The sequence below is a fragment of the Orbicella franksi genome, chromosome 1, assembly GCF_964199315.1.
Source record: "Orbicella franksi chromosome 1, jaOrbFran1.1, whole genome shotgun sequence".
In the NCBI taxonomy this organism is placed as follows: Eukaryota; Metazoa; Cnidaria; class Anthozoa; order Scleractinia; family Merulinidae; genus Orbicella; species Orbicella franksi.
In genome coordinates this window covers 21,539,579-21,657,555 of record NC_138145.1, presented here as the reverse complement: position 1 = coordinate 21,657,555, position 117,977 = coordinate 21,539,579, and the positions used below count along the sequence as shown (strand labels likewise).

Genomic DNA, 117,977 nt, shown 5'->3' with positions numbered 1-117,977 from the left:
TAACCAACTAATGATAAAAAAAAACGAGAGAACTGAAAGACCCACCCTGGCTTACAATGAAATGCCAAATATCGATCCTGTGATGTTGCGCAAAAGCCGCGAAAGCGATTGAATTTATAATCAGGGGGTGCATGAAGATATAACAATTGCTTGAGGGAGGGGAGGGGGTGGCTACTAATGTAAGTTTTGAGAGCCAACTGACAGACCCAGACCCCTTGTATTTTCGAACAAATGAAGGCTTCTCTAACCTGCTTGTCGCGGACCCAAAATGGCGCCCAAATGTTACTTTAGAAATTAAAGATAACGCAATTTTAGGCTACCAGAAAAAAGAAAACGGTCAAAAATTATTTGAAAATCTGAATAAAGTGTGAAACATGGCAGCAAAGTTTATTAACGTAACGAAAAAGTATCTAAAGCCATATTAAATGCGAAAATTTAACCACAAAGTGGCTAAAAATTTGAAATATGTCGAATAGAAGACGCCAATCTTGAAGTCAACAAACATCAATAAAAGATTCAACTGGTCTTGAGTGGAAAGTGAGAACCATTGTCTTTCATCCAATCAGATTGAAGATTCCTTTGTGTTCACGTGGTAAACTCAAAATTCTATTTTTGGCTGTGTTTGAAACCGGACTCGAAGAGTTTGTATATGTATGCTTCTTGTCTTACCTGTTGGCTTACAGTGTTCCAGGGCAACTTTAAATTTCATAGGTTTACTCTTGCTGACATTGTGTTAACCGTTTCTTCGTGATTTGAATTCCTGTGCACTCTCCGCAGTGTAAACTGCTTGAGAAAATCGAGCCTGGAATTCCCGCGTTACTACGCTACGAGCGATAATTTTACCCGAATTCCGGTTGTTTGGTGCTCAAGAAGCAAACGAGAGGATTCAGTTTTAAGTGATAAAACACCGTTGTATTTGTATAGAAAGGACAAGAAAGCCCGGCAACTGGCGTATGGAATTATGGCCATGACGTCGCTTCTTTCAGCTGAACGGTTGTGTCAGACCTGAATATAAAGAACCACAAGGCCTTCGCTTGGCGTGGAAGCTTCGAAAGTTTTTAATTTGGCGTGGCGTAATCATCCAAGAAATAGAAATTAAACGTACACTGTTTTCTTCTCAACATGGCTCCGGTATCCTGGGCTGGGATTTCAACAAGGTAGTGTATTGATAAAACCTGTAAAATGGATGAAGACGAGCAGGATGTTTACGTGGCACAGCTTCATGAAGTATTCGACAGTTGTGACCACTCTGGAAAGGGTTTCCTCAACAGGAGCGAGCTTGTCGAGTTATGCAAAAAACTACAGCTCGATGACCAAGTTCCACAACTGCTACAGCAGTTATTGGGGAGCGAAGAGGCTGAAGGGCAGGTACGTAGAAGAATTTCACGCGTGTTCACCGATAAGCTTCGATGCCGTGGCAACAGATATTACTGGCGTCTGCGAGGCCATGTTTTCGAAGCTTATCTTAATTCAATACTCCTTATATATCCTGTCATTGGAGCATTGCTCTTAGTTTACGCTCCTAGTGACAATTGTATCAATCTTGTTTATGTTTCTGCCCGTGAGTTTAGTATTCGGCAGTATCATTCACTTGTAGATCGTTTTGTTTATTACAATGTAAGTGGAAATGTTTCGCGGGTCGTGAACAATCGGTTTGTTTACTTGCGGAATCATCGTTCGAGAATCAAATTGCTTCATATACAAGATGTAAATTTCATTGTCGATTTCAGATTTCTGGCGTTCAGTGATTCCGTTAGTTCATTTGTTATTGACATGTGACTGGTATTGCAGGTTAGCACGCTAACTGGGTTAACACAAAGTTTTCTTTAAGTTATTGCTACTGACACCCAAAGTGTTTCTTGTAAGAGTTATTGCCAGGGGCTTATGTGATCAGTATAATCACCAGGGCATGAAAAACAATTGCTAACCTCTCTCTTATTTTGAGAAGATGCCTACATGTATATTTTTTCCAATCAGCAAGCACTGTTCATTAATCTTTTTCTGGTGGCCAATCTGTTTCCAGATGGTTTTGTAGCTTGATACATCTACATAAATGTAATTACATCCTGAATTATGTGATATTATTTATTATGCATACCCCTTGTTGTGAGTTTGTTTGAAGTAACAAATTCCTCACTGATCAAACAGTGTAGTGACAATTTACTCACTTTTCTATTATCTGCTTGTTCTAAAAGTTCACCAAACTTTGCACAGGAACATGTGAAATCAACTTCATGTGTATGCAAGGAGATTATTTTATTCACTTTTGCATGAGATCTGCAAGGGAAGCTGATTATAAACTTCTTAACTTTGCAAAGAGTTACAATGCATTAATTCTGAAAGCAATATTTTCAAGGATTAGCCTGAGCCTTTGGAATTCTTTATCTAACCTTTAATTGGCACGTAACCTAAGTCTTGTTTTATGGCTGGATCAACATATACACATGCAAAATATACAACTGGAGCATTAATGAAGGTTGTTTGATGATACACACTGAGCTGTTAGGCATTTTTAAGTATAGATGTACATAAGCATGTAAGAACTAACTATATAATGTCCTGGTGTTTCAGCGACCTTGTGACACCATTATCAAGGAATGAATAAATGAAAGCTAGTTCAAAAGAGTAAGACCTGTAGATTTATATAAATGAAGTTATGTTAGACCAAGACTTAAGTTGTTTCAAAGTGTTGAAAAAATGTAGGAACAATTGACTGTAAATTAATGAAATGCTGCACATCAAACAATTAAGACCACGTCGGAATGTACAAACGGATTTGTTCAGCGCTAAAGTCTTTGTGTAACTTAACTTCATTTATGTAAATCCACAGGCCTTACTTCCTTTGAACTTACTGAAACATCAGGACATTATATCATTAGTTTTTACTTGCTTATGTATTTTAAAAGCACGGATGTAAATGTCAGGAAATACATTCTCTGCACAGTGTAATTCCTGTAACCATGGCTGTTCATATCCAGTTATTTAATAATAGAACCTGAGTTGATTACAGATAAAAATGTTGATAATGCATGTCGTGGACAGGATGATGGACTAGAAAGACAAAACCTGAAGGCATTCTGCATTGTTGTTTGTCCAGTTAGTAATAAAATTTTTCACTCAGAAAGCCAGCTTACTGATTCCAGTAATATAGTTAGCATATGGTTTATTGACCAAGCAGTAGTTGAAGATGCCTGGATATTGGCCAACATCTGTTTAACTAGTTTTTGTACCAAGATGCAATCTAGGTTGATAAACATACATGTACACAAAAAAGATCAAGGCCATTTTATATCCAGGGATCTTGACTGAATAAACTTTGTCAGTAAAGGATGTTATTTTATCGTTATTATGGCATACAGGACACTGTTTTATTTTAGGATACATATACAGTGGGCAACGCTTGCTGGGGTAGCTGTCCACAGTGCAGGATTTGGTTCAACTTGCTCACTTGTGGAGCTAGCCATATGATAAGATTGGTTACATACATTATACTCATCTAAAACTTGTCTGCAAATTTTGCATATAATTATAGCTAAATGTTATACTGTAATATAGGCTACAGTGTACACTTTAAGAGAAAACATCTTTTTATTACTGTCATTCTGTGAGGGCTATTAGAACTGAAAATCTTGTGGACAAAATGCACCTAATATCACTGTAATTCCAGTTTTACAGTATATTGGTCGGCATCTAATGCATTAGTCCTACTGGATTCCATGGCAAGCATAGCAATAGATTACATGAAACCATACTTTTAAAGAGGAGCAACTAGACATAAGAAAATTGATTTGAATAGTTTTATTTTAATTACATTTAAACTGTAGGTGTCTGCGAACTTCATAAAACAATGGTATTCACCAGATGTCTTTGCCTGCACATTATTATGTGTAACTTTGGGTTAGTACCTGTACTACACTCGTGTAGTTATTGTGCAAGCTAAGAGTTGCTTTTGAATTCTCAACATGCAGTGATCAACAGGGACAATATTGTACAGCTTTACCTCTTTACATTACACACATCAGATGCCTTGCCAAGCTGAGAGATTCACAAAAGCTAGTACATTTTTACAGTTGATTAACTGTTTGAATATGCACACATAATTATCTGAACCACTTTGTACAAGGTTGTACACACATGAGTATGTGTAACATGAAAGATGTTTAAGCTGTAAATTCAGCTGAATAAGTATGTGTTAGTGATGTTGTAAAAGATGGTGTTTGAGCTCAATCCTTCTCAGCCTTAAGAATTATATCAAGATTCCACAAGCTTTTGTTTACTTATTGCTTGTAAATTACTGCATGCACCTGTTTCATTGGAAAGAAAAATGATTACAGCTTCTCTCAAGTTATTTGAAAAATTATCGGAAAAAAGCAGAAATAAAATTGTCTTTTTGGTCTTATTATTTCATTACGAAGAGCTTTAACCTTTAGACTGATGAACAAAAATGTTTACCAAAGTTTGATATAAGATAGAGAATTCAAAGTGACTGTTAATAAAGCTGGTGGTAGAATTATTAAGGGGACTGAGGTTTGAAAGCTTTTGTGAAGTGCAACAGGTGACTTGAGTGTGCTGTTTGTGAACGGCTTGTGGTGGGACATGCTAAGTTGGTGTTTACATTGAAATGTAGTGGTGCAGAGAAATGTTTCAGACGTAGATTCAAAATCACAGAGGAGTGTTTGGGAACTTTGACAGTTGAAATGACCTTACAAAAGCATCATAGCTGCATTGTTCTTTTTGTGTGTTGCTTAACATTTATGCGATATAGTTTCAAAGATTCAGTTTGTGATGAATATTATATGAGGTTAAAGCACCTGTTCTCTGACATCATTTCTGTGCTCTGTTTTTTTCCTGTTTTTTGTAAGGTTTTAAACTCATTCCTTTGTTGTGGAAGCCTTTTGGTTGGCTTTTTGTAAACTAAATCCAGTCTGCTCCCTTCACTGTTCTGCTCTCATTATGAAAGAGCTAGTATGTGATTACCTTGCTAAGGAGGTCACTGTTAATGGCAGAAAACTCAATGTAAGTAGCAGAGTGCCGATATCAATCCAAGACTAAAATAAATGGTGCATGTACATAAATTTACAGAATTGTTAGTGCTTGCCTTTGAATTTCATGGACTTTCCAACATCTTTGTGACAAGTTGATTTCATTCTTTGAACAGTATTTTATGTTGTGAAAGTAAATTTGGAAAAAATACACAATCATATATCTACAAGTAGCAGTCCTATATACACCATAGCCTCTAAGTGGTTCTAGTGTCTTCATAGTGCATTGGCTTAGTTAATTTTTGTTTCCTGTTTTAAGCTGAACTTGAAGTGCATTTATCAGTATTATTATATTTCCTGATCTGTTTGAGAGTCTAAGATCCGGTGAATGGGCAAATTCACTGCCTGCTTTATTAAGCTTGACCAGAGTTCACTATCTACATTGTACAATATGCATGTACTTTCTTCAAAATTGCTAATAGTTGAGTGACATGAAGACCATGAATCAAATAACCTATGGAGGTTCCACAACATGTAGTGCAGCATATTGTCTTAAGCAGGTAATTCTGCATGACTGGAAAAATATTGAAGTTCACTCTGTTACTTTTATCATGACACCTGATTAAGATGCAAGTAGGGGATGTGATGTACAGTGGCAACTAAATTTGTATAACATGTGGCAACAAGACAATGAAATACTGACAGAAGCTTTACGAGCATCCAAATCTCCAATATGCAGAGGCCAAAGAGATGGCTATCTTGTGTGTGACAGTAGAAGTGTACCATGGAAACCCAGGGGTAGATAGTCAGTTCAGGAGGAACTCAAATGGGCAAGAGTGGTGCTAAAAAAAAGGCTTTGACTTATTTTATTTCCCAACTGACCTGACTTTGTGTACTTTTGAACAGTGTACTGTATGTATATATCTGCCCTGGCTAGGTTTATGTACATGTAGTGTTTTGGTATGCCAGTCTGACAAGAACTTATAGCGTAGCAACTGCACAATTTATAATGTGTGGTGTCCAGTACTGTAGGATGGTCTCTGTTAGCAATGCACATTCAATGAATTGTAATTGATTTTGTATGAATTTGATGTGTAGGTGACATTTGATGACTTCAAAGAAGGATTTGTAGCTGTGCTGTCTCAAGCAATTGAACAATTATCCTCTAGTGAGGATGAAGAGCAACCATCTGATTCTACTGCAGGTGTTGAATCTAACTTTATTGCCAGTTTAATTAATTTTTTGTCATGCAAAAGACAGCCATGCATGTACATATGTACATGCATTTTGTCTCAGCCAGTTATTACTGTATGCAAACAGTACCTTCTTTTGTAGCAGTAAAGTATACAGTATACTGTACATGTTTGTTTATGAGTTGATCTCCTGCAGGGCAAGTCAAATACAAATGACAAGTGCAAACAGCCACACAACGCACTTACCTTTCTAATAAGAGATTAATTTTATTATCCAACTGGTCTAAATAATTATAAGTACTTGCCCTTATATGTCTCCATCAGGTAAGTAAATTAGCTGAAAAAAAATCTAACTCAGTGGCATCACAAGAAATTTGCACTCTTTTCACTGCATGTTACATGTAGTTGTACATTTATCACATGTACTTGTTTCCACGTTATTTATTTTTGGTTTTTACAAGAGCATGATTTGTACTCTACTGTCTGAAGTTAGTTGAGCCTGAAAAACCACTTTGAGTGAACTCAAAAGTGTTTTGTACACTGCACATGTAAATCAAATTGACAATTCATTGTTTATTTTCAGAACCACCCAAGCTAGTGGTAAATGAGAAGCGTTATGGAAGATGGTCACGACCCGATGCATCTTACTCAGAAGATCTGTACTCTGCTGATGATGAGAGCATGATTGAAAGTCGGCCGGAGAGCCGTCTGAGTGACTCTCATCTCACGTCAGAAGTAGATCACCACGAGGCCCCTACACGAGAGGTGAGAACACTCAGGGTGCTTTCCTTTGGGATGATCTGGATCGGGACCATAGGTCAAAGATTACTTGAATCATGGAACATCAAAAGTTCCTTTAATGTACCATGATCTGAGTGATCTTGGACATTGGTTTTGACGGGATCATCCTAATGGAACCCACCCTCAGATAAACTTAAATTATCAGTTAAAAACAGTAAGTCCACGATATATGTTACATAAATCTTCACTAAAAAACTTTTTTAAGATACCTACTGTACTGAAGGACTAGATTTACTAGTAATTTGAAAAGGCAGTGAATTTTAAAGCTTTGGTGTGCAAAATGAATTGGATCTATATCCACATGATACTACCTCAGATTAGATGAGGGCGACTTCAGCATTAAACTTTATACTCGATTTACATGTACCAGCAGGATGGACAGTTAGAAATATTTACCAACTAAAAAGATGTCAAACGTTTCTGGAGAAACATGTTAATTGTTTGTTTGTGTTTTCTTTTAAGTGCATCACATAGAATTTGACGGCCTTTGTATTTTCATACTTGAAGCTCTCAAATTTCAGCTTCAAAGCTCTAAAGCATACTAATAAAAGTGTATTAATTCGAACTGTGATCTTAATTTGTTTTCCAGGAAAAGCCTAAGTTAAAGAGAAGACTATCAAGCAGAAAGAGTAGCCTGAGGAACAGTATACGTCGTCACAACTCCAAGCAAAGGAAGTCACGTGAAGACTCTGTGATTGTGAATGACTCAGATGGATTGGATGGAGGAGGACCATCGAGTGCATCTCCTCATCCCAATGGAGTTAATTCAGGTGTGCTTCTAAACTTTGTGGAGCTCGGTCTTGACCTGTGCTTTCAATAATACCTAGCACCCTCTAGAGATTCAGGTAACAGGGCTTGAAAAAAGTGCCGTTTGGTCATGTGAGAGAAGTTTTGTACTAGATGTACTAGATGTACTGACTAAATGAAGGAAAGGGCTAAGACGTCTTTGACAGTTGCTTGTCTAAAGGACAAGATAGAATTCAATTCTTTTAAGCCCTGGTGGGCATTTTGTTGGAATTGCTAGGCATAATGTTGGCAATTTTCAAAACTTGGTCCTCGAAAGAATTTATTTGTTGTGGGTATCTCTAACTGCTCTCTGATGAGTGCTGTGCCAGAGCATCCACTTACTTCAAGTCATATTGACCAAGGAGCATCATGATGGAATTCACTCTGTTCCCAAGAATTGGAAGTGACTTGACCTTTTACTTTTTACTGTGACAACATCCTTGATTGTGTAGTGTTTGATAAGCATGGTTTTGTCAAAAAGGAGAGTTCTACCGGTAATAGACAGAAGATGAAAATTACATTTTTTTTTTTGTTTCATTGTCAGGGTATGAGTCACCCAGTGAAGAAGATCAGTTGCAAGCAATCTGGAATGAAGTAAATGTTGGTGCGACTGGTTTTCTGGACAAACATGAACTGTCAGTGGTGTGCGATCACATCGGCATGGACTCCATGAATGAACAGGTTTGTAAAATAAATATTCAAAAATCTAAGCTTCAAGGACAGATCTAGGATTTTTCTTAGGAGGAGTGCACCACTAAGGAATGGTGTAACTGACTGGCAAGGTAAACAAATTTTAAAAGAGAATGTGAAGAAGAAGGCTTCATCTCAGGGGGGTGGGGTGTACACCCCCTGCATCCTCCCCCTAGATCCACCCCTGAGAATTGCTATCACAAAATGCTTGCATGTTCCTGTATCTCTGAAATGTGGTTCCTTATTGGCCAATAGATGGAGGCTGGTTTGGCAAAAAGCCTGCTCCCCAAACCCTCCACTTGTGTGACTATATTTGGAACTGTAATACTTGGAAATAAAAATTTGGTTGAACTTTTTTTCTTACTTGTATAAGAACATATTTAATATGTGGTTGTTTAAATATTTTTAATTATTTCAGGAGCTGGCTCTCCTGTTTGAGGAGCTGGATGAAGATGGTGATGGTCATGTGAGCTTTAATGAGTTTCTTCATGGTCTGTTTGCGGCTAAGGACTTTCAACAATCTGACATAGAGCCTGAGTGGGAGCAGCAGCAGCAGTCCACACCTTACAATCAGGCACCACCAGCAAACTTCACTTCCAAAGTAAGGGTCTGTTAACAAATAATAGTAATTAGTCATGTCTTCAGGATTTACAGCTGTGCCTGAAGAGTTATGTCTCTTCTCTTGTGTTCAATTTATCTCCCTTGTTTCTGAGTTGGTAACTTTATGTGTCACAGTGCAAGGTCTTTCTTTTCTGATTTCATGCTTTCAGAAGAGACTATAATAATATTGCTTCCTCAACTCAGAAAGAGATGGGGGGAAACCCAAAATGTGGAAAATATTACTATGGGATTTACATACTTGAGCCAAGTATTACGTCCACTGAACATAAAGGGCCAACCCACACACAACCGTTCTCATGTGGCTTTGATAGCTCAGTTGGGAGAGCATTGCACCAGTATTGCAAAGGTCGTGGGTTTGAATCCTGTTCATAGCCTGAAAAAATATTTTTTCAGGTCTTTTATCCAGTAGTGTTATGGCTGCATTTGCATCTATCATTATGGAAAATATTAATTTGAATATTCAGCTTTGAAGGGAAAAGCACCAGAATCAAGAGAATGTCTTGGACCCTGAGGGTACTTTTAGGTGTATTAATGATGTAGCAAAGCCAGATTCCTGTGGCTTTTTTGCCAGCCACATGTACATATGCAGTTGTAGAGGAGGTAATGTACATGAAATTGTAATTTTTTGTAATGTAGTTGACATCTGTTCTTTACAGGGTCAGAGAAGATCACTCAACCAAGACGACTCTTTTTTCCTATCAAGAACGGGTGGAAGCAGTTCAACATTTGGTAAGCAACGTACAAAATAATTACCACCAATGTAACTAAATTAACTGATTTGTCTTTGTATTGTCTCTTGCAGATCTTTTTACACTTCTAGATCCAGAAAATACAGGGTGAGTCCTGAAATTAAGCATACATGAGACACTTCTCTATTGTAACTTAGATGTTAATTTGTTTATCGGGATTATGTCTTATCCAAAGTTTCTACAGAAAAGTGCATGTAATAGGTCTTGAGGAAGTAGCCAATAAGGCCAGCCACCTACTCCAAAGATGAAGCTAAAACTTCAAACTTCTTTATAAGAATTTTAATTCTGTAGCTCAGTGGTTAGAGAGCCTTTGCAGTATCAGGGATGTCCTGGATTGGAATGTAGTCTTTTTTTCTCTTTGTTTCAAAGTGGCATTTGCAAATCGCCATTGCTAATGACATTCTGATAAAACAAAGAAAATAGCAGACCTGCTAATCCAGTCCCAGACTTCGTTTGTCCCACACTTGCTACATATTGAACATTTCACCTTATAAGGAATTCAAGTTGATAAACAAAAATTATTTTTGTGAAGAAACAAAATGTTCAATCTAATATGTTGCATTGTCTTTTTTTTTTGTCTTGTTGTTGTTGTTTTTTTTATTTAGTTTTACTAAAAAAGAAGATATTAAAGAGACCTGGCTGGCCCAGGGATTAAACGAGGCCATTCCGCTTCTAGAGGTATTGTGTTGATTGAATGAATGTTCGATCCCTTTAAGTTGCAATCCGCCTACTGCCGCACAATGTACAGAGAACAGGTACATGCATGGTGACCTTGTCAATAATTCTTACTTTGAATTTCCTCTTTACAGGACCTAGAGATGGACGTGGAAGGTAAAGTGAGTCTTCATCAATTAACCAACTTACTGGAATCTGTTGTGGAGGAGCAGAGTGATGGTAAGTTAAATAACGCTTAGATGAAAGAGGGTTTTTTATTACATGAACGTGACATTGGGGGAGTCATCTTTGCTGTTCAAATAAAGCCCCTCCCCTCCCCTCCTTGTCTTCCCCTCCTCCCCTCCTCTTCTTCCTACCCTCCCCCCTTTCTCCAGCTCTCCCTTTTAACATACGTGTACATGTAAAATCTCTTAAGCGTCTTGAAGTGCTATGATACTAGTGTAAATAACGAGTTTAGAGCTGCACCACTGATCCGCTAGTTGTACAGTGTATGAAGCTAATGAGAGAGTGCAAAGGTTGGGGTTGGCAAAAACATCGTTTCGGAGTTTCCTCAGTCTAAGCTGATCAAAACTGAGATCCACTAGTAACCCAGCGATAGTCTAGTAAGGTTTCAGTCAGCTAATCTGGAAAGAAAACACCTAGCTTTCGGATATCGAACTTGACTTTTCTCACACGCTGAGTTATGATCAGACTATTAAAAACCTGCAAAGAACACTATTGGTAATGATCCCAAGGGATGGATAGAAAGACAATCACAGATACAAAACAACACACAGAGTCACTTAATGCAGCCTCGTGTTCTACTTCTAATTCGTACAGTGCTACATGTAACTTAAGACAACATTTTGCTTTATTGTCGTTGTAGGTCTACCAAAAGCGGTTGTGAATATCTACAAACACGAAGTTATCCATCTAAAGTAAGTGTAATAAAAAGATTACCGCTGAATAACTCAACAGTTTAAGTTCAAAAACTCAATCTCTATGATATAAGCTGTGTGCAAATGAAAGAAGTGCATGACTTATTCTCTTACCGAAATTCTGCGTCTCAGTTCATCGAAGTTACTCTCGTTTTGGTCTGGGCTTGCGCTTGACAACGTTGGTCGAATGGAAATTCCTGTTCAGTTCTCAGTTTTAGAACTCTGGCAAATCTCGACAACCCTAAGCAGCCAAACAAGAGTGCTGGCCGAACCTTGAAATTTCGTCTACGCTTGAAACAGTTGTAACCTGCTGCTCACTTTAGGGCAGCTTCATGTTCTTGTATCATTCCGTGTGATATCAGCTCATGATGTGACTCGAGATTTGACACTTGCTTCTATTTTGTACTTGTCGCCCTTTCATTCTGACAATTGCTTACCGCGATTGTTTTGTGTCGTGTTTTCTAACAAAAAGGATTTTTGCAAAATTTTACGCTGAAATTTGTTTGTATTAGTAACTCTTTGTTTCCTTCACGTATTGAAATTTGATAAGTGAGGTGAAGACGTCAGTAATAAGGCGGAAGGAGTAACCCATTTTATTTTCGGGCGTATCATGGTGTCATTTCTGTTTTTTGAACCAGTACTTGTTTGTTTACATGTCGCACGCGCGCGGGCGCGGTGCCTTGTCACTTTCCTGTGCCTTGATTGGCAGAAACGTTCGTTTCCTCCCACTTTTGGCGGGACTTTCTAGGGTGTAGCTATTTGACAAGCCAAGTGATCTCAATTGGAAACACTGTCCAACCTCCACTTTCCGGCTAAGACATTTTATTTTGTGCTCAATATTTCAGTTCTGCACCTTCCCACGCGTAGTTAGCAGATATAGTTAGTTCTTAACGGTGATGCTCGGGCCGTAGAGGCTGAGAAATTTATCTCTCGAATGGCGAGGTCGCAATTAGAAATACGACAAATCGAAGGCAAAGAATCGTCTTTGCGGTATGACGCCGAATCAGAATCCTTTTCATCGGACAAAGACAAAAACAAAGGGCTCTCCGATTTTATGTCACGTCTTTCAAGGTAGCTGTAATTTTATTAGTTAATCTTTTTTCTGACAACTTGATTGTTAGACGTTTGTGCATTTACATTTTACCTCGTCTAAAAGGATGATACTAAAATAATCTTACTTTCAAAAGTAACAATAAGTTTATTCCGTGATGTACCTCAGGTTGTGGAGAACAAGTGTTATCCGATTGAGCAATCAAGCTCGATTCTCTGACAAGATTTCACTAATTATTTCTCCATTGTTGTGCGTGTTTTGTGCAATTGACGTTTTTAATTTAGGTATTTCATCCGATAATTACCTCTTGAATCTCCAATTTCTATGCCCCAGTCAGAATGGCGATCGGATTGCGTTTGGTTACGCCTCAATGCCAGTTTGAAAGAAGACATTTTGTAGCGAGGATATTTGACAAAAGTATTTCGGCGAAACTAGTGTTGTACTCGCAGTAACGGGCAAAGTGTTTTCCTTTCATTGTTTTGTCTGAAGTAATAGAAACACTCGCAATTAGCGCTTCTTTTTTTGTTTTACACGTCGACTTGTAAATTATTAATATACTTAATCTCCCTCTTTCTGGGTCGCCCATAATGTTTATTGTAGAGTCGCTTGTTTGTATATGGCGTTGTTAATCTTGAAAATTTTTCGTCTCAGGTCTCAGGTAGAGTCAGTAGTCGCCGAACGAGATGCTCTCAAGGAGAATCTGTCTAAATTCACGGAAGAGAAGGAGATGCTTATTGTCGAGAGCGAGGATACTGCACAGAAATTAGAAAAACTACACGAGACGAAAATGAGGTGAGAGTTTGGAAGAGTCCGTGTGCAAATTCTCGTGTCCTCTTCACGCCAATCGACAGTGCCGTCTTATGCACGATCTTCATACTTAATCTTCATATTGGACCCCATATTGTTCTTGTAATGTTAGTTTAGAGACTTCAGCAGTTCATCAAGACAATATCGTCTCTTTTGCTGTGGATGATTCTCTTTGTCTCCTCACCTGTCTGATATTCCTCACCTGTATTGATATTTTGAAGAGAATCTAGACGTTTAATTATTGTTCTTGGAAATTTAAAGGTTTATCAGAATCAGTCGATCGTGAGATTAACACCTGTATGAATGTCAATGAATTCTCGTGGAGATAAATTTCTTTTTGCCACCTGCTAGCGTGGGAATTCTTATAGAAGTAATTTAATTTATTTTATGTAAATAAGACAACCTGGAACATTTTTCTAACAAGAACACTCAGCTGTGTGCAGTAAGATAGGCTAGCAGTCGACAGTGTCATTCTAAAAAATAAATGTAGAAACTTAGCTTCGTTCTCGCCAGGCAGTGAGCAGCCTTTGGCCATGACATAGATCTCAATATCAAATCTCCTAACTGATTGTGATACATTTCGTTAAGTATGAGTTCTAAGAATTTGTTGCTACTGTTCATCTACACAAGATCTTCTAATTCAAGATTTGCCCTATAGACCTTTCCCGCATTCCACTTCAGTGCGTTCGAAGAGTAGCTCCAGAGCGAGGTGGGGTGGACATTTTTATACATTTGCCATTGTTTGTCGAAATGCTGGAAAGGTCTATTCAAGTAACGTACCTGCTTGACAAAAGAGGGAAACTCTTAACGAGGATATTATCCCAGGGAGGTATTATCCCAGGGAATTTACTGTACATGTACCTCACGAGGCTTTCGTTGTACTTTTTTCCCCCCAGGGATCAAGAAAATCTCTACACGGAAAAGATGCAGAACTTGCAGCAAACACTGGTAGAAGAACGAGACAAAATTTTACAGAACGCTAATCAACAAAGATCCGTGCTAGAAGAATCACTTCACAGCACTAAGACCGAAGAACAGCGTCTAAGAACCAAACTGGCTGAAGCCGAAGAGGTGGGTCTGCTTGCTTGCTTGTTCTCTGTTTTCCCTCACGCGAATCAAAACAACAACAACAACAACCAACCATTTTTTTTTTTTTTGCCAGATTTACAATAAAAGAAAAATCAGCACAAAAACAATTGATTTAATTAGGCAAAGAAAGTGCTTTGATTGTAAGAAAACTAAACGAGTTGAGTAGATAGAAAAAGTTAATGTGCTTTACCTTGGTTGCAACATGCATAGTCAAAGAGAAGAGAACACAAAGAAAAAGATAATAAAAAGATAAAAACAAAAAGCTGATGTATTTAATGAAATTGCAAGATCTCAAAAGCTACGCACTCTTTGTCTCACTTTGAAGAAGTTCCAAACGGAGTATACATGTACATTTTATTTGCATTCGAATTTAAACTCAGTTCTTCTTTTATTAGGAAATCTTACGGCTCGAGAAAGCGCTATCAGAATCTCAGGAGAAACTCGTCGAATCGGAAAACGTCCGAGAGAGACTGGAGAAAGAATTGGAATCCATGTCAGATCTGTCAAGCAGGGTAAGGGGTTTTGATGACTTGTTTAGTTGTATTATTTTTGATAGTAGTTTATTATTTGGAATGTACAAAATTATCTTCAAATCAAAAGAAATCCTAGTCCAGTTCTTGCCCCCTCTCTCCAACGCAATGTTACTCTCTCGGGAGAGGGACCCACTCCCAAGAGCGTCGCATTGCGTGACTGAGAGGTCAGAACTGAACTAAAGAAACCCTCGAAACAGTAGTTTACTAAGGTAGGAAATATCAAATTGGTAACGATAAACTGAAAAAGGAAAAAGTAAGGTTCATATTGGGAAGATTGTAATTGATCACGAATGACAAAGTTGAAAAGTATGAGCTAAACGTTCTCCGTCACATGAATTCATCAAGTTGCTAACATTTGATTTTCTCTTTCTCACAGCTGGCTGAAGTCGAGAAGCAGCAGCTGCTGAAACAACAGCAGAATCAGAAAAACAGCAAAACCGTCAGGGAAATGGAGCGAATAAACCGAGTGAGTACTAAGGCAGAGTTGCCAAGCAACGTAACCTGAGTGTATGACGTCAGTGCAGGGGCTTTCGGCGCTCGCTCTCTGTTATTATTGTGTAACGAGGACTGGAAACTCCAAGAGGGATTTGCCAGAAATTTAGGGACACTTCGACCACTGAGACTAAGGCTATGTACACACTGGGTGCCCTAGCACTAATTCGTGGGCACCTGCACAAAATTGTGTTGCGTTCAGACACTGGGTTCTCTAAGTACTCAAGTATCAGTTAGTGCCTGAGTACAAGATCGAGACCATGTAACCGGGCACGGTCACGAACACTTGGAAAAAACGGTGTGTTCACATTAGTGCCCAGCGGGAATCCGTACTCGGCACCAAGTGTGAACATAGCCTAAAAGGAAAATGGTGACTTCTGCTCCGGTGAGACGCTTGTCGATCATTCACTTCAGTAGAAACAAGAGCACACATCGGTAAAATAGTTGGAACGATCGGACATAAAATTTAAGGGATACCTTTGTTTCGCGTTGCTACAGTCGTTGTTGTCCTTCTAAATCTTGCTGTAGACGATTTGCGGTCAGGTTGCCAAACCCTTGGCAGCCGTTTTTGTCGATCTTAGCGTCAAGTTTGTTAAATTCCGTTTCTTCCCTTTTAGGAACTTCGAGACGAAAACGACGAACTGCGTCTCCAGTGCGAGGCTCTGACTCAACAGGTCAACAGCTCGGTCAAACGACGACCCAGTCATAGGAAACGACAAGACAGCCAGAAGGTGCATCGGCACGGCTCGGTACTCTCCGATTACACCAAGCCCACGGTCATTAAGCGGAATAAGGAGGGTGTGACGTCATCCGATGAGTCAGATACCGCTGACCAGCCAGACGGTACGCGTGTTCCTTCTGTGCGAGTCAGCGGTGATGGCGGGTCAAATGAGGACGCGGGTAAGCAGCACTTGATTGATGCGCGCGCAAATTGTCGTTATCTAATGTGCCCTGTAGTCAGTTCGGTGTTCCAGTTTTCTTGGGTTTTCTTTGTGTGACGGTAGTTAAAAAGCAGTGTATTGGGGATGTTTGTGTGTTTGGGTGATGGAAGTGTGTAAAGCAGAGGCCATCTTCAAGCTTGCTACTTGAACAAAGTGTTATTTGTCATCTGTTTCTTTCCACGTTTTTTATGTGCGACGTGATAGTGATTTTCACATCTTAATGTTCTCCTCTTACTTGAGCGAATGAAAACAACCATTTTCTCTGTGTAGTTTAACTTGTGGATGTCAGCTTTTTTTTTAGCTTGAATGAGAAGTAAAAATTACTAATATAAGATGTCATTTTACGTGCAACAGCTGCACCTCGCGTTTTTTTTATTTTTTATTTTGCGCGCTTTGCGTTTGACGCTGTTGAATCAACTTACGTGCTGAATTGTTTGACCTGCCATCCGCACCATCACTGATAAACTACCCAGGTTTATTGGATGGCAACACCGCTAACCAGTGTAATAATAACATTTGTGTCTTACTAATGATATGTTGACTGACTAAACGCACGCACCCTGTACCACGACGACACCTCCATGCACATCAGTCACCTTACGAAGGCTTATGGACTCGTCTGCTGGTATTATTTCTGTACTTCTGGCAACCTTTGACTTCAATTCTTTGACTCATAGCGTGAATTCGACTGCTAAATGAATCCAAGTTTGCATGTGTAATTCGAAGTCTCTCCTGAACCACTTCAAACTGTAAACTTGTCTTCAAGTTTTCAATTCTACGCTGATTCTATCCCTTCCTTATCTGATGTGACTGTATTCTGCTCGCCTCACTAGAGAGGTCGCAGGTCTTTATGACCTACAGGACACTGAACGTCATCTCGAGAAACTAAAATATTTAGCATAATCAGAGAAAACCTAACAATTTTACTTTGATTTTTTAGAGCGAATTACAGAATCTCATTAGGAAGCAAGGATGTCTAACAATGCAAGCAACACTGATAAATTGCACTTTAGACAAACTTGAAAACTTTTAGCTCGGTTTGGCGAATTTTAGCTTTGATTCTTGTCTGAAGAAAGGGCGTGCCATTGCCACGTGGATTCTTGTTGTCTGCGCTCCTTTGGTACTTATGTGTCGTTCCTCTTTGCCTTTTCTGTTCTTGTCTTCATCTTGTTTCTTTGTTTCCGTTTTCTCACTGCAACAGGTCAGTTTACTGATGACGATGCTCCTCCTCTTCCGTGGTCTGTGGAAAGCGATGAACAAATTATCGTTGCGAGAACAGAAGGTTTTTCCCCTGTCTCTTGTTGCTGTTCTGTTGTTTTTGTGCTCTTTTGTCAAGCATTCATTTGGTCCTGTCTCAACTGCAACTCAGAGTTCCTTTACCTTTTCCATTTTAGCTTGCTTTAGCTTTTTTTCCTTTTCTTTCATCGCCTATTTCGCCACGTACTTGCGAAACTCATTTATTTTCTTGAGATTAAGGCTCTGAACTCTTGTTTCTATTCGTTAATTAATTTTTTTTGACGTGGCTCGATGAGACGTATTTTCTGCTTTCCTTGTGTTCTCTTTCTAAACGTACTGGCTTAGCACATATCACTGGTGTATGAAGATTACATTTTGCTCCCTTCCCGCTGTATTCTACACGGGATTGAAGTTTCTTCGTTCTCCGTTTTGATCAGGGGTTCAGAGAGGAAGTGCGGATCTACTGCACTACAGCAATGAAAGAAATGACTAGAAATAAGATGAACTGCACGAAAAGTTTGCGCATTTGTGTATGGTGTGGCGTTAATGAGTGGAAGCCCTCGTGAATATCTTGTTTAACGATCACTTTATTCTCTTTCTTTCCACAGACGACTCCCCAGAACTGGAAGAAAAACGCAGTAAGTTCTTTGGCAAACATTATAGCTCGTGCTTTTATAGACATGTCTTTTTTATGGTTCGTAATCGGTGGCACGTTTTCTTTCTGCTTCAGAAGTTATCGAGAAGCTTGAGAGCGAACTGAAGGAAAAGGAAGAGCAGATCATGAACCACAAAGCCAGAGTCGAAGAACAAGAATCTTCGCTTAGCGAGCAAGAAAAACTCCTGTCCGACCAGAAAGTCTCCTTAACGGAGTTCCAAGGGAAAGTCCAACAGCTTGGTGAGCAGGTGAGAGAACAGGAAGCACAACTGAAGGCCAAAGAGGCCACCATCCAAGAACTCAAGAACGACATTGAAAGTCTGACGGGTTCCCTTAACTCTGACAGCCAAGAAACGAGGAAAAGATATGATACCGAGCTGGCGAACCTTACTGCACAGTTTACTGGTGAGATGGAAGGACTACAGAAAAACTTCAACTTAGAGAAAGAACAGGTGGAGAAAGAGTATCAGGATAAGATGAAGGATATGGAACGTTCGCTGAAGAGCGAGCAGGAGAACCTTAAGGATGAACTAGAGAGTGGTTTTAGACAGGAAAGAGAGCTGCTTATATCTGAGTACGAAAGTGAGAAAACTGAGATGGCGGAGGAGCATAGAGGCGAGAAAGAAATGCTCGAGAGGTTGTTTAAAGGAGAGCTGGAGAACGAGAAGAACAAAATGGAAATGGAGGAGAAACGGCTGGTGGAGAAACTTCAAGCCATAGAGACGGAAAAGACCGAAGTGGAGCTAAAGTTGATGAACGAGAAAGCAGAACTTGAACAACAGTTTAGGATAGAGAAGGCCGAGTGGGAACTACAGAACAGCACCAAGGCAGCGGCAATGGAGAAGAGCGAATACGATTGGACAATTTTAAAATCGGAACTCGAGAGCGCGCACCAGCAGCAAATAAGTACGCTGGAGAATAAGTTTAAGAAAGAGAAATCCAAAATGGAGGAAGAATTCTCTAACGAAACATGGGACCTGAAACAGGCTCATGCCAAGGAAGTGGGAAGCCTGAAGCAAAGTTTTGTCGAGCAAAAAGCGGAACTTGAGCAGAAATTTGCCCGAGAAAAGGCGGAGTTACGAGAATCGTTTACCCGAGAGAGGAATGAGCTTGAACAGAGGTTTGCCCGAGAGAAGGTCGACTTGAAGGAGAATCTTGAAAATGATCACAATCATACAATGGCGATGAGAGAGGCCGAATTGAAAAACGGTTTCCTGAAGGAAAAAGCGACTTTGGAGAAACAATTCGACGAGGAACGAGTTAAAATCGAGGAAGGCTTTCACGAAAATTCGACGCATAGTGAATTGGCTTTTCAAAAGTGGAAAGCGGAACTTGAAGAACATTACACAGAAGAAAAAGCGAAACTTTTACAGAACGGTGCTCGAGAAAAGGCTGAACTTGAAACACGATATAAAGATCAAATCACCGAGCTGCAACAGGCGTTCACCGATGGAGAGGCTGGGCTGAAAGGGCAGCTCAAAAACGATTTCTTGTGCTTGCTAGCGAAACACAAGGCAGATTTAGAAGAGAGCTTTTCCAAGCAAAAGGCGCAGCTAGAGGAAAGTTACTTGCGTGAAAAGGAAGCATTTGAGAAGAGCGGGACAGTAGGTTTGCAGGAAGTACGGGAAAGCTATTCTCGCGAGAGAAGCGAGCTTGAAGAGAGCTACCAGAGAAAAATCAAGGACCTTCAGAAAAATTACATGCGAGAAAAGCAAGAGCTAGAAGAAGAATATGTACAGGAAAAGATTGCACTCCGGTCGCAGTTAGAGAAAGAGTACGCCACAAAACTGAAAACCGAAACCGGTCTGCTCGAGCAAACTGTTAAACATCTGCAAGATGAGATTAATTTCCTCAAGGAGCAGAAGCGAGAGCTTGAAGCTAAAGTTCAAACGCTCGAGCTCAAAACTTTAACCCGCAGCGACAAAGAAGTCATGGAACTGAAACTAACTCGCGAGAAACTGGTCGAGCTTGAAACCAAGGTAGACTCGCTGGAGAAAGAGAAGGGGCTCATTCTGGAAAACAGCATTAAAGAAATCACAGAACAGAAAGTCCACCTGGATGAACTACAAAGGGAGAAGGCAGCCATGGAAAAGGAAGCTTTGGAAAGAGAAGGAGAACTACTGGAGGCCGAGAAGGTAAGTATTTGTAAAATAATTTTGTTATTTATTCTTACTTACAGCACTCAAACAAAGATAGACTAAGGCCCAGGTCAAACGTCGAACTTCACGAGACGAACTAACTTGCAATTTGAGTCGATCCAAACGGGTAAAGCTCGACCGTTGGGTTAAACGTCGAACTTAATTCGAATTAACAAATTGACGTCAGTTTTTTATGCGTCTGTCCTCTTATTGATGATAAATTGCGTCATAACATTGTCAAAGTGGCTGTGGAACCACGAGCCGCAGTGTTGATCGATTTAAATTCAGTTGGACGAACTCAGTTGAGTCGAACTAATCATGAACTTATTTCGCTCAGTTAGGTGTTTCATGTGAAGTTCGACGTTTGACCTGGGCCTGGGCAATAACATTTGCAGCACCAAAAGGAAATGTTTTTAAGCCATGATATCAACATTCAAATTGTCCTTGTTGGCTCTATACAGTTCCTGTAGAACCAGATTGGGAGAATTTGTTTTGTATGTATGAAGGTAGTATTCTTTCGATCATTCTGTTAATTCTCATTTGCCAGTCGGTGTCCATCAGTAAATAAAATGTAACTGACTTGAGCACTAAATTTGTGCGTCCATTGTTGCTGTGATTTCACAGTCGACGTACATGAGTACAGTTCAAGCTTAAAGTTTTGATGCGGAATGAGTAGGTATCAAAGTTAAAACAATAAAAGTTATTTCCATACAAATAGTATTTTTAAATCCTCTGATTAAAAGCTCTGGTTCTCTTATTTTGTTGTAGGCATGTATATTAGTGTTGGAATGTTTTTTGTGGACTACTCTTTATTCTACAGGAAAAAAACTATCCGCCTTCTGGATTTGGTATTTCTACACATATTGTTATTCTTGTTTCCAGTATTTTTGTTATCTATTCCCTGAGCTGTGGATTTGTTAGTTTTTGTTTATGACATCTAAGTAAGGTATTGGCGCTTTATTATCAAAGGTGAAGAGTGAAGGAATGGGAAGTGAAGTCAAGGAACTTAAACTTAAGGTCGACGAGATGGACGTGCTTTTAAATCTTCGAGCCTCCGAAGTCGATGATTTAGAAGCGAAGGTTCGCGAGCACAGTTCGGAAAACGAGAAGCTGAGAGAAACTTTCGGGAGCATGGAGGCCGAGCTTCAAGAGACCAAACTGAGAGTTCAAGAACTGGAAGTCAGTTTAAATTTAAGCATTTCAGAAAAAGAACAGCTACAGGAGAAATTAAAGGAGAGAGACTCGCAGCTGAATGGTTTGGCTTCAACCGAGGCCGAGCTTAAAGATATCAAGAACAAAAGTCAGGAAATAGAGGACATGTTACGCACTCGCGATCGTGAAAACCAGGAATTGAACAAGAACCTATTGGAAAACAATTCTGAGCTAGAAAACGAAGTGGCGGAGCTCCAGAGCGATTTGAGAAAATCCATGGTCAAGACGAAAGAGCTTGATGCGTTATTAACTGTCAAAGAAAGTGAAAACCAGGCGCTGGAGAAGAAGGTCAATGAGTTCAACAAACAGAAGACCAAGCTTGAGGACAGGATCTCTCAGCTGGTCAATCAGCTGGCAGATGCAGAAACAGTTCGACTCCAAGAACTGCAAACGCGCGTCTCACTCTGGGAGACTGAAAACAAGGATTTGGAACAAAGGCTGAACCAGCGCAACAATCACAATTTCGAGTTGGAACAGAAGGTGAGACAGCTGACTCAAAAGATCGCAGACAAGGATGACATCAGGGTGAAGGAACTAGAGCGCATGCTTGCCGTGCGGGAAAGTGCGTACCAGGCCCTCGAGGGAAGATTCGAGCAGCGCGGGAACGAAACAGGCCAACTAGAGAAACAAGTAACACAGCTGACTCAAAAGCTTGCCAACATGGAAAACATCAGACAGAAGGAGTTTGAGGCAGAGCAGGTCTCGTCAACTGTTGGTCTTTATTTTGTTCTTTTGTAGCATTGAAATTGTTTTTAGCAAAATGCAGCTAAATTAATGCCCCACTCTGCTAATATGCACAAAATCCTGGCCAGATATTCGCTACTTACGCTTACGCTGGTTTCACGTTGAAAGCACTGCTTCTCTTCTAACAATAGTTTATTGCTTGATAGCTGCTAACTTAGTAAGCACTCACTGCCTTATAACTCAATGCTTTGTCACTTGTTTTCTTTGTGTTCCAACTCTCTCACGCATTCTTTTCTATCACCAGCTACAAGGACTTTTGATTACTAATGTGTGACTGCGCTTGACGTTACTTATGTGTGATAGTGCGTGAATTACTCGTGTGTGACTGCACTTGACGTTGCTAATGTGTGACAGTGAGTGACTTACTAATGTGTGACTGCACTTGAGGTTACTAATGTGTGACTGCACATGATACGGAATAAATTTCCGCGGACGGCTTCTTGTAACCGACCAATGAAAAGCCAAGTTTTGCCAAATTGTGGACTGGAACCTGGTACACCTGAGATTAAACGTAACACCTTCGTTTCTGCCCTCAATTAATACCCTAAACGACAACTTGTAAATAATAACAATGTAAGATAAGATAAACTTTGCAAGACTCGGAAACTATTTACTACATAACTTGCACGGAGTGTTAAAAAGCGACAATTTAAGAACGTTAGCAGATTTAATGAAAAAGAGAATAGCTATTTTGTAAAGGCATGAAACAATCTAGCGTGACATGACGCCAGGTTTAAATTAATGATGTTTTAAGTTCAGACTTTGAGAAAAATAAACTGCTAAGGTACTCTTGTAACTAAGATTTTTGTTTCGTAAGAATTGTAAATCGCATTATTCAATAACAACAGCAGTAATCAACCTTTAAATAATCTGGTTTGCGAATTTGTCTTACGGCAAGTATTAAAAGTTTTGATACGAAAGTTAAATCTTGACAACATTGAAACTTTTAAATGTTAAATTTTGTTGTTTCTGTTTTTCAGGGGGGTGGGGTTCCGTGCGCAATGAGTTGTATATTATCGTATATCGTCTTAAACACTTTCTATAACTACACTATCAAAAGCATTGTTCTCTAGTTGACTGTCCTTTACTTATAAGTGATGTACTCCTAAATGTAGGCTTTGTAAACGTTACCAGTGTCAATTGTAACCACTGTAGGTGACCCATGCAATTTAAATTTAAATAAACTGATATATCTGTAAACTTTGTAAGAGAGTTATGTAACTACTTAATTACAGTACAAACTTATAGCGGTCATCTTCTATAGCCCCTCATTGCTTTATGTTGCAGAGTGTGAAAAGTCGCCTTGTTAGTCAGCGTTATGGCGGTTTCGATTGTAGAACTTAAACCAATGTACTTAGACATGACGACATGTTCACATAGCCTCAAACCAACTGTAAATGTTTATTCTTGTGGTTAATCTTATTTCTTTACTATCCTATGCATTGCATTACATGGTAATTACTATCTCATGCGGGCATTGGTTTGAAACGCTTATCAATGTAATCGAGCTTGCGTTCAATGTTGTCCTTTTGTAGCTTATTAATCGGTGTATTTATTGTATCTAAGAGATAACACTTTCAGTCGAGCCTCTTAGGGACAGCTTCAGCCCGTACGCATGAGAGCAGACTCCAAGTTGTGTGGAGGAATGTTTTTACCTCGAGCAAGAGCAACTTCCATAAAGGTGATCAGCACACACGTGATCAGCACATTTTGTGACCTTCAGTAAGGGACACCTCCATAAAGGAACACTTAGTCGCTGTCCCTAAGGGAGATTCGACTGTTCATGTTTTCATGCCCTTCTTGACCCTAATTCACAGTATTCCCGATACTTCACGTTTTTCTGCAGGCCAAAAATGATCTCATCACAATGGAAAAGAAGCTGGAAGATATCCAAGGAAAGAAACAGGTTTTGGAAAAAGTTCTGAAAGAAAAGAACGCTAAAGCGAACAACCTTCAGGAAGAGGTGTATGTGCTTAAAGAGAGACTCGCTAATGCACAGTCGACCCACAAGAGAGAATTGGAGACTGAAAAGCAGAAGGTATGTTTTGCCAGGGGGTTTCAATTCCTTGGTCTCTATGAAACGGTGGACAGAGAGGAAGGTGTACCGGGGTTTATACTGAATAATTGATATCCTCATTCTAAGACCGTTTTTAAAGAGAAGGTTTGTTTGGCAACGTGAAAAACTGTTGCGACGAGATCTAGACATGAGAACTTTTACAAAAGGAAGGATTGCCATTGTCGATCCCAGGTCCTATAAGCGAGGGTTGGGGCCCTGGAATTGAGGTTGAAAAGATGCATAGTGGTGGGGGAGATCTCATTCCCCTAACTACACTTTAAAAGTACCAGGAATTGCGGTGAATCTTAAGACTCTTCGCAGCATTATATAGAGGGATTGTATGTGCCTCGGTTTGTTTTGCTAATTCTGTGATGTACAACCTGAAATCAGACGAAATCGAGGAAATAAGCAAGGGTTACACCGATATAGAGGCGGAAATATATGTATGTAGTTGTAAATCCTGAGTGAAGAACAAGTTGAAAGAAGAGACGATAAGAGAAAGCTAAAGTTGTAAGAATAGGGAAGGAAACAAGTCGCCTTAGTTTGCCTGACTTAACCCTTTTAAGGTTAGGGACAACTTCACCAAGGAGTAAGCGTATTTTTGTGACTAGTACATTTGTTTTGTTGTGTGGCTCTCGTATTTCTTTGGGTGATATTGCAGCTCTCGTAAGGTCTCACATGAATGGCTTACTACCTTTTGGGAGAGCAATAGAACAAACAACAAAAACAATGCCCTAGCCCTAAAACAATAACAGCTGCTAACAATGAAGAGAATTACAAGCTTACGAGAGCTGCTTCACTTCTGATTTCTTTGTTCGTTGTAGTTAGTACTGTGCACCACTTAGTTTGTTTGTACGTATATGTTGCTAGATCTTGTTTCAGCTTGCGTTACGTGATTGTTGTTGCATGTGCGTGATGTCCCGTGAAATGTTATATGACATGTGGTAAGGTGTGTCCTGTGATTACGGTAAGTCGTTTGTTTTGTATGTGATTGTTTTTCGTCGTTACAAATTTCAGTTCTAAGGGCGATCTTCTGAATTGAATTTTTCATCCTGCAGGCAACACTTGCGAATACCGAGATGACAACCATGAAATCGCGCCATCAACGTGAAGTAGGCGAGTTGAAAGAACAGCTTCATCGAGCCAATATGGCGAGCGAACGGGATCAGGCGCTCAGGGAAAAAGTTTTCAACGAGGCGAAAGTGGAGGTTATGGCACTCAGCAAAAAGGTTCTTTAAATTCTTTGCTTTTCTAAACTTTTGGTGTTTCATTGCATACAGCACATCAGCGCGAGAACAGAAAGACTAACTAACTAGCGGGAACTAGCTTTGAACGACCGCTGAATTTTTGGCAAATTTGTGAAAAAAAAGCAGTAATTTCCTTGGAGGAATAACATGAAACCGGAAATACATTGCATAAGTAGAAGGCGGGAAGCCATTTTTCCAAACTTGAGCTGCAGAAAGTTTTACATAATCAAGGTAGTAGTAAATAAATAGTCTGGAACCTACAGCACAGTAGAAGTTGTTGTTCATGCTGCCTTAGCTCTGTGGTACACCAACCACAAAATCTAAGAGTATGCTTTGTTTTTCCAGCTCGAAGAAAAGACTCGTAGACTGCGAGAGCTAGAAAGTGCGAGCAATTTGTGGGAAGGAAGGATACGACAACTGGAAAAAGAGAAACTCGAGATAGAAACCAAATTAGCACAAACTCGAGAAGCATTAGATGAGCACGTGGCACGGCTCAGTAAACAGGTGATTATCACATGGTTTGCCAAACATGGTTTGCCTCTTCGTTCAGTCATTGGTCACCGTTTTCTTATCCTCTACTCCCGTGTGAAGTCTATACCATATTTGGGAGTAGTCCCATTGCGAGTTTACTTTACACAAGAATGCTTGATTGAGGTTTGTTTTCTTTGGACCATGGGCAAGCTCATTCTGCCTGCAGATTTAAGTCATTTCTTCTCTTTTGATCTTAGTCTCTGTTTCAGAAGTAGGAGATCTTTTGGTGCTGAATTCTCGGGGCTTCCTCACCACTTTAACTTTCTATACACGAGTAATGCTTTTTTTTTTTTTCTTGTTGTCCTTCAGCTTCAACATTCAGAAGTTAGTGCAACGCGTTCGAGCAACCTCGTCCAAGAACTGTACATAGAAAATGCCAAGCTTACAAAAGCTCTTCAACAAACGGAGGCCAACGAGAAAAGAGCGGAAAAGGCAAATAGGCAACTAACAGAACAAAAGAGAGCTCTACAAAGGGTTATTTCTAAACTTTGTGGAGCTAATGCCATTGCTTAAAGGTAAATATGCATCGAAAAGAAGAGAACAGAGCTGTACAAAGAGTCACCTTTAAACTGCCCGGAGCTTATGTTAGTACCTGAGTTATAGAGAGTGTCTGGTTAGAACTCGTGGGCAAGTATATGCTGTGGTGATCTTCCACGAAGAGCTGCTGGCATTCTGTTCTTGTCGCTGTTAGTTAGGTTGTGATCTTTGCCTGGGTCCCTGGTGTGACGTCAGTCGCGTTTTGTACTAACAAAATTTGGACAATTTATTGGACGATTCCCATTCCGTTCACTATGTGCAAGAGGAACCTTACAGGACAAATATTTACATCAATTAGACGTTTTTTGTCTTTTGCACGAACGGTAGAATTTTTTGAAAATATTATTGCAAATACCATCTATTCCACAAAGACCCAGCACTTTGGATTAGTAAGCATTCCTCAATTGAACTGATCAACAAGGCTTTAAACCGACTGATTTTGATACGTAGATGAAACTATTTTTGTAATGTCTTAAATTCCTCAGTTTAAATCCATATTAATCCTATAGCACTACATAAGCCAAAAATGAGAGAGCGTTTTTTCATAACTTCTATAGTGTTTGTGTCAAATAACGGCCGCTGAAGCCGCTTCGTAATACTTTTATGAACTTAAAAAAGGATATAAAGCGCAGCTATATTTGATCGCTACTGCCTTATGGAAACTAAGAATCTCAACAGAATTGTTGTCAAAGTTTCAATTTTTGTACAGTTTACACTTATTATGAAACCCATTCAATGTATCAAGTTGTCTTCCGATCCAATCAATCACTCAGTCAGTCCACAATTAAGCTGTACAATTGGTCGATGCAGTTTCGTCCTGAAATTTAACATATTATGTCAGCACGAGTCCATAATAAATTGAGAAATTTATAATCATTTGTATAAACAATATTAGGTCCTTAAAACGGAACTTCAATCACACAGTATGTGAAACAAGCAAATCCGGTCGTTGTGTAAATGTACGATTCTCTCGCGTAGTTCACTTTCACATATCGCAAATAAACTCAGCCATTCTTTATGTGTGTGAATGTTTTCTTCTTTAACGAGGGACTGTTAAGGTAGCATAAAAAGCCCCGCGTTTTTCTGCTTACCATGTTCCACCAGAGGATTCTGATCATTTTGTTTGGCATGTTTCCTGCCTACAATATTTGTTTACTTGTTACGGACTCCCCAGTTAGCACAGCAGTGCTTAACACTGACAATTTAATTCAGTGGTTTTTTTATTACTTTACTTTTTATATATTCGAATAAGGGAGCAAAACCTATTTTCAAGTGAATCAAAACTCATTGTTGGCGTTCTTTTCACGGGTTTCTTCAAACGCGCACGTGTTTTGTGTTTAGGATGTGTTTTCTCAATCACATCTACCTTTAATCAAATGGTCCTTGGATATTTAACTGTGCACGCATTCTAAGATTTGTTTGACACTAATTTAAGAGGTTGGACTTTATTTGTTACAATGTGAATTTTCAACGCCGGGTATTGCAACTGTTTTGAACTTTATTCCATAGCTACAATCCTTGTGCACTGCTTATGATTCTTTTATGAAATTGGGTGGAGTATCAAATATTAAAATTTTAGTGTTCCCTTTCAAAAGCAACCTAATTAATTTCAGTTTCATTTCTTAATCAAGCTATTCGCTTGTTCGCCTGTGCATCGCGATCGCCGAACGTGGAAGTGATTTCACGTAAAATCAGTTGCGGATTAAAGTATTCTTTCTTACTTTGGCTCTTTTCCTAGAAGGTTACTACGGAAGAAACACTGTAAACTCTAACTTTATAAAACAAATCAATTATCTCGGTGTTTGTCTTAACATTGCCTTATACGACCGCGAAAGCAACCTATTTCCCCGCCTATTTTGCGCATGGCAGAAGCAACAGTCCTTAAGTGGTTACAAAAAGATATTTTTAAACATTAGAGGTCATTGTGTTTGTAGAATAAACTTCCGTCCTCTTTTTGACAGAAGGGATTACGTTTTAGTATGTTAACTTACATGTGCATCAACTCTCCAGTCCGTCTTATTTAAAACCACAGCGGAAGTTTAATGACCTGTTCGGTCTCTATTCACCTAAATATCATATTTATTTCATGACATGGGTCAAAACTTTCGTTATCTTGTCTAGATTCTTATTCCGAAGAATCTCGTTATCCTAGCAAACGCTGATTTGTTTCAAGCATCTTGTCCTTGTACGTGGTTCTTAAAAAACTCTCCAACAGTGTGCTAATAGAGCTCTTATTTGAACAGCATTTCTAGCTGAACTCACAAGTGCATACTTTCGAATGTGTCAAATTTCGTCCGTGGGAGGCAACCCTCAATTCCATTTGTAGTTCTTTCTTGCACAGTTGGTGGCATAGATCTCACCATTTATCTTAATAATCAATATACATCCGGTACAGCTGCGTAGTCCACGTAACCAGCTTTTGCTGGGTCGAACCTTCGCGGAGCGCTTGACAAGTTGAAGAGCGGATTATCACTGTTTAACAAAACTGTGCCAAAACACTTCAGGCGCGCGTCAGATGATGTATTCTGCTGTAACGGGCAATGTATTAGGTAACAGCCAAACTGAAGGAAAGATTTATCATCGTTTACCTGAAGGCGAAGTGCAGAGCAGTGAAGACAGTGGCTTCAGGGAGCAAGACAACTTTAGTCAAAACAGCAACGATGCTGGAAGCTACATCGAGGTTAATACTGCCGCCAAGACTGGGACTTTTGAAAATTTTGCTCATCTTTCGCAAATAGCTGAAGACATGCGAAGCCAGCTAAGCGAAACTCATGGCAACAACCAGGAAGCATTGAAGGAAGAACTGTTGCAAATATTCGAGATGTATTTCAAGAGCAAAATGGAGGATCGTTTGCGGGGATTTAGAAGCAGGCAAATAGAGTGGGAGGAAACAAAACGAGCAGAGAAAGAAGAATTTGGGAGGAAAATGGCGAAGGAAAAAATGGAAATGCAGAAGCATTTTGCAGATGCAATATCCAAACTGACTCATTCATTTAACGAGGAGAGAAAGCAACTTGAACAGTGTTACGAAGAGCAGTTGACAGACCTTAGAAAAAAGCTTGGAGAAGAACAAAAACGGGTTGAAGAGAAATGTGCCGCTCAGGGTAAATTAAAGCGCAAAGAAAAGCTTGAAGATGAGTATCAAATGATGTTAATGAGGGAAACGTTGCAAGAGAAACAAGAGGCAATGCGTGAAAAGTCGGAGATAAAAGCACGGTTTACCAAGGAGAAATTCGAGCTTGAGAAGAACTTCAATTTCCTGTTGACTGAAGCTGAGGCAAGTTTGCACAGAGTTAGGGCCGAATTGAAGGAAAGCGTATGCATGGCAAGGGAAAGTCAGAAAAAGATAGTGGATCTGGAAGTGAAACTGAAGGAAGAGCGGCAACAGCGAATTAGTATGGAAAAGGAATTCGAGGAAGAAAAAGCGAAGTATCACAACGAGGATTGTTTGAACAAAAAGGAAAATGAACAACTGAAAAGTGAAGTAGAAGTACTTCGCCAAGAAATCGAGGAGAAAAACAGAGAAATAAAAAGACTTGTAGAAGCGAATAAGGAGGGTAACCTCAAGATACGGGCCTTGACTCGGCATCTACAAAAGCATGCAAAGAGGAACAGTGAAGAAGGGAGTGTAAAAAGTCAAGAAGGCGAAGGACGAGCTGCCCTCGAGGACAGAGCAAACACAGTCCAAACTAATACATGGGATCTACAAGGAAACCCGAGAGCAGTAGATACTCGCTCAGAGGAAAGTGAAAATACAATCGTGAAAGTATATGATTCGAAGATGCGATTGACTGATGAAAGAAAGAGAATCTTGGTTTTTGTGACTTATGAGAAACGTCCTGTGCAAGGCCTTTCCAGATTTCTTACCGCATTGTTACCAAAACAACCTATTTCATCCACTGTAAGGGTTTTAATGGCGTCTGATGTAAAGGACGAGGAGGCCTTCAGTGAGCAATAAGAACATTTCTTTCTTGCTGGTTTTCTGTACTTAAATAAAGAGAGCTGTGGGATGTTGCTGGCTTCCCCTTTTTTCTTCAATGGGCGTCACATTAAATGTTATTCGTGTGACTTCATCGAACACGGTTGGATCAAGATCCGCGAAACACACCTCCTCTTGTGAACACTTTGGTGAACTTCGTTCTTTCTTTATTTCACCAGTTATGGTTTATTCTAGTGTGAAAGCAGTAAAGTTTAACAGTTGAATATAACCAGCAAGAAATCAGGCCTAGTTTAACTTAACATTTTCAAACATGTCTAGGCTCGGTGTGAACCGGAACGACATCCAAGACTGAGGTCTAAATCAATTCAGGTTCACTTGTCTTGGTTTTTTATGCATGTATAAATCCATATTTTTCATCAGTTTATACAGGACTGGTGCCTGTAAGTGACGGGTCGCTACAGGTAACCTTAATCATGATTGGTCGGCAACAAAGCAACTTTGTTAAATGAAATCCCAGGACTAATTTTAACACTTTTTGTGAATCTTTTTCTTTATAAAGCATTACTTTTAGTGGACAAAAAGGCACTGAAATTTAAGTAAAATGATTATTCTGTGTTACTAGAGAGCGCAAAACACATACTGTTAAATATACGTATAAGCGTTGATATTGAAATATTGTCTGTGTTGACTAGGTCTGTGGAAATGGCGAAGACCCATTCTTTTGTAACAGCAGGAGGTGATGGGGCATTTCACTGGCCCAGTGGATTTACCAAACCGCTAGTCTGAAAACCGCAAATGTTATGGTTATTGACTTGCTGTGGTTCATATTCGCCGAAATTTCACACTTTTCATGGAGCTGCCGAGATACTTAATAGTATTTTCTGCATTAGTCTAGACCGCAACCTTCCCACGGTTAAGTGGTATTCTATGGAAGATTAGTCGATATTCGCACAAGAACTTCCTTATCCTCATGAACTGATCTTTATCGCTTACAGAATTATTGGTAAATACATGAATCAAGCACTTCTTTATTATTATTTAAAATGAGCACATCAGCATTCAACTTCGTAATAGTTTGTGTCAATTATATCCATTGTAGCGGACAAATTTTCCTGTTATCTTTAAACAGTATACCCAACACTGCTGGTGGCATAAACCTCAATTTAACTCATTAAACTTAAATGCATTGCATAATTCATTTACTCAGTGTTAACTTTCCGAGATGCCTGCCATACCGAACAGACTTACACGATTGACTGTTCCATGCAGAGCTGTTAAGCTTTGCCTGCCAATCCTTTGCAGATGTCTATTCATTCTACCTGTCGATAAATAGGAACGGTTGGCAACCGTGATGCATTCAAACACCAAGAAAACCGAAGTCAACACAAAATCAAGCGTTGCTCTTCCACAGAGTGCTAGAGAAACAGCGTTGAATTCTACATCGGGATATGCAAATAGTAGCGGAGGACAGATTTCCTTGCAAGGAATAGCTGCTAGCGAAACGCAATGCAACAAAGAAGATAGCTTTACTGAATACGAGTACATTTCTGGCCGAACGATGATGTACTCCACATCGGGACATGTAAATAGCAGCCATGTTGGGGGAAAGACGGAGAACCAAGGAGTCATTGTAGGTGAGTTAGAAAGCAATAGAGATGTCTTCACAGAAAATGAGGACATCTCTGGCGAACGGACCATGGTGTATTCCTCATCTGGAATAGTAACTAGCAGCCAAGCTGCAGGAAAAATTTACCGGTATGGATCATTTGAAGGTGGAATGCGGAGCAGCAAGGACAGTGGCATTGGAGAGCAGGACAACGCAAGCCAAAATAGTAACGAGTTTGAAGTTTACACGGAGACTAACCTCATCAAGGCTGCGGGATTTGGCCATCTTACACAATCATCCAATGAGTTCCAGATAGAACTGAGTGAGAACGACGAAGAAGCATTGAAGGAAGAGCTGCTACACATCTTTGAAAGAGAGAGGACATCACTGGGGATGTATTTCAAGAAGAAAATGGAGGAGCTTTTGAGGGGATTTAGGAGCAGGCAAATGGAGTGGGACGAATCAACGCGAGCGGAGAAAGCAGAGCTTGAGAGAAACATGTCGATGGAGAAGATGGAAATGCAGAAAAATTTCGCAGACGAGATTGCTAAACTTACGCAGTCGTTTAATGAGGAGAGAAAGCAACTTGAGCAGCATTATCAAGAGCAGTTAAAGGATCTTAAAGAAAAGCTTGCAACTGAGCAAAGACAAATGACAGGGAATTTCGCCAAAGAGAAAAGTGAACTCAAAGAGAAACTTGAAGCTGAATATCAAGTGATGTTGAAGAGGGAAATTTCTCTCCAGAAGCAAGAGGCATTTCGCGAAAACTCAGAGATGGAGGTACGCTTTAACAAAGAAAAACACGAGATCGAGAAGAATTTCAATCTCCGGTTGACCGAAAGTGAAACGAATTCTCAAAGACTTAAGGCAGAGTTTGAAACTAATTTGGCACAGGAAAGAATGCAAATGGAGAGAGACTTTCAGGAGAAGATACGACAAGTTGAAGAAAAGCTACAGGAAGAGAGACGACTGAGACTCGAGGTAGAGAAACAATTGGAGCTGGAAAAAGAAAAATATTGCAACGAGGATTCGTGGAACAGAAAAGAAAATGAACGCCTTAAAACCGAGGTCGACGTACTTCGTCTGGAAATTGAAGAGAAAAAGAGAATTAACGTGGAGATGAAATCGTTTGAGGAGACAGTGACGCAAAAAGGACGTGACGGGCTCAGTGGTAAGTTAAAAGATGACTTTGAAAAACTGTTAGCAGATCACAAAGTGGAATTGGACAAGACATACCACAGAGAAAAAGAAGTACTTGATCAAACGTTACAAGCTGAGAGACGGCAGATCAAGGAAGAGCTTGACCGAGAAAAAGAGAAAATGAAGTCAGAAAAGGATGAAATCATAAGAACAAAGGAGAGGCTTCAAGTGGAAAGTCAAGCTCAGATTGATAGACAGCGACAGCAGGGAAGTCACGAGAAATGGACGAGACTGTCTGTGGGGAACTTCCAAGGTGAACGAACAGATGAAGGAGGTAGAGGAATGAGCAAAGAGCAGATGAGTGATAATGAAAGGTTGGAACTGCAAAAGGCTGATCATCTGAATGAAGTTGCAATTGGAAGAATAGAATTGACTGCAAACCGTCAACAGCTGACAGACGATAGCAGTAATACAAAAGGTCTTCCTTTCTGGCAACCATACCAGCGGGCACAACAACAACAACGACACCAAGAGCAACAACCAAATAAAGACAGTGTGTGTACAGGAGCATCTGCGGGTTCCCATGTTACACAACACGGTGTTACCGCTAGTTATCAACAGCTTGCAGGTAATGATTATAGTCTAAGGAATGATCCCACGTGGCAGCCTAGCTATCAAGCCAGCTTTGAATACAGCAAGAAGCGAGAGTTGCCAAGCAACCAACCTGTCGCTACAGAGATCGGGATTGGATCAGTCGAGCAGTCCGGACTGAGAGGCAATTCTATGTATCGTGTACCTTCAGAGAATGAATCTGCATTACGATTTGAGATCAGCGCCTTGCAAAGCGAGAACGAAGGCTTAAAAGCCAAAGTGACAGCGCTGGAGGAGAACATCGACCTTCATAAGAAATACAAAGAGGAAGCCAAAGCAGAAATGGAAAGGCTTCTGAAAGTAAATCAGGACAATGAGCACAAGATACAGACCTTAACAAGTGCCGTTAAAGATCTCGAGATGAAGAACAGCGAAAAAGAGAATGTGAAAAGGCGAGAACATGAAAGCCAGGTTAAATCGCACTCCCGTGAAGACAGAGTGAAAACAGCTGAAAGGAAGGATTCGCACCTGGAAGGAAAAGTAAGAGGGTTAGAAACTCGTGCAGCCAAAGCTGAAAAGACAAACAGAGAATATGATGCCAAGATGCGAATGCCTGATGAGGGAAGAAGAGAGAAGAGAAGAGAGGATTCACCTGGTGGTCACCTTGATATCCGTGATAGACGAAGTGCATCAAACCTGAAGGTATTGAATATTAGTGTTGATACCGTGCCATAGAAAATACAGCCAATCAGAATACAGAAAATCGACCGTATTAAATTCAAACTTCCCATCTCGGCGTGCAATGCGCGTATGTCGCATTGATTATGTTAGGCACTGTATTTTTTTAAGGCATGGTATAAAATAGTTATGCAACGCTCTCATGTGGTATACTACTTGAGGTAAAGGTAGGTAAAGTCTGCATACGAGCCAAATGGCCCACCAGGCCGGAGCTTATCCCGGTTTCTGTAGCATGAAGCGACTAGGAGTATTTCATCTCCCCCCTGGGTGGGATGCTAGTCCATCGCAGGGTTACCCCCAGAATTAAGTTCGCCGGTACCCATTTATACACCTGGGTGGAGAGAGGCACTGTGAGAGTAAAGTGTCTTGCCCAAGAACACAACACAATGTTCCCGGCCAGGGCTCGAACCCGGACCGCTCGATCCGGAGACGAGCGCACTAACCATGAGGCCACCGCGCCTCCCATATATACTACTTGAGAGCGTTCCATAACTTCTGTATTCCCTTCGAAGTCTTCCCTTCAGGGAAGTTTATATTTATTTCCCGAGGTTTGATCTCAACAGCAAGGCGACCCGGAGAAGGGGAAGCCTTTCAGTTTAGCTTGCGTTCACCAAATGATTATGCGATAATATTATATTGATAATGGTATAAAAAGCCGATAATTTTGTATTTTACATATGTACAATTTGCGACAAATACTGACTCACGCAACTGTCTCTGTTCGCCCCATAGGATGAGTCGCGATACGAATCTCCTCCGAGAAATTACAGTCAAGAGCCTTCATACAAGGTGAGTGTGTTTCAGCCACTCGGTAGCGTAAGGCAGTTCAAATGATGTGAAGAAAAATCTCAAATCAATGAGACTGCCAATTTTAAGTCACTAGAGAGAAAGATGAACTGCTCTGTACCATATGAAATCTTTGAAATTACGTAACTAGTATATTCTAACTGTTGTGCCTTGTTGCACTTAAGCGCTCTTGTCCTTAAAATTGAAAGGGTTGACTCATTTTACACCTCTCTTCTTTGAAATTTCCACCATTGTCATTTGCTTTGTTTTGGTATTCCTCTTTCAGCTCAGTGGCGCGTAGGCGGAATAAGAGTCCTATTAGTGAGGTATAATTTTCTTTCTTGTTGCAGGCAAAATACGAAGCGGTGTCGCAAGAAAAGAACAAGCTGCTCCAGGTCACTAAAGAACTTCAAATGAAGATAAAAGCTCTTGAGGAAAAGCAAGCTGAGATACTGCAACGCACCTCGGTAAACACACATTTGGCCCAATTGTGGTTAAATGGTTTTTAAGGGGATGAGTGTCCTTACAAAGAATAACTTTTCAATCGCCAATTTAAACAGAAGGACTCCAGGATTCTTTTAGTTTCTCAAATCTATTCCTTCAATTTTGGACATCGTTGGTAAAAAAAACTCGTAACTACCACATTACTTCGCAGGCTTTGTGGTACTTTCTTCCATTATTCTCTATACAATGAATTTCTTTTACGTTAAATTCAAGACTGTTAATGAGTAAAGCCTCCTCACAAGTAGACCCATTTTTCTCTTTTTCCAGCATCCAGAGAAGTCCTCCGAGGAAAGTGACGAAACTGAACGACTGAAACAGCTGGTGTCTGAGAATGCATCTCTAAAGGAACGAACATCAGAATTACAAAACCAGCTGCATCGGCTGCTAGAAAAACTCAAGAACGAGAAGGAAAAGGTAAAGCGATACAAAAATATTTAGCATCGTATAGGCTGTTCTATCGCTCTCGTCGTGTTGTTCAGTTTATGTAAGAAGCGCAAAAATATTCAGAGGAACAAGATCTAACTAATCACGAATTAACGAGAAGTTGCAAGCAAAATCGATGCCTGTTATCACCAGCTTGCATCAAATGAGATGACACGCCCGGATTTTTAACTCCTTTTTCGAAGGCGCAGTCTCAGCCTTTTTTCCACCCAGAAACAGCATCTGTTTTCCGAAGTAGTTGGTAGAAAAGAGTAACAGCACTTGGGTAAGGGTTTCTTTGTTCTGGGTACAGCACCTGATAGTCCATTTAGGCTAAGCATAATGCTCGAAACGTCCTCGGCGTAGACCCAAAAATGGTGATAACTTGCAACATTAACCCGCTAAGTGCCTAGTTCAAAATTGAAATAAAAAAGCTAAAAGTTCATTTTGAAAAGCAATTGAAACTAGACCAGGCGAGAGCGTTGCCCTAAATCTGTTGTATAAATGGTCAGAAGAGGTTGTGACTAAGAAAGTTAATGTTTGAACCACATAACCGACAATGCGAAATGAAATATTGCTCAATAGCTTTTAATTTATCTGACGAGTCACACACAAGGGTCTCATGAAAAATCGTCAAGGTAGCACCAGAGCAATTGACTTCTTTAAGTTCGACGTCGGAAGTAAAAGACCCCAATTCGGCAAGTGTTAGGAAAAAAATGTGCTAAATTCTTGCTTCAATTCTAGGCTACCTCTTTCGAGACAGAAATATCCACTCGCAATTCCAACAGTCTTCACAACATCCAGGGTTTACAACAAAGACTCATGCATACAGGCCGTGAGCTGTCAGGTTCTCGTGGAGAACTGGACTCTGATGCACTGGGGAGAATCGAAACCGAAATTGTTACCATTGGTCAGATTATCAAGACGCAATTTGGAGAAGGAAGTAGCAAAGGAGATATGCCCCACAGGTCAATGTCTGAAGATGCAGTACGAATTGCCCACCTAGAGGTGGAAAAGAAAGAATTGGAGACCAAGCTAAAACTCGCACGTGAGGCTATGAATGAATACGTCACCCGTTTGAATGATAAGGTCGGTACATGCTGTACTTGCGTTGTGGCTATCTCTCTGACAGTAAACTTTCCGTTTTACCGTTCTAAGTCTACGGAATGTATTAAGCCTTTTACTTGGAATGAACAATATCCAGTTCCTATTTATTTGGTTGATTTGCTTTGGCCGCTAGAACGTTTATTTGGGTCGCGACGAGTTCCTAAATTCCCGACAGACAAGCAAAATCTCTCCTGCATCCCGCGCCCAAATTTCTGACAAATCCCGCTTCCCGGGGAGCAGTCAAAGCCCGGGTCCAGTCAAGATATTTAGCGTTTTCCCGATTCCCGCACCGTATTTTGGTTAAATCCCGGATCCTGGGAATACCCTACAGACCCTCTTAGTACAGTCAAGCCCCTACTTCGAAGCGATTTCCTCAGAATGGGGAATATCTATCCTAAGCGGTCACTAGGAAGTTAAACATTTCATTTTTAACTTTCCATGAGCGGTCAACTAACAGGAGGTTCGACTGTGACGAGTAAATACTGAAAAGTCATCTGTCAAGAGAGTGGTGAGCTAGCTGTTAAACGAAAAATGTTTAGATAGTAATGTCCCTATTTTAACATTCAGATGCAGGATGTAAAAAGTATGACTGGCATGTCAGAGGAAATGGTTCAGGAATTGCACACAAGGAATAACAATTTAAAGAAGAGTCTTCAAGCCTTGGAAGAAGGACAGAAAACGTCGCATCTACAGAACGAGCAACTGCGACACCAGAAGTCTGCTCTTCAGAACCTCATTGGAGATCTGACTAAAGACGAGGGGCCGGGCAGTACGTCATATAAGGCATCACCAAGATATGATCAGGAATTCAAACGTCTAAGCAAATATGACAGCAGCTACTGTCACGATAGCGAGGCGCCGGATGGTACATCATATAACGGATCATCAAAATACCTTGACACCAAACACAGAAGCAAATATGAGAATGCACAGGAGAACGAGAAGTTAGATGGAACGTCATTTAAAGCGTCATCAAGATACCTGGGCTCCAAGTATGAGAGCAAATATGACAGAGGCTACGATAATCGATACGACAATTTCCACACGAATGCCGAAAACAGGTACACGACCAAAGAATTCAAAGAGATGCACGATGGTGAGAAGTTTAGCCGAGGCTCCAAAGGCGATCAGTTTTCATTTGAGTTCCAGGAGTATCCCTGCAGTAAGTGTTCAAGGTTTGAACGCAAAGACTTTGAGCGAATCAGTGCTTCGTATTAATGAACACCATTCAGTGAATGACATGTGAATACAATTCTACCGGTCAAATATCTTCTTTTGACTTATGTCAGGTTGAAAATTTTCGTTAAATGACTCTGAATTACTGCTACTGTGGTATGTTCCTCGTTGCTTTTATTTCATTTGCATTTTTTGTCTTCAATAATCAACATTTAAAGTTTTTAAAATACAATTTACCATTCAAATGGCCAATCCCCTCAGTGAGACGCGCCTGCGGGGAATCATGGTAGCTGGATTCATCAAAACAAAATATTCAGTCTAAGATGATAAATACAACTACCATGATTCCTTGCAGGCGCATCTCACAGAGGGAATTGAACATTTAACATAATTTTGAATACTAAACAGAGTGTGAGATATTTAGTATTCCAAACCAAATGATGAGGACGCTTTGTTGCTCAGAGACATAAGTAAATAGCAGGTTATTATACCAATTGGTTAACTCTTAAAGGGTAGAAATAGCGAATTGAGCTCTAATTTTGAAAGATTAAGTTATGATTAACATTTTGTTCGTAGACTATGATCAACGTTTGTTTCTTATTGATTTTTGTGGGATCTTTTCATCAATTTTCATCCCACAGTGAACTAATTCTTAATTTTCCAGATATAATTCAGGTTTCAAATACCAAGGACGTTTTTGCTGAGATGTCCAGGTACCTGAATCTCACCTCCTCGTGCGTTTAGTGGAATTTTTCTGTTGTTTGGGAACATTTTTCCGGGCAGGAAAGAAGATTTAAAATACTTGACATAGCAACCGAGATCGAGCGTTGTGGTTTTAAAAAGTTAGGCTTTATGAGAAACTCTTGTGTGAAGGCCTGTTTATTAAAAGAAATAATCAACTTCGTACATTTGTCATTTCTCTGCCTAATTAGGACTCCGTCAACAACCAAAAACGAAAAATTCGTTAAATTCTTACTGTAAGTTTTGGCCATGTGAGCTTTGGCCAGAATTAACTGGAATCATCCAGAAATGAGTTAAGGGCCGTCAGCTCTGGCTTGATATTTTCCGATGGACGGAAGAAAGCCTTGTACTCCTACCAAGCCTTTTCCGGCTAATGGTAGACAAAGTTTTCACCTTAACAATATCGCCTTCATTGGCCTTAAAAGTAAGTTTCAGTTGGAAAACATTTCAAAATTGTCTACAATTTTAGCATTAAGAGTCGCGAAGTTTGTCGGTTTGGTTTAGTTGGGTTTTGTTTGATTTGGTTTTTGTATTTTCTTCTCTTAACCTTTGGAATTTATTCCAGCTGTAACATAAAACATTTCAGTCGGTTAATTCGTGTGGGCTCCACAAGGCTGTAAACAGGCCCAAACGTGTTGCACGTAGGCTGGCCAACGAAGCCAAATGATGACAGCTGTAATGGAGGGCCGATCTGACTGGCCCAAAAAATGTCACGTGCTACCAACTTTTCGCCAATCGTTCGAAGTATTCTTTGGTATTTCCATATCGTTGTTTTAATCACAAACAAGGAGTAAAAATACATTACATTCTTACTATCTCTATTTGCTTTTATTTAAGCTTTATTGGAAACATCTTTCCAATATGACTCTTGGTGACTCGTGAACAACTTAAACTTATTATCATCCCTTATATCACAAACTGTTTGCGGCTTAGTATTCTTCGAGCATCTTCGTTTATATGTAAAATAAGCGCTTCGGGTGTTTCTATTATTAATAATTTCTTCTAATGCCCTCCAACGCTCACATAATCGACCAAGGAAGCTTAATGAACGTCGCGGCACCATAAGCGCTGCAAAGTGTCTGAGTAATCTGGCGAAGAATAGTTCTCAAGTCATTAATTCGCTATAAAGTGACACCTTAAGCGTATACTTTGCAATTCTATGAGACAATAAACGGGTGGTGCAAAAAAGTAAAAACCACAAGAGTGCTTGATTATTCATTTATTCGGAGTATTTCAGACGAAAATAATTAAAATTGGCCACTGGCCCAATTTACTATACACAAATACTCGCTTTGTTTTGTAATTCACTGAGACAATTGGCGCGAAAGAGTCTGTTTTATTACCTGTGTGGGTCACAACATGTCGTGTATATTATCGTCAAGTTAACAGCTAAACGTTTAAGAGCAGCGTCTGATCCACAGGATGACTATAAACAACGTTTCTGAACAAAGAATAAGAAAGAAGGAGTGCGGTTTGGCAAACTTAACTTCATGAAAATTTTATTGCAGGGATTTTATTGAAGCTTCGGGGGTTGCCAAGCGTAGCTATGTCGTTAGGCAAATTGCCTTTTCAATTATACAGGTATTTTCAGTTTCACACAAAAGGCTACGAAGAGCTTCGAATCTCGTCTGTAAACAAAGGAGTGTATCACCTGCCGTTTGCAATTATTGGCACAATATAATTAGAGAGAAATTTGCTGTGAATTCCGATAGAAATCTTCATCTTCTCCGCAAGGAAAGCTGGTGGACGATCCTGGTCCTCGAAAGTACTTCAATCTTGGGAAGGTTTTGTTTTATGCAACTTTAAATCTTCCTCGCAGTTGTAACAGCGAAGAAGAGTCGGAAAAACCCTATGGAGAGCGAAGGAAGTAATTGTGAATCCAGCAAAAAAGATTCCACTCGAGGTGAAGATTTTGAAAATCATGATGAAGTCAAAGATACAAAAGCTGAAAATACCGAAAAAGTCGAAACCACAAAGGACATTTCGTGTCAAACCGATTTCGATGATATTTTGCATCAACACCTAGAACAGTTTGAAGATGAGATGCAACTAGAGCGAGACGAAATGGAGAAGGAGTTTATTGAAGAAAAAAGCAACCTTGAAATTAAGCTGAGAAATGAGTATAACGAGATCATCAAAGCCAAAGACGAGCTTATTCGGGTTCTCACAGAAGAAAAGGATTTCTTTTGGAGCGAACTTCGCGATTTGAGAAAATCATTCGATCTGTTCACTAGGCATGTTCACCGAGATGCACTTCAACATCTAAGTCAGTGCGGATATGAGAAGGAACTGGGCACCAAACCAAGAATTACCGGAAATGGCACAGTGGAAGGGAAGAACGGCTGTCATGACAACACTAACCTCGACTGTGGAGAACTTTTGACCGTGCTGCGCAAACAAGAAGAGGTTCTGCTAAGGTCGTTTGAAAGAGAAAAAGCTGAGATGACGCAGAGGTTTGAAAGGGAAAAACTGGCTGTAAGGAAACTAGTAGAAGAAGAATGTCAAGCAAGATACGCATACGAGCGAGCGTACCTGCTTCACAGCATAGACGGACTCAAGGAAGGGCTGGACAGCTTGAGAATCCAGAAAGATGAACTGGCTAAAATATTTGAGGGAGAGAAAAACGCGTTGGAACTCAGCTATAAAAGAAAAGAAGATGAATTACGACAGAATTTAAAACTGGAGCTTCAACGTAAGATTATCCATGCTCAAAAGCCTTGGACTCAGACTAAAATTTAAGGGTGCAGTGTGCCTTTTCGTCTTCGGCTACGCTTGTCCCACGATGCAGTATAGCGCTGAAAAAAAAAAACTATCCAAATGAAGATTTCTTCTAAAGCATTTCCTTTAAACATAATTATGGCCCAACATGGATGGTACTATTAAATTTGTTTTAGTTTACGCACGAGGCGAAAGGGCTCGGGCGTGGGTCGGAATAAGGACTGTTCAGGCCCTTCACATCTCTTTGTCGATCACTTCAGTTTCAAGTTCATAATATTAATTCTTCAAACTGAGTTACATACATTCCTTTTCATGTAAGATATGAGAATTTGGCGATAAATCATGCAGCAACAAGAGATAATATCTTGGCAACAATCAGATGTTTACTTGGTTACCGTAATGCAGTCATGTTGTAAGGAAAACTAAGGTGCTGATCACAAGACAAACTTTACGTTCTGTTTAGAATTTATAGCACTTTCGTCGAAAAGAAAATATGCAAATAAAGGAGACGTTCAATAAATTAAAGGCAACACCCTAGTGTCGGAAAGAAAGATTTTTATTTAAAAAACTATTCTTTGAGGTTAACCTCGACTGACCAACTCTGTAAGCTCGAAGCTGACAACGAAAGAATCTTGTTTTAAAAACCTCAATTCAAGACAGTATTCATTTAAGCGAGCCGATAAGCCGACGAAATTATTAAATCGTTCATTACTATTTCTCAAAACAACTAGCTTCCAGCAGTAGGATGATGGTACTTCTAATTATCAAAAGCTCAAATTAAACAAGCCATCTTCATGTTGAAGAAGAAGAAGAAGAAGAAGAAGAAGAAGAAGAAGAAGAACAACAACAACAACAACAACAACAACAACATTACAATATTTTTAATGAGTGCGGACGTGAACATGTTTCTCAGGATTTGATAAGCCGTGTACATTTTGGTCAGTTATCGAAAGTAATTAAAATACTAGCCGAAATAATTCTAAACCTATTTTAATTCCGGTGCTATTCCCTTACACGAACATTTGTTCTGGATCTGAAGTGTTCTTAATTTATAGTAAAGTTTGTAACTACCGTATATGGTATTCGATTTCAGTATTTTAAGGTCGCTGGTAAAGATAGGGCCAAGCCACTCCCTTCTCTTACCAGAAATCCTATTCTCGTACACAAAACACAGCTTATGGCCTCATGAAAATATTTTTGCTTTCAACTAGTGATACACAGTGTTTTTAAAGTAACTCAAAGGATCAACGGATAGACAAAAATTGAACATTCCGATCCACTGAATTAACACATTCAACGCAAAGTTGAAGCACGTTTACCGTAAATCCTCGAATTAGTGCCTCCCACCCCTCCTCGAATAAGCGCCCCCTTCGAATAAGCGCCCCTCCTATCGGTCAAAATTTGAAATAAGCGCCTCCCCTCGAACAAGCGCGCCCCTCACCTTTCAGTTCTTCCACAGAATGTTACGACTTTTCATTATAACACGATTTCTAACTTTCCTAATCATTTTGTAGTCTGTGTTCCTTTTTTACGAGCCTTACCTTTCATTGTGCTGACGAGAGTTCTGTCTCACACCGTTTTATCAACAAATTATCACTGAATTTCATCGTTAACCCAATCTTCTCCGTTCTCTGGCAATCTTAACTTTCCCAGGCTTTTCAAATAAATGTCTGTTATTATCAGGTAGTTGCGGTATTTTTTTCGTATATACAACTCAGAATCGATAAAACTTACTTTATAGTCAGTGAAAGCGCGTAACGGAATTGGTCACAGTTTCTAGTGGTAGTGAATTTGTTTGAATTACCCATTCATTATCAGAGTTTTGTTTGGGTTTAAAATCTCGACAGGCAGCCGGTGAATAAATTACAAGACAATCCTTAATGGACTCTAAATTCGTCGGCAGAAGTATTTTTAAACCTTGTGGGAATTTTATACATCCCAAAGAACTGTTTTAGTAAGGCTAATGACGTCACAACAGCGATGTGGGTGTATTTATGTTTCGGAATCACCCAACCAGCGAAAAATTATATTTTACTTTTCAATCGTCTGTTTGCAAAACAATGTCTCTTTCGGAACTAGGCCATGATGGGGTGCGACCTAAATCTTTTCCGGGTACCAGTTGGCCCCAGGATACAAAATTAATTACAAAAGTGCTTGACATCGGGTATAAAGAAGAATATATAATCCTTGAAATTGCTATTTGTATTTGTGTCTGGTCGAGGTCAACTTTGGGAGAAAAGGTTATTTTGTATCAGATTGACGCTGTCTTTTAGAGAGGACTAATAAAGCTATAGAACAGAGCTGTTTATTATAGGACGATAATTCGCCAAAGGCAATATTTTGTGGAGTTTTTTATGAGTCAATGCCGCTTTTCAAATTAGCTTGAAATGTGTGTTCACCAGCGCTGAATCAATTAACCTCGATTATTCCTCGCCAGGTGATTTTTGAGCCGAGATGTTTCTCTTTCAAAAAACACAGCGTAATTAGTTCAATTCGAGATAGCATCTTATCGATCTATATGCAGATTTTCTTTCTAGCAATCGTGTCTTGACAAAGTCATCAAAACGAAACTATGCCCTGTTTATCACGGGCCTGAACATATCACTGATTTCTTGAACTCAGCTTAGCGTGAAGCAGAACCGAACGGTTCTAGTGACTCTTGGCTATTACACAGGGATAAAATTTATCGTCGCGTTCGAAAAGTGACAGCCCGTTTAACAGGAATCGCCGTCAGACAAAGTGCGCACGCAGCGGCGATTCCGGCTTATCGATCGTCTATAAAATGTCTTGATCAAGGGTCACTGGCGCGGCTTGAGTTCACCGCCGTGAAATACGCTTTGATTTCAAGTTAGATTCGTGAATTCTGTGTTTGTAGTTCAAGCCGTTAACGTCATGGAGGGCGACCCGTCGAAGAATTCCGAGGAAAACCTGTCTTTCGTGGATGTATCGGACGAAGACAGGCAGTTACTCGAGGAGAAGGCAGAAATCGTCAGGGGATTTCTTCAAGAGAGAGAAATTATCGAACGCGCCCACGAAGATGAGAAAGACGAAATGCGATTTGCGTTCGAAGCGGAGAAGGAAAATATGAGAAAAGCGTTCGAGTGCGAGAAGGAAGAAATGCGACAGGTTTTCTTGAAAGACAAAGATAATATTCGTTTAGAGTTTCAGGAGGCGAAACATGTTTTGAAACTGTCATTCGATGACGAGAAATGCGCGCTGATGAAATCATGGGATCGAGAGAAGGAAAGTCTGGTGGAGAATTTTAATAAAGAGAAAAAAGAAATGAGACTAAATTTTGAGAGGATTCTCAGGGAAAAAGAAGAAACTTTCAGAGCTGAAAAAACGGAAATGGAGGCCAAGATACGCAAGAAACTGGAGCGAATCGAAGACGTGGAAAACGAATTAAAGCGAACACTGTCTGAAGGTTTGGGTGATCTTGAGAACATTTACTTCGAGGAAAATGCGTATCTCGAGACCGTATACAACCATGAGCAACCCGAGGTGGACATGCACTTCAAAGGGCTCTTAGATGCGGAGTTGAACGTCGACAGGGAAGACTTGATGAAATCACTGAACCAGGAAAAGAGCAGAATGCAGTCGCACTACACTAGTAAACACAAACTATTGGAGGACCAGTTCGCCTGTGAAATCATGGACATGGAGCAAAGATTCAAGCAACAGAAGAACGACTTGATGAACATTTTTAGGAGAGAAAAATCAGACATGGAGGAGACCTTCCGAAAGGAAAAAGAAGAGATCAGGCGAAAATTCGAGACGGAATTTCGACGAATACTTCAGCAAGAAAGGATGAAATTCGAGTCGGAAGTTCAAGGATACGAACATGACATCTCTGTGTTAAAATATCAGAAGGAACAGCTGGAGAAATGTTACTCGTTGGAGATGCAAACACTGCAGTTAAAATTCGACCGAGACAGGCTGGAAATTGAGAATAAGTTTACAAACGAAAAGAGAGATCTGAAGAGGATCTTAAAGGGACAATACGAGAGAAAATTGAGCGATGATAAAGTTCGACTGGAATGGTTGCTGGATCAGTTTCATCTCAGTGGAGGAACCAGCAGCGAACATCTTGATACATCGCTGAGCTCAAGCTCTGTTTTTTCCGATTGACTTTAATTCTTAATTCTTAATCCTTTTGATTTCTCTAGACAAACGAGCGTGGTGTAAAATACATGAACAGCCGAAGGGAAGTTTGGAAATTTATAAGATAATTTGCCTGGAAAGAAATCGTGACGAACGCTCTGCCAAACCAGTCACAGTCCTTCTTGTATTGAATTATTCAATTGACCTTTTTTATTTCCTACATGAAGTTGCCGCTGCATTTGTGTACGAAAATATCAATTGTAAATAATCAGAATGAAATATGAATGTAATGAAGATACCTCAATAAGGCTGGTCGATAACAAAAGAAACATTATTCCAGTAATATTAAACAGCAAGAAAGCTATTAATATTTTACGGTTTTCGTATGGAATATAACTCAAGAGAACCACAGTATAACAACAGAGATTAAAATGAATTTAAGATGATGAAGAAAAAGATATATTGTTGGAGTATTTAGTGAGTCTTGTTCGCTGTATGAACTCAATTTGAACACGGGTAGAATGGAGCCCAACAAACCAAAGCCAGAGAAAAATACAGTTTTCCATTTAAAATGAAAAATTTGCTAATTGGTCTGAGTCATGTCATTAATTTATAACCGGCGATCAGGCGTTCTTTCGAAATACGAAAGCCTGATCGCAGGTTTTGTCATTTAGGAAGGCTGGGACATTTTCTGGAAAGAAAACATAGCGCTAGCGCTTGTATCGCGTGACATTCGCCGTTAGACCACTCGAGCAAGAAAAACAGGTTCTAACCTTCCCACGGGCATTTTGCCACACGCGATGTCTTGTCTCTCTGGAAGTCGGTTGGGGGCAAACTGTCGCGGCACAACAAGACAAAAGGTCATTTTCCGGTTGTTTTTTCCTTCTGCTTCAAAACGAGTCCTTGGAAAAAAACTTTTAAAATTAAAACGAGTTTCAAATGGTCTGGATAATAGCTGGCAAGTAACAATTTTTGAGTTATTTTTTTGTAAAAAAAAAATACCTCTAAGTCGGCGCGTCGGGAATGTTATGGACGGGTCAATGGATGAGTGAGTGAGTGAGTGAGTGAGTGAGTGAGTCAGAGATGTATGTATGTTACACCAATCAGATTGGATGTACTATAAACAGCCAATCAAATTTCTTGTTGTAAAGGTAAATGGTATGCGAGAAGATTTGATCCCGACACAGTTTAGAATGGCCATATTTATTCTTCGATAAAAGAGGAGAAGTATTCATATGTTGGACTTACTTCGACATTTTCTGTAGGTTAGGTTGAGGATTTTAGTTACGAACGAGATGAGCCTTGAGGTTTGAAACAGATTTGAAGCAGTTCTAACGTTTACAATAGTAAGTGCAGGTAACGATTTTTTTGTTCTTGTTGCATGCCAATATAACGAGATGTTTTTATTTTTTAGTTAGAAAGGGTAATTTCACACTCTTGTTTTTCATAAGGGAGTAAATCCAGTTAGAGCTGACAAGTTATCGGCTATTGTTCCCAGGATATTAGCAAAAAAAACTTTCATTTCTGAACGGTTTTTACGTCTCTGCAGTGGCAGTTTATTTTCCTTTGATGGGCATTTTATGACACTCTTTTCAGTCCGATATTTTTAAAGGTAAAAAGTATCAAAACTGCTCAAATGTTCTTTGAAGACTGCTTGGCACCAAGTTAAAGTGCAATTTAATTAAATCAGACTTTCAATGTGTAAGAGAGTTTTTTTTTTCTCTTTCTTTCTATTTTCGGTGAAGTAGTGTTGTTGTGTTGTGTTGTGTTGTGTGAAAAGGGTAAACTTACGACTCGTATAAAATGCAAAAAGGTCTCTTAACTTGAGTATTTTTGAGCAAAAATTCCTCTTGGGGGTTGGAAGGGCTATGTGATCGGTGAGTGGGGGAGTTATGCATATGCACGTGTCACACCAATTACAGTGTGGGTATTATCAAAGAACGAACCAAAGAAAAAAATAAGATGGTATCTGCATTAATCTGGAGACGTGTCAGATTACTGTAGTTTGTTCAGTCAAACTTTTTATGGCTTACTATTTAGCTATCTTACCATTACCGATGTAACATCGTATGTACATCATAAATTCCCAGTTTCTTTCTTCCTGTACATCGCACCCAAAAAAAACTTGTCAAATTAACAAAATCTTTTTTGTAAACAGTTCCATGAATGCTCCTATCTCCGAGACTTCACAAAAAAAAAAAAAACTCTTGCTCGTCTTCCGTGCCTATGTTTAAGAAATGGACAAACACTTTAAGTTTATTTTTGCTTTAATTTTAAAACATTAAGTAATGCACTCAAAAAAAACTTTATAACTGATCCATGGTCTGGAATTTTTTTCATAGCACATTTCCCAATGCAAGATTAGCCTGTCAATAAAAACTACATTTCATGTGCATATAGGTAGCGTTAAATTTGCTACCCAATTCAAGGAGTCCCCCTGTAGCCCAGTGGTTACATTTCCGATCTTCGGTTAGGAAGGGCATGGCGGTCAGCCCCCCGCAGAGGGACTCCACATTTTTTCTCCTCTTTTTTTTCTTAAAAGTTACTTTTGTTTTCTGTTCAAAAGATTTAACAATGAAATTGCAAAAAAAACTCTATAACTGATCCAAGCTCTGTCATATTTTTATAGCACATTTCCTAATGCAAGATTAGCCTGTCAATGAAAATTCCTTTTTATGTGCATATAGGTAGCGTTAAATTTGCTACCTAATTCAAGGAGTTCCCCTGTAGCCCAGTGGCTACATTTCCGAGCTTCAGTTCGGAAGGGCATGGCGTTCAGCTCCTCGCAGAGGGACTCCAAATTTTTTCTCCTCTTTTTTTTTTTTCTTTAAAGTTATTTTGATTTGTGTTGAAAAGATTTAATAATGATATTAAAAAACTCTAAAACTGATGGACGGTCTCTCATTTTTTTATAACACTTTTTTTCCAATGCAAGATTAGCCTGTCAATAAAAACTACATTTCATGTGCAAATAGGTAGCGTTAAATTTGCTACCCAATTCAAGGAGTCCCCCTGTAGCCCAGTGGTTGCATTTCCGAGCTTCGGTTCGGAAGGGCATGGCGTTCAGCCCCCCGCAGAGGGACTCCAAATTTTTTTTCATCTTTTTTTTTCTCCTGAACGTTACTTTTGTTTTGTGTTGAAAAGATTTAATAATGAAATTTAAAAAAACTCTATACCTCATGCAAGGTCTCTCATTTCTTTATAGCACATTTCCAAATGCAAGATTAGCCTGTCAATAAAACCTACATTTTCTGTGCATATAGGTAGCGTTAAATTTGCTACCCTATTCAAGGAGTCCTCCTGTAGCCCAGTGGTTACGCTTCCGAGCTTCGGTTCGGAGGGGCATGAGGTTTAGCCCCCTGCAGAGGGATTCCAATTTTTTTTTATCTCTGACTCCCAATTTAAGGAGTTTCCCTGTAGCCCAGTGGTTACATTTCCGAGCTTCGGTTCGGAAGGACATGGTGCTCAACCCCTCGCAGAGGGACTCCAAATTTTTTTCCCTCTTTTTTTTTTCCTTGAAAGTTACTTTTGTTTTGTGTTGAAAAGATTTAATAATGAAATTAAAAAACCTCTATACCTGATGCAAGGTCCGTCATTCGTTTTATAGCATATTTGCAAATGCAACATTAGCCTATCAATAAAACCTACACTTCATGTGCATATAGGTAGCGTGAAATTTGGTATCCAATTCAAGGAGTCCCCCTGTAGCCCAGTGGTTACATTTCCGAGCTTCCGTTCGGAAGGGCATGGCGTTCAGCCCCCCGCAGAGGGACTCCAAATTTTTTTTCTCTGTTTTTTTCCTGAAAGTTGTTTTTTGTTTTGTTTTAAAAAGATTAAATAATGCACTTAAAAAAAGACTTTATATTTGATTCAAGGTCTTTGATTTTTTCATAGCACATTTCGAAATGCAAGATTAGCCTGTCAATATAACCTACATTTCATGTGCATATAGGTAGCGTTAAGTTTTCTACCCAATTCAAGGAGTCCCCCTGTAGCCCAGTGGTTACATTTCCGAGCTTCGTTTCGGAAGGGCATGGCGTTCAGCACCCGGCAGAGGGACTCCAAATTTTTTTTTCTTTTTTTTTATCTGGAAGGTTTATTTTGTTTTGTGTTGAAAAGATTTAATAATGAAATTAAAAAAAACTCTCTATAACTGATGCAAGGTCTGTCATATTTTTATAGCACATTTTCCAATGCAAGATTAGCCTGGCAATAAAAATTCCTTTTAATGTGCATATAGGTAGCGTTAAATTTGCTATCTAATTCAAGGAGTCCCCCTGTAGCCCAGTGGTTATATTTCCCAGCTTCCGTTCGGAAGGGCATGGCATTCAACCCCCTCAGAGGGACTCCAAATTTTTTTTTCTCTCTCTTTTTTTTTTTTTCTTAAAAGTTGTTTTTTGTTTTGTTTTAAAAAGATTAAATAATGCACTTAAAAAAAAAACTTTATACTTGATTCAAGGTCTTTGATTTTTTCATAGCACATTTCGTAATGCAAGATTACCCTGTCAATAAAAATTACATTTCATGTGCATATAGGTAGCGTTAAATTTGTTACCCAATTCAAGGAGTCCCCCTGTAGCCCAGTGGTTCCATTTCCGCGCTTCGGTTCGCAAGGGCATGGCGTTCAGCCGCAGAGGGACTCCAAATTTTGTTTTTCCATTTTGTTTCTCAAACGTTATCTTTGTTTTGTCGTGACAACGTTAAATAATGGACTTAAAAGAACTGTATAACTGAGCAAAGGTCTGTCATTTTTTCCTAGCACATTTTCCAATGCAAGATTAGCCTGTCAATAAAAACTACATTTCATGTGCAAATATGTAGCGTTAAATTTGCTACCCAATTCAAGGAATCCCCCTGTAGCCCAGTGGTTACATTTCCGAGCTTTGGTTCGGAAGGGCATGGCGTTCAGCCGCAAAGGGACTCCAAATTTTTTTTTCCATTTTTTTTCTCAAACATTATCTTTGTTTTGTCGTGAAACGTTAAATAATGGACTTAAAAGAACTATATAACTAAGCAAAGCTCTGTCATTTTTTCCTAGCACATTTTCCAATGTAAGATTAGCCTGTCAATAAAAACTGCATTTCATGTTCAGATAGCTAGCGTTAAATTTCCTACCCAATTCAAGGAGTCCCCCTGTAGCCCAGTGGTTACATTTCCGAGCTTCCGTTCGGAAGGGCATGGCGTTCAGCCCCCCGCAGAGGGACTCCAAATTTTTTTTCATCTTGTTTTTCTATTGAAAGTTACTTTTGTTTTGTGTTGGAAAGATTTAATAATGAAATTAAAAAAAACTCTAAAACTGATGGAAGGTCCGTCATTTTTTTATAACACTTTTTTTCCAATGCAAGATTAGCCTGTAAATAAAAACTACATTTCATTTGCACATAGGTAGCGTTAAATTTGCTACCCAATTCAAGGAGTCCCCCTGTAGCCCAGTGGTTACATTTCCGAGTTTCGTTTCGGAAGGGCATGGCGTTCAGCCTCCCGCAGAGGGACTCCAAATTTTTTTTCCCTCTTTTTTTTTTAAGTTATTTTTGTTTTGTGTTGAAAAGATTTGATCATGAAATAAAAAAAAAAACTCTAAAACTGATGGAAGGTCTGTCATTTTCTTATAACACTTTTTTTCCAATGCAAGATTAGCCTGCCAATAAAAACTACATTTCATGTGCAAATAGGTAGCGTTAAATTTGCTACTCAATTCAAGGAGTCCCCCTGTAGCCCAGTGGTTACATTTCCGAACTTTGGTTCGGAAGGGCATGGCGTTCAGCCCCCCACAGAGGGACTCCAAATTTTTTTACATCTTTTTTTTTTTCCTCTGAAAGTTACTTTTGTTTTGTGTTGAAAAGATTTAATAATGAAATTAAAAAAAAACTCTAAAACTGATGGAAGGTCTGTCATTTTTTTATAACACTTTTTTTCCAATGCAAGATTAGCCTGTCAATAAAAACTACATTTCATGTGCAAATATGTAGCGTTAAATTTGCTACCCAATTCAAGGAGTCCCCCTGTAGCCCAGTGGTTACATTTCCGAGCTTCCGTTCGGAAGGGCATGGCGTTCAGCTCCCCGCAGAGGGACTCCATAGTTTTTGTCCTCTTTTTTTCCCCTGAAAGTTACTTTTGTTTTGTGTTGAAAAGATTTAATAATGAAATTGAAAGAAAAAACTCTATAACTGATGCAACGTCTGTCATATTTTTTATAGCACATTTCCCAATGCAAGATTAGCCTGTCAATAAAAATTCCTTTTCATGTACATATAGGTAGCGTTAAATTTGCTACCCTATTCAAGGAGTCCCCCTGTAGCCCAGTGGTTACATTTCCGAGCTTCGGTTCGGAAGGGCATGGCGTTCAGCCCCCCGCAGAGGGACTCCAAATTTTTTTTCTTCTTTTTTTTCTTTAAAGTTATTTTTGTTTTGTCTTGAAAAGATTTAATAATGAAATTAAAAAAAACTCCAAAACTGATGGAAGGTCTGTCACTTTTTTATAACACTTTTTTTCCAATGCAAGATTAGCCTGTCAATAAAAACTACATTTCATGTGCAAATATGTAGCGTTAAATTTGCTAACCAACTCAAGGAGTCCTCATGTAGCCCAGTGTTACATTTCCGAGCTTCGGTTCGGAAGGGCATAGCGTTCAGCCCCCCGCAGAGGGACTAAATAGTTTTTGTCCTCCTTTTTTCCCTGAAAGTTACTTTTGTTTTGTGTTGAAAAGATTTAATAATGAAATTGAAAAAAAAACTCTATAACTGATGCAAGGTCTGTCATATTTTTTATAGCACATTTCCCAATGCAAGATTAGCCTGTCAATAAAAATTCCTTTTCATGTGCATATAGGTAGCGTTAAATTTTCTACCCTATTCAAGGAGTCCCCCTGTAGCCCAGTGGTTACATTTCCGAGCTTCAGTTCGGAAGGGCATGGCGTTCAGCCCCGCACAGAGGGACTCCAAATTTTTTTTTCTGTTTTTTCTTTTGCTTGAAAGTTACTTTTGTTTTGTGTTGAAAAGATTTAATACTTAAGTTAAAAAAACTCTATAACTGATGCAAGCTCTGTAGTTTTTTCATAGCACAATTCGTCATGCAAGATTCGCCTGTCAGTAAAAACTACATTTCATGTGCAGATAGGTAGCGTTAAATTTGTTACCCAATTCAAGGAGTCCCCCTGTAGCCCAGTGGTTACATTTCCGAGCTTCGGTTCGGAAGGGCATGGCGTTCAGTCCCCCGCAGAGGGACTCCATATTTTTTGTCCTCTTTTTTTCTGGAAAGTTAGTTTTGTTTTGTGTTGAAAAGATTTAATAATGAAATTGGAAAAAAACTCTATAACTGATGCAAGGTCTGTCATATCTTTTATAGCACATTTCCCAATGCAAGATTAGCCTGTCAATAAAAACTGCATTTCATGTTCAGATAGGTTGCGTTAAATTTTCTACCCTATTCAAGGAGTCCCCCTGTAGCCCAGTGGTTACATTTCCGAGCTTCGGTTCGGAAGGGCATGGCGTTCAGGCCCCCGCAGAGGGACGCCAAATTTTTTTTCCTCTTTTTTTTTTTTTAAGTTATTTTCTTTTTGTGTTGAAAAGATTTAATCATGAAATTAAAAAAAACTCTCAAACTGATGGAAGGTCTGTCATTTTCTTATAACACTTTATTCCAATGCAAGATTAGCCTGTCAATAAAAACTACATTTCATGTGCATATAGGTAGCGTTAAATTTGCTACCTAATTCAAGGAGTCCCCCTGTAGCCCAGTGGTTACATTTCCGAGCTTCGGTTCGGAAGGGCATGGCTTTCAGCCCCCCGCAGAGGGACTCCAAATTTTTTTACATCTTTTTTTTTTCCCTGAGAGTTACTTTTGTTTTGTGTTGAAAAGATTTAATAATGAAATTAAAAAAACTCTAAAACTGATGGAAGGTCTGTCATTTTTTTATAACACTTTTTTTCCAATGCAAGATTAGCCTGTCAATAAAAGGTACATTTCATGTGCATATAGGTAGCGCTAAATTTGCTACCCAATTCAAGGAGTCCCCCTGTAGCCCAGTGGTTACATTTCCGAGCTTCGTTTCGGAAGGGCATGGCGTTCAGCCCCGCACAGAGGGACTCCAAATTTTTTTTTTCTGTTTTTTCCTTTGCTTGAAAGTTACTTTTGTTTTGTGTTGAAAAGATTTAATACTTAAGTTAAAAAAAACTCTATAACTGATGCAAGCTCTGTAATTATTTTATAGCACATTTCGTCATGCAAGATTAGCCTGTCAATAAAAACTACATTTCATGTGCATATAGGTAGCGTTAAATTTGTTACCCAATTCAAGGAGTCCCCCTGTAGCCCAGTGGTTACATTTCCGAGCTTCGGTTCGGAAGGGCATGGCGTTCAGCCCCCCACAGAGGGACTCCAAATTTTTTTACATCTTTTTTTTTCCCTCTGAAAATTACTTTTGTTTTGTGTTGAAAAGATTTAATAATGAAAGTAAAAAAAAACTCTAAAACTGATGGAAGGTCTGTCATTTTTTTATAACACTTTTTTTTCCAATGCAAGATTAGCCTGTCAATAAAAACTACATTTCATGTTCAGATAGGTAACGTTAAATTCACTACCCAATTCAAGGAGTCCCCCTCTAGCCCAGTGGTTACATTTCCGAGCTTCGGTTGGGAAGGGCATGGCGTTCAGCACCCCACAGAGGGACTCGAACTTTTGTTTTCCTCTGTTTTTTTTTTTTTTGAAAGTTAGTTTTTTTCTTTTTCGAAAAGATTAAATAATGCACTTAAAAAAAACTTGATAACTGGTCCATTGTTTGTTATTTTTTTTCTATAGCACATTTCCCAATGCAAGATTAGCCTGTCAATAAAAACTACATTTGATGTGCATATAGTTAGCGTTAAATTTGCTACCCAATTCAAGGAGTCCTCCCTGTAGCGCAGTGGTCACATTTCCGAGCTTCGGTTTGGAAGGGCAAGGTGGTTCTCATAATCCGCCGACCTACCTGCGACGTAGCCGCCGGTTGTAAGTGAGAATTTTCGGTGATTTGTTCCAGTGGGTCCCGGCGCGTCTGCGATGGATGGCCGACGTACTCAAATTTGTGCGAAGTGGAAATCGAATGGGCGCAATTTTCAACCAGTCCACCTGTAAGTATGGATCGAATCGTGTCACTAGAGTACTAGAGTTACTAGAGTCCAACACGAATATGAAAAAAATCGGAGTCCCTCTGCGGGGGTTGAACGCCATGCCCTTCCAAACCGATACTTGCAGGTAGGTCGGCAGGATGTGAGAACCAGGCTTTATATGGGCGAGATAGGTATATGCGGCCGCAAAGGATATATTTTCAGCCGTTTTGGTCGCAAATAGGGTATCAAATATGGATTACGCGCGAATATTGTCACGACAACAACTCGCGCGGATAACGCGCGAGATGAGTGAACGCTCCCAGCATTCTCTGCAACTTACAACAGTTCGTCGCGAAAGTTGAGCGAGGCTGAAAAAAGGCAGACTTAAAGGTTAATTTGTACTTATTCACTGTGTATTTAGTACCTTTCCTTGAAGTGCTTTCATGCTTTTTTCGTATGATGGACTCTCTCTTAATCAGTGTACCTATTGTATATTCAGAGAAGAACTTTGCTTGGACCCGGAGAACTTTGTTGGCGAGCGATTCGGATTGTAGGTAAACTTTTTGGACAAAGAAAATATATTTGATTTATTTACATTGTTAATGTAGTAATATGTAGTTCTTCCCCTTTTGATCGGATTTCAGCTTGCTTCTAAGTTAGCTTCGTTCTGCATGAAACATCATCATGTATCTCCCCCCACCCCGCCATATGTGTATTTTCGTGAGTGTTGCCCCCCCCACCGACGGTATCTTCAGTATTCTCGCGAGTGTTGCCTCCCCCCCCTCCCACACACACACACACACACAGCAGACAAGATGAAAGACGTAGAATGGCTATATCTGCCTTAGGAGGTGAATAATTTTATCTCAGATGAATTATTTGTCTTTGTTTAATCATAACGAGATCTTTTAGAGCAATTTATCTGGAATGAGACAACGCATGGCATTAAGCTTACACGTGTAAACTGCTATATGTTTTGAAAATTAATTTGTTTGAGATGCTTTTACTTGTAATGTACATATTTCTATCAGTCAATTTGAAACAACCACATCCCCTCCCCATGCTCACAGGGGAGGGGGTACTCCTAGAAAAATTGGGTGGGGGCACTTCCAAAAATCCTTACCCTATTTAAGAACAAAATCAACGTTTTTCTTGCCATGATTTTTCTTATCCTATTAATGCCCTGACCAAAAATTTGATACCCTATTAACTACTGACTCTTAAGGTGGCCGAACACATTTTCTGCAATTTCCACTATAAACAACAACATTTGAACATTTTGAACATTTGTGTGCTCTTGCTAATGCCATTCATTCTTGCTAATGCCATTCACCCCTCCCCTTTATACGCCTGCTGCGCAGGCTTGTGGTGAACTATAATATCTGATGTTTTGTTGTGTGCATTGTCTGGAGTCACCAACTGCCAAATGTATTATTTCTTATCCAAAATTAACATCTGCTTAAAATGCTTGTTTACAGCCTGATATGTATTTTCAAGTACAGTAACTGATCTTAGAGACCTAAAGACAGTTTTACAGGAAATTAGACCTACAGCCAAACATTTCTGGATCAATGTTGGAGATTTTGATCAGGGTGTGAAAGGTCAAAATATCAGGGAATAAGCTAGATTTGCAATAAAAACTTAGATTGAGGGATACTTTTAACTGGTAAAATTGTTTCGACAGATACATGTAAACCATGTACTGCAAAATTGGTCCACGAAATTGAACTAAATTTTGACATGACACAACCTTGTTGAAGCATATAATTTTGAAACTTTGATGACAATACAGGTTTAAATTACATACAAATCTGACAGTCCTGAATAGCTGCTAAAAGATGATATTTTAATACTATGGGTTAGCTTTTCCAGCCACACTTGTTATTTTGGCTTGCTAGCATTTGTAAAAAGTGTAATTTTAGGGTTGCGTTTTGCTTTTTGCAGGACAAAATAGGTACATGTAAGGCTGTCTCAGCAAGAAAATAATATGTGGGTAGTCCATTCAAGTAGTCCATGGTCCAGGTCCATCGGGGAAGTCCATGGACTAGGGGTCAGCAAAATGTACCATTACATGGTCAGTATAAATACAGACTGCAGACTGTGGACTACGGGCTACGGACTTAGGTATAACACATGGACTAATGGATCAGGTATAAAATGCGGCCTACCGACTGCAATCTGTGTTTTTTACTGACCGGTCATAACTAATATTACATTTATATACAAGTATGTAGTTTACATGTATTACATGTATAAATGAGAATGAACCCTCTCATGCGTACGTGCTTTGTGATTAATTCATTTGTTTTCGCCCCACTGAAGGAAGGTCAATTTCACATCTACTTAACAGCTCAGGCACAAAATGCTGTTCTTCGAATTTTTGTTTTTTAACATACCAAACCTACCAAAACTCGAACACACTCTTTAATCTACGACTACTAGTAGCTTTTATTGTAGCAGAAATGCCCAGTCAGAGTGTCCAGCCAGGCTAAGTCCGATGATTTATTGTTATTTGCAGGGTTCACAGTGACACGTTTTTGATAAGCATTAATTTTGATTTAATAATTACCAAAGGCACATTACTTTCAACAATTTTGGACGTTTAATTGTAGGATGCTCTACTAGAACATAGCTTAGTTAAATGTTTGCCTTCAAAACTTGAATCAGACAGGAAAATGTATGGAATTGATCTGCATTACATCTATGTTCTCATAAAAGATATAATAATAATAAGAAACAAAAATTTCCTTTCAGGTGATAAAAAGAACAAGCAAATCCAGTAATTCAAGTTCTTGCTTCATCATGCATGTGATGGCGCTGTCCAAGAAGAAAGTATGTGCTTTATACTGTACTGTAAATATTTTGGATCCTTAAAATTCCAAGCACTTACAAATTTCAGACTGTTGTATTTTTGGACATTTCTTTGCCCGAAATTTACATTGTCTGAAATTTTTTGCAAGTAATGTATATGCAACTAGTTAAATTTTATGTTGTCATAATGAGGAGAGTAATGAGCAGAGAAGAGTTTTTATTTCATTGAGATGTCCCCCAGTTCAGAAGATTTTAAGTTTCTCTTTCAAGCTTATTTACTCCTGGGTCAATATTATTCCTTGGAATGATTCAGAATTTGTTACCTCTTGCTTCAGAGTTAATGTCTGGTTCAGAATCATTTATCCTACTAAGAAACGCCTTTTCCTGCAGTCTCAAGGCTAACATTGTGCTGCAAAAACACTGATTGATTGTTCAAGGAATTTGTTTTGGTGGAGTAGAAATGTTTGGGTGGTCCTTTATGAGGGAGTGAAATTCTTAAGACTCTGAAGCAAAATTTTAAGAGAAAATAATTATTTGCACATTGTTTTTATGCAAGTTTAGCAAAAGTCATGTACAAAATACTTACTAGTTACATATTGGATTTGGGAGGGGTACTTTGGGAATTTCTGGGTGGGGGTGTGCCGCTGGGACCCTGCAACCCTTAGCCTATACCAGAGCTAGTTCAGCTGAATTTTTGCCACCCTATACTAGAGCAAACTCCCCAAATCCCCCGTCTATCGACACTGTTGAGGCTGATTTGCATAAATTTAAAATTGCCGATTTAATTTTTTTATATTTTTGAGTGACAATTCCTGGTTTCCTTTGTCTAGATAAAATCTTTAACCAACTAGTCAGTTTTGTGAAAAATTATACCCTATTCTAGACCCAAACGCTCTAATTTATATACCCTATCCTAGAGTAAACTGCTTGAAAACCATACCCTTCACAGCGGCACATACCTATATAGCCCATATATGGCAGTGCCCCCCCGGGCAGGCAAGTTGTTAGAGACATGGATCACAGGATCAAGGACCAGGGACCCAGGACAGAGGACCCAGGACAGAGGACCTATGACAGAGAACCCAGGACAGAGGACCCAGGTCAGAGAACCCAACTCAGAGGTCCCAGGACAGAGGACCCAGAACCCAGGACCCAGGACAGAGGACCCAATTCAGAGGACCTAGGACAGAGGACCCAACTCAGAGGACCCAGGACAGAGGACCAAGGACTCAGAACAGAGGATCATGGAGCAATTATAGGACTGAGGACTGACAACTGGGGATCAAGGACAGTGGATGAAAGCAAGTCTTGGATGATGAACTTTCATAAGTTGAATTATAGATATATTAAGGTATATGAGATATTACTGGCAGCAGAGATGGCACAGTGCACCTTCCCCCGAGGGTTTTTCTCCAGGTACTCTGGTTTCCCTCACTCCTGAAAAACCAATATTTCCAAATTCCAATTTAACAAAATTGGCGACACATTACTGTGGGTTGATTGAGATGAAAAATTCTTTGATTACTCAGGGTAAACATTTGTAATTATACCAATTTATTACTCTCTCTTCATTTCCTAGGTACATGTGCACAAATTGGGAAGAAGCTTTATATAGTTTCTGTCTTTTTCAAAGATCTCTTTTTTAATCACAGGTACAGGGAAATTCCCGAGTCAATCAATCAATCAATCAGTCAGTCAATCAATCAATCAATCAATCAATCAATCAATCAATCAACCAATCAATCAATCAATCAACCAGTCATTTAATTAATCAAAAAATCACTCAATAACTCAATTAGTGGTTAAGATATATAAAAAGCCCAGGATATGCAGCTAACTAAAATAGCAATTACCAATCTTTACATTTATCAAGTTGCAATTTGAAGATCTTTAACATTGTATTCCAATACCAGTTTGACACACATGTAACTAGCAAACATGTAAACAGAGTATTGAACTGACCAGTGTGTTGTGTGGGTGTCATTCATTTGCAAATAAGTGGCTTGCTTATCACATTTTCCATACAATTCATTATATCAGAGTGGGGAATTATCCCAATAGCAATCATCACGAAAAATTAACTGAAACTCAATTATGGTAAAATCTGTTTCTGTGAATTAAAAGTTTGGTAATTCCTGTTGTATTTTCATGCGTACAGACATAAAACAAAAAAGAGCTGACATTTTGTTCAACATTGCCTTAAAAAGTAAATTTTTGCAATATTATTGTCGAATTCAGAAACAGACAATAAAATTTAAAAAACCCATGCAGAAAATAAACTAAAATATATTTCAATTAGAAATATTTTATGAAATGCTCCTTATCCAAGAAAATAAGCAAATAAATGGAACACTCAATCTGACTCAATCAAAGCATAACTATTTAGTTCTTAATTAACACTCTCTGCATTCCACATTGTAGAGTTTTTAATCAGATGCAGACTTTCACAGGCATTCTTAGTATATAAAGAACTCATAAGAATCGGACTTTTAGTTTTGCGAATTTGAAAATGATGGATGAGTCATCAAAAGGTCATTCAAAATTATTATCACTGATTTTTATTCCTAATTGTTTGTCCAAAGCCTCCGTTACTAGAAATTACAGTCAAAACTTATTTACCATTTTATTTATTTTTTACACCTGTACAGACATTTTGAGTGCTCATTAAAAAATCTCATCTTTAAATTATAGGATGCTCTTACATGTAAATGCAAAGCTAACAATATTCCTATTGAGTTCTAACGACAATTTATTTCAGTTCCTAAAAACAAATTGAAGTTACACTTTTTTGATATATGTACAGGCATTTTGGTGTACCACTAAAGAAGTCAGACAGCAGGATATAATCCTTACTAACAGTAAATTTGATTTTACAGAAGCCACTTATTTGCTCATGAAAACCTAGTTTCTCCTTCTCGCAAGATTCCTATTGAGTAGCTTTATGGTGAAATCTGTTCACTTCCATTGGTTTTCCTGGAAATCTTAAATTTAATTTGGAGTTGAAAAACAATATCTTTTGCCAACATCAACATAAGAAACCTTTTAAGGTTCTCTTCATTTTTATGTCTGATTTTGAAAAAAAATATACATGTATGTTGTACTTAAAATACCCTTGCCAGAATGCCAAGCTATTTGCTTTTCTTGAGAAAATTTTTTCCTGTATTCACTTTGAAAAGTTAAAATGCATTTTTGTAATGCAAATAAACTTGTTTTGAGAAAGTAGCTGCTCAACAGGAAACTTGTATTCAAGAAAATATTTTATTTGTTTTTTTCTGTAGTTTCAACGTGCATCATGCTCTAAAATCATTGGCTAATTCAGTTCTCACTGATCACAATTATTTTCTTTGGGCGAGCAACATTTTCATTTTTGTCCCTGATTTTTGTTGTTGTTAAGATCAATAGCATGATGGCGCTTGAAACTATAGTATTGTCATTTTACCACCTTTGAACAAAGGAAGCTTCCTAGAACTACTCTTTTGTGGTAATGCAAGTAAATTCGATTGGCTGATCAAGAAATTATTAATTGAATGTAATACCAATCTGCTACTTTTCACAAATTTATTCAATTTACTAAGTGTTATACGAAATTGTTATTTATTACTCGATCAGTATTGCAAAAACTTCTCAGCTACGTTTTTCCAAAATAATGCACTTAAAGTATATTCAATTGTAGGATTAAGAAATTATGAAATCAATGCAATACCAATCTGTAGGATTTCACAAATTTATATAACTAACATGCATTTATTGTCACGTAAAATTGTTATTTCTTTCTCGATCAGTTTTAAAGAAAACGATATTTTTTCTAAAATAATTTCTTTGCTTCCTTTGTTTAAAGGTACCACAGCCGTGAGCTCATTAGCACAGAAGTAAACAATTACTAATTAACTCAGCTAAGAAAACACTACAAATTTTGGTGTCATAAGGTCTTCACATTAGCATTGACACTAATGTGTTAAAGATAGGCCAAACGTGGGGATAGTTAGAAGAACAGGGGTGTAGAACAGACCCTTCAGATCTAGTGGGCGTTCCTAGTCAGCCATAATATTGGCATCATAGTACATGTATAATAGAGAGAAAATTAACCCTTATGGTTATTTTCATAAGGGTTTCGATTCAGTAGTTTTCAGTAGTTCAAAACCACTTCGGGAATCGGGCTTATTAATCCTACGTTTGTCCAAAAAGTTTTAACTAAGGCAGATTGAGTACGTCTAAGTGCTATTACTACTTAAGTATCAATTCAATAGCAGAACTATTTAGTTAGGGTACAAGTTTTTTTTAACACAAGTGAATAGTTTTTTACTGTGCTAATGAGCTTGTTAGATTTTTTCTTCGTGGATTTGTTATTTTCCACTGAACTTAGTATATTTTAGATTATTTTCAGGAACTGAGATGGCCCATACACTGGCACACAACACAAATGGTCAGATTTAAATCTAGCCGATCGATGTCCCTGCAAGGTTGTGGAAACTCTTGCTCCGAGGACGGTGTTTCTGACGTTTCTCTGCAATATTCCAACTGAGAAATCCTGGTGAGTTTATCCGTTCCGCTCATTTTTGATGGAGGCACTTGGACACTTTGATTGTGTGGTCGTTTGCTCTCAAGTGGAGATGACATCATGGGGGAAGGCGAGGGTTTGCTTTTCATGTCTTTTTGTTTTACTTGACAAAGTCAGAAAACCACACCTTTATTCCAATTGGCTTGAAAGATGTTTGTTTTCAATCAGTGTTTCTAGACTTTTTCTGTTGTTGAGGACGTAAAATAGTAGTGCTTTAGTGTATAGTTCATGGGTAGTACATCCAGGATGTTGGGGTTAGTTTTGAACAATGAAGGTCACTGATCTGGCTTGACTGGAATTTCACAAGCCACACTAGAATGAGCTGATAGTCATCTGGGATTCTTCTGAAAAAGCTGATTCTCGTTTAGGGCTTTTTTTGATTTAAAAAAATTTCTTTTTGTGTAAATTCTGAAGATAAAAACAGATTAGGTATCGAATAAAAATAAGTTAGTCACAATTATCTTAAGAACAGAATTTATTAACACTATCAGTCCACAGTTCAAAGAAAAATTAAGAACATTAACCGCTTAAAATGTAAATTAAAATTATCTGGAATTACAACTTTGGCTTTTTTTTCTGGTTAACTCCAGGAACTAGTCAACCTAAAAGAACTCAAAAGCAGTCTCCTGCGCTGGCGTTACTTGAGTTGTCACGCAACACTTCTTCCCTGAGTGTTGCGTGATGATACAAATAACGCCTATGAAGGAGGCTTCTTTTTGGGGGATTTTAATCTTAGGTACTAAACATATAGCTACATTTTCCGTGATCAAAGTTCAAAGCGTAGGCCAATTGTTCATTTTGACTCCCAAAACGTGTAACTGACCTCGTAAAGGTTTTTTGTAACCAAACATATCCAGAGTTCGATATGAATTTTGTACGTCTAGGGTTTATCTTGTCTTCTTTAACTCACTTAATCTTGAAGTTGGTATTTAAGTTTTTTTTTTTCTCACTAAACTTTGGCCAATTTCTCATTTTGATTTCCAAAACCTCAGATTTACCGCGGAAACTTAATTTTTTGAATAAGTACATAACTTTAAGCTAATTATCAATATTGCATACCAAAACTATAGATTCAACTTCTAAAACCAAGCATAATTTTTTTTTTAAATTTCGTAGGGCAATTGTTCATCTTTACGTCTTAAGCAAACTAAACCTAGGAAACGTTCTCATCGTTTTTTTCTCTAATAGTTTCTCAACTTCGTTGTTATCCTCGGGGATGTATCGGCAGTTAATCGTGACGAGACGAAGTAAACCGGGCGGTAAAACCTTTTGTCGGGTCGATTTTGTCGTTCGGTTTCCGACTGACTGCCCTAAGTTTCCGAGGATCCTGCGTTGTTTAATATTATACAAAGCCAAGATTAACAATAACAAAAGCACAGATAAATTTCAGAATTCCACTGTGTCTGCCTTTTTTAAAGACGATTTTAACTGTGAATATCTAATAAGATTTACTATGAATATTGAAACTACGATTCGTTCAAAAAATCTTTGGATTTTTTTGTACAAATTAGACTCAATCGATTTTAAATAATTGAAATTAAATATCAAAATAAAGTTAACACAGTTCTAGGTGATGTGAGCGGACGAAAATCGCCCGTTTGCTTTCGCATTAGTATTTATTTACTTTAGCAAAATACGCTTAAACCAGAAAACAAATTACTAATCTTTCCTCGCTTTAACTTTGATCTTATTTTAACATAAGCGAAAATTCCTAAACTTGTATCAGTTTGGATGTAGAGTTTCAGGTGACTTGTGTTCTTTTGGTGAAGTTTGTGGCAGGACAGTCGGCAGGAGGTTTGGTCGGCGAGTCAGATCAATGATTTTTTGCGTTAGATTCTTTTCGACATCCATGGAAATTACTAAACGTGACTTGTACTTTAGCGTTCCTGTTTTCCTTTTCCCTCCAACGGAAATTTCTAGATACAGTGCGTGGAACACGCATCTTAAATTTTACTATTTTGGCATTCTTTTTTGGCATTCTTTTCGTGCACTATATACGGCTCTCAAAGCTAATAAAAATTCCAATTCAAATGTGTGGTATTATGACTTAGTTGAGTGAAACCGAGGAGGCATGGGGAGCAAACTTGTACCTCCCTCATTATGCCATCTCCACTTGGGAGCAAACGGCCATATCATTTAAGTGGTCAAGTGTGGTCATCAAAGATGGCGGGGCAGATAAACAAACCAGAATTTTAAAGTTGGAATATTAATGAGGAACAGAACAAACACTTCAACTCGGAGCAGAGTGGAAACAACCCGACAGGCAGGGACAAGATTGGCTAGATTTTTATTTTTTTTAGCACAAAAACGCAAATAAGGAGACAGAGACAGTTCCGTGTTGTCGTTTTTACCAGCAATCCATCATAACTAACAAGACAAACACTTGTATCCATCACTAAGTCCTGATATACAGTGTAATCTGTCACGCAACCTGTCCCGCAATCTTCCAGAAAACGGCGTGACAAGTAAATGAAACATCAAGCCGTGTAACACAACGCGCAAAGGACAAAACGTTGCAAACAAGTCGTTTCAACGGTTACAGAAAGTAGAACTAAGTTCCAACTTTCTCCAACCACTGAAGCAACTGTTTCGCATAAATTCTGTCCGTTACACGGTATGATAACGACCCAATGTTTCATACAACGCATTTGTCACACCGCCATCGAAAACATTAAGAGATTAGTTTCGTAAGAGATTACACTGAATAAGAGGACTACAAACCAAGTTCTGCTTTTAAGAAAACCACTACTTAAAACAATGTCTGCCATAAAACTCTCATTGTACTTCTATCGCGTTTTCGCTGTGGTATTTGCGAGTTGCAAACTGTACTTAGTTGCTCAAGAGGTCGACTTAAAAATAAGTTGGCCCTTCCCTATCGACACTTTGCGCAACTGTCAAAGAACGTCTTAACGTAAGCGTGACGCATGTCACGCTGATTTGGTTACAGAAATCTCGACAATTCACAGGCGCGAAAATGCATAACATCGTCGACTCCAATTAGGCTGTCCTAATTTAATAGAAGCACGGACGACTGAAAATCCCCTCGAATTGCGAATAAGTAGCACTGTAGCTTCTTGAAAATCTGCACTGTAGCTCACTACTGTAGCACCTCACTGAAGCTCCTTGAAAATCTGCGGTAAAATTTCAGCATGTAAAAGAAAATGCTAATTTTTTAATAACGCGCGGAACGCGACAATGACTTTTTCGCCCGATGTTGACGTCAAAAGCGTTGATCCCGAAGGAAAAAATAATCCGGAGAAGCCATTTCCCAAACTGAGCAACTAAGCACATTTTGTGCCTCACAAATACAGCAACGAAATGAGGTATTAAACACAAAGACGCACTATAAACGGGATTACAAAAACAACGATAATTTGATGCAACTTTAAATTGTGATAGTAAATTTCCAAATAATTTAAAAATTTTGCAATATTTCAAGACAAATAATTCTGTAAAACATGAATTAAAGATTAAATAGTATCCAACTTTGGAGACGGCTACATCCTCAAGGAAATTAAATGCATGTTTTAAACTTTCTTTGTAATTGTAAATTTTCAAATAATTTTTAGAAGTGTCAAGTAGTTCAAGAAAATCTTTTAACATGAATTACAATTTAAACTGTATCCAAGTTTAGAGACGACTAAATCCTCAAGAAAAGTAAGCACCTTTTCCATTTTTTTCTCTGTAGGTGTTAATTTATAATAAAGAATTTTGCAATATTTCAAGAGAATCTGTAAATATGACGTCGAGATTATATTGTATCGAAATGTAGAGACAGCTATATCTTCAAGTTGTGCGTCTTTGTGGTTCTGAGAGCTTCATAACATACATTGCATTTCAGCAGCGATTTCCTTGTACCCTCATATCACTAACTTTACAATGGCCCATGATGGTTAAAACATAACCCAAATGGGGTGTAATTATTTTCATGGATTTTCCGCGACTTCCGGATCATAAAACAACCAAGACTTCATAGCCTAATTTCAAAGAGATTAATAAATGGAACACGTAATTGACATTTATTTTGTACTTATCACTTCAGCGAAAGTTCAAACAAAGTTATGAGAGTTTAGTTTTCAGAAGAAATAAAATATCTGAATCACACAGTGAAATCCCAATTTTGATTTCTAAATTCATGAAATCAAAATGAAATGAAATGAAAATTAAATGTTTTTGAAAGCTCGCAAGTCGTTTTTGAACTCCATAAAAAACCAACGATAAAACCACCGAATAGCAAAGTGGAATCGCCATTTTCATTTTCTACTGATCAATACTTCGTTTTGATAAAGCCTTATTGTGAAAGGAATTGGAATTCAGTAGAAATCGAAACTAAATCTCTTAGAGCAAGTGGACACACAATTGACATTTTGGAACTTGAAAACACTCGTACCCCTGCCCTAGGACTTTTGAATACCAAAGTGCAGTTACTTGTTTTTACTTCATCAACAATTCATTTTAACACTTGCATATTGCACTTAACTGGTGATTAACAGATTGAAAAAAGCAAAATATTTCACAGTTTTTTACTGCCAGTCGTCACCAAGTATTTTGCAGATTTGTGTAACTTGCAAAATATATATTTTTCAAACTCATGCTGAAGGGATAAGTGTTAATAAATAAACTTAATGGTGAAGTCATATTTGTACCAATGGGCCACTGCACAGTAACTACAAATGCCACAGACATGCATAGCCAAACAGAGGTCAACTGAAAACTAAAAGACATCACAAAAAAATAACATGCATTCTAAATAAATTTGTTCAAAGTGGATGACACCTCAGAGCAGAATATGAATAATAATGTGAATAAACATAAACAAAGAATTCTTCAAAAAAACTTTCAGACAAGCCATAGAATTTGTAAAACAACTTTTCAGAGAGTAAAAATATTAGCTGCTCAATAATTTTATTGTAGTTGTCTACTGTAACAACCACTGCTAAAATCAATCAGTCCTTAAAACGTTTTGATAAGGAGTCTTCAGTTTAGCAGTTACTCAGCAGTTTCTTTCTTCGCAATTAATTTATGTGCCCACAACAGCAGAGTTTGTGTTCAGAATGTCATTGAAAATTCATTGGACTACAAAATGAAGTCTCTTGTTCTTTGTTGTTTTGAAATGGTTAACGGAGACGGTCACTCCAAAAAACGTAAATTTAACAAATTGACGTCAGTTTTTCATGAGTCTGTCCAGTTATTGATCATGTATTTCGTCATAACATTGTCAAAGTAGCTGTGGATCCATGAGGCGATAGCCGAGTGTATCTGCAAACTACTTTAACAATGTTATGACGAAATTCATTGTCAATAACAGGACAGACACATTAAAAACTGACATCAATTTGTTTTTTACGATAACAAATTGTCAAATTGTCCGCTCTCGCTCGTTGATGCATCGCATAAATGATAAATTCATGTGTCTGTCCGCTTATTGACAATAAAAAAATTAGCCAATGAGCGCGTGAGAATTTCTGCAGTCATGATAAAAAAGTATATTTTTTGTCAACCCTAATAAAAACCTTGCACTAAGCTTAGCAAATCACCGAAGTTTCAGCCTTTAAAGTGCAGGTTTTCCTTATGAAATTCCTCTCCAAGGATGCAAAAATTTGACATCGTTTCCGTCATTTTGAACAGTACTCAGCAGCCAGGCTGCATTTCCGTTGCATTATTCTGTCCCAGAGATTTTGTCCAAATGCCTTCCGACAAGCCTTTTAACCACCACTCTGGGTTATGGCTGCTCTTGAGCCATATTATTTTGAGCCAAACTTGCTCCAGACTAGGAAATGATAGCATTGAAGATAGTGAAGTGGATAATTGCTTGGAAAAAATACATTTTTAAGCAAGTCAGTAGCAGGTTTTTCTCCTTCCCATCAATTTCAAGTCGAATGGAATGACGTCACATAAAGACGACCTGGCTGTCAAATGCAGTTTTAAAATGGCGGCCTCTGAAGTCACTTCTTTCAAGACAAATTTCTTCAGGATAGCAGGCACTTCAGAGGCTGAAACTTCGGTGAAAGGAAAAACCTGAATGATTACTTGCTAACGGAGAAGACAAAAAAGTAAGCTTTTTGGAGTGACCTTTTTTAAGTTGAAATAAAATCCCTTGACTTCTGATACTGAGTTTCATTTTTCTCTAGCTAGAAAGGAAATTTTTGGAAAAAAATGTTCTCTACAATTGTACTGCAGAAATATTTTAAAATATACATGCACATGTAGGACAAGAATGAATGAAATGATAAGTCATCTACATTCAGAAATGTTCACTCTCCTGAAAAATTACTGTATTTCCTCAGTTGGCCCCTTCTCGCTGTAAAGAGTCCAGCCTGCCCATTTATTTTCACTTGTTGTACCCCTATCAGGGATAAAAGCAGAATTATACCTTCCAGCCCCACCTCCCCACCCCCCCCCCCTCCAACACCATCTCTGTGTCAAAGATTTATTATTGACCCATCCATGGAATTCCTTCTTGACAACCTGCCTTAAAGTTTATCTGCAACCCTTCAACTATGAGAAATTGAAGTTTTGTAGTTTTAAGGCAAGAAAGCATACAATGCACATACCCCCAGGTGTACTTTGTTACATGTACCTATGACCTGGCAAAATTGCCATGTTGTAGTATGCTTCTCCCTTCCCCCTTATTTTTGACTTTAACGACCTAAATGGCAGGGTGTTGTCTAGAATGTGAAACCAATCAGGGGTACATGTACAATCTATTCCACTGATCCTCAGGCCCATCTGTATAAGGACACCAACCCAGCCCCTGCCCCAGTACAATTTTTCAACGATGAAAGATTGCGGTTTGCTTCAAGTTTTTGGAAGGGGAGAGAGAAGGGGGAGGGGGTGTTTCAAAAATGATTACTTTTAGTCAGAATTTCTCTTCAACTCCTTTCATCCAGTATCCCTTACATGTATAATTAGCCCCAATCTCTTTCTTTTTCTTTTGTTTTGATCCATATGGTGGGTGATCATATTACAGTGTAGCAGTGAAACACCAGCTTAGCACTCTTTCAGCCATAAATTTCTAAGCCCTTCCAGTTGAGGTCTAAAAGGACAGAATTTCCGGGTGGTGTCAACGATAAATTTATACAGATCATCTGATTGTTTTCTACAATCCCAGAACTTGGTTGATTATATGGAGTCTCCATTCTAATAAGGAAGTCATTCCAAATCTCCTTTTCAACCTACAAATTGCAGTTTTGATATTTGATATTACTATTAAGCCAGTTTCCCCTTCTTACATACATGTATGGGCACAAATCAGGAAGTCCAACAAGGGTTTCAAGGAGGAAATACAGTAAAGACATAAAATATAACCAAATGAAATGTAATCCACTTTAAAACAAATTTATTTACTGAGCCAATGAAATCATTTAAAATTATTTACATGTCTGTGGTATTTCAAAATTAAAAGCAGAACTTGTTTTACATTAAGGAATGCAATGATCAACTCAAAACTAATCCTTAACCTGGTGAACCCTGAGGAAAAAATAGTGAATCATGAGAAGTTTGGAGAGTGAAGAGAGGGGATTGAGGAATATATAACAGTATGTCCCATTCGTAGGTGCCCAAAGGAACAACTGTCAAGTTGCCAAACACAAAGGAAAAAAGTGTTGCCAAGTGTCATTAAGGTGATTCCTCACATTTGCATTGTGCATCCTTACTGCGCATAATTTATGGCGCCATTAGCGCGCGTTCGTGCACACGCACATTGAAAACATGGTGGATTTGCCTTGATATTGAGTTCTGTCAGTTGAAAAATGGCTATAGCTCATCAACGAGCTGGGGCAGCCCAAATGTTTTTCCAGTCAGTTTCAGTTTTTTATTATTGCACACTATTTACCGAAAAACAACTTTAAAAAACAACTTAGCTTTGCATGAGAAAAGACTGATCTGATTTCTATTGTTGAAAATTGAATAAATAAGGAAAATGGCAGCTGCACTGTAGTCTTTTCTATTTTGCAGTTTGATAGCCATGGCAAACAATTTGGTTCCAATATTTTAACAAGGATTCAGCTGTCTGTAAAAATCAAACTTAAAAAGTTTAGATCATTGGAGAGCAGGATTTGGCTTCGCTGGTTGTTCGGTGTCGTGTAAGTCTGAAATGAGACCAGCAGACGTTCTATTATAGTGTTTGTGTAAAACCCAGAGGAAATGGATTTTATACGTTGGACTATTTTGTGACTATTGAACATCGGACCGACTTCCGTTCGACTTTAGTTACAGACAACCAAAAAGTTCCGAACACAATCTGAAAATTGGACACTCTACGTACTTACACACATGATAACATAGTGGCTAGTGTTGTCTAGCAACAGTAGCCACAAAAAAATAACTAGACCAAAATACTGAACTGACACCAAATTAAAACCTATAGTACAACACACTTTCAATATTAAGTGACCACCAAACTAACGAAGAGCAGACACTACTCAACTTACACCAACAACTATTCGGCCCTAAAGTAGTCACTACGGTATTTCTTGACCTCAACAGAACTCACATGATGTTCTTCAATGAGCCTCACCACAAACTTCCCCAAAAGTAAACCAATTGAATCAGACCTCACCATAACTGATTAGTCACTGATTACTACCTTTTCATAATGGCTTGACAGGTTCTCAAAGCATCAGTGCTTTTACACTAAGACAACTACTTAAGGTAATTCCCCTGAAATAAAACTGCCAATAGATTTCTGTTCAAACTTTGTCCACTGAATACTTACCATATGAGAACTTTAATTATAAAATAAAAAAGGGGGTGCCCATGCTCGTTAAGGAGCAGTGAGGCATTAAAAATGTCCCATTTTAGCATTATTTAATGCTAATTACAAGAATGCATTCCAAGTTATTGTAAATTCTTTGTTAGCCCAGACTCATGAAAACATGCCTCAAACTACAGTCAATACTTGTGTCGGACACAAAAAGTTTTTATCGACTACTCACTCACAACGTATTGAAAACGTTGGAGGGTGTAATTTGCAGTTGCAGGTTACAGGTCAAATACAGATAATAATTAATACGAATAAATAAATAAAGAAATACTGGATGTTAAAATTTAAAATTCCCAGAAGTGTTTTATTGGCAAGACTGTCTTGTAGTAGTTAATGACCAACTCTCCACTGGTGTTTATATTGGTGTTATGAAGTTCATCAGCAAAGTAATCTTAATTTACACAAATGTCTGGGTAATTTAAATAACTTTATGCTAATTATTTTCGAGATCAATAGGGTTACAACAGCAACAATAATTATCGGGAACTTGAATCTTCAGTTGCCGAACATTGCAAGGTTGAATTTGTAAGAAGTCCAAGTTCTACTGTAATCAAAGTAGTGCTGATTGTTTAAAAAGTAATTAGAATGTCTAGAATGTGATAAACCTTGATAACAAAGTTCACCTTCATGGTTAAGTATCATCTTTTATTCCTTATTTTACATCATCTCTAACTGATACCAATTAAAGTTAGGGAAATGTTTGCAGTTCAGTGTATGTGCAAGCCTTTACGCAGCCCAGTCAAATTTATTGTATAATGTCCATGAACCAATCAAATGGGAGAAGATAACTCTGCTTGCTTAACAATAAGTTCAGCACTATTTTCGAACTATCTGTGGAACTATCAATGGGTGAGGGACATTCATAGCTTGTACGTACATTCACAAGTGCAGATGTATTTATATTCCCTCAAGTTTGCTGTGATTCCTGTAATTATTATTATGATTATGATTATGATTATGATCATGATTATTACTGGTATTACTTTATTATTATTTGACGTGCAACCTGCAACCTGCAAATTACATCCTCTGCAAAAAAGTTCTGGTTGGGAGCTCAAGTTTTCAATACTCTGTATTTATGTGTTTATCCTATTTTGGACCAGTAATCAGACACAGAATTCAAGCAAATGTGCACAGTGTTTCTTCGTAAAAAGATTTTAGGCTTCCGACTTGAAGGCGCGGATAGAATTTTCTTCAGGAAAACATTCCCAGAATCGCTGATACGTGCAAGACGGCCACGATAGCCGATTGATTTGTCCAGCTTAGCATTGCAAAATAACCCTTTTCAGGGTTACGAAATTTTCCCTTGGGAAACTGTTTCGATATTTTCCCCCGGGAAACTATGAATTCCCTTTGTAGATCAAAATATTGTCCTGAGAGACACAAACCAAAAAACTCTAGCCTTTGGAAACCTGAATTCCCTTTGGAGAACAAATGCGTCTTTAGAGACACAAAAGTATTTCTTTTGGGAAACAAAAATCCCTTCAGGTGACTAGATGTAGATCACTGGTAGTAGTGAAACACAGAGCAATAGTACAATATCCATGGTTGTTATGATGCTGTACATGCGAAGCAAAATAGCCTGCTGGACACTGACATGTGCTTAAAACCTATTTATAGTGTCATATAATTCATCACAGGAACATGTCTTTGTGTCAAATCCCTGTCCTGCAACAAGTAACTGCTTCTTCTAGAGGAATATATAGCACTTATTCTAATTCAGTGTTAAATCGATTGGTGTATTTAAATGCAGAATGTTGACTGCAGACTGCAGACCGTAGACTTTTTGACTGAATTGTGTTACCGTTTCCATCATCAATAACTAACCGTAACCAGGCTAACCAACATGTTATTAATAGGCTAACCTAAGTGATATTCAGGCTAACCAGAGTCATGGTCAATCTAACCAGAGTGATATTCAGACTTAGGGTTAGGGTTAGTGTAGACTTTCACTATGATTAGCCTGAATAATCCTGTTTACGGTTAGCACTCTATAATGGAAATAGCACAAAATATACTTAAAAAGTCTGCAGTCTGCATTTTACCCCTGGTCTGCAGTCCACAGTCTACGTTTTACACTGACTGAGTGTTGAATGAAAGGTGGCCAAGACTTGGATTAAGGTCACTAGAAGTAGGAGGAATGGGAAACTTCTTACTTAGAGCCAGCAATAGCAAATCAGTTATAGAATGATGCAAGTTGTCATTTTAGAAACTGGAGTTAATTGCACTGTTGTTCAATATTTGCAAAATAATTGCAATTGATTAACAGTGGCAGATCTTGGGATCTATTATTGCTCATAATTGATTATCCCATACGTTATGCGATAATCAATTATGAGCAACAATAAATGCAAATAGGATAATCAACTATGAGCAACAATAAATGCAAATAGCAAAAATGTTGAGTCATAAAAAAATGCTAGGTGATGAAAACGAATAAAGTAAGCACGAAGGTGAAATGCCTACTGGTGTTAACTTCTGTCGGAGCAATGTTTAGCTAGCCAATGTATATTCTGGCACTTGTTGTCTTCTTATAAAAATGTCAGTTAATGTCAACACAGTATCAGTTATAGACTGTTGATTATATTTAGAGGTAAAAACTCTAAACAATTAGCACATCCTGGAATATTCCTTGGTACCATGGCCAGAATGTAACCAAGTGCATTATAGTGATATGGGTACATGCAAATGAGAACTGCGATGGCTATACAAACTTCTTTTGCAAAACAAAGAATTAGTTGCAATGAAAATTCTAGAGAAATGAAGCATTGCTCTTAACCATGGGCAAGACTGACACATACTACTTCAAATCCCTGCAACACTGTTCTTCTGTAAACTTGTATCAGTAATTTCATTGACTCTCACTTGAAAATTATGTTGGTAAAAAGGGTAAAAAAGGGTTGTTCGATGATAAAAATCTTTACACATTTTTTGCTCAACAGAGTACAACACTTGAAAATGTCGAGGGGATATTGTACACTACAACGTCAAATAACTTACTGATGTAAATATATGACCCAAATGATATGCCTCAGCACTGCTTTTGTGAACAATTTAAGCATGTTTTGCTACTGGTGCTCAGTGATTTATACATACAGTAATCAATCTCGGCAGCCAAAATCAACAAATGTCTTGATATCATTTTCTAATGTAGCTTCCTTGAATGCCCAACCATCCAGTGATTGAGTTGAGTCAGTATTCATTACAGTGTTCCATAGTAAATCATACATCACATCAAATCACATTTCATTATCACTAGCATTCCTTTGATACTATATTCTTAATCAATTCTATTTTATTTTTACAGGGAAACTGATGAACATCCAAATTTGTGGCTTCATCTGCAAAATTATTGACAGAGCACTAGCACAGGAAGCTCCTACTTTGAAGTGTAAACTTTGCTCACAAAAGCTAAAGTAATAGAAGAAAAGCATCCTAGCCTCAAAGAAATGCAAGATAAGATAATGCCAGTAAATTGGGATAATGTCCAAGAAAACATAGGTAGACGAAGAGCATTTGAGGTGTACACAACTGGTTAGAACAATATCTTGAATAACACCACATGTTTTTAATTAGTAACATGACAATTCCTTTTCACAGCTGCCCTTTAACATTTCTCAATTTCAACGAATGTCTGGCTTCCAGGCTATATCAGTAAAGGCTAAGATCCTACTAAAAGGTGATTGTAAAAGAATTAATGTTAGAGGGGAAAGGCTAATGAAGATTGATTTTGACATTGCAGATGAAACACTTAACACATGGTAAATTTACAGATACAAAAGTCTTACATCACTGAAGGCATTAGTTATAATATGCATAGTTTTAATTATAAGACATATCTCACTGCATACAGTGAATACATGTACCATCAAACAGTACTGTAAAGCAAGCGGATGTGATCACAAATAGTATTGAACCACCTGGACACCAAGAATTATCCGGTAAAGTTGTTGCCTCTGTCATGCCAAATAGTATGTACTAATCATAAATCAACTTTATGTGATAGTTGTCTGATGTGTAAAACAAAGATCCAGATAGTTGTTAATAATGTTGCAAAGTGTCATAAATGCAAGCTAACCAGTTTTGGTTAATAAGCTCCTAGACACATCAGTAATAGAATATATTAGTCCTTACCAATGACTTGAACCAGATACTGTACATTTACCCTATCTTTGATACAACTATGAACACATTTTTATACAAGGTAGCAGATAAAGTCACTGATTGTATTGAAAACCAACCACTAGAATATTTTTCAATCAAAACCTTTAGGTGTACAGTCAGTGACAAAGTCATCTTGTAAGCTGCATGACAGATACAGTAAAAACCTGCGTGTCAGAACCTACTTTTTTCAGAGTTTGGCAAAACAGGTTCTTGTATTATGGGGTACTTATTGACAGTTTAGGCTAAGTAGGTTCTTAATTAGGTTCCTAATTTCTACAGAGCAGACATTGTTGTTGATTATCAGAAAATAGTATAAAATCTGGTCTGTTCTTCATTATAAATATTTATTAATGTACCCATGTTGCCAAAAGTCCTAAAACACTAATTGATCAATGATACAGTACTGTATATAAAATGTATCTTTCCATCAAGAACAATTCAATTTTCTAAACTCTCGATCACCTTTTTGGTTTTTGGTAAAAAAATATAGAAATTAAATAGTTAAACCCACATATAAGAACCTGTTGGAATTTGTTTGGCTAAACAGGTTCTTATATTTTGGGGTATTAAAAAAGCAAATTTCTGCCTGAAGGTTCTTAAATCCCTAGGTTCTTACACGCGGGTTTTACTGTATTTACAATGTCATATACAGGGACCACTGAGCATCATTTGACTTGGGGTAGTAGCAAGCACATAGCGAGTGAGATATGGTCTTAAATAATTTGACACTGTACGGTACTTAGAGCTTCAGAGCTGCTGAATGTTTGACTGTCATTTTCAAACAACTGATTATTCATCAAATTGCATCTATATCAATTACAAAAAACTAGGATGGGGGACCTTTCTATAGCTATGCACCATTGCGCTAGAAGCTTTGCATTTCCTGGTATGCTGCATGGCAATTTGAGTTGAAAAATTGTTACAGTTAATAACCAATATGCTTTATTTATTAGATCACAAGAAAAGCTAAAAGAGCTTCAAACACATGTATGCGATTAAGTGTATGTTCAGTTCAAGAACATTGGATTCAATCATACGCACAACTGGATCATTCTGCTGTTGCACACTGTCTTCCCTCTGAACTACTCAAGAAACATGTTAGAAATTTAATTACCTGATAAAGAATGCTATTCCTGTCAAAATAACCATGTTTAATAGATCGTTACATCCACTTCATTAGGTTGTAATTTCTTTGCTCTGATTGCATTAAGCATAAACTGTTAAGCAGTACCCACATGCACGCTTTGCGAGCCTACTTTTTTTTAAAGGTACAGTACAAAAGGGAACCTTTACAAAAGGGAACCTTCCCATTTTCTCCATTTATTCCCTGAACTTTCCCTGATTTTGAAAAACAAAAATTTCCCTGACTATTTTGGATCCTATAATAATAGTGCATTAATTTAAAAAGGAAAAAAAGTGGTGCATTTAATTCTTTTTCTGCTGTAGAATTTGATGACTTGGGTACCCTGTAGGCATGCCTTTGGGGGATTCCCCTGAAGGAACCAGGTTAAGTTTTAAGTTGATCATTGCATAAGAGCACAAGTGTTTACCTGGTCCTGGATTGCAAAAAAAAAAAGAAATTATCATTCTAGAATAAGCTTGTGGATAGTACTCTCCTCCTGTCTTGTCCTCAGGTATTTTGTCTTCAGCTGTTAAAAAGAAGAAATAGAAAAATTTAGATACTGTACAACTGTTTATGATGTAGTGGCATAACACCAGGTGAAATGATTCCCAGATTAAGAAGCCTTCCCAAAGTCCTTGAGTTATGATCTTGAACACAGCACTCTACTCAAACAGTAACTTACTTCACCAAGGATTATAAATGGATCCCAGCAACCTGCAGTGGAACCCTATTAATATGGTCACGAACGGGCCATGAAAATTTGGCCATATTAACAGGTTGACCGTATTAATGGGGTAGGGTCAAATTTCATGACTGGCCTAAATTGAGTCACGTCTTAACAGAAGTAACAGATATTAATATCACAATTGCACTTTTGAACCACTGTTCTTTTATAAACAGCTGGAATGCAGATAGAATTTTAAAACAATTTCAGAAACTTCAATCAGTTCATACAATATATTTAGATTGGAACTTTAGATGAACATAACCCTCACCCAGACGATCACGTTATACAAACTACTGATAATCCTAGGTTTAAACCATTTACCATATAACTTGAAGTCCCAGTAGCTGTTTAAACAGGGTAAGATTGTAAAGGATTATACAGGTTGGGATTTCAAAATGTGGCAGTTGGCCATATTAAAGGGCTGGTCACATTTATAGAGGGTTTTTCTATGAGAAAAATGCATGGGCGTTTTGCTACGGGGTTTCACTGTACTAGACTAACATGACAAAATGGCAATAACCACGGGATTAAGCATAATTTGAGTTCTGTGCAAGATTTATTAAACATGTACATTATACATGTAGTCACTATAACCTACACAAAATAATTAACTTAAGGTAATGATCCCCTATGAAAGTAGCAATTACTGGCTGTTAACAAATGCTGCAAGTAGCGACATTCCAAAACCAAAGCCCTGGCCAAATGGACCCACAGGTAGGGGCAAGTTCAAAACTTGGGTCTACTTGCAACTTTGTTTAGCCAGGCCTTGGGTGCACTTGCGTTGACCTGTGATGACTTGCGCTCAGTTTGGTCAAGATCAAATTTGCATGTAAGTCGATGCAAGTTTTCACAGTTGAGTTACCCACTGTAGTCAGTTACATGTAGCACATGTGACGGAAAATAAATATACAGTGACAGTTAATAAATACAATATGACAGATCATTAATTATTCAAAGTGAGGTGCCAGCACTTCAATCCTTCATCTCTTTGGTTACATTTATTTCTCTGTCAAGTTCTGGCATCAACTGGTTTGTCAACTGTGTTGCAATTTACCCTACCACAAGTGAAAATTTATGAATGAATGCATTTTGTTGTTAACAAGGGTTACATTAACATTTACAGCAGGAGGGCAACTGGTTTTCACAGGCAGGCAAAATTCTTTCAACTGAACTTCGTCAGAAGAAAACCTTTTCCATAGATGGTCAAACCAGGCTGGCAAAATCATCCTGACAGCCGGTCAATTTGCCTGCTGCCCAGCACCTAATGAAACCCCTGATTTAATATTAAGGGACAGTGTCCTAGTCTGTGCATGTGTGAACTCTTGAATATTGTTACAGAATTCTGTGTTCAATACACCATTTGAAGGCTCAATGAATGCAAATTCTCAAGATAATGAAGATACATGCAATGGATGCAGATTCCAGAAAATATCCATGCCCTTCCATCTTCATCTAAACTCCCTTCTTGGCTTTGGAAATTCCACAATGCTAACCTGAAAGCTAGCTACATGACCCATAGCCTGTAGAACAGGCGGATTAGCAGGGCAGAGAGCAAAACGAGATACACGGGCACGAAGCGTAACCACAAGTGCGAAGTGCGAGACAAAAAAAATCCACCTGTAGTCACAGCATTGTTTATGCTCGACCGACCCTTGAAATGATTGGTATGAAAGAATGAGAATTTATTGGCATGAAAAAAAGGCTCAAGTAACCAATGTGCAAATATATACAGGACGCAAAATAGTCAACAGACCACAGGCAGACCACTCTATGTGTTCGTGGTTAATAACTGTTTATATGAAACAAACAGAATCTATGAGGATTATGGATAAAGCTCTGAAAATTGCATATCTAAATTACATCTCAGTCTGAATATCCCAATAAAGTTAAATGAAGCGATAATTGACATGTGTGGTGGTTTTTCGCCTTCTTGGGCTGTCCGAAGCATCCTTTTACAAAATTACTTTTGGCCGGAGACCAGTAAGACAAGAGAGGGAGACAAGGCTTGCAACTTGGCGGCCACCAGCCGCGGCCTCCTCCACTGCAAACTGGAATTAACGCCAAAACACTGAAAATCTGACATGAATGGCGATGGTTGCTGATTGATGAGATTTTTTATATATTTTTTTGCTGAATTTGAGCTTCATCCCTACAACGTTTTCCGAGAAAATCGATGCTGAAATCACGAAAACAGCTTTCTCAATATAATCAGTGCCAAACTCAGTGGCCAAAGTAATTCAAGGCATGCAGACCATTTCAAATCTACCAATCAGCACTTGGCATCACATTAGGCTGCCGTGGGATACAGCAAAGCAAAAGGATGGATTGACTTGTTTTCTTATGTTCAATGTTTTAGAAGCAAAGATCTTTAAATATGATTTTCTAGAAGGACATAATGTGTGACAAAATAACCATTATTGATTGTCAACACAAAGAAATGTAGTCACCATCATGGCGACTAAACCAGAATTTTTGGTCGCCAAAGATGCAATGTTACTTGCATTGGCAACCCTATCGGTCGTAATTTCAAGCCCTGGGATGGCTTTTAAAATACTATGCCTGTGTTAAGCCTGCAGTCTTGTAAAAGGAAAGGGCCAAATTGGCCCTTTTTTCCTATTTCTAAGGGGCATCTCTGATTGCATCGCGGGATTCCTGCAGTGGCGCGGTCTGGTGGAAACACTGGTTTCCACTTGTTCCACTACTCATCACCATTTTGAATTTGTCAAACAAACTTGAAAAATTCAGCTCAAACTTTTTAAGTTGTAAACCAAACTTACCGCATGCACAATTCATTACACTGTCCCCTCAAGTTTCATGAAAATCTTTCAGATCTATATATCCTTTAACATTGTACAAAGAGGAGGGATTTACTTAGAAAAAAGTCAAATGGTTTTAGCTCGTTGTGATTTTGATTTACACGTATCATTGTTTTAATGTACTAATTACTAAATATCTGCTTATTGTACTGATTTCAGGGCTCAAAATAGCGATTCTCTGGTCACCAATGAGATCCAAAATTGGGTGTTTGCAGCCAGATATTAAGAGCAGCTTGCCGTAACAATCCCCTATACCTATACAGGATAGAAAAAAAGAAAACTGATTTTCTCAAACTTTGTCAGGGCAAAGGTTTTCAGTAACTTGTTTCAAAACTGTAACTTTTAGGTTGTTTGAATATTATTTTCTTGTTGAGAAAACCTTACATGTACCTATTTTGCCCTGCAAAAAGCAAAACGCAACCCTAAAATTACACTTTTTACAAATGCTAGCAAGCCAAAATAATAACAGTGGCTGGAAAAGCTAACCTATAGTACTAAAATAGCATCTTTTAGCAGTTATTCAGCACTGTCAGATTTGTATGTTATTTAGACTTGAATTTTCATCAAATTTTCAAAATTATATGCTTCAACAAGGTTGTGTCATGTCAAAATTTAGTTCAATTTCGTGGACCAATTTTGTGGTAGATGGTTTACGTGTACCTGTCAAAACAATTTTCTTGGTTAAAAGTATCCCTTAATCTAAGTTTTTATTGCAAATCTAGCTTGGGCAAAACAAAATCCAAGGAGACCGATGGCCAAACTCGTGGATTAAGTAATCAAGAGATGAAATATGTTGGTGGACTTGCAATTATTGGTGTATTATTAAATGCTGTTAAAACAAGCCCGGTTTGTACCATGCAAGGTCACACTTATCTTACAAAGTGTAGTGCAGCTGGTGTGTCCCACTTGGGAATATCTGATCACAGTTTTGTGTATGCAAATTTGCAAATGAGAAAGGAAAAGAGCTCCCTGATGATTAAGACCATAAATAATTACAGAACTTTCAACCAGCAGAAATTTTGAAACAACATCGAAAGCGCCCCTTGGAATGTATGTAAGATTTTCGACGATATTGATGACCAGGTCTGGGCATGGCAACACCTTTATCAGGATATAGTATCTGACCATATCCCAACCAGGCAAGTGAGGACGAGGAAAAACAAACTCCCATGGATAACCAACGAAATAAAGTAAGAACAAAACAAACGCTATCGTCTCCTAAAGCTCTACAAGGCTAACAAAGATACACACACTTGGAGCCTGTACAAAGCCACTCGGAATTGCGTCAGAAAATTAACATGTGACGTGGAACTCACTTATTGGAGAGAGCAATTTGCAAAATCTGAGAACAGCAAAAATTTTTGCAAGTTGTAAGGAAGGCTCAAGGCAAAAACGTGAGAAAACCAATACCTCCTGTGCAAGATAGCGATGGTACTATCTTGACGAATGACTCCGACAAGGCTGAGGAAATGAATAATTACTTTGCAAATATTGGAATTAAGCTTCCTGAAAAGTTTCATCACGATTCTGGTTCCTCAATTAACCAGCCACCAGCAACTATTAACCCTGTGTCCCATTTTCTGGATCAGATATCCCTTTCTGAAGAACAAATAAAGCTGAAATTAACTCACATCATGCAAAAAACAGGTGGTCCTGATAAAATAACGTCACGTGAATTGGCCGAGGCTGCTAAGTCACTCTTTGAAGGTCTTTCTAGCATTTTTAAAAATAGTATACAACGTGGCATTTTCCCCAGTAATTGGAAGACTGGAGAGGTAGTTCCGGTATTTAAGAAGGGGATCAAATCAGACTGCGCCAATTACAGACCACTGACAATGCTCAATCTGAACAGCAAAATATTGGAGAGCCTTGTCTGTGATTCCTTAGATCATCATCTTGGAAAAAAATGAACTTATACACCCAAATCAATGGGGCTTCAAGAAAGGTGTCTCCACCGAATCACTACTTCTGTACTTAACTAAAACATGGAAAAAGGCAATCGACGATGGCTACAAAGTTGGAGTTCTATTTGTTAACTTTAAGAAGGCATTCGACACCGTGCCATCCTAAAAACTAAATTGTCTGATTTAGGTGTGTCTGGTATATTCCATGAGTGGATTGCAAGCTACCTTCATGAAAGATCACAATATGTCACTGTAAACGGCGCAAGATCAATGCTACAGCAAATTGACATCGGTGTTCCCCAAGGTTCCTTAATGGGACCCAGACTGTTTGCAATATATGTCAATGACTTACCAACTTCTTCCGAGACTGGATGTATTCATATGTTTGCAGATGACACTACTATCTATTATATTGGGGAAGAAGTCGAAGAAATTGTTAATGAGTTAAACCTAATCTTAAACGACTTCAAAGTGTGGTGCTGTAAGAATCATCTAACTGTTCACACTGGCAAGACCGTGGCAATGTTGATCTCCAGCCATGCTTTTGTTGGTCCAACAAGACCTCTAATGTTCGGAGATTCTTACATTTATTTCAACGCTAAATTCACTTGCTTGGGTGTTGAAATTGACTATAAACTGAACTGGAAACCACAAGTAAAAGCACTGCACATTAAGTTTGGAGGAAAGCTAAAATTCCTGAAAAAGTTTAAAGGCCTACCCTCAAGTGTACTAGAAGAAATATATTTCAAAGGGATTGTCCCAAGCATCATTTATTGCGTCGCTATTTGGGGATCCTGCTCACCATCTACCTTTAAAGTATTGGAACATTTACACTTAAAAGCTGCCAAACTAATCCATAAACTGCCCAGCAAAACTCCTGACTCTGATGTACTTGACCTTGTTAAATGGAAACCTTTAGGCTATATTTACAAGCGTAGGCTCGCTTCTATAATGTATCAGCTTTTCCACAATAGTTTACCTGATCAACTCAAAGCCCTATTTGAAATACGCAACACCGACAATAATTATAACTTAAGACGTATTAATGACTTCTTGAATGTACAGTACAATAGTAACCTTGGCAGAAATAGTGTAAGGTACAGAGGACCCATAGTTTGGAATTTAATACCTAAAGCCATCAAGGATGCTTCCTCCCTACAGCTTTTTAAACAAAAACTTAGACAGGCTTCAAGGATACTAGAACAAATTCAATTTGAAAAAGAAGCCTGTCAGATAGCATCAAAACAAACAGACTTTATGTATTTTTAAATTTTTGTTAATTTTTGTAAATTAAGTCCTAAGTTTTGTTATAAATAGTTTTTTAAGTAAGTTTCTGGCAGGTCCCCACCAGCCTTTAGGTTGCCTCAAACCAACCTGCCTCAACAAAAAGTATATGTATGCGTGTATGTATGTATGTATGTATGTAGGCTTTTGTTGCACACACATTAGAAAGACATAGGTCCAGAATAGCTAGGGTGGCAAAATTGCAGCTGAACATGGAGTGGTAAAGTCTAAGGGTTCTTGGGTCACAGTCACAGGACACTCGTGCCAATAAAAAGCCATAGAGTACTCTCTCTAGTGTCATTTGTATGACACATCAGCATGTTTCCTCCTGAATCCATATGTATCGATCAGGATATGCTTCATGGCACAACTTTTTTTTTTTGAACTTGAACTTTAATTCTATTTTGTTTTCTCACCTATAGTTACAATTGTTACTCCTGCAACCAGTTCCAGAACCTAATTGTGGCAGGGGCAAGAGTTTATATTAAAAAGGCAAGAAATAGCTAGTGTATAATGATGATATATATTATTTTAGCCTTGAAAATGTACTAATACAGTCTCATTTCACAGTTTGTTATGATAAAGTTCCATCAGAGCAATGCAAATCCGCAATCGATGCCGACGTATCTGGTGAGATTTGTAATGGATTTTGTGGATTTTGCCCAGGTAGGACATTTTATAGCTCAGTAGTTTAGAGCAGTTTTCAATTGAGTGTTGAAGTTCTGCTTGATTGAATGTTGGATCTCACAGGAGATCTAATCGGCCAAACTTGGAAAGTACAATGATACTAAGTCAAAGACTACGGCAAAGCTGACGCAGCATCATATATTTAAAACAATATTTCGGCTGGGTTCAGGTTTAGATGTTACTAAATTATAAAAATGAAACTACAATAATTATTATATAACGGTGCTGATGTTTGTACTCTTTTCAATGGCTGTTTCGTTCATTAAAAATAGTTCGTTTCACTCATATAAGTTCATTAAGGTAGACCGCTAAGACACATTTACATCAAAGCTTACCACATTAGCATGAGATTTACTCATTTTCAGGTCACTTTCCAGCAAACATATGCTCATATCCTGGTCATTTTTTACGCTTGGATGACTCAAATGCCCCTGAAATTCAGCCTTCAAGTTGGCCATAGTACTAATTCCAACATTCGAAGTCAACTCCACTTCACTTTAGCGAAACACCTAATAATTATTATTGTCGTGTAAAAGCTACAAAATCAACAAATTTGGGCTGGCAAGATGCACGCTTTGAATAGTAACCACGCAGCTGCACAGTTACTATTCCAATATGGCGTCGGGCTCGGTTACTATTCCAACATGGTTTTGAGCTCAGGTGCTCTCGTTCGGGCCGACTAACTACGAACAGTGTCTACACCTGAGTGAGTGAGTGACACATTTGCATATCGGAGTCCCCACAACAAACATGTTCCTACGCTTCGCGTATCCACAAGTTTAATAATGAAATTATAAAACACAAAAATTGAAAGCATCTTGAAGACTAGGCACTTACTATAAGCTAATTGCCTGACATTGTGACCTTTCATACTGTGAACATTATCTCCAACATTGACACAGAAATGTTTGCCTGAAGGTCTTATTTCCAGTTAACGCCCAAGTCGCTAGTGGAAGGAAGGTGCCTGACTGGCCTGCCCAACCCGCAACCAAGCCACGAGTCCCCTGCACCAGGCCCCCTTCAGGCACCCGTCACACTCGAACCAGATAGTTCAGTGGAAAATACCGCTGGACAATGTCAGCCCCAGAGCTCCCACAACCATGACTCCTGCAAACGCTACAGAATGCAATAAACACTTATCAAATGCTAACAGACGGCCAAGATGCTAACAAATGCCTACAAAAACGCTACTGACCAGACTAGCTCCTAGTTGTTAACTATGTTAAATTCCATTTAACTATAGCCTGCGAACAGGCTCCCGGTGAGCCCGAACAAAGCAAGGGAGCCTGTAGACATTCTACTGATGCCGCTGTTTTGTGATACCAGCTCCTCGTATCGTGATATGATTGGTTAAATCGCTGATTTTTGACATCTTTGAGATGAATATTTGACAGATCGTTGTAAAATTATACCACTCCAATGGTTCGTTACAATAGTGCATTTGCCGTTCTCTTTTGAGTTTTAGTCTCTCGACCTCTAGTTATTTCACACATGATTCTGAAGGGTACTTATTGCTCTGTTACAAGGAGGAATTTTAAGTAGAAGCTAGTGGAGTGGAGCCGTTTGGCGGTGCCTAAGCAATTTTTTTTAGAGGTCAAAGGCATGGTTTCTGCACTTTCCCCTGTTTATCTGCTTGTCGCTTCACAGAGTTTGACACCTCTATCATGTGCTTATAATTTCTTTACACTCATTTCAGTATTGAGATATATGTTTTTAAGCTCTCTAAGTATTGGCTCTGGAGGGACAAAGTTAAGTCTGAAATTTTCCGTGAACATGTTGCTTATTTGCACTCTATATTATGACTCCTGCCCCGGCTATTTGATTAGCTCGATTAGAACTATTTGCAAGTACCAAAAATGTAGCTTCTTGACAGGTCTAATTACCTCATTGACTGATCTGTTACAGGCTTATCACCAAGGGCAGATAGACACATCAAAAACAAAGTCTACAGGCTCCCCTGTTTTGCGCTCGTTGAATTTTTTTTCCATCCTCACCGGGAGCCTGTTTGCAGGCTAATTTAACTAAGTATATTAAAATTGTCTTTAGGTCTCTAAGATCAGTTACTGAAATTGTAAATACATATCAAGCTGCAAACAAGCATTTTACGCAGATGTTAATTTTGGATAAGAAATCATACATTTGGTGGTTGGTGACTACAGACAACGCACACATCAAAATATCAGATAATAAATCAGCATCAAGAAAAATCTTAGCAAAAACTAGTAGAATACATAGTAGTTGGCAAAATTTCTTACTTTAATTTAACCTATCTTGATAAAAAAAAATTGGCTGAAATGGTAACATCACTTGCAAGCTTAACGTTGCGTGTACAAAACATTCTTAAGGTAATTCCATCGAAATAGAACTCGCAACAGATTTTCTTTCAAACTTTACCTGTTGGCTGCTTATATCAAGAGAACTTAAATTTTGAATTAAAAAAAGGGGGTTCCGGTACTAGTTTAGGAGCAGGAGGACCTTCAATAAGCCCCATAATTCTTTAAATTATCAGCTTTCAGAAACGTTTACATTTGAAGCATTCACTTAACGCTTTGTGAGAGCAGAAAAAAGGGAGAAAGTTAAGTGAGAAAAACATCAATGGATGTATTGCATCAATGTTAAGGAGCAATTTGATGTGTGTTTCATGATAAAGGTACCCATATTTAGCCGACAGGCATTCAATATGTTCCAGGTACACAGTGTTCTTGAGAGCACATATTATCTTTTCTGAGCACTAGCTATGTTCTCATTTTCAGCAATAGTTTTTAACTCTACAATAGAAACTGGTCTATCTTCACTGCATAGAAAGAAGAAGATTGCTGCATTCGATGTAAATAAAAATATCGTTGGGTCTCCGTACTCATTTCTGAGAAAAAAAAACTGACTTGTCTCTCGCAAGCCAAGCCATTTAGCAAAAGCCACCACTTTGCAGTGTTTCAGCCAGAAAATTTTTCTTGAGGGCCAAAGTGGCCCCTGAAGACCTTTTTTTGAGGCCAATTTTTTAGGAAAGGGGCCAATAAATTGAAAGTTTCAGAAGGAAAAATGTGTCAGGGTACCAAGGAAAATAAAGCAGTTTATTAGGATCTAGGATAAAATTCAATAGTAAGTGCTTTTTGAAGTGTTTCTACTCAATAAATTTCTTTTCAATCAGATACTAGTATGATCCGTGCATTACAAGGGAACAGTCCTTAGGCGTACATGACATAGTCAATGATCAAGGGTTTGCAGTGTATTATAGGACGATTTCAAACTTGGGAGTTTTGCGATGCGAGATAATCAATACAGCAGAGCAAAAGGATGGATTGACTTCTTTTCTTACAGCATATGTTGAACGTTTTAGAAGCAAAGATCTTTCAATATGATTGTCTTGAAGGACATAATGTGTGACAAAATTAGCGGATTGATCATCAACACAGAGAAATGTAGTTGCCATTATGGTGACTACACCAGAATTTTTGCCAAATTTTGGTCGCCAAGGATGAAATGTTGGTTACATTGGTGACCGTATCGGACACAATTTCAAGGCCTAGGATGGCTTTTAAAATACTATGCTTGGTTAAGCCTGTAGTCTTGTAAAAGGAAAGGGCCAAATTGGCCCTTTCTTCGTTTTTCTGGGGACCATCTCTGATTGCAACGCGGGATTCCCACAATGGTGTGCTCTGGCGGAAACACTGATTTTGTATATGCATGCACTCGTGAACGCGCGCTGATGCAAAAATCGTACGCAGTAGGGATGTGCAATGCAATTCTGAGGAATAAGCTTAAATGTCGCCAGGTCTGAAACAGCTAGACTATTGCGGTCAGTACTTAAATACGGTATCAAAGTTTTGGTCAGGGCATTAATAGGGTAGGAAAAATTGTAGCAAAAAAAAATTGATATTGCTGTTAAATAGGGTAAGGGTTTTCGGAAGTGCCCCCACCCAAGTACCCCCTCCCTTGTGGGCATAGGGAGGGGATCTGGTGGTTTCAAATTGACTGACACAAATATGTACATTACAAAAGCATTTCAAACAAATGAATTTCCAAAACATATAGCAGTTTACACATAAGCTTAATAGCCATGTGTTGTCTCATTCTAGATACGTGTAAATTACTCTAAAAAATCTGATTGTGATTAAACAAAGACAAATAATCAAATAATTCATCTGAGATAAAATTATTCACCTCCTAAGGCAGACATAGCCATTTTATTTGTGATCTTGTTTGCCGTGTGTGTGTGTTTGTGTGCGGAGGGGGGGGAGCAACACTCGAGAATACTGAAGGTACCGCCGGTGGGGGGCAACAAACACGAAAATACACATATGTCGGGGGGGGACATACATGACAATGTTTCATGCAGAACGACGCTAACTTAGAAGCAAGCTGGAACCCGATCACAGGAGGAAGAAATACATATTACTACAGTTAAAGTGCCTATGAAGTAAAAAATAATTGCTGCTGATTTGAAAGGCTTTTCAAAGTAAAGAAGCATGGCGTTTTCCTTTTTGGAATACCTTTTTCGTTTTGGAGAAACTAAAACAGTTCAACACTCAATCAAGAATATCTCTAGAAATATTAAAGCAGTGTTCTTTAAACTTGGCACCAGAAATGTACATCACAAAAGAAACAAAATGACACCCGTTGTGCCATTGCCATGGCAACAGTTATGCTGCTGGTCCTGTTTTAATTAAAACTAACATTACCAGATTTTATCTTAAACAAGGATCATCCACTCCCAACAATCTAATGGGAAGAGTTAAGACAATATAGGAATCATGTGTGTTCCAAGCAAGACCCTCTGTCCCTTTTTGAAGGGTTGCAAATTGGCATATTTGGTTTTTCACAGAAAGAGACTGGAGCCAAAAGTGTTGCCATGGCAACACAGAAGGTGTCATTCTGTTTCTTTTGTGGTGCACATTTGTGGTGCCAAGTTTGAAGAACACTGCTCCAATATTTCTAGAGATATTCTTGATTCAGTGTTTTACTGTTCAAGTGGAACCACCTATGACATCATCACTTTGCTCATTTGCATAATACAAAAACGTAAATATCTCTAGAACGAAAAATGATATTCCAAAAAGGGAAACGCCATTCTTCTTTACTTTGAAAAGCCTTTCAAATAAGCAGCAATTATTTTTTACTTCATAGGTACTTAAACAATGTAAATAAATCAAATATATTTTGTTTGTCCAAAAAGCTTACCTACAATCCGAGTTTCGCTTGCCATCAAATATGTTTTCCAGCTCCAAGCGCAGTTCTTCCCTGAATATAAAACAGGTACACAGATAAGGAGAAAGTCCTCCACACGAACAAAGCATGAAAGCACTACAAAGAAAGGTACTAAACACACAGTGAATAAGAACGAATTAACCTTTCTCCTGCCTTTTTTCGGCCTCGTTCAATTTTCGGGGTTCAACAACATGGATGAACTGTTCTTGCAAAGAATGCTGGGAGCGTTCACTCATCTCGCGCGTTACACGCGCGAGTTGGTGTCGTGGCAATATCCGTGCGTAATCCATATTTGATACCCCATTTACGACCAAAAAGGGCTGAAAAACCATATACCCTTTGGGTCCGCGCATATAACTATATAGCCCATATAAAGCCTAGTCGCCGGTTGCAACTGAAAATGTTCGGCGACCGGTTCCAGTGGGTCCCGGCGCGTCTGCGATGGATCGCCGACGTACATGTACTCAAATTTGTGCGAAATGTAAATCGAATGGGCGCAATTTTCAACCATTCCACCTGTAAATATGGATCGAATCGTCGTTGCGTCCGCAGATGGATTTAGATGATGTGCACATAAAATATTTTCATCGCCGACTATCGCCGACAACCGCCGGCTTGCCAGCGACTCAAGCAAGGTCTGGATGGCCTGTCCACGATAGTAGATTCAGTAGATTCTATTGAATGCCGTTTTAAGCTGTTTTAAAATTATTTTTTGTGAACATTTCGTTAGACTGGATTTATCGTTGAGGGTATACCTGTAGTTTTGAAGCCAGTTTGGTCTGAATTTCAACATTTTGGTCTGAAAAATGTTTACATATTCCGGTCAGTATTAAACTATGTGTGTACTCTAGCAATTTAACTGGAACTAGCTTGAAACTTAAGCTAATGCGAGAATTCGTTTCAAAAGCAAATGACTTTAAGACGAAATCCGATAGAAAATCGAGCAATATTTCAGGTTTTAGTGGACAAAAATCTGGTACCAGAATAATTTTAAGTATTTTACAGTCATTTTTACATTTTCTTAAGGCCATATAAGCTCATATACATAAATAATTGCCTGAAATAACACCGAAAACAATTTCCCATGGGAACGAAAATAAATTTAACACAGGCAAAATTTCATCATCAGTTTCATTTCACCAGTACTGTCGTGTTTCATATGAAGTTTACCATTCGTTTTCGACGTTTGATGTTGCTAGGAATGATTTTTTGAGAAGATATTTAAAACAGTCGTACAGAAGTTTGCAGTACGATATAAATAATCTTGGTACTAGGTTTTTGTCCACTTGTTACTCGGACTTCTAGTGGATTCCGTCTTAATCTCTCAGTTTTATAAAATATATTCCCTCGCATGAAGTAAAAAACAGGGAGAACTTCTGCAACAATTTGGTTACCAAGTTCCTGTTGGTCATCTAGTCTCGCGAGCCTTTCTGGGATCATTTTTGCGGCAATGTTCAAAATCATTAAAATGGCGGCAACCAACCGTGTACTGACTGTTACCCTGCGAGCAGAGGTCCCGTCTATCTCCTAGCCTGTTCATAGCCCCGGCCTAGCTGGTGAGCGTGCTGCTACAGGAATGCACGAGTGCAAGAAAGTTTTATGACCCATCAACGAACGATCATCAGTGGCCCCCAGATAGCGTGAAGCAGTAATCGAGGTACGCAAATCGTGCATGTGAAAATGCTGGAAAATGACGAGGAAACCATTTTAGTGAAGTACACTTCACTGGTTTACCCATTTGGGACTGCCTCGTATTAAAAATGAGCTTATTTCTGGGATTATTGCGGACAAAAAGACAGCAACCTGTATACAAGCTACTAGTTAGCTGCGTACAGTCGTCTCGTGTTCCTAAATTAGAGACGTCTGTATGCAGGCAACTAAACTTGAAATCACATAATTTGCACATAAAGAAGCCCCGAGCTACCCCAGTCCCGAACCAATCTTTCACGGAAATCCCTTTAGCCTGTAAATGTTATGCCAGAGTAGAAGGGGCGCATGGGAACCTTGGCCAAATTTTATTTGAATATTTAAACACCCCATTCCCAGGAATTTGCAGAAGGCTAACTGCTCATTAAATGCTCCATATATGTTGGCATATGTCCACTAAAATGGTCAAAGGCAGTTCATTGCTGTCAATTCACCCCGCATATGATTGACCTCCCATTCTCATCCTCCTCTGGCTTGACCCCATTAATGGGTGCATTATGTCCACAAATTGAAATTAAGACAACAAAATTGATGCAATTGCTTACTTTATTCTAACACAACTCGAAAAAAATAAAAAAAGACATAATAATATGTAGCAACATAATGGTTTATTTTGACAGAGCTCGTTTACATTCAACTGCTCAGAAAAAATGACCAAATATCTGCATAAATCAGCTGTGTTTTAGAACTGCTGTGACTTATTTAATGTTATTATTATTGCTAAATAATCATGCAAAATGAAACCAAATTTGTAGTCTGTCAGCGAATTAAGTTAACAGACAATTGGTCATCTTTCACATGGAATCAGGTTCACACAGAATTTTACACTATAGTAAATTTGGACAAGTAGACTATTTTCATTCGGACAAATTATACAGATCATAACAGAGAAATGTCCCTAGCAATGATGAAGCAATGATGTATTGCCAACTAAGAAAACAATAGATTTAATACATACAACCACTATTTTGATTCACTGTGTTCAAGGCTAAGTAAACAAAGCATGGTTTTCAACATCACATTATAATTCTTTTTTCTTATTTCACAGGAGAAGCAGAAAGTGGCCATGTTGTGTTTTTATAGCTTGATACAAACACTCGATCAAGTTTGAGAAAACTTATCTATAGGGCCAACCTCAAAACCATTAAACCCAACCTGGTAGAACCTCTGACTCAGTCCCTGTCCCCCAAATCCAAACCTCTGTCCAGATCCAAGACCCTTTCCCCCAACTTAACTCTATACCTGCCAACAAAATCCAAACCCCTATCCCCCAAATCCAAGTCTCTTTTTCCCCTAACTCCAAGCCCTTGTTCCCCAAATCCAAGCCTCCCATCTCCCTAATCCGCACCCCTGTTCCCCAAATCCAAGCCTCCATCTCCCTAATCCAAACCCTTGTTCCCCAAATCCAAGCCTCCATCTCCCTAATCCACACCCCTGTTCCCCAAATCCAAGCCACCATCTCCCTAATCCAAACCCCTGTTCCCCAAATCCAAGCCTCCATCTCCCTAATCCAAACCCCTATTTCCCAAATCCAAGCCTCTGTTTCCCAACTCCAAACACTTGCCCCCTCAGGCCTAAATGATAAGTTCTTCAACTTCTCCTTAAGTTTGTATCAAGCAATTTAAACACGAACATGTATACACACAAATTCTACTGCTATACATGTACATGCATTCTGACTGCTATATTTTAGTTTACATCATTTCAAATTCTAAAAATACAAAAATACAACTCATAGAAAAAATTATTGTGAATTTTGATGTTATTCTACTTGGATTTTACTTAATACATGGATATCACAGTTTGTAGGTTTCTTCAGTTCTTTTAATCTGAACTTAGGAACACCAGAAGTGCCCCATATATTAATAAATTATTATAGTGGTTACTATTAATCATTTGTAGTTTAGTCTTAAGTTACTGATTAGTGTCGAGTCAAGATTAGTTCAGCTTAATAAACAAACAAAAGAGAACTCACAATGTCCCAAGTTCAGAATTTTCAATTATTAATTGTAGTTTGATATTCCCGAGAGTTGGAACTACAGTATTCGTTCACTACATGTATTTTGAAACTAATTATTTAATAATGATCATAGCTGAATTATAGTGGAGCTCCGGCGGCCCAAAGGGCCGCCAAGTGGACCCCCATACTCATATAGGAACGAAAAGGAAACCCATGAGTTGATTTTCTCATGGTTATCATGGCTAGCGGTATTGCTCGTGGGCGTGTACGCACGACGGCGACGACGACGGAGTCGCGCAACATGGCCGCCATACTCCAAATAATTGGTTGACAGAGACATGCAGCCTTGGTTTACTGTGTACTTCTTTGATATTGGACATCCATGTTACCATCAATTGATACCTGTCAAAACAAGGTATCCGCTGACCAGTATCACGTGACCATATCGCGGGCTCAAGTTTACAGCTTATTGAGGTCGCATGTTTTTTTTAAAGTTGACCGCTGACCAAGTGCTGGTTTTCGATTGGATTGCGGGCTCATCTCAGGTTAACTTGTTGAAAACAGGGCAGGATTGTTTGGAAGCCGGTTAACGCTAATCCAGGATTAAAAGTTAACCGAATTATAACTTTTTCTTCTATACAAATGTTTTTTGCTGCTTTGTTTTGTGTTTATAGTGATTATTAAAACTCAAAACAGAAGGCCAAACAATATACGGAAAACCTCGCCTCAAAATTCTACCTTTTCCTGGGTTATTTGGCTCTGAACAACCCGGCCCAGGAGCTACGCTTTTAGGCTGGCCTAAATCTATATATTAATTTGGTATTGAAGTCTAAAACCCCTCAGGTTCAGGCAGAAATCAAATTCAACTTCAATCTGTTTCAGTCTCGCCCAGATTTGGCTTATAGCTCAGCTGCGTCATGTTCTTTTTGCAGTAGGGCAATCTAATCACCTAGATACTCAGGTATAATATTAAATGAGTTTTCTAAATAAGAGCATCATTTAAACATTCATAATTTTAAGAAACACCTGTTGAAAAGCTATTTCTCAAAATTAGTAGCTTTCAATGCAAGCTATTTCAATTTTAAATAATAGCTTTCAAACTATTATTTAAATTTAAAAAAAAAATAGCTTTCACATTGTCTTCTAAATTAACTAAAGCTATTAATTGTAAATAATAATATTCAAACTATCATTTCCAATTATTTAGCTTTGATTTCTTGGCATTAGGATATTATTTAGAAGTTTGATGATATATGATGTTATGACCTGAGACTGTTTGTGATTTGATAGTTTTACTGAAAAATAGAATAAGACACCAGAACTTGTAGCCAAACCTAGACAACACCTATACAGACTTAACAGACCTCGATTTCCACTGCGAGCTTAGGAGGAATAAACAGACCTATCAGTAGAAATAAAAATTAATCTGAAAATATTCATCTCGTTGTTCTCAACTCCCTTAAAATTGAACAGTATTTGTTACCATCAGCAATGTCCACGACTTATATCCAATCCAGTAATTTTAAAACAGTTCCCTCAAAGTTTTGTATTGTCTCCTTTTCCACAGGCCTGCATGTTCCATTCAATTCAAGACAGCTGAGTAACTTGATCATCATACCTGATCGAGCCAGTTACATTCCCCTTGACTGTTTGCCATGATCTGTGCAGGTCACATCTGGAAAAAAAATGAAGAAAGCAATCTGCTTAATTAATTTGGCAAGATCACCGATCATTATCACTGTTAACAAACTGACTGACCAAATTTTTGGTCTCTTTGGTAGTGTATTAGTGTTTTGCCATAAGCTAAATAAGAGCAGTGTGCCAACTTACATGTTAGCCAAAGTATTGACCAATGCCACGGTGGGATCAGATTGGTTTCTTTACCACAAGTCTTAGTATTACCTTCATATCCAATCTGAGGTGAGTGCATTTGGAATAGCTAGATTGGAATAGTGTCTGTTGGGGATCATCTACAGAATTGACTTACATTGTACAAACCCTGTCACAACTGTGAAAACAGTCTAGCCTATTTTCTCCTTCCCTTTTCTCAGTAATGGTTAATTCAGGAAACCTGCACTGCACAGAGACAAGTCAACATTGAGATGGCAGTAGGGTGTTTCAGCAACTGAAAATAAACCTTGCAAGTCCTATAAGCTGCCTTAACTTAAGTAACGTATGTGATAACATGACTAAAAGAGTTCAATACATCAATTTTGCACTTTGGGGCAGAAATAGTCTTATTAAAGTTGTTGTTTCACGAAATATTTCATAGTCTTCCACTGTAGGTTTTACCACCACCTGTCTGGAAATTCCAATTTTGCTTCATTATTAATTATTTTTTCTTACTTTGGGTTCTGAAACCCCACCCTCCTGCAATCTCCAAGGACCTCCCTTGAGGTGGGTATGAAAATTTCCTGGAACTACACAATGCAAGGTGCTGATCAAGAATCTCAATTATGGAATGGTTTGAGCATGAAATAATAGTTTTTGCCTTCATTGAGCAATAGCCTGCTCATCAGGTATATTGCTGTCATATCACTTTCAGGTTGATTTGACTGGTCTGTTGTGGTTAATCGTCTCTTGTAAAGATAGCAATGGAAGAAAACACCATCAGCTTGATGACAGGTAAAATATATATTAGATGAAAGCTTGTGATGTTATCCACTGATGCAACTCTGTCAACTGTGGATGTGGTAAAAAAGGTGCAAAAAATTAATGTCAGGAAAGCAATGTCATTTTTTTAATCAGAAATTCGTTACAGATTTCCAAGTCCAGAAACAAATAAATTTGCAAACAATGTACAACAATGATATCTATATACATGAAAAATGGATGTAGATAATTATTTTAAGTTTCAGCTTATTATTAGAGAGCTTTGTTGGGATCATGTCAATTAACTGATGTTTTGATTTTCATTTTAATAACATGAACTGAAGCTCCAAAAGGAAGGGGACAAGGCAATCCAATTCACATTTTCTAAATTTCAACTGCATCATGCACAGAGCAGTACCTTGCTGACTGTCATAAAAATGATTTTGTCCATCTTAAGTGCTCTGCATGGGATTTAGAATCCAGCCAATAAAGTTGTTGATCTGATTCAAAGCTGCTTGTTCAATGCGTGACATGACTCATAACTCAGTTAAGCCTTCAGCCTGCTTGTTCAACATGATTGATCAGCTCAATAACTGTGGTGTAGATTCCTTGTCTTTTCTCTGGTTGCCTGTCCAATGTGACTGACTGCATAGTGTTTACTGTATTCTTTTTGGATTGTGTTTACTGTAGGTAGTGTCAGCTGACACTATCAACTGATATATTGACCAACAGTCTGTTGATAGCTCGGCCAAGTATTGAACTAGTATTGAGCGATATCCAGCCAATATATCACCTGAAAGTTGTTACAGTGTCGGTTGAGTATCAGTCCAGTGTTGGTTGGGCATCAGTCAAGTATTGGTGAAGTAACAGCTCACACTGATCGACTGAATACTCAACCAATACTGGACTGACATTCAACCAATACTTGATTGACATTCGACTGATACTTGACTGATACTCAAGCAACACTCAACCAACTGTTGGCCAAGTGTTAACCAATACTTGGCTGAAGTATTGACCAAGTGTCGGTCGAAATATCAGTTCATGGTGTTGGCCAATACCACCTATTAACAGTAACCATGATCCTTCTTTTCTATACCATGCCAGAGAAAATACAGCCAAACAGGATACAGGAAGGTCCAGCCATTTTATATTATTCAATGGTATTACACCCAACCTTCCCATTGTGCACTGCGTGTATGTCAATTATTGATTGTTTTGGCCACTGTATTTTCTAGGGCATGGTATAAAATAGTTGTGCAACGTTTTGAGTGATAATTATATCATGGAATATCTCACTTGTCACTTGTGTTTTCTTGGTATACACACTTGTCTAAAGGCTTATGTGTATACCAAGAAAAAACGAGTGACTCGTGGGATATTCCACGCAATACAACTTGAAAGTGTTGCATATTTAACTAGTATTTATACTACCAGCTGATATTTCAGCTATGTATGGGCACTGAAAGACTAGAACATGCAAACTTTCTAGAACATGCAGTAGTTTACATTTTGATGACATGTGATGCAAATAAATCACTTTCTCATGTATAATACTGAATGGTCATGGCTTTCACAGAGTCTCACAAAAGTTTGAATTTTACATGCCTCCTTCTTGTTCGTTAAAAAAAAATTTAGGGTTAGGTCCTTTTTTATGTTTTCCCCTTGTCCAAAGTGGTTTTTGGCTTAAGTTTTCCAGTTTTTCAAGGGAAAGAAAACAAACCTACCAAGCACACACACTTAGGTCATTGGTTTCAGTCCCGTCAAAGTCTGAATTTTAAAGGCATGACCTCCTTGAAATCCAATAAGAAGTTATAACTAAATAATTTAATTACATTAGGTGCAAATACTTACACTTTTCTGAAATATCTTGTGATGTTCCAAAGCAGATAGCGGTCAGTCTCATGGGGATACTCAGAAATGGCAGATGTGATGTACATGGACTCCCTTGCTGTGCTCCTTTTTGCATCCATCATTGGTGTCACAGGTAGACATTTTAGTAAGGTAGTGCATAAAAGTTCTCCCTGTAGGTATCATCTACTTGGTGGTTAGGATGGTTTGAGCCTCAAATTCTGTGGTTTGAATCAGCATTGCTCGAGGTCTGCTGTAGTTGGCATAGCTCTCCAACTGTTCTCAAGTGTCTTTTAAGGTTAATGTTAGCTACCTGTAAATACTATAAAACACTCAAATGATAATATAAATGTGTGCAATTGAACCTGGTGTGTTATTTTACTTTCTTAAAAGACAGTCATGTTTTTGTTTTCTGTATACTGCTGGGGTTTTTCCTTTGTGTTATTTTTCATTGTCCATACCACACAATTAACTGACCATGATTGCATCAGTTTTATCCTGGTAAAAATTGGGTGACTGTATCAGGGTTCATATGGGTCCTGGAAAACCTGGAATTTTACTGTTGCATTACTTGGGCTACTGGTCTTGGAAATCTGTTAAACTCCAGTTAAAAAGTATGACATATATGGCAGACAGTAAGGAGAGTTAATATTGGGATCTTGGGAGTGAAAGGGTTAATGGGAATTTTAGAATCCTGGAAAAGGTATGAACCCTGTGTATTCAATTTCACTCCCACAAAAGACAATGCACTTGGCATACTTGCATTATTTTTAAAATGGTGTATGACTTTCCCTTCTCAGCAGGCAATTAACCCTTTTTTTTTGAAATTTTTTTTTAACTTCTATGTTGTTGAGATGCCCTCTGTTTTGTTACACTACACCTGCTTGGTCACAATGGATCTTTGCTGTGATGCTGATCAATGTACAAGGAAGGCTTGTGGAGGTACACTGTAGTCTGCATGGCTGATTAACGATTGTGGTAAACTGTTCAAGGTTAGTGTTTGAAATTCTTCTGATTATCAAATCCCTCACAATACAATGTTTCTATCAGTTGACTTACAGTGCTTAGGTTTATGCGCTACTGAAAAATATTTTCTAATCCTTCATAAACATTTGTTTTATGTTTTCATCACAACACTCTACTGAAAAGATAAGTTGTTTTTCTCCCTGTTTTCAGAGACAATCGAACCACATCAGCTCTATTTATGGACTGTTGAAAAATGGTATGACTTTACTTGAATCCTAAACAGACAGTTGACTTATCATGCTAATTCTGCTCGCCTGAATGCCTATCACTATTGATAATTTACCTTTTCTTTCCCTTTAGATCAGAGGGTCTGTTTCTTCATGCCTGGATTTGACTGACATTAAGTAGGTGCAGATCTGCAAACTTAAACAAAAATGTTATCGAGTTGTCACATTGTTTTTTCCTATATGACTTACCATGTCTGAAGAAGGAAATGGTGTTTGTAGACCTCTTGTCCTCTCTCTCTCTCTCTCTCTCTCTCTCTCTCTCTCTCTCTCTCTCTCTCTTTTGGTATATTAGCTTTAATGACTTCATGCTGGTGACCATGTCTACCTACAACATCTCCACTACCCTTGTGAGATAACTTTAAGAATTCCTAGGAATTCCTAGGAATTTCCTAAGAATTCCTAGGAAAAAATTCCTAGGAATTCCTAGGAATCTAAGGTGTGAATTTTCACGGTAATTCGGACTCGGAATTCCTAGGAATTCCTAGGAATTCCAAGTTTACATAGAGCTGATTTGGAATTCCTAGGAATTCCTAGGAATTCCAACTGAAATATACTCACCTTGAAAATTGCTTAAAATTCCTAGGAATTTCTGAGAATATCTTGGAATTTGTAGGATTTTTTGAGAATAGGTTGGAATTTTTTGGAAAATCTGAGAAAAACTGGGAATTTTGTATCATTTGTAGGCCAGAGAAAATTTTGATGATTAATGCCCAGCATTAAAATAACAAATAAAGTCACTGATATCACATCAGACAGGTTTTAACAACAACAACTTGGATGTACACAACATGGCGGTATGTCGTGTGATGCGAAGCGGCGTTCTTCTTCTACTCGTCTTCGTGTTTACAAGGGATCTTTCTAATTCTAAATGTCTTACACCGTTGGTTAACCAAGAAGTCAATAGCTCTGGGTTGGCTGTTGGACAGGAGCTCTCTTCTTTCGTCGGTTTTGAGCAGCCCGTGAGAAAGAAAACTTCTAGTGGGCGCCATTTTGGATTTTCCCTCACTCCTGTCGCCAAGGTTCAGCTTGTCAGGCTTACAAGATCTGTTCTTCTTGCAAGTTTACTGCTTCAGTGCAATGATATCTCCGTGAATCCTGGACCTTCCACTAAAATAACCTGTCCTCGGTGTCTCAAGACGGTCAGAAGAAATCAGGCTTTTGGATTTTGCGTTTTATGCAAATCACGCTTCCATTTAAAATGCCTGGATGCGAACTTTGAATCTGGCTCGACTTGTCATTTCTGCTCAGTTCCATCTTCTGCTGAGCAACAGTTCGATGACAGTCTAAACGATAGCTTTGTTGTACCAGCAACATCTGATGCTACCCTAAAGTTGCGTGGTCTTAAGTTCATCCATCAAAACATCAGAAGCTTGAGGAAGAAGTTAAATGAACTTCGTGTTTTCATAACGCAAAGTCCACGAATTCACATCATAGCTTTAACTGAGACATGGCTCAACAGTAACATTTCGGATGCAGAAGTGCCATTGCCTGGCTTTACACTTTTTAGAAGAGATAGATTGGTGAGGAAAGGAGGCGGTGTAGCAGTGTTTGTCAGTGAGTCAATTAATGCTGTGTGCCGATCTGACCTCGAGATTGATGAATCTGTTTGGATTGAGATTTTTCTGCCTAAATCAAAAAGCATACTGTTTGGAACATTTTATCGGCCACCTTCAGAGTCAGATAGCCAGCCTGACGAAGATTATTTGGCTCGCTTTTACAACAGCCTGGACTCTGCCGCGGCTGAGGGAAAAGAAATTATTGTAAACGGGGACTTCAACTGTGATTATTTGCCTAAGAAACCAAGCTCTGAAACCAAAAAGTTGAAAGAGATTTTTAAAACCTTTGGTTTAACACAGTTGATTAATGAACCAACACGGTCTACGTCAACCACCGCTACACTTATTGACCTGTTTGCCACCACAAATCCACGAAACATTTCTCGAGCCGTAGTTGCTGAATCCTGTCTGAGTGATCATGATATGCTAATTTCAGTTCGAAAGATAAATAACTTCAAAGAACAACCTCGTGTGATAAAGTGCAGGAATTATGCTAAATACGATCCAACTAATTTCTGCAGTGATTTGAAGAAAATCTCCTGGGATGATGTGTTGAGTTCGACTAACGTCGAAGAAGCCTGGTCTTTGTGGAAATGCAACTTTACGGCTGAATGTGACAAACATGCTCCACTAATCAACAAAAAAGTTAGAGGACGTAATTGTCCATGGCTTACACTGGAAATCAAACAGATGATGAGAGCTCGGGATGCCAGTCTCAAGAAATATCGTAGATCAAAATTAGACACCGATTTGGCCGCATATCGATTACTCCGAAACAAAGTCAGTGCAAGGATTAAACATGCTAAGGAAAGCTATAGTAGATCACTACTTGAAGAGAACAGCGGCGATTCTGAATCTTTCTGGAGGTCTGTGAAGAAAATAATGCCGGACACGAAACAGAAATCTATTCCGACCTGTATCAAGGCAGAGGGCAAGATTGTTACTGATAAACAAAGCATTTCAGAATTGTTTAACACTTACTTTACTTCTGTTGTGAACAAGTTATTTGAATCATGCCGGTATGCAAGACCAGTTTTTAATTCTACAACCGAGGAGCTGTTTACAAAGAATCATTTTGAGTTCACAGCAGTGGGTAAACCGTTTGTGCTTAAGCAACTTAAATGCCTAAAACTCAAGAAAGCTACAGGTCTAGATGGTCTACCTGCTAGACTTTTAAAGGACAGCGCAGTTGTGATAGCTGACTGTGTAAAACATTTGATAAGTCTTTCTATTGAAACTGGTGCAGTCCCGTCTGAATGGAAGCAAGCAAAGGTTGTACCCTTGTTCAAATCTGGAAACAAAGATGATCTGGACAATTACAGGCCTATATCAATTTTACCGATCTTGTCGAAAATTCTGGAGAAAGCTGTCTTCCATCAGCTACATGGCTACCTATCAGAAAACTCTCTTCTCTCGCCTTATCAATCGGGGTTTCGCGCAAATCATTCAACTCAGTTGGCCGTTACCTTCCTTACAGATAAAATTCGTGGTCATATGGACAAAGGGCTATTGACGGGGGCAGTGTTTATTGACCTGAAAAAGGCTTTCGATACTGTTCCTCATGACGGTCTTTTAAACAAGTTGTACAGATATGGAATTCAAGACCAGCCTCTCTCGTGGTTTGAGAGCTATCTCACTAACAGGACTCAGAGAGTGTCCATTGAAAATCACCTTTCTTCTGCCGCCAACATCAGTAGCGGAGTACCTCAAGGTTCCGTGTTAGGGTCTCTCTTGTTTATTCTTTACATAAACGATCTTCCTTTGGCCGTTGGTCTGTCTAGTGTTATGTTATATGCCGACGACACCGTTATTTTTACTGCTGCTTCAAACATTGACCAACTACAGCTGAACTTAAGCCTTGATCTCAATAACGTCTCTAACTGGTTAACAGCAAACGGTCTTTTCCTCAACCTAAAGAAAACTGAGTATGTTTTATTTGGAACTCGGCAAAGGCTAGTCAGATCTGAATCTCATAGTCCGCTTTGCATGGAAGGAAAGGAAGTCAACCAAGTAAAGTCATTCAAGTACCTAGGAGTCTTGCTAGACGAGTGTTTATCTTTCAACGATCACATAAGCTATTTAAGGTCAAAAGTTGCTAGCAGAGTTGGCCTCCTGTCACGATTACGAGGTTGTTTAACCACGGAAGCAGCAAATAAGATCTATTTGTCCACGGTGCTACCGATATTAAGCTATTGTGATACGTGCTTTTGCCCTCTGGGAAGCACGAACAGAAAGACTCTTGAACGCCTGCAACGACGAGCTGCGAAAATCGTATACGGTTTTAAACCTGACATAGCCACGGAAACAATACTCGAGAACCTACGCTGGCCCTCTCTTACAAAAACCATGGAAAAGCACTGTGCACTGTTAGTTAACAAGTGCTTGGTCGGAGAAGTTCCTCTATACTTTAAAGACTATTTCCTGTTACGCTGCCAGAGCGACAACCAACATGTTTTTAACAGATGCACTAGATCGTCAATCACTGACATTATACTTCCTAAATTTCATTTAGATGTCGCTAAAAAGTCTTTTTATTATCATGGTGCATGCACATTTAATAGCCTTCCAACGAACATAAAGATTTTGCCACCTAAGGAACGTTTCAAGGCTATCTCCGATTTTTTTTCTTAGGTTATTTTTTAGAACATTTTCAATTCTATATCCAATTTTTATGAGAACGCTATTACCTTTTTAAGCTTTTAAATTTTTTAAACATTTCAGCGTATCTTTTAAAGTAGTTATTTTTTTTTATAGATATATATTATTTATACATGCTCTTTTTATTTTACGTTATACAGGGCCCCCGTTGATACCAGTCCTGCGACTGAAGGGGTCACCCTGTTTAAATATTGATTATTATTATTATTATTATTAAATCAATGGTTTATTACATTCAATGGCTTAAATGAATTTAAACATAAGAAAAATTATCCTGTTTCTTTTTCATTACATCAAGAATCAAAAGTAAAACTGAAAACAGATATGAAGGTCAAACTTTTACATGTTTGATAAAAAGAGAACTTTTTCAGATAATTTACTTACTTTTTTGGTTTACAAATCCAACAATTTTCCATACACAAGATTTTAGCTTAAATTATTGTTATTATGTGGAACAAATCTGGATTTTCATGAATGTAAGGAATCAATGATAAGAACAAAACTGAGACAATTCATAAAATTAAAAAAGGCTGAGTTTGGGCAAACTTAGCTGCTGTTCAGTTATTTCTGTTGATTCCACAGCTTCTTTTGTTGCCCTCTAATTAGGCTGTCAGCAGCTAGCCTCTTCATCCTCATCTTTGTTGTATGACACCTAAAACAAAATTAAAAAATACATTACATTGCTATATATATGAGGTACTGTAAGACTGGGATCCAAATATTTGTGTGCTCACAGTTTAATACATGCAGCTAATTAAGACCTGACTGTAAGCTGGTTGAAATGTTAAAGGAGAAGACTTGATAACTGTGAAGGTGCTTCTCTACTATTGATAAATATATTACATAAATCTTGAGCTTACATTAGATTAAATCAAGGTTTTCCTTCTTCTATAAGTGTATCGACAACTCTCGAATTGGAGGATATATATCACGGTTTTTAGCCAAATTTAGACTTTAGAAATATTAAAAAAGACACTTAAGATATTAAAGGAACATTTAAATAATAGAGTAAACACAAAAGAATATACGGATGGACAAAAATTGATGATCAACACGGATTGCCATACAGTCAGGCTGAAACACACAGGAGATATATCAAACTATGCACACTGTGGCTGCCTCGTTGGAGTTTTTGTCAAGAACTAATTGACTGGGATCAGAGAGAGCTGCTATATTTATTTCGTTTGAACAAGTGAGGCGAGAGAAACGACTTGTTATTCGCAAATCAAATTGTTTAGGCACGCACTCTGGGCAACCTAAATTGTTTCAACTTTGCTTTAGCCAGAATTCATTTCATGCCATGACTGAGTGGCCCACTCGTGTATGATTCGTGATGATAAAGTTCATTCAAAAGCTTTAGTCCAAATACAAGAATTTACTTTGCATAATATAAGGTTACTTGAATTCGATTACTCACCAAATAATTTTGTATACGGCTAATCTGCCCTTTGAATTTTTCCCCGTTGAAACATCCACAGTAAGACTTTCTTTTAGCTCCAAATCTTCGCCAAGAATAACTTGTTTCTCGATAATGACACTCACGCTGTTTTCTTCTGGTCACAAGACCACAGCAAAAACCATTCTGATATAATTTTGGAAGTGAAATCTACTAAAACGCACGAGCGATCAACCGTTAACGCTGAATTCAAAGATGGGCGCCAAAAGGGAATGAATAAAGTGACCTTTGTCACGTTCAGTCACGACGATAGTCACATGAAAATTCGCGTGCTGTGATTGGTGCAGTTGATCAGTTGAGGAGAGAATGGAAACTGGAGAAGAAGGAGAGAGAGACTGGCAACGAGGGGACTGGACCAGTCGCTTTCGACGGCAATTCTGTTTCCCTTTCCACGCTGTTTTGGTGGTCTTTTGAAAGATGGGTCTTGCTTCAAAAGGAAAAAACTACACAAACTTTTTACGACGAAATCAAGGATGGAACGTACTTTAACTGGTTGATCTGTTCCCGACGGTTGTCAAGATAACAAAGGATCGTGAGGCACTTAAATCAAGTTCGCTGCAAAGGTAAGGAATCCAATTTTATAGGGATTTTCTGTTATGATAAGCTATAATTGTAAATAAATCAAACTAAGCAATGCCTTGTGTGTTCTTTAAAAACCCCAAAAGCCGAAATTCACCTAAAAGGTTTAAGATCGACCTGAGGAAACGAGATAAATTCTGCGAAATAAGCTTAAGCTTGTTGTATTAGTCCACCAAGTCTATTTTGAGAGCCCACGTGTTTCAACACCCAGTCAGCACAATGCAGCAAGTATAAATTTGCAATGCTTGTCATTTTTTCCTTTGAATTATTTATAAGTATTAACATGATATGAGATCTATAGTCTTTTCAATACATCAAGATGTAGGTTTTTTTTATTTGTCATTTATGTCAGTTATTTATTTGTTTCCCACTGACTCATAATCTTTTTGATTCTTTTGATTTTGTTGTGTCATGAATTAAAGTGACTGCGAGGACAAGGAAATGCAAGAAACATATTGATGATCCCACTATACCCATACCAAAATCTACAAGATTCGACCACATAAATCGCTTAAAGCAGTCTTCCCAGGCCAGTTGACGTCATCTCCCTCTCTTGCATCCCTTTTTCCTGGAGATCATTTCCAGCACCATGAACAGGACACCACAGAGTTTTCCGCTCACCTGAGTGAGATGGCTGTTGGCAAAAATGTTGTGGATGACTTTGATGGATTATGGAGTGAACCTTTATGCAAGAATTGAAGCTTCACAGAAGCATTTGATGAAATTGAGTTGCCTATACCTGAAAAGACTACAGAAATACCAATTGATGTAATACACAACAACTCAGATTTGTCCACAGACAGTGATTCAGATAATGATGTTGAAGTTTCAGTTCCGACTCCTCTGAAGAAATTGAGAACTCTGACACTGATGGCCATTCACTGGACTCCCCTGATGAAAGTGAAACTAATGGTTCCCAAGAAAAAAACATTTTCTGCCAAAGAATATGCCTGTATGGCTATTCTGGCCTTAATTTCAACACATTGTATGACAATGAGAGGCTGCTAAAGATATCCTTGTTTTAATGAAACTACTGGTAATTTGTCCAGAGAATGTCACAGTACAGTTTTACAAATGTACAGCAAGTGTGTGGAAACTGTGAGCTTTTCACTTATGACATCTGTGAGAAATGTCTTCCTCTTTTTCCTAAAGTCAGAAAGGATCAAGTCAAAAATTGTTCAACAGTGGGCTGTGATGGGTATGTGTGTGAATCTACAATTATATTAAATATATACATGCACATATATACTTTTGGTTTTATTGAAATTGTAAATAATATATATTCATTTATGCTGACAGAATTTTTTGCTTAATCTATTTATCAAATCTAAGAGCATCCATTTTTCTATCAGTTAAACTCTGGGTGTTTGATTTAAGGGTCTATACGGGCACATATACACTAACAAATCATGTTGGATCTAAAAAGCAATGTTATCAGTGCTATAGCTTTATGTTGAGTTGTCAGACTTAAACTGGAATTAATGTACATTTGTTTGGAAATAATTACCTTGGAGCTTGAAAACAATAAAAAGGTATGGAACTCCAGAGAAATGATCCTGTTGATTTTTACTAATTCACAGAAACTGATTCATACACTGAATTCTTCTTTAATTTTGACATTTTGGGAAATTTACAGAAATTTCCAACAATGTTTCATGTGTTTTAGCTATTCCCAAAAATTCCTAGATATTCCAAACACATTTTTTAAAACAGTCTGGGAAATAATAGGAGTTCCTAGGAATTCCCAATAATTCCCAGTCATACTTTTCACTATTCCCAAATATTCCCAGAAATTCCAAGGTCTTGGATTAAGCATAATTTGCATGACTTGGAATAACTTGGAATTCCTAGGAATTCCCAATAATTCCCAGTCATACTTCCACTATTCCCAAATATTCCCAGAAATTCCAAGGTCTTGGATAAAGCATAATTTGCATGTCTTGGAATAACTTGGAATTCCTAGGAATTCCTAGGAATTCCTAGGAATTCCCAGACTACTGGGAATTTATTTCGCAGGGGTAAAAGTTTCAGTTAGTACCTGCATACCTCTTTCAGATTTCAGCGTATGCATGGCAAAAAGTTATGATAATGCTCCCGAAAATGAGCTAGTCCCCGAAAATGGACCAGTCTGCTAAAAGTATATATTTTGACGTCGTCTGTTGTTGGCCAATTTTGTTATAGCAACGAACATGCTAAAGTAGCTGTCAAAAAAAGACCTTGTTAAGTTGAAGATCCCGAAATAAAAATTGTTAGCAAACAGCACTATGTGTTAATATTAAAGAAAATGACACAGACAACAAGTTTTTTAGGTTTATTGTTACCAGTTATGGAATTCTTGCTACATCATTAGTATTCTTCAGGACATTCATTTCAAAAACTTGCACACATTTTGAACAACACCGCCTCAAATTTTCCAGTTTTAAATAGCGCAAAGTGCTTTCAAATGTGAATTTGTTGAGTAATTATTGTAATGCTGCCTTGAAATTAAAGAATGAGACATTGGTTTTGTTTAGTTTTATTGAAAATTACAGTATATTTCATCATTTGTACAATAATCCACAGGACCTACATATGAATGCATAAGAGATTGCGCATGCTTTTTAAAATGTTTGCATCGACTCTTTAGTATGCCTCCAAAAATGGGCTTGGTCACAATTACAGAAAAAATAATAAACTTGTTAAATATTTCTCATCTAGAAGTAATTGACACAAACACATTACAAGTAATTTAAAGTTTAAACTAAATTTAAAGAAAATGACAGAGACACAGGCTTTTTTGTTTTATTGTTAGTAAGTATCCATTACATCATTTCTACATTAATCCACAGGACTTACATATAAGTGCATACGCTTTGTACGCCCCCGAAAATGGGCTGGATCAGAAGTATAGAAAAAATTATAGACTTTTCTATTTCTCTCATGAGGAATGAATTGACACAAACACACAGCAATTAAGTTAAAACTAAATTTAAAGTAAATGACACAGAGACACAGGCTGTTTTGTTTTATTCTTAGTGAGTATCCATTACATCATTTCTACATTAATCCACAGGACCTAAGTACAGTAAGTATCAAGGAGGGGGCGCATTCCTATTTGAAAAATTTAGCATCCATAGAAACCTCAAGTGTTCCTGTGCCAGTTGGCACTGCAATTGGAACACTCAGGGTGTCCCAGATGATATATGAACATATTTAGTGGCCTGCTAACGATTCATAGTCGCAACCAAGCCTTTGTGCACCAATTTTGAGCCAATTGTTTTCTAAGCCGAAAGCCGAATGAATAGCCGAACTTAACACCGAACTGAAAGCTGAACTGAATACTAAAAATAGAGATATGTTGATCAATTAACACTTCAATACACCACTCATTCCAATCTAAGCCATATATCCCAAACATTGTTAATATAGTCTGTATGGTGATTTGGTAAAAATAGTTCAAATGATATTTTGGCCAAAGCTAAGATTAAAAGCAAATGATGTATTCCAGTGCAATACAACATACTGTGCTAACTAGATTCCACATACCTCATGCCATGGTGTAGACTGTTTCCTTTCTTATGTGGGTCAATGGCTTGTACACACAGGAACTCCTCTCCAAGCTTGTCACAATATAGATTTTATATTGTCAAAAATTTGGTGACAGCCGACAAACTGTCATGACAGACAATTGACTTAAGAATTTGAAATGAAAACAAACATGTGGGCCAGTGTTGAAACTGAGAGCTTACAAAACACTCTTAAAAAATTAAGGACTTTCTGAAAATTTAGCTGACAGATGAAACACTGCCATGGCAAGATGATATTGACTTAAAACATAAAATGCAAACACTGATAATGGCCCAAAATTTTGACTGGCAGTCATCAAACTGCCAAAATATGACATCAAACAATTGGCCTAAGTGTTTTTGTGAATGATGCTAGCAAAAAGGTGTATGTATAGCCCCTTCTAACTGCTCGTTTTCCCAAGCCTTAATGGCTACAACTGGAGATAAACCACTAACAGCTGAAAGGCTTAAATACTCCAGTAACCTACATTTATTAAGTAATTGTCTGGTTGAACCTTTAGTGCCAATTGAAAATGGTTTTCTGAAATGATTTTGGTTGAAATAGTTTCACTCAATCACAGAGCTTAGACTCACTGCCATTGAGGGAAACTTGTGCATATCAATTAGTTTCTTTGTATTGTGCAACTAAGCAGGGAGATGCAGCAAAGCCAAATTAAAGCAAAAGTTATGCCAAAGTAGAGCCGAAATTGTGCCGAAATAGAGCAGAAGTTCAAAGTTCTGTGAAGTAGGGCCAACACTTGTCCAAAAAGCCTGAAAAGAAACCCAATGAAAAAAGCTAAAGGGAGGAGCCATCCCAAACCTGGGTCCCAACTAACTAATCTAACTACATTTAACTACATTTAATTAAGCCGAATCAGAAGTACATTGACTTCTGGCCGAAATTTGATTTAAGGTTCAACCAGAGCTTTATTTAACCCTCCCCACCCAACCCACAAGAAATTTCACTGACCAATATCCTCCATCAGATTCTTACTGACTTGTTTCCACTCTTCTCATCTGAGTAAATCATTCTTTTCCTGGAATTTGCCACATAATCAATTACATCAGTGGTCAGAGTCAGATCTTGCCTTTAGTGGATGGAGCTAATATCATGTATGGCTGAAGCTGACAATAAAACCAAACTTGTCTGCTTGCCCATCAGGAACTAAGGAAAAAAAGTATAATGGATTGGAACAAGAAGGCCCACTTCAGGTGGAATGTATTGTAAAACATAAAAGAAAGTTTTTTCATTAATTTGATTAACTGAAATACAGAGTTAGAGTTATGACACCAAATTCTTTTGATACATGTATTATGGTCTCAAATTCTGATAATGGAATCTACAATAATTAAAAACTTTAATACAAAATACAGGCTGATGTTCCACTTCACTTTTCCTAGTTTTAAACCACAACATAGATAAGTACCTTGTTGACTGTAATTTACATGACTTGTCCAACACTGGTTTAGAATTCATTGAGGTCTGCTTCTCCAATGTGTGGCATGACTCACTGATGTGACTCTGGAAACCTCAAGGCCTCTTGTCCAACATGACTGATCATGTCAGTAACTGTGGTTTAGAAACTGTCTTTTCCTTGGTTGGCTTGACTATACAGTGAAGATTGTATTCTTTTCCGTGGTACCTGCTGCCATTTCTGCTACACGTGAGGACTAAAGGACTAGAACAAACTTTCTAGAACATGCATAAGTTTAATTTTGATCATACAAGATGCGAATTAACCATACCCTTCCCTGCAGATTGCAGGTAATTGCTAAGGTAATGGGTTTGAATCCCATTGAAGCCTGAATTCGTATATTTGAACTTCAGTTTCAAATACTTCTCATAAATGTGTTGATTCCCTCTTGGTGAAAGAAATTTCTTTTAGAATTAAGATATTCAAATTTCTTAAAACAAATTACATTGTTGAGAGTTCTTGAGCAGTCAGAGGTCAATGGTTTGAATCCCACAGAAGCCTGAACTTTACAGGCCCCCTTCTTGCTTAGAGAAATATTCAATCACTCTCTACTTTCATAAACCATTTTTTATGCTTTGCATGGTTTCCAGAGTGTTTTATCCACTGACATTTCTGCCAATACTTACCATTTAGTGAATATCTTGCTTCACTTCACAAGGTCTTTACACTTCTCAATAATAACTTAATTCACCTCCTGGTTTCACAAGGTGTTTGCATATTAAATTTTTCAAACCAAATTGTCTAATTTTTCAGAAGAAAAAATTAAGGCTTTGAATTCCTGAGGACTCTGAAAACTTTAATGGGTTGGAATCCCATTCAATCCTCTTGTTTCAAGTTAACTGCAGCCTCTCAATGGTAAATAAATAATTGAAACCTTATTGTATACACAGAAAGATCTTGACAACCCTTAAAGGTTACTACAAAGGTCATGCGTTTGAATCCCACTGAAGCCTAATTTCTTTTCAATTTTTGCTTATCAGTGACAACACTAACCTTTTCTTGATTTAGGTAGTCTTGTTTCATTTGATGTAGAAGTATTTCCTTTCTAACTCAATTCTGTTTCCAGCCTCCTTAAGTGACTGAAGTTCATTATCATGGGTTTGCATCCCATTGAAGTCTGAATTATATAGCCTCCTTCCTTTTTAATGGCTTTGTAAATTGCAAATGCATGAAAATCAAACTTTTCAGTTAATCCATTGGTCAACAGAATTTCACCTGAAAATGGAAGATTGATGAGTCGGGGATTTGGAACATGCTAGCAAGCTGCAAGGAAGAGGAAGCTGCAAGTTGAGTATAAAGCAGAGAGCCATGGAGGAAATGAGTCAGAGGAACTGGTCTCAACAAGTCTACTACAGCATGGTAACTAGAGGCAATCTTGCAACAGTTTTATGCAGCATCATGATGCAAAGCATCAGCACATCTGTAAATTGATAAAACCCAAGTGGGTGGAAGGTGATAAAGATTGCAGCAAACAGCAAAGGAGGCATGTAAAGTGAGCCTGTAAAGTAGTATGTATATACGTAAGAGAATTTTTATACTTGGCAAAGATTTGTAGCCATTGAGACAGGTTAGAAGTTTTTCTCATTGACTTGGTGTAGGAAATAAATGAAGACTGGAGATCATCAACCAGGTCAAATGCAGAGATCGGTTTGTTGAAAGAGTATTTAATGCAGATTTTCAGCCAATTTTGAGGTATGATGAAGACAGCCTAGTAACCAGTTACACCTAGCGATGTTCAAAAGTGGTTTTGCAGCATGTCCTTGTGGTCAGTGCAGCCTCATATGTATCTTTTGATATAATTAGTTGGCTCTCTCAGAACCAGGAGGCACATAAGGCTTCAACTCCTACTCCTTAACCAGGTCTGTCCTGTCCCATGTCCCTGGCTTTTGCACAGCCGGGCCTCCTTCCTGTCTGCATTCCTTTTGCTATGTCCTTGTTCATGTTTTCTTTGGTTGCCTGCCCTCTTTTTTGCTTCACATTGACACAGCTCCATTGCCACATTGCAGTTCTGGCTCCTCTTCAATGTCAGCAAATGCCCAGTCCATTCACATCAATACAAAAGTACTGGCCACAACCCTCCTCCTGTTCCAACCAATGCTCTGCATTTTCCAGATCTGTGTTAGGTTGAAAAAAACATGTGCCTTGTTTAGATGTTTTTTAATCTCACTCGGGCCTCCACCATCCTTGGCCACAGTCGCACCTAGTTAAACAAACTCTCTTCATGTCTGCCACTTCTCTCATTTTCATTTACTGTCATCACTTTCCAGTTTCCACCATTCAGCTTCAGTTCCACTCCTCCTGCATATTCTACCAGCCAGTCTTGTTATGTTCTTTGATGAAGCAAGGACTATACTTTTGGAAAAATCAATATCTTTAAGAGTTGTTTTGAGTCATTTCTTTGGCCTTTGGTTGTTCTTGAAATCGTGTAGTCAACCTCAAGCAACAACAGGGACCCTGACATAAATGCAACCTTTTTAAACACCAGTGGTGATCCACTTGAGCCATCTTGTCAGTTCTCCCTCAACAAGTATTGAACACTCTAAGTCATTGTACCTGATCTTTGCCATTCTTATCAAAGATGATTCTCCACAGCCCTTGGCAGTGTATTGACAAAATTCATTGACCTGTTCCATGATTTTGTGGAGGATGAATGTTTCTTTGACTGTGCTTTTGAAAACCAGTTTGTTTCTTTTTAAGGGCAGTGTCTACTCAGTTCTGTATCTTCTTTATGACTACTGCCATTACCTTCCCATCTACAGTTAGCAGCGTTACACTCCTTTGGATCTTTTTTTATATGGTTTTAGTATCAGGCCCTGTTTCCATTTGACTGGTACCTGCTCACATCATATCTTGTTAAATAATCTTTTCAGTTCTTTTACCACCATGTTGCTGTCTGTTTTGTACGACCCAGATGTGATCTCATCAATTTCTGGTCATCTATCCTCTTTGTCCCATGGGAGAATAGCGCACCAATTATTGCCTTCCATTTCTGTCGGGCTTATCCCAACCTTTTGGCCTTTTACTTGCAGGTTCCAATTCATCACGTGGTGCCCATCATTTTTCTGGGTGCCTTCCCACTATTGTTCTTCAGTACTGGCCTCACCTCTCCTTCTCTTAAATGGGTCGCTTTCATCTTGCCAATTTCATCTGTCTCCACTTCATGCTCTTGAATTGGGTCATCACAGCCTCTCTAACAAATACCTCCTCACTGTTACTTCAGCCCTAGCATCTTCTTGTTTATTTATCCCATCATTATTGTTTTCGATTACTGCAACTTGTCATTTCTTCTTCTCTGCTATTTTCCTGGCTTCCCTGTTCTCCAGGTTTTCCCTTCGAAGCTGATGTTTCTACTAAACTCCCTAGCTGTTCTCGCAAGACTCTCTTATCCTCCCTTGCTCTGCTCACAATTTACACAGGTTAATGGCCTTACCAAGCTGCCTCATTCTTTCTGGCATAACCCTTCCTTATTTATACTTTGCTACACTCCCAAGGATTCCTACAAATGATGCCATCTTGTTTGGCTAGATTGATGTTCTTAGTCATTTGCACAGATGTATGTGACCTAAACATCGCTAAGATATTTGTGGTGATGCTAAGTTCAATGCAGACACTACCTGCCTTCCTGTGGAATTTTACACAGAGACATACAAAAAGAAAAGGAAAAGGTTTGGGAAGCATAATTCAAGCACACACCAATAGACTTGTAGTTCTTTCAAGACTTCTTAGCAATGACACTGCCGAACATGGCTGTCTGATCACTAATTAATCACTCCTGTTGTTTGATGAGATGGTTATCTGTCACGGTGGTCAAAGGGAGTACCAAAGCATAATCCTTTGTCTCGTGAGGTAGTCACGTGGGACGCTACAACTGCTAACTGTCAGTAATCATCAGGAGATGCATGCCGTTCAGCTTTGATCCTAAACTTTCTGGCTGATTTCTTCAAAAGTCCATGAATGTACTGGTCTTGTATTACCCAAGTGCAGAAGGTTTAGACATTTTGATTCCATCATCTTTGTTAGTGCTTATAAAGTGAAGTCTTATGACTCTGCGAGTGTACCAGTGAAAGCCTAAATCAGTAGCCTCGAGTTGTTCCGAAGCAAAACATGGCCAGTCTCATAGGGTTACTTGGAAATGGCAGGGCTCTCTGGACTTGCATAAGATGTAAATTTGTGCAGAGCTGCTTCATTTTTTCCTGCATAACTCTTCCTTATGTATACTTTGCTGCACTCCCAAGGACTCCTGCCAATGATGCCATCTTGTTTGGCTAGATTGATGGTGTTCTTCACTCGCACAGCGGTATGTGACCATCGCTTATGACTTGATCGAGGCTGGGTTGCAGTGGTTTGAAGGCTGCTGACTGCTAAGATGTTGTAGAGGCTTTTATCACTGCATTCATGGAAATCTAGTTGGAATCTAATTTGGCTGGACCAATCGTTTGTTCTTTCAACACAACATGAAATAACAAGTCCACGAAAAACAAATGCCTCGGTATGGAGAGGTCAGACCCGTCGTCATCGCTCTTTCGTTGTCCATATACCCTCCCGAAGGAGTTGACTCGAGCTATACCCTTTACCCCGAAGGGTAAAGTTGGACTCACACTGGTGCAGGGTTTTCAAAATGTGAGCCAGAGCATTCGTCATAACTCACCCCTGACACCAGCGCCCTCCGAAGAGGTAGGCTTCCCCTCGCAGGAACCTCCAACCACATCAAGGACATAGGTCTCTAGTGAACAAATCATTTCATAACTTTGTAGTTGAGAAGAACAAACTTCATACAAGGTGGAACCATGCACCTTGCCACAGATCTTCCCCTGCTTGGTTTTGTACCAGTCAGTGTCCTTGGTGTCATTTTGGTCTGGGAGGAGGTGTGGTGATGTGTGCAATCGCTTGACGCTGAACTTTGATTTGAAACTTTTGTTTTCCATCATCTATGTGTCAAATCTTGCTTTGCTGTTTTATCTTTTTAGGTGTCTGTGTAACTTCCACTTCTTTTTCTTTATTGGGTGATAGTTGTCACTTCGTCTAATTAGGTGCAGTATATTCTGTGCTGTGATCTTTGCAGGTCTTTAGTGGACATTTTTTCCCACCAGTGGATACCCAGGGTGCCATAAAGATGTTTGGAGTTTGTTGTTTGAAATCATTGAGGTGCATGTGTCCACATTGATATACAGAAGCACTGTGCTTAACGATTTGCAGTTTGCGATCCAGGTGTGAATACAATGTAAGTGTTAGACTTCCTTACACAAGACTAAATGGGTGTAGAAAGCTGCCTTGACAAGGACAAGATGTAAATAAATGTTGGGGACTTAAGCCAAGCATGAGTCCATGTTCTACCAATGCTATGAAGACACTCAACTCAGACATGAAATGCCCAGTGGCTTGATGGCATTGCTTGAGCAAATCTATTACTGAAACTCCTGGAGAAACCAGTGTGTATTTTATGACTTACAGAGCTGAGAGAGAAGTGTGTTCTGCCTGCAAGGTGATCCATTGTTGTTTCATACAGATAGTCTTCAAGCAGAGTTTTTGAATCAGATAAGCCAGTTTATTTATTTAAGTATGGAAGACCTGGTTTAGATTTCATTAAAGTGCTTCAAGTTGAAACTGACCACAAAGAATGAGTGATAACACACGAAGTTCCACAAAGAACTTAGCCCACATGCACAGCAATGCAGGTAATGTTTTCTTTTGAAAAGGTCACTCCTTTTACCAATAATTTTTGTGGTGATGCTAAGTTTAATGCAGACAATACCTGCCTTCGTGCAGAATTTTACACAGAAACATACAAGAAGAAAAGGAGATGTTTTGGGAAGCATAATTCGAGTGAGATGTGCCCCAGACACCAATAGACTTGTAGTTCTCTTAATACTTCTTAGCAAGGACACTGCCGAACATGGCTGTCTGATCAGTAAGTAATCACTCCTGTGTTTTGATAAGATCATGGTTATTTGTCATGGTGGTCAAAGGGGGGTACTAAAGCATAATCCTTTGTCTCATGAGGTAGTCACGTGGGATGCTACAACTGCTAATTGTCAGTAATCATCAAGAGATGCATGCCGTTCAGCTTTGACCCTAAACTTTCTGGCTGATTTCTTCAAAAGTCCACGAATGTACTGGTCTTGTATTACCCAAGTGCAGAAGGTTTACACATTTTGTTTCCATCATCTTTGTTAGTGCGTTTAGAGTGAAGTCTTATGACTCTGCGAGTGTACCAGTGAAAGCCTAAATCAGTAAACTCGAGTTGTTCCAAAGCAAAACGTGGCCAGTCTCATGGGGTTACTTAGAAATGGCAGGGCTCTCTGGACTTGCATAAGATGTAAATTTGTGCAGAGCTGCTTCATTTTTTCCTGCATAACTCTTCCTTATGTATACTTTGCTGCACTCCCAAGGACTCCTGCCAATGATGCCATCTTGTTTGGCTAGATTGATGGTGTTCTTCGTTCGCACAGCGGTATGTGACCATCGCTTATGACTTGATCAAGGCTGGGTTGCAGTGGTTTGAAGGCTGCTGACTGTTAAGATGTTGTAGAGGCTTTCATCACTGCGTTCATGGAAATCTAGTTGGAACCTAATTTGGCTGGACCAATCATTTGTTCTTTCAACACAACATGAAATGACAAAACAACCAAAAACAAGCGCTTTGCTAAGGAGAGGTCAAGACCCGTCGTCATTGCTCTTACATTGTCCATATACCCTCCTGACTCAGCTATACCCTTTACTCCAAGGGGTATCGTTGGACTCACATTGGTACAGGGTTTTTAAAATGAGAGTCAGAACATTCTTCAGAAGTCACCTGTCCCTACCAGCAGCACTCTCCTAAGAGGTAAGCTTCCTCTTCGCAGGAACCTTCAACCACATCAAGGACATAGGTCTTTAGTGGGCAAATAATTTTTTGACTAGTTGAGAAGAACAAAGTTGGTTTAAGGTGAATTGACCCCCCTTGCCACAGATTTTTTCCTTCTTGGTTTTCACGCGTCATTTTGGTTGGTGTCACAGAGACATTTTGGTTGGGGAGGAGGTGAGGTGGTGCATGTAACAGTTCTTCCTGGAGATTCAATGGTGAAAGTATCATCTACCTGGTGGCTCGTTACAATGCAATGCATCTTGGGTTTGCAGGTTGCAGAAGATATTGCCTTTTTTCAAATACATCCATGATAAGTGAGGAAACAAGGATGCATTCTGCCTCATAGTGAATCTATGTCCACCTGAAAGGGAAACTTAAGAGGTGTGCAGTTTGAGTAGTTGCTGAATTCTGGACAGATTCGACAAGGCTATGACCTTCTTCTTCTTTTGTAGGACAGCTTTCTTCTAGGTTCTATAATGTCTTCTCACATTGTACCAGTCGTTAGCCTTGTTTGAGATTGTCATAGGTCCCATTATGGCTTGTGGAGGTTTGCTGTAGTCTTCATGATTCACTAACTGTTCTTAAGTCGCATTCAAGGTTAATATGGGCTAACTTGTATAAAAAACTTTGATTGCCAAACCCCCAACAAAACAATGAAAATTGTGCTTAACTCCTTTTAAGGCAATTGACTTATGTTTTCATTACTGCTAAAAATGGTATTTAATTTTTTATTCCTCTAGAGACAATTGATTCACAAGTGCATAGTTAATGCACTGCTGAAAATGGTGTGTTTGATAAAAAAGTTCAACTCTTCTGCAGACAATTGACTCATGGTTGGGAAATTATTCCTTATACATTGCTAAAACGTTTGATTAACACAATTGTACTTTAACTTTCTCTAGACATTTGACTTATATTTACACCATATATACTCTAGGTCAGCTGAAAAGTAAAATGTACTTCTTATGTTTCCACATAGACTTTTTTACCATGGATTGAATTCTCAATAGAGAGCTGAATTATTTGCCAACTCTCATTGCCAAAACTCGTATCATTATTGTTAAGTTAGTATCATGACAGTAATTTACCTTTTCTTTCCTTTTAGATCAGATAGTATGTT

At 38.4% G+C, this 117,977-nt stretch overlaps 6 protein-coding genes and 1 long non-coding RNA gene across 17 annotated transcripts; 6 read left to right on the top strand and 1 right to left on the bottom strand.

Moving 5' to 3' along the window:
- Positions 1-400: 400 nt before the first annotated feature.
- On the top strand, positions 401-27,701 carry LOC145497065 (uncharacterized). 3 transcript variants are annotated; one of them, XM_081476871.1, is made up of 23 exons: positions 401-1,368; positions 6,081-6,186; positions 6,759-6,940; positions 7,566-7,746; positions 8,307-8,443; positions 8,871-9,053; positions 9,730-9,802; positions 9,876-9,909; positions 10,428-10,500; positions 10,632-10,716; positions 11,363-11,414; positions 13,117-13,257; positions 14,169-14,343; positions 14,757-14,873; positions 15,271-15,360; positions 16,004-16,229; positions 18,172-18,201; positions 18,294-20,353; positions 21,326-22,267; positions 24,159-24,350; positions 25,427-25,597; positions 25,961-26,119; positions 26,456-27,701. In XM_081476871.1, the coding sequence occupies exons 1-23, from the start codon at positions 1,183-1,185 to the stop codon at positions 26,657-26,659; spliced, it is 5,799 nt and encodes a 1,932-aa protein (XP_081332997.1). In that variant the 5' UTR covers positions 401-1,182; the 3' UTR covers positions 26,660-27,701. The 3 variants fall into 3 exon arrangements, with proteins under 3 accessions (XP_081332997.1, XP_081332988.1, XP_081333004.1); XM_081476862.1 differs by having other exon boundaries at positions 16,004-16,286; XM_081476878.1 differs by lacking the exon at positions 21,326-22,267 and having other exon boundaries at positions 16,004-16,286.
- Positions 27,702-31,974: 4,273 nt separating this feature from the next.
- LOC145487392 (uncharacterized) lies at positions 31,975-38,733 on the top strand. The gene is made up of 6 exons (XM_081466195.1): positions 31,975-34,662; positions 35,431-35,487; positions 35,835-35,951; positions 36,256-36,402; positions 37,153-37,497; positions 38,083-38,733. Exons 1-6 carry the CDS (start codon positions 31,975-31,977, stop codon positions 38,731-38,733), a joined length of 4,005 nt encoding a protein of 1,334 aa, XP_081322321.1.
- A 2,550-nt stretch (positions 38,734-41,283) lies between these two features.
- Positions 41,284-42,535, top strand: LOC145497193 (uncharacterized). Its single transcript, XM_081477006.1, has one exon. The coding sequence runs from the start codon at positions 41,284-41,286 to the stop codon at positions 42,169-42,171; it is 888 nt and encodes a 295-aa protein (XP_081333132.1). The 3' UTR covers positions 42,172-42,535.
- A 2,215-nt stretch (positions 42,536-44,750) lies between these two features.
- LOC145497136 (uncharacterized) lies at positions 44,751-47,578 on the top strand. The gene has a single exon (XM_081476938.1). It carries the CDS (start codon positions 45,043-45,045, stop codon positions 46,276-46,278), a length of 1,236 nt encoding a protein of 411 aa, XP_081333064.1. The 5' UTR covers positions 44,751-45,042; the 3' UTR covers positions 46,279-47,578.
- A 7,149-nt stretch (positions 47,579-54,727) lies between these two features.
- Positions 54,728-61,180, top strand: LOC145497228 (uncharacterized). 8 transcript variants are annotated; one of them, XM_081477089.1, is made up of 4 exons: positions 54,728-55,888; positions 57,283-57,388; positions 58,093-58,170; positions 59,067-61,180. In XM_081477089.1, exons 2-4 carry the CDS (start codon positions 57,326-57,328, stop codon positions 59,331-59,333), a joined length of 408 nt encoding a protein of 135 aa, XP_081333215.1. In that variant the 5' UTR covers positions 54,728-55,888; positions 57,283-57,325; the 3' UTR covers positions 59,334-61,180. The 8 variants fall into 8 exon arrangements, with proteins under 8 accessions (XP_081333215.1, XP_081333220.1, XP_081333208.1 ...); XM_081477094.1 differs by having other exon boundaries at positions 54,730-55,892; positions 57,283-57,488; positions 59,067-61,150; XM_081477082.1 differs by lacking the exon at positions 57,283-57,388 and having other exon boundaries at positions 54,733-55,728; positions 55,838-55,892; positions 59,146-60,354.
- A 15,318-nt stretch (positions 61,181-76,498) lies between these two features.
- LOC145497213 (uncharacterized) lies at positions 76,499-90,198 on the bottom strand. Of its 2 annotated transcripts, XM_081477032.1 has the most exons (4): positions 89,524-90,198; positions 89,355-89,414; positions 77,186-77,284; positions 76,499-76,717 (listed from the first exon to the last, which is right to left on the bottom strand). In XM_081477032.1, exons 1-4 carry the CDS (start codon positions 89,732-89,734, stop codon positions 76,602-76,604), a joined length of 486 nt encoding a protein of 161 aa, XP_081333158.1. In that variant the 5' UTR covers positions 89,735-90,198; the 3' UTR covers positions 76,499-76,601. The 2 variants fall into 2 exon arrangements, with proteins under 2 accessions (XP_081333158.1, XP_081333152.1); XM_081477026.1 differs by having other exon boundaries at positions 76,630-77,284.
- Positions 90,199-90,211: 13 nt separating this feature from the next.
- Positions 90,212-117,649, top strand: LOC145497303 (uncharacterized). The gene is made up of 3 exons (XR_014050681.1): positions 90,212-91,038; positions 94,616-98,861; positions 111,221-117,649. It is a non-coding gene; the product is annotated as an uncharacterized LOC145497303 (long non-coding RNA).
- The last annotated feature ends 328 nt before the right edge of the window (positions 117,650-117,977 follow it).

Bases quoted from the DNA above. Each gene is read 5' to 3' on its own strand.
- LOC145497065 (XM_081476862.1), top strand. From the start codon at position 1,183: ATGGATGAAGACGAGCAGGATGTTTACGTGGCACAGCTTCATGAAGTA. The intron at 14,874-15,270 runs GTAAGGGGTTTT...TCTTTCTCACAG, and splicing joins TGTCAGATCTGTCAAGCAGG to CTGGCTGAAGTCGAGAAGCA. The intron at 24,351-25,426 runs GTATGTTTTGCC...TTCATCCTGCAG, and splicing joins TGGAGACTGAAAAGCAGAAG to GCAACACTTGCGAATACCGA.
- LOC145487392 (XM_081466195.1), top strand. From the start codon at position 31,975: ATGCATTCAAACACCAAGAAAACCGAAGTCAACACAAAATCAAGCGTT. The intron at 34,663-35,430 runs GTATTGAATATT...TTCGCCCCATAG, and splicing joins GAAGTGCATCAAACCTGAAG to GATGAGTCGCGATACGAATC. The intron at 35,488-35,834 runs GTGAGTGTGTTT...TTCTTGTTGCAG, and splicing joins GTCAAGAGCCTTCATACAAG to GCAAAATACGAAGCGGTGTC.
- LOC145497193 (XM_081477006.1), top strand. From the start codon at position 41,284: ATGGAGAGCGAAGGAAGTAATTGTGAATCCAGCAAAAAAGATTCCACT.
- LOC145497228 (XM_081477082.1), top strand. From the start codon at position 59,162: ATGGATCACAGGATCAAGGACCAGGGACCCAGGACAGAGGACCCAGGA.
- LOC145497136 (XM_081476938.1), top strand. From the start codon at position 45,043: ATGGAGGGCGACCCGTCGAAGAATTCCGAGGAAAACCTGTCTTTCGTG.
- LOC145497213 (XM_081477026.1), bottom strand. From the start codon at position 89,734: ATGCGCGGACCCAAAGGGTATATGGTTTTTCAGCCCTTTTTGGTCGTA. The intron at 89,415-89,523 runs GTTAATTCGTTC...TTTTATATTCAG, and splicing joins CGAAAAAAGGCAGGAGAAAG to GGAAGAACTGCGCTTGGAGC. The intron at 77,285-89,354 runs GTAAGCTTTTTG...TCTTTTTAACAG, and splicing joins AAGCGAAACTCGGATTGTAG to CTGAAGACAAAATACCTGAG.